Source organism: Neoarius graeffei, chromosome 12 (assembly GCF_027579695.1).
Source record: "Neoarius graeffei isolate fNeoGra1 chromosome 12, fNeoGra1.pri, whole genome shotgun sequence".
Classification (NCBI taxonomy): Eukaryota; Metazoa; Chordata; class Actinopteri; order Siluriformes; family Ariidae; genus Neoarius; species Neoarius graeffei.
Window position 1 is genome coordinate 16214319 of NC_083580.1, and position 136278 is coordinate 16350596.

General features: G+C 41.2%; 3 protein-coding genes across 3 annotated transcripts; 1 reads left to right on the forward strand and 2 right to left on the reverse strand.

Moving 5' to 3' along the window:
- Nucleotides 1–37283: 37283 nt before the first annotated feature.
- txnl1 (thioredoxin-like 1) lies at nucleotides 37284–49613 on the reverse strand. Its single transcript, XM_060935587.1, has 8 exons — nucleotides 49366–49613; nucleotides 48732–48828; nucleotides 44991–45164; nucleotides 44448–44570; nucleotides 42637–42706; nucleotides 38051–38223; nucleotides 37737–37841; nucleotides 37284–37606 (listed from the first exon to the last, which is right to left on the reverse strand). Exons 1-8 carry the CDS (start codon nucleotides 49461–49463, stop codon nucleotides 37577–37579), a joined length of 870 nt encoding a protein of 289 aa, XP_060791570.1. The 5' UTR covers nucleotides 49464–49613; the 3' UTR covers nucleotides 37284–37576.
- A 4329-nt stretch (nucleotides 49614–53942) lies between these two features.
- Nucleotides 53943–89475, forward strand: nars1 (asparaginyl-tRNA synthetase 1). The gene is made up of 15 exons (XM_060935588.1): nucleotides 53943–54111; nucleotides 59502–59584; nucleotides 59795–59860; nucleotides 59961–60053; nucleotides 60198–60287; nucleotides 62969–63047; nucleotides 69562–69632; nucleotides 70040–70126; nucleotides 72963–73184; nucleotides 79881–80080; nucleotides 83905–84040; nucleotides 84922–85035; nucleotides 85546–85677; nucleotides 87569–87700; nucleotides 88812–89475. Exons 1-15 carry the CDS (start codon nucleotides 54069–54071, stop codon nucleotides 88941–88943), a joined length of 1680 nt encoding a protein of 559 aa, XP_060791571.1. The 5' UTR covers nucleotides 53943–54068; the 3' UTR covers nucleotides 88944–89475.
- Nucleotides 89476–106615: 17140 nt separating this feature from the next.
- aqp3b (aquaporin 3b) lies at nucleotides 106616–121071 on the reverse strand. Its single transcript, XM_060935001.1, has 7 exons — nucleotides 120964–121071; nucleotides 115475–115601; nucleotides 112320–112457; nucleotides 111890–112008; nucleotides 110250–110467; nucleotides 108976–109149; nucleotides 106616–106803 (listed from the first exon to the last, which is right to left on the reverse strand). The coding sequence occupies exons 1-6, from the start codon at nucleotides 121069–121071 to the stop codon at nucleotides 109002–109004; spliced, it is 858 nt and encodes a 285-aa protein (XP_060790984.1). The 3' UTR covers nucleotides 106616–106803; nucleotides 108976–109001.
- Between the last annotated feature and the right edge of the window lie 15207 nt (nucleotides 121072–136278).

Below are 136278 nucleotides of genomic sequence, written 5' to 3' on the forward strand. Positions count from 1 at the left end.
GGTTAACTGGTGACTCTAAATTGACCGTAGGTGTGAATGTGAGTGTGAATGGTTGTCTGTGTCTATGTGTCAGCCCTGTGATGACCTGGCGACTTGTCCAGGGTGTACCCCACCTTTTGCCCGTAGTCAGCTGGGATAGGCTCCAGCTTGCCTGCGACCCTGTAGAACAGGATAAAGCGGTTAGAGATAATGAGATGAGACTAGCTGACCCTACATGTCAAAAGCTAATTCATCACATCATAATTCATGGTTTAAATTTCTGGCATAAAGTGATTTAAATGATTCAGAGCAGTTTTCGAGGGAATCACAGTAATTGTACCTCTGCCATATTTTATATTATGACTCAAATATTAATCTATGACTTTAGATTAGATTAGATTAGATTAGATTAGATTAGATTAGATTAGATAAAACTTTATTGATCCCTTTGGGTGGGTTCCCTCAGGGAAATTAAGATTCCAGCAGCATCATTACAGATAAACAGAGAAAAGAAATATACAACTTCTAGATAAATTAAAATAAATTAAGTATTTACATATACAAATATATAAAAAGAATAAGATATGGGGAAGAGAGGAAGGGGGGAGGGGGGAAGGAGGGGGAGAAAAAAAAGGTGGGGAGAAGGGGGGGTGGCGGTAGGAGAGATATTGCACTTTATATTGCACATTGTCCGGTATTGCTTATTGTTAGGCTAGGCTACTGCTCCTTCCCATCCTCTGTCCTCCTGTTACCCCTCCTCCCCCCTAGAGAGGAGTTGTACAGTCTGATGGCGTGAGGGACAAAGGAGTTTTTAAGTCGGTTCGTCCTGCACTTGGGAAGGAGCATTCTGTCACTGAACAGGCTCCTCTGGTTGCTGATGACGGTGTGCAGAGGGTGACTGGCATCGTCCATGATGTTCAATAGTTTGTCCATAGACCTCTTCTCTGACACCATCACCAGAGAGTCCAGCTTCATGCCGACCACAGAGCCGGCCCACCTGATCAGTTTGTCCAGCTTGGATGTGTCCTTCTTGGATGTGCTGCCCCCCCAGCACACCACGGTGTAAAACAGGACACTGGCGACCACAGACTGATAGAACATCCACAGGAGTTTCCTGCAGATGTTAAAAGACCACAGCCTCCTAAGGAAGTATAGCCTGCTCTGTCCCTTCCTGTATAAGTGTTTGGTGTTGCAAGTCCAGTCCAGCTTGCTGTCCAGCCACAGTCCGAGGTACTTGTAGGAATCCACAGCCTCCAGATCAACTCCCTCGATCAGAACTGGTCGTGACCTTGGTCTGGACCTCCCAAAGTCAATGACCAGCTCCTTGGTCTTCGAGGTGTTGAGCTGCAGATGGTTCCTGTTGCACCACACAGCAAAGTCCCTCACCAGGCTCCTATACTCCTCCTCTCTGTCGTCACTGATACACCCAACGATGGCTGTGTCATCGGCAAACTTCTGGATGTGACACAGCTCCGAGTTGTAGCAGAAGTCCACGGTGTACAGGGTGAAGAGAAGAGGGGCCAGCACCATGCCCTGGGGTGTTCCAGTGCTGCTAATCACAGTGTCAGACGTGATGTCCTTCAGCCTGACGTACTGTGGCCTGTCAGTGAGGTAGCTGGAGATCCAGGTGACCAGGCAGGGGTCCACTCGCATCCTGTTCAGTTTGTCCTGAAGCAATAGGGGCTGGATGGTGTTGAAGGCACTCAAGAAGTCCAAAAAGAGGATCCTCACTGTGCCATTTCCCTTATCCAGATGCGAGTGGGCTCGGTGTAGCAGGTAGAGGATGGCATCTTCCACACCGACACCTGCCCGGTACGTAAACTGCAGATAGTCCTGCGCATGTTGTACCTGGGGTCTGAGGAGGCTGAGGAAGAGCCGCCCCAACGTCTTCATCAGATGTGAAGTGAGTGCAACTGGTCGGAAGTCGTTCAGTTCGCTGGGCCGATTCTTTTTGGGAACTGGAATGATACATGATGTCTTCCAGAGGGTTGGCACTCTCCCCAGCTGCAGGCTGAGGTTGAAGATACATTGGAGTGGTTCACCCAGTTCAGCAGCACAGGTCTTCAGTAGTCGGGGACACACCTTGTCCGGGCCTACTGCTTTCCTGGGGTGAAGCTTCCTCAGTTGACCTCTGACCTGGTCTGCAGTAATGCATGGAGGAGTCTGTGTTGAGGTGGCGGAGGAGAGGGAGGAGGGGGCTGCTGTGATGACTGGGTGGAGGTGTGTTGAGGGAAGGAGAGATGGCTGCAGTGAGGGAGAGGGTGGGGGGGACGTGGGCTGGTTGAACCGACTGAAAAGTACCCTGTCCACACTAGGGATTTTGTACCGATACGATAATACTTTTGTACCGCAACACCTGTCCACACTAGCAACTATACCGGTACTGTAGCGGTATAACTGTATCGGTACGAAACCCACAAATGTATGGGTTTCGTACCGGTACAGTATCAGTACTGTAGTGCTTCGCTGTAGTGTGGACAGATGAAGCGGTTCTGTATTGATATAAATATAATGCGCATGCGCAATGAACCATTCCTACTTCTTCCGGGTTATTCATACAATACAATACGCACATGCTTTCCATCTGTAAATAAAACATCAAAATGGCTCAAAATGACCATGGAGCTACATGGAGCAAAGACGAAGTTATGTGTTTGTTGGAGCTTTGGGGAGACAAGCAATGCCAGGAACAGTTGAGTGAAGAACAGAGATTCGTTTTCTTTTTTTCTTTCTCAACTGCCTCGCATGTTTTATACGATTCGACTGAATAAATGACCACCAGAAATACAGACTGTACATTGACAACAAAAAGCACACACACGTTGTTTCATCTGCCATATTCTCGGAAGGAAGTTACTCGGTAACCACGGAAACATTTCGCGCACGCGCATTTCAACTACCGTGAAAGAAAACCGCAAACATTTCTTGCTAGTGTGGACAGATGCACTAAACTGTACCGGTATACTTTGTATCGATACAGTTATACCACTATCGTACCGGTATATATGTGAACACAGCTAGACTCATTCAACTCATTCGCCCTCTCCACTGTCCCCTCAACGACTTTGGTCTTTGTATTGTGGCCTGTGATGGTTTTCACACCTTCCCAGACCTCCCTCATGCTGTTCTCCTTCAGCTTCTGCTCCACCTTCCTCCTGTAACTGTCCTTAGCTTCCCTCACGCAGCGTTTTACCTCCTGCTGTGCTGCTTTCATCGCCTCCCTATTCCTGCTCCTGAAGGCGGCCTTCTTCCTGTTGAGGACAGCTTTGACTTCCTGTGTTACCCATGGCTTGTTATTAGGGTAACACCGTACAGTCGTAGCGGGGGAGACCACGTCTGCACAGAAGTTAAGGTAATCCGTCAGACTATCAGTACGTTTACATGCACATCCAAATCGAGCTGCTGTCGGTAATCGAGCTGAAGGTCCCAGCAGGGGTGCCAGAGAAATCCAATCCTACATGCACACAATGAAATCGGGCTATTGTGTGAGGTGCATTGTGCACCCGAGCCACAGGTGGCGCAACACGCCCCATCGTGTTGGTACACTTCCGGTTGTCGTCATGAAGAAGAGCTATTCAAGAGTGTAAACAAAGTTATCAGTTCCGTGTTCTCCATTGCGCGTTTTTCTCCCGTCCATGAATTTTAATATATTCAACTCCTTAAGCTGAATGAGCATGAACTCTCTCCTCATTGCTCCAGAAGTGCACGTTTCTGCTTGCCTGTGGCAGTGGGGGCGTGGTCAAGCGCCGGTCTGTGACAGGAGGGCGGAGCCAGGGAAGGTGAGTGGCAGAATCACTTCACCTGACGGTAATTAACCTGTGTTTGTGTGTCTTCCCAGTATCAGTAACCGCGCCCTATTTAAGGAGGCAGAGGGAGAGCAGAGGGGACAGCTCATCCCGGGACTAGAACACAGCGCGCGCGCGTGTGTGTTTTTCTCTCAAGAATAAAAGTAGGCTGTTAAACTGAAAAGTCTGACAATAAAAAGCCTATTAGTACCAGAAGCTTTGTCCTGCCATCCTCTGTGCTCCACCCACACTTCAGAGAGCTCTACATCGCCATTTTCTCTTCTTCATTTGTTCCTCCTGACCTCTTCTGCTGCTCGCTACTACTGTTGTCATGCCGACCGAGGCTGTTGTGTTTCCCGCTTGTGGTCCCGTCACTCGTCACTTCCGGAAGTAGCTCGACAACTAGCTCGATAGGGTATACATGCACAAAGTAGCTCGGCAGAAATCGCATAAACTAGGTCGTGTAGCTCGATTCCGAGAAATCAAGTTCAGTTCAATTTCAGCCGAATTAAGGTGTATACATGGCATTTTGAACTTCGATTTCAGTCGAGCAACGGCAGAAATTCGATTCTCTCTATGTGCATGTAAACGTAGTGAGTGTGTCAGCCCCTCTATGTCCTCACAGTGTGGGTTAAGCAGCACATCCCAGTCTGTGATGTCATAACAATCCCTGAGGGCATCTTCCATTTCAGGGAACCACCTCCTGATGGAGCTACTAGTTGTTGCAGGCTGCCTTTGAACCAGGGGGGTGTACTTCAGCTGTAGAAGAACCAGGTTGTGGTCAGACTTCCCACGTGGGGGGAGGGGTGTGGCTCTGTATACATCCCTCACATTAGCATACAGCAAGTCAATTGTCCTGTTGTTCCTTGTTGGACAATCCACAGCCTGGTAAAAAGCAGGCAGAGTCCAAAGTAGCGTGATTAAAGTCCCCAGAAATGATGATAAATGACTTAAGATCTAATAACAAGTATTGAATAATACTAGCTATTGGGGACTAGTGAGTAAAAAGTGGATTTTCACTCCTGTCTCATCCCACTCCCATAAAAATACTTCTATAAAAAAATTAATCCTGTCCTGATACCATTGTTTAAAACCGGAGATAGACACCATTTCACAAACTACAGGCCTGTTTCTTTACTCCCCCAATTCTCCAAAATACTCGAAAAACTTTTTTCAGATAGACTGGACAAAAAACACAACCTCCTTACAGACAGTCAATATGGATTCAGAACGGACAGATCAACATTGATGGCACTAATGGAACTAATAGAGGAAATCACAAAATGTATAGACAATAAAAAAATAGCAATTGGAGTATTTGTGGACCTAAAAAAAAGCATTCGATACCATTGATCATAGTATATTATTAAGTAAACTAGAAAAGTGTGGTGTTAGGGGAGTTGGGTGGAGCTGGCTGTCGAGCTATCTAAGAAACAGGCAACAGTTTGTGCAGATAGGTGACCATAAATCTCATTTCATGAACATTACATGCGGGGTACCACAGGGGTCAATATTAGGTCCGAAATTCTCATCTCATCTTAGCTCATTATCTGTAGCCGCTTTATCCTGTACAGGGTCGCAAGCAAGCTGGAGCCTATCCCAGCTGACTACGGGCGAAAGGCGGGGTACACCCTGGACAAGTCGCCAGGTCATCACAGGGCTGACACATAGACACAGACAACCATTCACACTCACATTCACACCTACGGTCAATTTAGAGTCTCCAGTTAACCTAACCTGCATGTCTTTGGACTGTGGGGGAAACCGGAGCACCCGGAGGAAACCCACGCAGACACGGGGAGAACATGCAAACTCCGCACAGAAAGGCCCTCGCCGGCCACAGGGCTCGAACCCAGAACCTTCTTGCTGTGAGGCGACAGCGCTAACCACTACGCCACCGTGCTGCCCAGGTCCGAAATTATTCATATTATATATTAATGACATATGTAGAATTTCGCGAGTACTGAAATTTGTTTTGTTTGCAGATGACACCAATATTTTTTGTTCCGGTGAGAATTTGCAGCGGACTTTAGAGACAATCACAACTGAAATAAATAAACTAAAACTATGGTTTGACAAAAATAAATTATCATTAAATCTAAGCAAAACAAAGATCATGTTGTTTGGTAGACACAAAATAGATTGTAATGTAGAATTGATTATAGACAATACTAAGATAGAAATGGTACAGGAAATTAAATTTCTTGGTGTGATTTTGGATCATAAAGTCTGCTGGAAACCTCATGTAGGATACGTACGAGCAAAACTGGCAAAGTGCTCGGCAATTCTGTAGAAAACAAAACATATTCTTGATTGCAAATCTTTGTATACTCTATATTACTCATTATTTTTGCCGTATCTGACTTACTGTGTCGAAGTCTGGGGAAACACCTACAAAACCACTCTGCAGCCGATATGTACAATACAGAAAAGAGCAATAAGGACAATAAACAAAACAGGATACAGAGATCACACAAACTCACTATTCATAAAATCACACATGTTGAAATTTATGGATCTGGTCAAATTCAGAACAGCACAAATAATGTCTAAAGCGAGAAATAATCTATTGCCAAAAAATATACAAGGAATGTTTAGTGAGAGAGAGGGGGGATATAATCTAAGGGAAAACCTAAATTTTAAAAAACCAAAGGTTCGAACAAATATGAAAAACATGCGTATCGAGCTGTGGGGTGACTTTATGGAACAGACTGGAGACAGAAATAAAACAAAGTGCAAATATAAATCTGTTTAAAAAAAGGTACAAAAAATATTTTTAACCAAGTATATAGAAGAGGAAGTATGTCAATGGAGGATGATGAGGGATAAATAGAATAGAGTTGATTGTTATATTAGAACTAACTTAGTATATGGTATATATTTATTTATGGGGATAGTTTATATATTCATATTTACAGGGATAGGTATGTAGTAGATATTTATTTTTGTAATTATATATTTATATAGATATGTATGAACCTGCATGTCTTTGGACTGTGGGGGAAACCGGAGCACCCGGAGGAAACCCATGCGGACACGGGGAGAACATGCAAACTCCACACAGAAAGGCCCTCGCCAGCCCCGGGGCTCGAACCCAGGACCTTCTTGCTGTGAGGCGACAGCGCTAACCACTACACCACCGTGCCGCCCTATATTTCTTCCTATGAAATTTAAATTGTTATTCTGTGAGATGAACTACAGGCATATTGATATTTATTAAGCACCTTGCCACCAAGTGTTGAAGCATTTCAGGTGTTATTTTGTACTGTTATTTCTGCAAACACGTCTGAAGGTGTACAACAGTACGGGATCGTTATTGTCATATTTTTCATTTCAAATTTCACCACGCATTCTCTATATTGGGGACAGAGGGCACAGGCACCCTCTTGTTCCACAGCCATGCCTTTGTAATGTGTGCAGAATGTGGTTTTGCATTGTCTTGTTTAAATATCCCTAGAAAAGATGTAAGAGAGCTAACAACATTATCAAGGACTCAACACAACCAGGTCATAAACTGTTTGTCCCCCTCTCATGAGGCAAAAGATACAGGACCATCAGAACATGCACAAGTAGACTGAGGAATAGCTTCTTCGCCAGAGCTGTAGCCTCCATTACCCCCCCCCAACCACACACACATATACATATATACACATACTGTATATATATATAGCGGTTCGTGTGGAAGGGTGGAGCACAGAAGACGGCAGGACAGAGATCAGGGTCAAAATAGGGCTTTATTGCCACACTTTTCAGTCTAACAACTTTTTACACACACACACGACTGGCATCTTGTTCGGGGATGAGCTCCTCTGCTCTCTGCTCTCCCTCCCTAAATAGGGCGCGGTCACTGGGAAGACACACACAAACAGGTTAATTGCAGTCAGGTGTAGTGATTCTGCCACTTACCTTCCCTGACTCCGCCCTCCTGTCACAGACCGGCGCTTGACCACACCCACACTGCCACATACCCCCACCGCCCGACTCAGGCCGGGCGGCCATCCGGCCTGCAGCCGACTCCCCCCCCCCCCCCCCCCCCGATGGGAGAGGAAGTCCGCCACGACCATCTGCGCCCCCGGCCTGTGGACCACCTTAAAATTGAAGGGTTGGAGTGCCAGATACCAACGGGTGATCCGCGCGTTGGCATCTTTCATGCGGTGGAGCCACTAGAGGGGCGCGTGGTCCGAACAGAGGGTGAAAGGGCGCCCCAGCTGGTAGTAACGGAGGGCGAGGACCACCCACTTGATCGCCAGACACTCTTTCTCTATCGTGCTGTAGCGCCCCTCACGCACTGACAGCTTCCTGCTGATGTACAGGACAGGGCGGTCCTCCCCCTCCACCTCCTGGGACAAAACCGCCCCCAGCCCTCTGTCCGATGCATCGGTCTGCAACACAAAGGGGAGAGAAAAGTCAGGGGAGTGTAAAAGTGGCCCCCCACACAGTGCGGCCTTTACCTCCGAAAAAGCCCGCTGGCATTGCTCTGTCCACTGGACCGGATCTGGTGCCCCCTTTTTAGTGAGATCAGTCAGCAGGCTGGTGACGTCCGAATAATTAGGTATAAACCTACGGTAATAGCCAGCCAGCCCCAGGAACTGTCTCACCCCCTTTTTGGTCTTGGGCCTCGGGCAGGCCGCAATCGCTGCCGTCTTATTAATTTGGGGACGCACCTGCCCGTTGCCCAAGTGCAAGCCCAGATACCGTACTTCCACCCGCCCAATCGCACACTTCTTTGGGTTGGCTGTGAGCCCCGCTCGCCTCAGCGACCTAAGGACAGCCCTCAGATGTTCGAGGTGCCGCTGCCAGTCATTACTATAGATGATGATATCATCTAGATAAGCGGCCGCATAAGTGGCGTGAGGGTGGAGGACTCTGTCCATCAGCCGCTGAAATGTAGCGGGCGCCCCAAACAGCCCAAACGGAAGGGTGATGAATTGGTGTAAACCAAACGGTGTGGAAAAGGGCGTTTTTTTCTCGGGATAGTGGAGTCAAGGGGATCTGCCAATATCCCTTTGTCAAATCCAGCGTCGAATAAAAGCGAGCAGTGCCGAGTCGATCGAGCAACTCATCAATACGAGGCATTGGGTACGCGTCGAATTTAGACACTGCGTTGACTTTTCTGTAGTCCACACAGAACCGGACCGACCCGTCGGCCTTGGGTACCAAGACCACCGGGCTGCTCCAGTCACTGTGGGACTCCTCGACGATGCCCATTTCGAGCATGGTCTCAAGTTCTTCCCGAACCACCTTTTTTTTGTGTTCGGGTAGTCTGTAAGGGTGGCTACACACTACTACCCCCGGGGGCGTCTCTATGTGGTGCTCTATGAGGTTAGTGCGACCGGGCAGGGGCGAGAACACATTCGAAAACTCGGTCTGCAACTGGGCGACCTCCGTGAGCTGGGTCGGGGAGAGGTGGTCTCCACAGGGGACTGGAGGGATACGTGATGTCAATGCCCCTTTTTGAACCTCCGGCCCCAGCTCCGCCTTCTCCGGAACCACCAACACCAACGCCACGGGGACCTCCTCCTTCCAGAGTTTAAGGAGATTGAGGTGGTAAATTTGTAGCGCCCCACCCCTGTCCGTTCGCCTCACCTCGTAGTCGACGTCCCCGACTCGCCGTGTGACCTCAAAGGGACCTTGCCACTTGGCGATCAATTTGGAGCTCAAAGTGGGCAACAGTACGAGTACTTTATCTCCCTGGGTGAACTCCCTAAGGCGCGTACCCTTGTTGTACAGGCAGGCTTGCCGTTCCTGGGCCCGCCACAAATTCTCCTGGGTTAGGTGGGTAAGCGTGTGGAGTTTTGCGTGCAGGTCCATAACGTATTGAATTTCATTCTTGCTTTGTGAAGGTCCCTCCTCCCAATTTTCCCACAGCACGTCTAGGATGCCATGTGGCTTACGCCCATATAATAATTCGAACGGGGAGAACCCTGTGGAGGCTTGGGGAACCTCTCACACTGAGAACAACAAGGGCTCGAGCCACTTATCCCAATTACGTGCGTCCTCACCAGAGGTGGAAAAACCCGGGTGCAGAAAGTAAAAACCCTGCCACATTTTTGCTCCAGCCAATTCAATGAACCAGCTGATCCTAATTACCACATCCCCTAAGCCAGGTTGATGAGCTAATTGGTGAAATCACCTGTGTTGAGAGCACAGGCAGAAGGAAAACCTAAGCAGGACTTTTACTTTGTCAATCCAGTTTTTCCACCTCTGGTCCTCACTTACGAACTTTTTAATTATATTTTTGAGGGTGCGATTGAACCGTTCCACTAAACTGTCTGTTTGTGGGTGATACACACTGGTGCAGATCGGCTTAATCCCCAATAACCCATACAGTTCGCGCAGTGTCCGTGACATAAATGTAGTGCCTTGATCAGTCAGAATCTCTTTCGGGATTCTGACTCGGAAGATAACGCGGAAGAGCGCCTCCGCAATACTGCGTGCTGAGATATTGCGCAGAGGCACTGCTTCCGGGTATCGCGTTGTATAGTCCACCAGAACTAATATAAAGCAGTACCCTCGTGCTGACCGATCTAATGGCCCGACGAGATCCATCCCAATTCTCTCAAACGGGGTCTCGATCAATGGAAGAGGGCGCAAAGGCGCTTTTTGAATGGCCACTGGATTTTCTAACTGGCATTCGCGGCATGCCGTACACCATCTACGAACATCGCTGCGAATCCCCGGCCAATAGAATTGGGCCATTATTCAGGCTAGTGTCTTGTCCTGCCCTAGGTGTCCAGCCATGGGATTAAAGTGAGCCGCCTGGAATACCAATTCCCGGCGGCTCTTTGGAATTAAAAGCTGCGTGATTTGCTCTTTCGTCTGAGTGTCCTGCGTCACTCGGTATAATCTATCCCTCATAATAGAGAAATAGGGGAAGGACGGGGTGGCGTTCGGCGGGAGCGTTTGACCATTGATTACGCTCACTTGGTCAAACGCATGTCGCAGAGTCTCATCTCGCGATTGTTCTAACGGGAAATCCGCGAGGGATTCCCCAAGAGAGAGAGGAGGAGCCTGGGGCTCCTCACTCTGACGTGGAGATGACGTAGACGGCTCTGTGACAGCTGCTCCCACCAAAGCGACACTGGGACCTCCCCCTGCTAAATGGCAGGACCCACTCTCTACTAAGTGCATCAACAAACCCCGAAATCCCGGCCAATCAGTCCCCAAAATCAAAGAGTGGGTAAGGCGAGGATTAACCGCCGCCTTCACTATAAATTTTTCCCCTCGGAAAAAAATGTGGACTGACACCAAAGGGTAGCTGTGAACATCCCCGTGCACACACAACACCTTCACCCCCTGTGCTCCCCCCAATGCCTCATTTTGCACCAGGCTTTGGTGAATTGAGGTCTGATTACAACCAGAATCCACCAAAGCCTGATATGTATCCCCTTGGATACTCACCGGTATGCGATACACTCCGGCCCGATCGAGGGCGGCTTCTGGCGCGTTGGGGATCCGAACCACCATGCCCACCTCCAATGCCGTGCACTGTTGTTGGAGGAGACCCCGCAGCGCCAGCAAACTGGCCCGGGCTTCCTCTCTGCACCGGTGTTCTGGGGCTCACTCACCTGACGGGGGGAGAGACAGACACAGAAGGGAGAAACAGGAGGGCACCGCGGGTGTGGCGGGCCGGCTGGGGTGGTGCTGGCCCCCGCCTCTGCGGTGGGGGAATGGGGCGAGGACGGGACACAGGAGGAGGGGGGAGAGAGAGAGAGAGAGAGAGAGAGAGAGAAGAGAAGAGAAGAGGCGGTCTGCTGTCCTGCAGCCGGAACAGCCGCCAAATGGTCCTCCGCCAGCCCGATGGCCTGATCCAGCGACGCCGGGCGGTGGCACTGGACCCACTCCGCGGTTCCTGTCGGCAAGCGCGCGATAAACTGCTCCAGCACCACCTGATCGATGATCCCCTCGGCGTCACGGTTGTTGGCCCTCAGCCACTGCCAGCAGGCGTCCCGGAGTTGCTGGCCAAACGCGAACGGCCGGCCGACTTCCTCCAAGCGCAGAGCGCGGAAGTGCTGGTGCTGCTGTTCGGGTGTGCGCCCCACATGCTGGAGAATGGCCCAGCGAAGGTCCGCGTAGGCCAGCCGGCGATCAGCGGGGAGCTGTAGCGCGGCCAGCTGTGCCTCTCCTGTTAGCAGGGGGAGGAGGCGCGCCGCGCGCTGGTCCATTGGCCACCCCAAGGTCTCCACGACTTGCTCAAAGAGCGTGATGAAAGCCTTGGGGTCATCCTGCTGGCCCATCTTTGTCAGGGTGAGGGAGGACGGGCCCGCGGTGGAAGCGTTGGTTGTCCCCGCCGACGCGAGGAGGTGCCGGAACGTCTGTCGGTCCTCTTACTGGGCCAACACCAGGGCCTCGAAGCGCTGCTCCTGCTCCTTACGGAGCGTGACTAGCGCCTGGTGCTGGCTTTGCTGGGCTGTGGTGAGGGCGTGGACCAGGTCGGCGAACGGGGAAGACTCCATGGGGCGGTTCGGCGTTGGTGCTCCACTCCCTGGTTTCAGCACCACTGTAGCGGTTCGTGTGGAAGGGTGGAGCACAGAAGACGGCAGGACAGAGATCAGGGTCAAAATAGGGCTTTATTGCCACACTTTTCAGTCTAACAACTTTTCACACACACACATGACTGGCGTCTTGTTCGGGGATGAGCTCCTCTGCTCTCTGCTCTCCCTCCCTAAATAGGGCGCGGTCACTGGGAAGACACACACAAACAGGTTAATTGCAGTCAGGTGTAGTGATTCCACTTACCTTCCCTGACTCCGCCCTCCTGTCACAGACCGGCGCTTGACCACGCCCCCGCTGCCACAATATATACACACACACACACACACACACACACCCAAGTTGCTGCTAACGCACTGATCACTTTACATTCAGGCCTGTAAATACAATTATTACTATCTGTGCAATATCTGCTTACACTGCACTTTATTTTACTGACTTGATCACTTTATACATAGGAACATAAATACACCAAGTACGGTACAATTGTGCAATAGCTGCCTACACTACAATTCCCCCACTTACTTTATCTTGTATTTTATTTATTTTATTTATATTCTTTTTTACTGCTGCTGTTTGCTTTGAGTGCTACCAAACTAAGTTTCATTGTATAATTACAATGATAATAAAGTCTTATCTTATCTTAAAAGATGTCGTGTTGAAGGCAGCATATGTTGCTCCAAAATCTCAGTGTACTTTTTTGCATTAATGCTGCCATCACAGAAGTGTAAGTTGCCTTTGCCAAGGGCACTGACACAACCCCATACCATGACAGACCCTGGCTTTTGGATTTGTTGCCAGTAACAGTCTGGATGGTCCTTTTTGTCTTTGGTCTGGAACCCACAGCGTTCGTTTCTTCCAAAAAGACATGGAATACTGATCTGTCTGACCGCAATACACATTCCCACTGTGTGATGGTTCATCTCAGATGCCTCCGAACCCAGAGAAGTCAATGGAGCTTCTGGACACAGTTAACATAAGGCTTCCTTTTTGCACAGTAATGTTTTAACTGGTATTTGTGGATGTAACTCCATACTGTAATGCTTGACAAAGGTTTGCCAAAGTAATCCTGAGCTCATGTGGTTATATTAGTGATAGATGAATGACGGTTCTTGATGCAGCACTATCTGAGGAATCGGAAATCACGGGTGTTCAGCTTAGGCTTGGGCCCTTGCCCTTTACACACCAAAATTCCTCCAGATTCTTTGAATCATTTAATGATATTATGCACCGTAGAGGGTGAACTATCCAAATCCATTCTTATCTTACTTTGAAGAACATTGCTTTTAAACATTTCAATAATTTTCTCACACATTTGTTGACAAACTGGAGATCCTCAGCCCATCCTCAGCTCCTCAAAGACTAGGCCTTTCCTGGATACTGATTTTATACCAAATCATGATTACAGTCAGCTGTTGACATCACCTGCTTCGAATCACATCATTATTTAAATGTTTTACCTCATTAATAGCTCTAAATTGCACCTAACATTTTTTGGAATGTGTTATTGGCCTGAAACGCAGGAATGGATGTATATTAACAAATGAAATGAAGTTGACCAGAAAAAACATGAAATATCTTGGGTTCGTATTGTCTGCAATGAAATACAAGTCAAAGTAAATTTAGAAATCACTTCTTTCTTTCTTTCTTTCTTTCTTTCTTTCTTTCTTTCTTTCTTTCTTTCTTTCTTTCTTTCTTTCTTTCCATTTTACATACTGTCCCAAATTGTTCTGATTTGGGGTTGTATTCAGTCTTTAATAAAATGCATATATTTAATGTGTATGTAGTTGACGATGGAATGTTGTTTATTTTCTGTCTTTATATTAAAGCTACAGTGCAGTAGTAAGCTAACAGTGTGTTATTTCTTCGAGCCAATGTATCACACAGCTGATTTTTTAAAAATATAGATTTATTTTTATTTAATACTATTTATTTAAAAGTGTTTACACTCCTTTAGTCCTCATTTTGATCACAATCCAGACGTAACACAATTCCAGATGTCAGTGAATGACTTGGTTAATAGAAATAAGAATAGGTATGTCTATAGAAAGAGCTATGACTGCGATATGATTCATGCACTGTAGATGCACATATCCTTAAATATATCATCAGTACTACTTAATTGCATTATAGCTTTACATAATTAAAAATAAAGGAATTACAATCATGGGGGTGCTTTAGAGAAATCTATTTGCTCCAGAGAAGGACAAAGGCAGTTGCATCGCAAATGATTATGAATTCATGCCACTGTACTATGACAACGACCGTTTTTAACTATCCGTAAATGCTAGTTGGATTACTGCCATTCAGAACACACGGTGCTGTTATGTTTTTCCATCATGAATGGAGGAAGTGAAAGCACAATTGATGTTATTATTGTAACATCAATGACTGTGATTAGGGGAGAAAATGGAATGTATGGTGCATTGGCTTAAATTGTTCCAAAATGCCAACATCATGTTAAAAAAGGCTTCTGATTGATATCGCAGAGGAGCTGCATAGCAGCAGATGGCTGGATTCAGGCTTGAATGCGGTGGTGTGGTGTGTGTGTGTGCGTGCGTGTGTGTGTGTGTGTGGGGGGGGGGGGGGGGGGGGGGTTCATTTGAGCCAGATATTGGGAATATTCTCAGTAATCTGAACATGACATTACCGTTCAGAGAACTGACCATTTTAAAATCCATTTTTCTCCATTTACATAAATATCTAAGTAACACACATTTTGACATTTACTTAGGGGATTCAATAAAGTCAGCCTTAAATGAGAGAGAATGAATAAGATAGACTGAAGAAGCATTGTATCTATTGCTTTTAAATGTAACTTTTTAACAATTTTAGTAGTTCCACATGACCAAGAGGAAGCTGTGACAGAGCCCCGTCCTTGGTACAGGCATAAGGTTTAGCGACAGTGTTCTGTGCTGGTAAGAGTTGAAGTGATGACATTGTTAGTGTAGGCAGGAGGTGTACCAATGGTGGATATCCTTGGGAGGCCTTTTCACAGGGCATGGGCGGAGTGGCAGAATGGACTGTGGAGGCTGTGGATGGGCAGTGGACTTCTGGAAGCCATGACAGTGGTGCCTTCTCAAGGCTTCCATGACATTCCTTTTTGAAGATTTGTAAGCTGCTTGGTCCATCATTACTAGGCAGGAACTCTCTATGGGGACCAACAGCCTGAGAAGAAGACCAAGCTTTTTTGAAGTTTCTAAACCTTGGTGCCTGTGAATCACCAGGTCATTCACACATTCAGAAGCTCTGCTGGTATACAGTGTACATAAACCTACACTTCTCATATAACTCACATTGCATAGTTAGATGCTTGGAGAGAACCAATGGCTATCATTGGGACCAGTAATTCTCAGGGTAAGTAGGCATATCAGATGAAAATTCAAATTCAGTCCAAATTGATTGAAGCTGTTCTCACTGAATTCAGAACTGAATGCAGAACAGCACACTTTTTACAGAATTAAAATATGTTTATCCGTTCTTGAAATATTACAAATCAAAGATTGAAAAAATGGCTTAATTTTTGGAAAACTACAGTAATATTCTGTGTGAGGATCACATGGTCCAAAATGGGCCTCATTAATGAATGAGATCAAATGTTTTTTCTTAATAACTTTTTTTATTTTTCAAGACGTTTACATGGAAATTGGCAGCTACATACAGTTGTGCTCATAAGTTTACATACCCTGTTACATACATATCTTTGATTCTTTGACCATTTTTCAGAGAATATGAATGATAACACAAAAACATCTTTTCCACTCATGCTTAGTGGTTGGGTGAAACCATTTATTGTCAAACGACTGTGTTTTCTCTTTTTAAGTCATAATGACAACAGAAACTACCCAAATGACCCTGATCAAAAGTTCACATACCCTGGTGATTTTGGCCTGATAACATGCATAGAAGTTGACACAAATCGGTTTGAATGGCTACTAAAGGTAACATCCTCACCTGTGATCTGTTTGCTTGTAATCAGTGTGTGTGCATAAAAGCTGAGTGAGTTTCTGGGATCCGGACAGACTCTTGCATCTTTCATCCAGCCACTGACGTTTCTGGATTCTGAGTCTTGGGGAAAGCAAAAGAATTGTCAACGGATCTACGGGAAAAGGTAGCTGAACTGTATAAAACAGGAAAGGGATACAAAAAGATATCCACGGAATTGATAATGCCAGTCAGCAGTGTTCAAACTGTGATTAACAAATGGAAAATCAGGGGCTCTGTTAAAACCAAACCACGGTCAGGTAGACCAACAAAAATTTACGCCAAACAGCACAGAAACAAGCCTCAAAACTTCTGGAACAAGGTAATTTGGAGTGATGAGACCAAAATTGAACTTTTTGGCCACAACCATAAACGTTACATTTGGAGAGGCGTCAACAAGGCCTATGATGAAAGGAACACCATTCCTACTGTAAAGCACGGAGGTGGATCGCTGATGTTTTGGGGATGTGTGAGCTACAAAGGCACAGGAAACTTGGTCATAGTTGAAGGAAAGATGAATGCAGCACGTTATCAGCAAATACTGGAGGCAAATTTGCACTCATCAGCCCGGAAGCTGCGCATGGGATGTACTTGGACATTCCAACATGACAGCGATCCAAAACACAAGGCCAAGTCGACCTGTCATTGGCTACAGCAGAACAAAGTGAAGGTTCTGGAGTGGCCATCTCAGTCTCCTGACCTCAATATCACTGAGCCACTCTGGGGAGATCTCAAGCGCGCAGTTCATGCAAGACAGCCCAGGAATTTACAGGAACTGGAGGCTTTTTGCCAAGAAGAATGGGCAGCTTTACCATCTGAGAAAATAAAGAGCCTCATCCACAACTACCACAAAAGACTTGAGGCTGTCATTGATGTTCGAGGGGAGTGTATTGCCCCCTCGAACATCAATGACACACGGTATTAAGAACTGGGGTATGAAAACTTTTGATCAGGGTCATTTGGATGTTTTTTGTTGTCATTATGATTTAAAAATAGAAAACACAGTTGTTTATCAATAAATGGCTTCACCCAACCACTAACCATGAGTGGGGAAAAAAGTTTTTGTGTTATCATTGATATTCTCTGAAAAAAGGCCAAGAAAGCAAAAATTCTGCCAGGGTATGTAAACTTATGAGCACAACTACAACTGTAGATGGTTGTATACTGAATACAAAGTTTGAAAAATTAGTAAAAACAAATTATACAAATTAGTATTTAGTTAGTATTAATTATGCTAATTATGTAAAACCATTAAATCGGTACACTCAATAAAAAAGTAGTAAAAGATTATCTCTAATCCCTTCTTTGTGCTCTGTAGGCCTTTGTATTTCTCAAACATAAGACCTACTATTGTTTATATTAAAGAATATAAATGATAATATTCACAGCTTTCAAGGCGAACCTTGAAAAAACTGTGAGCTACATCCAATAAACAATTCCATTTAATTGAATTGAAATTGACACTCGTGTTTCTGACTTCTGTTTTTTTTTATCTCAATCCAACCATTAAGAGCTCAATATTTTTCATCAAAACAACTCCAGTTATATTCTAAAATAGTTATTTATTTACACGAATCAGTTTGATTTGAAAAAAAAATAAGTAGGTAAAGCTATGAAAACTCACTTCAAAGTCTCCTATGAATCATAACATCAAAACTAGCTGACGGCAAATTTTGCCGAACACTTCATCAGAAACAGTGAGAGCTCGAGAACATCCCTATAAAAGTTATCTGACTGATATTCACGAGTAATCCAGTCAGAAACCGATCAGAAGAGAGAGAGAGAGAGAGAGAGAGAGAGAAAGAGCCTGACTGCTTTCCCGTGACTCAAAAAGCACCGGCAGTTTCCCGATGTCCCATGAGCAGAGAGTGCACTCTGTTGTACCAACTTCAACCTGCCGTTTCTCCCAAAGTACTGAACAGATCTTAACGAGATACATTTCTTTGGAAAGCAGAAATTATAAGCTTTTTAATGATAGTATTCACGATAGAAAATATTCAAGAGTTAACCAATGACAGACTTGTAAACCTAGATGAGCGTCTGCATGCACAATTTTCACAGCACAGCCAGTGAGCATCTGATATGCCTAGGGTAAATGAATAATCAATGAAAAGGATGCAATTTTAGGTAAGAAACTTAATAAATTTGAAATGCAAACAGATTTGTTGTCCTTAACCCACACGCAGAGGAGAGTAGCATGGAATACTGTGCTCTATAAATCAATAGATTGCATGTGTTGGTGCTTCACATCCATCCCAACACCACATGCTGAGACTAATTACTGAATATGCGTGGTCCCTCCCTCTCTCTTTCTTTCATTCATTGCATGGTGTGTTGACCTACATTCAGGTCTTGACCACTCACTAGTAGGTTTTTGTAAACGTTTGGTGGCCCATATCTACCCGCAACAAACCCTTCCCTACAGCCTTGATTAATTTTCTCCCTATGAACTTTCCCTATAAGTCTAACTCTTACAGTATACAGGACTGGGTTATTGACTTATTGTCCTCAAACGCCTCATCCATCTCTGCATTAGTTTTCAGGAAAATCCTTTTAGTGTGTATGATTACAAACAGCCTCATCATTGAGTCATAGAAGACTTGAACCTTCAGAAGGGAAAAACATTTAATTCAGCTCGAGCTGGCAGTTTTTGGAGAGTTTACACAGCATGCTTAAGACAAATATTCCACACAAGAAATTTTGTTCTGATGGAACTGGAAGAACTAAAGTGTTTGTTCTTTTTTTTCATTTTATTGTGCAGCAAGAGGTGTGCATGATACTGTTTTTTCTTTCTTTCTTTTTTCTTTTTTTAAACCCTACTTCATAGTAACTAATCTTTGACCTGTCTGTTATAATGCCTGACAAATCCAGGATAAAAGCACATACTGAAGATAACCAAATGAATGAGGGAAAATGCACTATGCTGTATTTAATGCAATATATATATATATATATATATATATATATATATATATATATATATATATATATATATATATATATCGACATGGAAGGATTTTACTTTAGGTGTTAAACAGAAGGAGAGAAATTATCTTGTGATATGGACGTCTATTTTAAGAGGAACCACTTTAAAAAGCACAATTAAAATAAAGCATGCTTTGTAGAAATTCTGTCTCTGTGTTTCCAGAGTTAAAATATGGTTAAGGATTTTTTTTCCTTATAACAGTACTACACTATTTAAACGTGCACTACAAGTCTTACAATTGTTCTAAAACCAACGCTATATACTGAAGATAACATACAGCAGTGTTAGAACATCTGTTCTTTAGGTCAAATACATCATCAAAGACATTATACAGTATATTATATTTAGAATATATTTATTAAGAGATATGTGAAAATAGTTATTTTTAAATGTAAAATAATAATAATAATAACTTATTATTATTGTTGTTGTTCTATCTATCTATCTATCTATCTATCTATCTATCTATCTATCTATCTATCTATCTATCTATCTATCTATCTATCTATCTATCTATCTATTTCTTGAGCACAAAGTCAATCATCAAACAAAGAACAAAAATTAATCCAAATAATTAAATCGGCCACTTTCTGGTTTCTGTCAATTCAGATTTGCCAACAGCTAAAAAGTATTTTGTACGTTGAACATATTCCTGTGCCAGTTTTGGCCATACCTGTTTGCTTTTATTATACAGGGTGTTTCAAAAAAAATTGATATTATTTGAGATGTATAGTGGAGGAAATAATTATTTGATCCCTTGTTGATTTTGTAAGTTTGTCCACTGACAAAGAAATGAACATTCTATAATTTTAATGGTAGGTTTATTTTAACTGTGAGAGACAAAACATCAAAAAGAAAATCCAGAAAATAACTTCATATAAAATATATAAACTGATTTGCATTTCTTTGAGTGAAATAAGTATTTGAACCCTCTAGCAAACAAGACTTAGTATTTGGTGGCAAAACCCTTGTTGGCAAGCACAGCGGTCAGACGTTTCTTGTAGTTGATGACCAGGTTTGCGCACATGTCAGGAGGAATTTTGGTCCACTCCTCTTTGCAGATCATCTCTAGATCATTAAGGTTTTGAGGCTGTCACTTCGCAACTCGGAGCTTCAGCTCCCTCCATAGGTTTTCTATGGGATTAAGGTCCGGAGACTGGCTAGGCCACTCCATAACCTTAATGTGCTTCTTCTTGAGCCACTCCTTTGTTGCCTTGGCTGCATGTTTTGAGTCATTGTCGTGCTGAAAGACCCGTCCACGACCCATTTTCAGTGTCCTGGCAGAGGGAAGGAGGTTGTCACTCAGGATTTTACAGTACATGGCCGCGTCCATTCTTCCGTTGATGCGGTGAAGTAGTCCTGTACCCTTAGCAGAGAAACACCCCTAAAGCGTAATGTTTCCACCTCCATGCTTGACAGTGGGGATGGTGTTCTTCGGGTCATAGTCAGCATTTTTCTTCCTCCAAACACGGCGAGTTGAATTAATGCCAAAGAGCTCGATTTTGGTCTCATCTGACCACAGCACCTTCTCCCAATCACTCTCAGAATCATTCAGGTGTTCATTGGCAAATTTCAGACGGGCCTGCGCACGTGCTTTCTTGAGCAGGGGGACCTTGCGGGCACTGCAGGATTTTAATCCATTACGGCGTAATGTGTTACCAATGGTTTTCTTGGTGACTGTGGTCCCAGCTGCCTTAAGATCATTAACAAGCTCCTTCCATATAGTTCTAGGCTGATCTCTCACCTTTCTCATGATCATTGATACCCCATGAGGTGAGATTTTGCGTGGGGCCCCAGACCGAGGTCGATTGATGGTCATTTTGTATTTCTTCCATTTTCAAACTATTGCACCAACAGTTGTCTTCTTCTCACCCAGCTTCTTGCTTATGGTTTTGTAGCCCAGTCCAGCCTTGTGTAGCTCTACAGTCTTGTCCCTGACATCCTTAGACAGCTCTTTGGTCTTGCCCATGTTGGAGAGGTTGGAGTCTGATTGACTGATTGATTCTGTGGACAGGTGTCTTTTATACAGGTGTCAATTTAAGACAGCTGTCTTTAATGCAGGTAACGAGTTGATTAGGAGTGTCTAACTGGTCTGTGGGAGCCAGAACTCTTAATGGCTAGTAGGGGATCAAATACTTATTTCACTCAACGAAATGCAAATCAATTTATATATTTTATAAAATGTGATTTTCTGGATTTTCTTTTTGATATTCTATCTCTCACTGTTAAAATAAACCTACCCTTAAAATTATAGACTATTCGTATCTTTGCCAGTGGGCAAACTTACAAAATCAGCAAGGGATCAAATAATTATTTCCTCCACTGTACAGTAAATATCCCAGAAATTACATAGTCTAGGCAAATGAAACTGAACAGGCTTAATGTTGAGCAATATAAGATTTATTCCTCAGAATCTGAATGAAAAATTCAAAGGTATGTGGATTCCATGAAGAATTTCACAAATTTTCAATATGCATTCCTAACCCTAACCCTAACCTAGCCTTCCTCTTTGAACTTTTTGTGCCATGTCCAAATCTACATTGCAGTTGGTGCATTTTTAGAGAATTCTCTCATAAACTCACACTGCAGTCTTGTTCAACTGTGTTCGAGCGTACTCAAACACACAAAATGCCTTTTCTTTTCCAGCATTTCTAAACCTAAAAAGATAAAAAAAACAAACAAACATAAAATTTTTAGTTTTTTTAGACTAAAAATAATTTGTCCAAAGTAAATGTTTTCATGACCTGAGGACACAGAGAGAGTACAAGACAAATGGGTTTATTAATTGCAATTCAGAATATGTGGTGTATTGCCTGAGATGCCCATGTGGATGTTTTATGTGGGTAGGACGAAAAGAAAATTAAAAGAGTGTTTTTATGAACATAAATATGCAATAAGAATTCAGAATGAGGATTATCCTATGGCCAAGCATTATAAAGATGCACATCACAGTGACCCTTCAAGCCTGAAAATTCAAGGCATTGAAATTGTAAAAACATCAATCCGTGGAGGTGACAAACTGAAGTTACTATTACAACGGGAAACTTTTTGGATTTGGAAGTTAAAAGCAATGGAGTTTCCAGGCTTGAATGAGGAAATAGACTACAGACCTTTTTTGTGATGGTTTTTGGCTTTGCATGGTTCTATCTGAAAGAAAAGATTTTTATATTTTTTTGTCTCTCTCTGTACCCTTTGTGCATGTATGTGGGTTGTGTATACTTGCAGTGACTGGAATATATGTGTATTTTTGATGTTTTTGCAATATTTTGAATGATGGCTGTTTTGGATTGGGAGCCGTGTGAGAGGCGGGCCCAAGCCATTGATTGACAGTTTTTGATGGAAAACTTTTTAGTGCTGGGAGCTGTGTGAGGGGCGGACTCAGCAATGTGTAGAGCTTCAGGACTAATTATTCAGTTGTCTTCACCTGTCCTTTTCTACATCTTGAACAAAGCTACCTTGTTCCTTTGTGATATTGCCCTGAAGAAGGCACCCATGCCGCTACGCGTGGGCTTTGTTTTTAATTTGTCCATGTAGGACTTGTCTAAAATATTAAAGACATTTTAATCTGGAGTGCCTTAGTCAGAGATTTTTTTCTCTTTTTTGGCTGTGAAACATAAAATTTTATCTGTTTCTACACATGCTGTTAAAATTCGAGGCCAATTGAATGAGAATTGGGAAAGGTATTAGATTGTGAAATGATATCAAATTTTTTGAAACACCCTGTACAAACATCATGATTGTATATTACTAGATTTTTGGTATGTACTGCACTATATCATGTTTAGTTGTGTGAGCTGTAACTCTTTAAGGACTAATAACTGTACAGTGGTGCTTGAAAGTTTGTGAACCCTTTAGAATTTTCTATATTTCTGCATAAATATTACCTCAAACATCATCAGATTTTCACACAAGCCCGAAAAGTAGATAAAGAGAACCCAGTTAATGTTGTGGAAGGACCTGAAGCGAGCAGTTCATGTGAGGAAACCCACCAACATCCCAGAGTTGAAGCTGTTCTGTATGGAGGAATGGGCTCAAATTCCTCCAAGCCAGTGTGCAGGACTGATCAACAGTTACCGGAAACATTTAGTCGCAGTTATTGCTGCACAAGGGGGCCAACACCAGATACTAAAAGCAAAGGTTCACATACTTTTGCCACTCACAAATGTGTAATATTGGATCATTTTCCTCAATAAATAAATGACCAAGTATAATATTTTTGTCTCATTTGTTTAACTGGGTTCTCTTTATCTACTTTTAGGACTTGTGTGAAAATCTGATGATGTTTTAGGTCATAGTGATGCAGAAATATAGAAAATTCTAAAGGGTTCACAAACTTTCAAGCACAACTGTATATGACAATTACGTTGAAAATAGTCTTAAAATAATTTAAAGTTCACTCTGTTGGCCAAACATTCTTTTTCACCTTTCTCATTTGTTTGTGTGTTTTTAATCATCATGTGATTATTTTGCATGGCGTTCTGTGATTTTAATTACATGCTGCTCCCTGAACACTGATCAAAGTATTTCTACTTGCATATCTAATCGAAGTGCATCTTTTTCATATCTCAAGCCAAGACCAACAAGTATACCAACTGCATTTCATTTTTTATTCTGCATTTTATATAAATTAACCCTGAACCACAAGAAGCAAAATTTGTATCAACAATGCGAAATGCTGTACACTCACCAGCCACTTTAATAGGAACTTGTTCTTGAGTCTAAGATCCCTGTTCTTGGCTGGCAGGAGTGGAACCCAATGTGGTCTTCTGCTGTTGCATGCTGAGATGCTTTTCTGCTCACCACGGTTGTAAACAGTTGCTATGAGTTACTATATCCTTCCTGGCAAAAAAGCTCGAACCAATCTGGCCATTTTCCTCTGATCTTTCTTATCAACAAGGCGTTTCCACTCACAGAACTGTCACTCACTCAATGTTTTTTGCGCCATACTGTGTAAACTCTAGAGACTGTTGTGTGTGAAAACCCCAGGAGATCAGCAGTTTCCGAAATACTCAAACCAGTCCATCTGGCTCAAACCAACACCCATGCCTAGTGTTGTGCATGAACGCGTTCAAAAGAATGCGTTCATTGAACACGCTCGTTTTTCCATGAACTTTGAACTGAACGCAACAACTTTGCAATGAAAGAACTTGAACGTGAATTTTTTCAAATTATGCGACATGAACGACAAACATGAAGATGAATGAAACATGAAACCTGATGAATCGAGTGGCACGTCTACTTGCAAGATATTTTACGTTCTACTACTTCACTGTCAGTCTGATGTTGTTGTCACTCACTGCCCTGAGGTGCCGCGTGTGTGCAATGCATCATGGATAACATAGTGTGAAGCCGGAGATAGTGGATGGCTCTATGATTTGGCTCCATACTACGTTACCCATGATGCAGCAGAGCAGAGTAGGCGTAACCCAGCATTCCCTAGCTACAGGCAGCAGACAGCGTGCACACCACAGCCGGCGCACACTCACAGCAACATGGCCAGTGAAAGTTCAAGTAGCGGCACGGAGAACACAGATGAGACGGATTCTCCTCATGGTTATTTACAGCAATTTTACACAATTTCACACAAAGACTCAGACGATAAAAACCTTACCTTTCTGTGTAAGCTCTGTCCACCTTTCCTGAAAAAAACAAGTAAGAACATCGACAACGTCGTTCTCAAATTTGAAACGACACATTGAGTTGAAGCATCTGTCCAGTTTCAAAGCATATATGCAAGTCCTCGAGGATCAGAAGGGAAAGGGCAAGAAGATCCCCTGCCAAAATCCCAAAATCCAAGTCACACTGCCTGCAGCCTTCACTGTCTCCCAGCAGCAGGTAGATAAACTGATTATTGACTACATTGTAGAAGATTTACAACCACTAAGCAAAGTTGAGAAATCCTCGTTCATCAGACTAGTTTATTAGAAGTTACTGTTAGTTGAAACTGAAAGCATTTGTTTGAAGTCACGTGTAACGTTCTGGTGCAGTGGTTGAGTCAGTGAAGACATCAAAATATTTTGTCCTTTTTCCATATATAGTATGTACAATAACTTCCATTTTGTGTGATAGAATATAATATCTATAATATGTGAGTAGTTTTGAGCTAGAATATAGCATATGATTTTAGTCTTTATTTTCATATCCCGCCTAAAAGTAAAATGAACTGAACTTTGAACTAGTTCAGAATTAAAACTGTGAACTATGAATGTGACCAGTTCACTTTTAACACGTTTGAACTGAACTTGAACTAGTTCAAAAAAAGTGTGAACTTGCACAACACTGCCCATGCCACAGTGAAAGTCACACCTTGAGATGACAATTTTCCCCGTTCTGATGTTTGAAGCGAATATTAACTGAAGCTCTTGATTTGTATCTGCATGATTTGATGCATTGTGCTGCTGTCAAGGGATATAATATATTCCAAAGTATAAAGCTGACTCTTTCCCTTATTGCTCAGTGATGAGAGGTGCGATCCTTATCAAAAGAGTTCCAAAGTAATGGGAAAAATTCACGATGATCAGCATTGTAATGTTCTTTCTTTTTAAATGTAAACATTTGGACTGTTTTTTAAAAATAATGTCATTGTAACAAGTACAATGTGGTAATAATCCAAGATTAGTTGATTAATATAATACAAAAAAAAAATTCTATTCTACACTCTCTGCTGATTTTCCCTCTACTGCTTGCACATCATAAGGATGTCTGGGTGTCACATGATCGTTGTTTAACCTTTTATCACAATTCACACTAATATCACAATATACATTTGAAAAAAAACCCATACATATTTATTTGTACTTGTTCTTTCTCTAGGATGTTTTAAAACACTTGCAAATTTCTCAACCATGGCTTTTAATTTGATTCGATTTTAATGAAGTTGCTAACACTCGTAAGTCACGAGGTGAATTGACTAACATAACTAATTAACATGAGTTACCAGGTAACATACCACCACATAATATTGTGAATTGTAAAACTATGTGAATGTTCAAAATATTGACTTCTTGCAGATACAGTGGTGCTTGAAAGTTTGCGAACCCTTTAGAATTTTCTATATTTCTGAATAAATATGACCTAAAACAACATCAGATTTTCACACAAGTCCTAAAAGTAGATAAAGAGAACCCAGTTAAACAAATGAGACAAACATATTATACTTGGTCATTTATTTATTGAGGAAAATGATCCAATATTACATACCTGTGAGTGGCAAAAGTATGTGAACCTTTACTTTCAGTATCTGGTGTGATCATTTTGTGCAGCAATAACTGCAACTAAATGTTTCCGGTAACTGTTGATCAGTCCTGCACACTGGCTTGGAGGAATTTTAGCCCATTCCTCCGTACAGAACAGCTTCAACTCTGGGATGTTGGTGGGTTTCCTCACATGAACTGCTCACTTCAGGTCCTTCCACAACATTTTGATTGGATTAAGGTCAGGACTTTGACTTGGCCATTCCAAAATATTAACTTTATTCTTCTTTAAACATTCTTTGGTAGAACGACTTGTGTGCTTAGGGTCGTTGTCTTGCTGCATGACCCACCTTCTCTTGAGATTCAGTTCATGGATAGATGTCCTGACATTTTCGTTTAGAATTCACTGGTATAATTCAGAATTCATTCTTCCATCAATGATGGCAAGCTGTCCTGGCCCAGATGCAGCAAAACAGGCCCAAACCATGATACTACCACCACCATGTTTCACAGATGGGATAAGGTTCTTATGCTGGAATGCAGTGTTTTCCTTTCTCCAAAAATAATGCTTCTCATTTAAACCTCATCTCATCTCATGATCTCTAGCTGCTTTATCCTGTTCTACAAGGTTGCAGGCAAGCTGAAGCCTATCCCAGCTGACTATGGGCGAAAGGCGGGGTACACTCTGGACAAGTCGCCAGGTCATCACAGGGCTGACACATAGACACAGACAACCATTCACACTCACATTCACACCTACGGTTAATTTAGAGTCACCAGTTAACCTAACCTGCATGTCTTTGGACTGTGGGGGAAACCGGAGCACCCGGAGGAAACCCACACGGATACGGGGAGAACATGCAAACTCTGCACAGAAAGGCCCTCGTCGGCCACGGGGCTTGAACCTGGACCTTCTTGCTGTGAGGCAACAGCACTAACCACTACACCACCGTGCCACCCCCTCATTTAAACCAAAATATTCTATTTTGGTCTCATCCATCCACAATACATTATTCCAATAGCCTTCTGGCTTGTCCACATGATCTTTAGCAAACTGCAGGTAAGCAACAATGTTCTTTTTGGAGAGCAATGTGAGAGAGGCCTTCAGTTGCTTAGAAGTTACCCCAGGGTCCTTTGTGACCTCGCCGACTATTACACGCCTTGCTCTTGGAGTAATCTTTGTTGGTCGACCACTCCTGGGGAGGGTAACAGTGGTCTTGAATTTCCTCCATTTGTACACAATCTGTCTGACTGTGGAACTCTTTAGAGATGGTCTCGTAACCTCATCTCATCTCCTCTAGCCGCTTTATCCTTCTACAGGGTTGCAGGCAAGCTGGAGCCTATCCCAGCTGACTATGGGTGAAAGGCGGGGTACACCCTGGACAAGTCGCCAGGTCATCACAGGGCTGACACATAGACACAGACAACCATTCACACTCACATTCACACCTACGGTCAATTTAGAGTCACCAGTTAACCTAACCTGCATGTCTTTGGACTGTGGGGGAAACCGGAGCACCCGGAGGAAACCCACGCGGACACGGGGAGAACATGCAAACTCCGCACAGAAAGGCCCTCGCCGGCCCCGGGGCTCGAACCCGGACCTTCTTGCTGTGAGGTGACAGCACTAACCACTACACCACCGTGCCGCCCCAGTCTCGTAACCTTTTCCAGCCTAATGAGCATCAACAACGCTTTTTCTGAGGTCCTCAGAAATCTCCTTTGTTCATGCCATGATACACTTACACAAACATGTGTTGTGAAGATCAGACTTTGATAGATCCCTGTTCTTTAAATAAAACAGGGTGCCCACTCACACCTGATTATCATCCCATTAATTGAAAACACCTGACTCTAATTTCACCTTCAAATGAACTGCTAATCCTAGAGGTTCACATACTTTTGCCACTCACAGATATGCAATTTTGGATCATTTTTCTCAATAAACGAATGTCAAAGTATAATATTTTTGTCTCATTTGTTTCACTGGTTTCTCTTTATCAATTTTTAGGACTTGTGTGAAAATCTGATGATGTTTTAGGTCATATTTATGCAGAAATATAGAAAATTCTAAAGGGTTCACAAGCTTTCAAGCACCACTGTAGATCCAGATAGATTGTTACTTCAGTCAGGGATATTACACCTCCTTATCAGTAGAGGTCTCTCTCACCTGAATAGACACTTCTTGGTTACTTCCTGTTCCCCGGAATACTTACGGCTTACACATGTATATTACATTACATTACATTACATTACAGGCATTTAGCGGATGCTCTTATCCAGAGTGATGTACAGCATACCCAGAGCAGCCTGGGGAGCAGTTGGGGGTTAGGTGCCTTGCTCAAGGGCGCTTCAGCCATTCCTGCTGGTCCAGGGAATCAAACCAGTGACCTTTTTGGTCCCAAAGCTGCTTCTCTAATCTTTTGACTATGGATTCCCCACCATATATAATGTTCTTGCAAAGTCTTGCCATACTTTAGAGCCTGAATAAATGCCAAGCATTGTAGTATATATTGCTCCAGTTACCCTTGCATTTCAAATATTGCTTCTTGACTACTCTTTGATTCTAGCTTTCGTTTTGAAATATCATACCTATTATGTTTTGATCTTTGCTCATACGTATGAATGACTCTGACTTGTGGATTGCGTTTTGTTTTTGTCAGTAAATCTCCTCGACATGCGTCCTCAGCAATTCCCATCCTATTTCTTTCAACGTCAATTTAGTATAGGTCTTAAAAGTCCACCCTGATTTTCAAGAAATATGAAAAACTATTTCCTTTTGGGCGGCACGGTGGTGTAGTGGTTAGCGCTGTCGCCTCACAGCAAGAAGGTCTGGGTTCGAGCCCCATGGCCGGCGAGGGCCTTTCTGTGCGGAGTTTGCATGTTCTCCCCGTGTTCATGTGGGTTTCCTCTGGGTGCTCCGGTTTCCCCCACAGTCCAAAGACATGCAGGTTAGGTTAACTGGTGACTCTAAATTGACCGTAGGTGTGAATGTGAGTGTGAATGGTTGTCTGTGTCTATGTGTCAGCCCTGTGATGACCTGGCGACTTGTCCAGGGTGTACCCCGCCTTTCGCCCGTAGTCAGCTGGGATAGGCTCCAGCTTGCCTGCGACCCTGTAGAACAGGATAAAGCGGCTAGAGATAATGAGATGAGATGAGATTTCCTTTTGACTTATTTACTGTCCCTAACACTCACATCTATCAAAACTCTACAAACCCTTTTCATACTGCTGTCATTTCCCCCCACATCAACATGTCACTTTTTTCACCTTGCACACGAGTAAGTGTAAACTCCATCGAGATTCCTTTAAATCAAACACCACCACTTTTTTTTACACACCGTGAACATTATTTAATCCTAATGTACAGCATTATAATCATGAAGCCTGTAGCTGCTAAATGTTTGTACAGTAATTACGCTGTAATGAGTTTTTGTACTGCAACAATACTTTTAACGTCAACATAGGAAACCTGAATAAACACAAATGTGTGTTTGTCTCACTGTCTAATATCAAGGTTTTTCATTGAACTGTATTGTAATTACAGCTTGCTCAACTTCAACCACCCTCATCTTCCAGGTTCGACTGACTTTGTTTTAGAATAGAATAGAATAGAATAGAATAGAATAGAATAGAATAGAATGCGGCGGCATGGTGGTGTAGTGGTTAGCGCTGTCGCCTCACAGCAAGAAGGTCCTGGGTTTGAGCCCCGGGGCCGGCGAGGGCCTTTCTGTGCGGAGTTTGCATGTTCTCCCCGTGTCCGCGTGGGTTTCCTCCGGGTGCTCCGGTTTCCCCCACAGTCCAAAGACATGCAGGTTAGGTTAACTGGTGACTCTAAATTGACCGTAGGTGTGAATGTGAGTGTGAATGGTTGTCTGTGTCTATGTGTCAGCCCTGTGATGACCTGGCGACTTGTCCAGGGTGTACCCCGCCTTTCGCCCATAGTCAGCTGGGATAGGCTCCAGCTTGCCTGCGACCCTGTAGAAGGATAAAGCGGCTACAGATAATGAGATGAGATGAGAATAGAATGCCTTTATTGTCACTATACCCATGTACAATGAGATTAAAACATTATTAAATCTGGACATTAGATTTCTTAATGAGCATATATCACATGCTGTGCGAATTCTGGGGAACAATAAGCTACACCAGGTTAATAAATATGTGCTAATATGTTAACACTGAATTATGAAAGAGTTACTGGCTAAAATGACTGTTAAATGGCATTTTAATGACTAGTGTTATTATTAATAATACAAAACCATACATTCGTGGTAACATAGGGAAAATTCGAGATTTCTATAGTGAATAATAAATTGCTCCTCATATAACTCCAGAAGAAATGGCATTATATACATCCATCCATTATCTGTAGCCACTTATCCTGCCCTACAAGGTCGCAGGCAAGCTGGAGCCTATCCCAGCTGACTATGGGTAGGAGGCGAGGTACACCCTGGACAAGTCGCCAGGTCATCACAGGGCTGACACATAGACACAGACAACCATTCACACTCACATTCACACCTACGGTCAATTTAGAGTCACCAGTTAACCTAACCTGCATGTCTTTGGACTGTGGGGGAAACCGGAGCACCCGGAGGAAACCCACATGGACATGGGGAGAACATGCAAACTCCACACAGAAAGGCCCTCGCCGGCCCCGGGGCTCAAACCCAGGACCTTCTTGCTGTGAGGCGACAGTGCTAACCATGACACCACCGTGCCACCCGCATTATATACATAACGGGGAAAAAAGCACAGAAGCACTTACACTTTTATCTTCATTCGGAAATCCAATAGATTCAATCAATATTTTAGTTGGAAACACCCCCAAATTTATAAAACCCACTCTCATTTCCATGTCGGTGTAATAACAGAAAAGATGTGCATTTTGAAACATAACAGGCTCGTATATTTTCTGATGCACCAACACTTTCCTGTCATGTATTGACTGATTTAGATTTCTAAAAAGGATACCATAGTGACAGTTTTCCACAATGGTATGTATGTATGTATGTATAGATAGATAGATAGATAGATAGATAGATAGATAGATAGATAGATAGATAGATAGATAGATAGATAGATAGATAGATAGATAGATAGATAGATATTGCATCGATCCCAAGAAAATAACACCTGATTCAGCTTGATAATTTAAATTCCTAGCCTGAAGTTAGTTTGTTAACAGAGAAAGCTCAATGCACTTTGACACTATGGGTGAGAACAGACATTTAGTGAAAGGTAAGAAAAACTAAATGAAAATTAGGATTGAACATGGAGTCAACTTCAGCGCTTTGCTCCCACCATGTGGTCGATGCAGGAACTGCAGTGTTTTTTACATTGAGAGGACAACAGAAAGGATTCCAGAAAACAATGAGCTGGTAAATGCACCAGAAAATATCTTACTCATCAGTCCTAACAGACAAGCTGAGCTTTTCTTCCCTAATACAGTCTGGATTAGGATAATAGACTCTTCTGATCATGATTCATTTTTCCTCCTTTCTGGGTTTCACTGAAATAAGCCTCAAATGAGCCCTGCTCAGTGAACATCACATCAACGCCAAATGATCTCACTGACTGTGAATTAAACTGTGTGATTTTCTTCATTTAAATCTACAAATGTAGACAAGCTTAATAATACATGAAACATTTCACTCAGTTCTCTTAGAAAGGCAAGGCATATAGGTCATACCATACACCATATATACTAGTGCATCTCAAAAAATTACATTACCATGAAAAAGTTCTTTTTTCCATACTTTAATTCATTCATTCATTATCTCTAGCCGCTTTATCCTTCTACAGGGTCGCAGGCAAGCTGGAGCCTATCCCAGCTGACTACGGGCAAAAGGCGGGGTACACCCTGGACAAGTCGCCAGGTCATCACAGGGCCGACACACAGACAACCATTCACACTCACACCTACGGTCAATTTAGAGTCACCAGTTAACCTAACCTGCATGTCTTTGGACTGTGGGGGAAACCGGAGCACCCTGAGGAAACCCACGCGGACACGGGGAGAACATGCAAACTCCACACAGAAAGGCCCTCGCCGGCCCCGGGGCTCGAACCCAGGACCTTCTTGCTGTGAGGCGACAGCGCTAACCACTACACCACCGTGCCGCCTACTTTAATTCAATAAGGTACATTTTCATACATTCAATATTCATTCCATGTAAAGTGAAATATTTAAAAATATTTTTTGGTTTTATTTTTGATGATTATGGCTCATGAGAATCAGAAATCCATCCATCCATTATCTGTAGCCACTTATCCCTGTTCTACAGGGTTGCAGGCAAGCTGGAGCCTTTCCCAGCTGACTATGGGCGAGAGGCGGGGTACACCCTGGACAAGTCGGCAGATCATCGCAGGGCTGACACATAGAGACAAACAACCATTCACACTCTCATTCACACCTACGGTCAATTTAGAGCCACCAATTAGCCTAACCTGCATGTCTTTGGGGGAAACCGGAGCACCCGGAGGAATCCCATGTGAACACAGGGAGCGCATGCAAACTCCACACAGAAAGGCCCTTGTCGGCCGCTGGGCTCGAACCCAGGACCTTCTTGCTGTGAGGCGACAGTGCTAACCACTACACCACCGTGCTGCCCAATCAGAAATCCAGTATCTTAAATTATTAGAATATTTTCTAAGATCAATCAAAAAAGGATTTACAATACAGAAATGTCCATGTTCTGAAAAATATGTTCATTTATACACTCAATACTTGGTTGGGACTCCTTTACCATGAATTACTGCATCAATTCGGCATGGCATGGAGGTGATCAGCCTGTGGCACTGCTGAGGTGTTATTGGAACCCAGGTTGCTTTGATAGCAGCCTTCAGCTTGTCTGTATTTTTGGGTCAGGTGTTTCTCATCTTCCTCTTTACAATACCCCATAGATTCTCAATTGAGTTCAGGTCAGATGAGTTGGCTGGCCAATCAAGTACAGTAATATCATGGTCAGCAAACCATTTGGTCATAGTTTTGGCACTGTGGGCAGGTGCTAAGTCCTGCTGGAAAAGGAAATTGGCATCTCCATAAAGCTTGTCAACAGATGGAAGCATGAAGTGCTCTAAAATCTCCTGGTAGACAGCTGTGTTGACTTTGGACTTGATAAAACACAGTGGACCAACACAAAGAGACGACATGGCACCCCAAATCATCACAGACTGTGGAAATTTCACACTGGACTTCAATCATCTTGGATTCTGTGCCTCTCCACTCTTCCTCCAGACTCCAGGACCTGGATTTCCAAATGAAATGCAAAATTTACTTCCATCTGAAAAGAGGTTTGTCAGCTGCATACTCATGCTGTGAATTTCCTGTTCTACCACATTGCAAAGTGCTCAACTTGACTTAGGTCTGGTGACTGGGAAAGCCACGGACGTATATTAACCTTATTGCAATGTTCATGGAACCAGTTTGAGATGACATTGTGACATGGCATATTTTCATGCAGCCACTACAAGATAGGTAAATTGTTGCCAAAAACCGATGCATGTGATCAACAACAATACTCAGATAGGCTGTAGTATTCATTCTCATCTCATCTCATTATCTCTAGCCGCTTTATCCTTCTACAGGGTCGCAGGCAAGCTGGAGCCTATCCCAGGTGACTACGGGCGAAAGGCGGGGTACACCCTGGACAAGTCGCCAGGTCATCATAGGGCTGACACATAGACACAGACAACCATTCACACTCACATTCACACCTACGGTCAATTTAGAGTCACCAGTTAACCTAACCTGCATGTCTTTGGACTGTGGGGGAAACCGGAGCACCCGGAGGAAACCCACGCGGACACGGGGAGAACATGCAAACTCCACACAGAAAGGCCCTCGCCGGCCCCGGGGCTCGAACCCAGGACCTTCTTGCTGTGAGGCGACAGCGCTAACCACTACACCACCGTGCCGCCCCTGTAGTATTCAAGTGATGATAAATTGGGATGTACTGTACTTTTGGAATTGTCTCAAGAATATGTTCCCCACACCATTACACCACCACCACCATCCTGAACTACTGACACATGATAGGTCAATGGATGCATGCTACTGGTAGCAATTTCTGACTATACGAACTGCAACTTGCAGCAGAAATCAAGATCTGAGATTGATCGACTGGTGATTCATCAGATCAGACAATGTTTCTCCAGTCTTCCACTGTCCAGTTTCAGTGAGCCTGTGCTAACTGCAGTCTCATATTCCCATTCTATGGAATCTTGTTCTTTCCCTCCAACATAATGTTCAATCAAACAGAAAATAATTTGAGAATTTGCAAATGGTTGCCACAAGTACATTCTTAACCAGAGGGGAACCGTCAGGGCCTTCTAGGCCTTCAAAGAAGGCCCAAACATATCAGCATTTCAAATCTCATCTCATCTCATTATCTCTAGCTGCTTTATCCTGTTCTACAGGGTCGCAGGCAAGCTGGAGCCTATCCCAGCTGACTATGGGTGAAAGGCGGGGTACACCCTGGACAAGTCGCCAGGTCATCACAGGGCTGACACATAGACACAGACAACCATTCACACTCACACCTACGGTCAATTTAGAGTCACCAGTTAACCTAACCTGCATGTCTTTGGACTGTGGGGGAAACCAGAGCACTCAGAGGAAACCCACGCGGACACGGGGAGAACATGCAAACACCGCACAGAAAGGCCCCCGCCGGCCACAGGGCTCGAACCTGGACCTTCTTTCTGTGAGGCGACAGCGCTAACCACTACACCACCGTGCCGCCCAGCATTTCAAATGTTATATTTAATTGCTTCCATTCTGTCATAATTTCACTATAATTATTCTCTTTTTGAATTCTATTTTGGCCTCATTTTCTATCAAATTTGCTTTGGAAATGAAAGGGTTACTGTGCTGAAAACATGAAAATAGAATTATCCAATGAGATTTTTTTGTTTGTTGTCTCTCGGCTGAGAAGAGTTTAGAGCTGGTTAGGACTTGATTGCTGAGACAAAAAGCCATGGCAGTGTATGTTTATGTAGGAAGTGACAGATGAATTAACCAATCAGATTTTGATTTATAGTGGGAGGGACCAAAAATTTATCGCCCTTGGCCTTCTCAAAGGCCAATGCAAGTTTAACCGCGAGTCAGCGCCGTCAGCTTCCAGCCAGTGTAGCGTTCATCAGTAGTGTTAGCGAATGCTAATAAAGCAGTCAAGCCAGTGTTATTGAGAGAAAGTAGCACAGGCTAACGACTGAGAAACTAAGATTTCTGTCTCCAGACTCTTCTTCCACACACGCTCGCTACAGTATTTTTCACTCACACTTATGTATTCATTTTCCTGTGTAACTGACTTTGTTACTTTTAAAATCAACATCGATACCTACACACAATGGAGCTACCTGCCAGCCTGCCGCTAATCCCTTGCAAAATCCTATGCCCTGTTGCTTTTTTGGTGTCTGGCTAAGTTTTTAGCTGAGCTGAAGTCCCAGCTCTAATAGTAACAGTTTGCTAGTGTTCTTAACATAAATTAAACCTAAAACTCTTAATGGATCTTCAACTCCCAGGGAATCCATAGTGGTTCCATGTAGAACCCTGCACCAAAATGTTTCCCTAACAGACAAAGTTCCCAGTTGATCCCCTTTAGGAAACTAAGAACCTCTGAATTATGGTACATCATGAAACAGTGGAACAAGGCATGTGGTCCTGGCTGGACATGAAAGATACGACACGCCCCTACACCTGAATATCAAAAACACATCATATATGCTTGACAAACGCATGCACTGAACAAAGAAAGCCAAATCACATTAAGTATTCACAATATTTGGAAATGTCTCATCTCATCTCATTATCTCTAGCCGCTTTATCCTTCTACAGGGTCGCAGGCAAGCTGGAGCCTATCCCAGCTGACTACGGGCGAAAGGCGGGGTACACCCTGGACAAGTCGCCAGGTCATCACAGGGCTGACACATAGACACAGACAACCATTCACACTCACATTCACACCTACGGTCAATTTAGAGTCACCAGTTAACCTAACCTGCATGTCTTTGGACTGTGGGGGAAACCGGAGCACCCGGAGGAAACCCACGCGGACACGGGGAGAACATGCAAACTCCACACAGAAAGGCCCTCGCCGGTCCCGGGGCTCGAACCCAGACCTTCTTGCTGTGAGGCGACAGCGACTAACCACTACACCACCGTGCCACCATTTGGAAATGTAAGAGTGGTAAAGATAATCTTTCTTGAATAATTATTTTAGTAAGCAAATGTCAGTGGAAACTGAATATGATTTTTCTTAATCATTCTCAAGTTACCATTTTGTTTGGAGTCAGCCAAGTATATGGCCAAAAGTTTGCGCACACCCAAATGTACTTTTTGAACAATATATTTCAGATTTTGTTTCCTTCACTGTTATAATAAAATCCACTCTTTTGGGAAGGCTTTCCAGTAGATTTTCAAGCATGGCTTTGGGGATTTTTTTCCTTTCAGAAACAAGAGCATTAGTGAGGACAGGCACCGATGTCAGGTGAGGACGTCTGGGACACTGCAGACATTCAAATGAATCCCAAAAGTTTTCAGTGGGGTTAAGGTCAGAGCTCTGTCCAGGCCACTTGAGTTCTTCCAGTTCAACTTTAGCAAACCATGTACAATACTCATTAAGGAGCAACATACACCCTTAAAACAGTTGAATCTTTGGGATATATTTAATACAAGTAACTCATAAATCCCTTCCAGTCAATACTGTTTTCAGTACTTGTGCTTAGACCTCTAATAAATCACAATTAGTTTTACCAAAGCAGGAATGTGTGTATGGTTTGACAATATGGCAAGAGAGGGGAGAAAATGTGACCCTTATACCCCAGTCAAATAGGTTGGATTAAAAACCAGTGCAGATGTTGTAATTGCATTTATTCAGTCATTTTTCCACAGTGGAATTTTGAACATAATTTGTTAGTGAATAGAATTCATTAATAGAATCAAATGGTCAGATGCCTTTGCACATGTACAACAGAGAATCATCGCCGTGATGCCTTTGAAAAAGGATTCACTTTATTTACAGGTTTTGGGTGTATGGTTGATAAAAATGTGCAGGTTGAGACCTTCTCCCCCCCCCCCCTTTTTTTTAAACTCTCTGATGAGAGCTGTGAAACAGTTCCAGCGCACTTGTATTTGTCCAGTCTCCCACCTCAATGGCTCTCTCCTTTCTTCCCGACAACCTGCATTTCACAAAACAAAACAAAGCCACTGTAAATGCTGATGTTGTCACCAAACCACTCAACACAGAGACATGTACAGTCACAGCATCACACTGATATTTTAGGTCACTGGTGAACATCAGGCTGTTACCCGTTTGAAGTCGTTCATGTTGGTGGCCTGCACTGGGGTTCCTATAAACGTCAGGTAGTTCACTTTTGTCGTTTCCTCATCCCCTTGGTTTGACTTAATGAACAGCTAGACATATACAAACGAAAAGAAAAAAAAAAAACATTAAATTATGGGTTAAACTAGAGATGTTATTCATTATCTCACCACTAGTGGACAAAACTCCTCGTGTTGAGAGGAGACTCGGTAAAAACTTTGTAAAATATAACCAGACAGAAACAGGAAAAGAAAAAAAAAAAATCAGTTTAGTGTGACAACCATGAGAAGGAGAAACATACGGTGACGCTGTTGACATTCTGAAATTTGACGTATCTGAGAGAGATGAGGCCTTCGTCTTTGTAGTCTTCGTCTGAAAGCTCCAGAGTCTGCGTCGGCTCACTCCTCTCGGCGTCGTCAAAGTCCATGGAGCGAGGGAGATTAATGAAGATCTTCACACACTTTGGCGCCTGAGCTGAGGAAGTTATGGAGAAAATGAAGGGGGGGAGAGAGAGAGAGAGAGAGAGATGAACATTTACTAAAAATCAATCATTTACTATATTCTGGAGAACACATATATCAGAATGCAAATGTGTGCAACTTCACGGAAGCAAACGTTAATTAATAAACGATGCTCAGAAGTGGGTGAAAATTAAGAAATAAAAACACGCAATTTTTGTGAACAAGTTGATTTGCAACCTATTCTATCCTTGATAATTCACTACACTGGTGTTCTAATACTGTTTAATTGGCGCTTGTTGAGCAGCTTTCTCCATTTCCCCTTACTTGATCCTGTCACCATCATAACGATGGTTCACAACATAGCAGTTCAAATAAAGCTCCTTTGATCTCGAATAGAAAGACCGAGTCAACATTACTTTTGGATTACAGAAGCACCTCTGTAATTAAATGCAAGAGAAATTAATAATAGACACTAATATAATTTCAAATGATACTAAAGCCTGGGGTTACACTAGACAACTTTGCCATAATTACAGAACGTGATTAAACAATTAGACTGATTACCTATTACTGCCAGGAGGAGTGGACCAGACAATCAACTAAAGTGAGGCATCGTCTCTACTTATTCAGCTTTCAATAAAATTTCAGGCCAGATGGAGCAAATCGGTATGCATCAAACATCCAAAACCCTGGTGTAAGCTAGTCAGTGACTCAGATCTGAACAGATCAGTGTGTGGAAATGTAAATACAGTAAATAAAATATAGTGTACAGACAGGTGTTAAGGCGTAAAACAGAGTAGGGATCAGAGCACAGCTGAATTCTGTGTTTTATGCAGAGTTCATACGTGATTTTTGCCCTGATGTTCCACTCACAGACAGTTTTTGGAGAGCACAGATGAAAGACCCAGACCACGGATAAATCGATGTTCACTCAGTGATGGCAAATCAGTGCTCGATCGCCATAAATGAACCGTTCGGTGAGCGACTCACCGATGCACTGCAGACACCTGAAAAATATCTAGCTCAATATAATGCCTGGGCAGAAAAAAAAAAAAAAAAAAGGTTGCGCACACTAATCTCTCATTGGACAGCTTTTAGCTTTGATTTAGCTTGTCATCTCCCTGGGGGACATCTCTAGGTCACTTTCACCCAGTGCAAAGAACTGGTGTTTGATGACAGACTCTCTTCTTTGGCAAACATCACTGCAGTGACCTGGATGTGCAGGTTTCTCCTTTACAACATTCGAAGGATCAGCTCCTTCCTCACCACCTACTCTGCTCAGCTCCTGGTCCAAGCACTGATCCTCTCCTGCTTGGACTACTGCAACTCTCTACTCCAGACCCCTGTGGCTCATCCAGAACCCTGCAGCCCACAAGACCTACAACCTCCTTCGTCCCTCCCACGTTATCCCTCTGCTTGCTGCCCTTCACTGGTTGCCTGTCGCAGCTCACATCAAACTTAAGACATTGGTGGTAGCTTTCCAGGCAGTCAAGAGGTTGAGTCCAGCATACCTCCTGAGACTAAGCTGACCCTATACACCAGCCAGAGCCCTACGCTCTGCTGCTACTGGTCGACTGGTCCCTCCTCCTCTCCGCTCCTGCCCAACCTGGTGTCTGTCCTGGTTCCACACTGATGGAATGACAGGGATGTGATTTGGGGCTGGTGAAATTATCTGAAAATTTTAGCTGGGGGTCTGGGGGCTGCAGGCCCCCAGCTGGTCCAGGGCAGCGCCCTGGTGGGGGGACAAAGTAGTCAATGAACCAAAGTAGTCAAATTTTGAAATGCAAGGTAGAACTGTCCATACAAGTCGCCAGGTCAACACAGGGCTGACACATAGACACAGACAACCATTCACACTCACATTCACACCTACGGTCAATTTAGAGTCACCAGTTAACCTAACCTGCATGTCTTTGGACTGTGGGGGAAACCGGAGCACCCGGAGGAAACCCACGCGGACACGGGGAGAACATGCAAACTCCACACAGAAAGGCCCTCGCCGGCCACGGGGCTCGAACCCGGACCTTCTTGCTGTGAGGCAACAGCGCTGACTGCTACACCACCGTGCCGCCCTTAAATTTTTTTTTTATTGCTGTAAATTTTGTTAATTATGCCTTAGATATCACGGTAATGTGTAAATAATGTAATGTATCTACATTGGTTGTAAATTTAATTAAGTTCATTCATTCATTCATAATTATCATACTTTTTTTTAAAAATAATAAATAAATTTAACAACCTGGCTGATAACACTGGTAAAGATGATGCTGACACTTCTCTAAAACGAAACTAACTTTATATAATAGCCTCCATATACACACACTGAAGGCTCAATCCCAAATCACTTCCTCCTTCCTATACAAGTGCCCTACACAGGGGGCACACACAGCGAGCCCCTGTAGTCTCTCTAGTGCACTCTATATGCCTTATGGAGCGGTTTGGTCTACAGCGCAACAGATTTCCTCTTCATCAGAGCAGTGGAGCAACAGGACAGGGGGCGTTTCCAGCTGCGCAGCGCTCACTTTCACTTGGCCTGTTAGCCAGAGCAGGCAGCTGCAACACATATTTTGACTTCCTATGTAGCCAGAAGAAGCTATACATGCTCCAAAATAGGATTAAATTATAAATAAATGCCCTTGGCAGACTTGTGTTTAAGCGGTGCGTTAAAGCTCTTGCTAGCTACATGGCTAAGTAGCAACAAGCCTGAGTGTAAAGTAACAGAACGTCACTGTTACTAGCAAGCCGTGCTAACTCAGGATCTAACTCTGGTGTCGGGTCTGTTCCCTGAGCAAATGTTCCAGTCATTTTACACCCAAAGTGGAAATATTTCCGCGGACTAAATGACGAACGGCATCTCCTCCTCTCTTTCCTTTCCTCTCCTCTCCGCCCAGCGCGCCGGTACGTGAACTCATTCCGGGTGACCGTCAGCCAACCTCTCGCCTCCCTAAACACACACACACAAAGCCCACTAGCTCGACCCAGACAACCATGTCCTGTCAAACACACTCGGCTCTGCCACGTCGGACAAAACGCACACATAAAAAGCTGAGTTTGTTCGTGACCAAACGACACACACTCACAGATAACACGCTGATGCGTAGAGGGGCCTCCAGCAAGCACGCCATCTCTCTCTCCCCCTGAGCGAGAGACGATCCGCCCCGACCTGAACAAATGTCTCACAGTCTTATGTCCAATGTCTGTAGCAACCTCTTTCTCCAACCATTCCCAGCGGAACTTGTTTTTCACTATTCTGTCGATTTCTTTAACTCGATTTGCATCTTTACGCTCGATCACGGAGGCTGCCATCTTGCAACTCTTTGTTTGAAGCGAGCTTACGTACAGCTATCTAACAAGCGCGTTCATTGGTTGTTACAGAGCGATGGGCCAATCACGTACCTCGTTTCATCTCGATGACGGAATTACTGAAAGTCGGAACGAATAGGATACGAATACGGATTTTTGAGCGAAAAATCGGAAAAATTTTTGAGGTGAAAAAAGCAGAATTCCGCGAATTCGCGGAAAAATCACATCCCTGGAATGATCTTCCCACCGGGGTCAGAACTGCCGACTCCCCAACCGCCTTCAAGTGCAGACTGAAGATCTGCCTCTTCAGGCTGCACCTCTCCCCTGCCCACAGTGTAATCATGTAACCGTCGAGCCTGGTCATGATGACTCAATGTTAACCAGTGGGTTTTTTTCCTCTCTCCATTTAGCTGTACTTTGTCAGCTTATTTGTATGGTTGGCTTGTTTTTCTTGGCTGTTTGCCATTTGTTATTTCAGCAGAATATTATGCCAAGTGTTATTCTGTCACTTGTTCAGTTGGCACTAGAACTTTCTCATCTAGAAGTTCAGCACTTCTTGTACCTCAGTTTTGCACTTCTTGTACCTCGCTCTGGATAAAAACGTCTGCCAAATGCCTGTAATGTAATGATTACGGCGCACCTTCACCATGGCACCGTTTCAATAACCTTATGCAATGTCAACACTTATTTCCATCCAGAGCTGCATTCATTTTTCGCCGAGATCTTGTATCGATGGGAGAGTCGAACCACTCTGTAAAGTCTTCTGCAGCACATCCCAAAGACTTTCAAACGGGCTAAGATTAGGTTGGCTGGTGGCCAAATCAGGTGTAAAAATGATTCCTCATGCCCCCTAAAACACTCTTTCACAATTTAAGCCTGATGAATCCTGCTACTGTTGTCCTGGAAAATGCCACCGATAGGATAACCTGGTCACTCAGTACATTCGGGTATCAGCTGACATTTTATTGCCACGTAACGCTGCCGAGCCTCGACCTGACCAACTCAAGCAATGCCAGATCATAACACTGGACTGACGTGTGCTGGTGAGTATGAGGCTGAACACCATGCCAAAAACTGGCAAACTCAGAATGTACAAAAAGTTGAAATGAACAGAGTGCCTTACCCAAATCTGACACCTGCAACTTCATAGAGAAAAGCTTTACAGGTTGACTGAAGGCAATTGTGATAAGGAGCTGCAATCAGAAAGCACAAGAGAAAATATTATGACAATGGGTATGTTTCTGTGATTAACATTGTAATGACAATCCCCTGAGCGCAAGCCAAAAAACACACAAGGCTCAGCCTCGGATGCTCGACCAACAAGCAAGGATGCATCTGATATCTTTTGGTACACTTTTCTGACCACAACCTTCAGGATCTTGAAGGCTGCAATCTGACTGGCTTTCCACATTTCTGTATGCACTTACACTATAAGCATGCAATAACATTTCAGAGCAATATATATTCACCTGGCTGAAAAAAAAAAAAAAGCTATAAAAAACAACAAATCTCATGTCTATAACCGGAAAAGGTCAGAAACACACACTCTGCGTCAGCATTTGTATCACACAGTATTGAATTGCACATCAAGTTATGCCAAGTTGTACATCTCAGCTCAGCTTGAATTTACAGAGAGCATATGAGACTTTAAGTGTCAGCTACTGTCATCAAATTTGAACCCATTCAAAGTGGAGAGAAACTTTATGCTTCAAATTGCATTTTTACTTTCGCCTCTATTTGAGTCACACACTAATTCCCAGTACAGACATCCTGACACACTCATGGCTGAGTAACATCCATGGGATTAAGAAATGTGAGAACTGTAATAGCAAGTTAATAAGTCTATACTACAACAGTCTATAATTTTGAGTTATTATACAGTACATAGGGCATCTTGGATGTTCGAGTACAAATTTCAAACCAATCCAGTGAAAAATAAGCAATTGGTGAGACTTAGCATTATGCACACAAAATCTCAAAAATGATGAAAATGGGCAAACTTCAAAAAAACAAACAAATTATATATAAATAAATAAATAAATAAATAAATAAATAAATAAAGTATTTGGAGTAGAGCTATAGGATTTTGCAAAGTCCCATTAATTTAATACATATTTTCCAAGAAAATCCATGCCATGAACCCTTGGTGGGTTGGCATGGAATGACTTATTTTACAATGGTTTTCAGGTTTAAATAATATTGGCTGGCTTTTTTCTTGGTATGTCAGATATATTCCATTCACCTAGCAGGACACTGAACTTGTCTTTGACTCCTTCAGTATCATGCTAGCTGAATGGAATATATCTGACATACCAAGAAAAAAGCCAGCCAATATTATTATTATACACACACACACTTCCAGTTTTTTGATGTCCGTTGGTATGTTTTTCTCTTGTAAATATGCGTGAAGAACAGCCAATGAAGTTTGGGGAGCCTTTCAGGTGTTCAACGCGTCTTCCTCTTTCCTGGCGAACAAAGAAATGCTTCTGTGCATGCGCAGCAAAAAACTCTCTCACTGGATATTCACATCAGCGCCGATGTGTGACTTCATATTGTCTTGACAACCATATTCAATGCTCATTCTCCATTGGGTAGAGTGATGCAATACACGTAGATAGCAGGATGCCATTTGGGATTCAACAACCTCTCTGGTCTGAGGATTACTGTAAAATAAATCCCTGAATTTCTAGTGGTTTTAGGGGCAAAGACTACAAACTATTGAGACTGTTTTTGGTCAGAGTTTTATAGTGATTTAAAATCCATGACATTGCCCATCTATCTGTTTTGGCGTTATTAGTCTCTCTTCATTCAAGTAGACAGGATCTGGATCTTTGTGTTACTGGAAATAATAATATGGCCAGAAGCATTTTCAATATGGCCATCAAGTGAACTTTACTTTAAGGACTTAGGAGCAAGTACTTTGGTGCATCTTACCTGTTCATCGCAGTCTGACTCGAGGTAGGAGGAGTCCTTGATTAAGCAGTTATCAAAGCCACAGTCATCGCTCTCATTAAGACACTCGCATCCGGCTTTATTCACAAATGGCATAAGATCCATCTAGAAACACACACAGACTTACAACAAATCTGCTACCTAATTACAATGAACGTCAACTGATATTTTTCTGGAACAAGTCAAATTAGCGAAAAAGTAGTTAATAATAAATTTAAATCAACCAGCTCCTGAATAGCGTAACAGAAAAGACAGAAAAGCGTTCGCGCTATAATCCAGAGATTGCTAGTTCGAATCCCGATTATGCCAGTCAGGAGTGCAAAAATTTGCAATTACAATTACATGCATGAGCTCACCACCTACTCATTAGGGGGACGTGGAATAGGGGGAAAAATTTAATAAAAATAACTCAATCGATCATAACAAATTCCAAAAACATACAAGCTGATGCTGCTTCATTATCAATGCTGCTCATGCATGATATAAGTTTTTTTTTTTTAATTACAGTATCTCTACTGCACTCACGTATCCTTTGGGAATGTCCGAGTCCTCGTTACTCCCCGGGTCGTTCTCCACGTGCTGTTTGATTTTGTCCTCGAGGCCTGAGGGGTCCGTTCCCTGATACTGATCCACACGCACTTTGTTTCGGAAAAACAGGAATGTCGGCGTGGCAGAGATGTTGTTGGCTGCCGCTGTTGCCTTTAAAACACAACATACTAAAATTTTTAAGCACAAACAGGAGTGAAAGCTGAAACTGAAGAGTGGGAAAATATTTTCAAACACTTTTTACAGTGCTTTCATAGATACAGTGCTTATTCTGTTCTTTGAATCCAATCCCCTTGGTGTGGTTCATTGGGCGTGTGAGATCAGAGCAACCACACTCGGATATGGACCAAAACAACCGGTCCAAAGATGTCTGGATCCAAGCTCAATCTAGCATGGTCTGAATGCAGTGACAAAGCGATTCAACTCTAAATGGGCCAAACAGCAGGAAATGAGTTTCTCCTTGATGTTCATATGGCAGGCCCACACCACACACCCGCCATTTCCTTTGAATGTTCATTAGTAACCATACTCTACAGTTTATAATGGATCTTAATTTTTGAGCTTTGTTTTAAAATACACTTGACTCTTATCAAAACTTTGATGAACTATTTACAAGAGCAAAAAATTATTTTTAAACTGCATGTAGTCATGTTATCTTGTAGAGGACTCAAATAATGACAACAAATGTTAGGAAAAATCTCTGTGTTTCTGGAAAAAAAAAAGAGAATAATCAGACGAAACATTACTGGATTTTTAAATCCTCAAATATGGAAATCAGTATTGATGGCTCTGCTACATAATTTCCTTTCCTCATTGTTTTCAGACTCTTCTACTTTTCTAACCATCTGAATTAAATCATCCATAATTCACTGATACACAGTTGGGCTCTGAGGTCTAAAGAAGTTGTGGTGTGTGGGAGGGAAGAAAAAAAAAAAAATAAAATACACACACAGATATACAATACTGTGCAAACATCTTAGGCACATGTAAAGAAATGCTGTCGACGAAAATGGCTTAAAAATGTTTCAATGTTAAAAAATAAATAAATAAATACAGCAGTAAGCAGGCGGCACGGTGGTGTAGTGGTTAGCGCTGTCGCCTCACAGCAAGAAGGTCCTGGGTTCGAGCCCCGTGGCCGGCGAGGACCTTTCTGTATGGAGTTTGCATGTTCTCCCCGTGTCCGCGTGGGTTTCCTCCGGGTGCTCCGGTTTCCCCCACAGTCCAAAGACATGCAGGTTAGGTTAACTGGTGACTCTAAATTGACCATAGGTGTGAATGTGAGTGTGAATGGTTGTCTGTGTCTATGTGTCAGCCCTGTGATGACCTGGCGACTTGTCCAGGGTGTACCCCGCCTTTCGCCCGTAGTCAGCTGGGATAGGCTCCAGCTTGCCTGCGACCCTGTAGAAGGATAAAGCGGCTAGAGATAATGAGATGAGACAGCAGTAAGCCAAAATAAATAAAACAAAGTCAATATTTGGTACGAGATGACCCTTTGCTTAAAAAAAAAAAATAGTAGTCTCAGGTACAGTGAGTGCAGTTTTATAATGAAATGAGCTGTCGGTTTTACTGAGCATCTTACAGAACTGTCATCACAGTTCTTCTGGACACTTTGACTATCTCACTCGCGTCTTCATTTTGCACCAAAACCCAGTAGCCTTAATTATGTTTTCTTTTTTAATCTGAAAAGTGCTCTCTTATGTAATATACTGCTCAGAGACAAGCTTTTTTTCTGTCACATTTAATTCTGTGCTGGAAAATGAACGTTTGGACTCTAAAATGTGTTTGTACTGACTCGATAAAGTAGAAGTCATAAAATAGAAATCTGTAACAAAGTTTGTATGAAAAAAAATAAGATGAAGACTTTCACAGTACTGTATTTATCAGTGAATATGTCTAAAGCTAACTAGAGAATATAGTAACTTTGTTACTAGACTGAAGTACAGTTTCAAAACACTTTACTGCATCATAATAATGCAAACATTCAGTTCAGTTCCAAATTCCTAAAAAAAAAAAAGTCTACAAATGTTTCAACAAGAACAGAGAAGTGATCGATCCTTTGCTATATTTATTTTCACATTTCTGTGATTATACTTATTCAGGACGGCACGATGGTGCAGCGGTTAGCACTGTCGCCTTACAGCAAGAAGGTTCCGGGTTTGAACCTCATGGCTAACGGGGTCCTTTCTGTGTGGAGTTTGCGTGTTCTCTTCCAAATAGAAATCGATCAAGTTTGTATGGAAAAAAACAAACAACCACCACCCTAGGGTGCCTAATGCCGCTTTTCCACTACCAACGCGGCTGAGTCGGGCTGAGCCGTGCCGTGCTGAGTTGGGCTGAGTCGAGCTGAGCGGGGCTGTTGGAGTTGCATTTCGACTACAACCGCACTGAACCGTGCTGGCTGGAAGTGGGTGGACACATTGGGTGGAGTTAGAGAAAGTGGGTGGACGTCACGTGATGTCGTTAGGCGGCGCAAACAGTGACATCAGTGACCTTTTAAGCGGTAGTCTCACGACCCGGAGAGTAAACAAACATGGAGGACATGGAGTCGTTAGTGTTGCTGGTCTTGGTGCTGTGGCTTGTTGTCACCGACAACGCCAACAGATACTGGCAAGAGCGTATAGATGAGGCGAGGCGCATAAGGCTTCATAATTCTCGTAATTCGTAATTCTCCTTCTTCCGGGATTACGGTGTTTACAGATCCCAGCGTGCTCGCGGGGCGTGTGTGGGCATGTGAGGACACTCCTCCTCACCAATCAGTGCACAGGGGAGTGTCTGCTCACACCCCTAGCCTCACTCAGCTCGGTTTGGCTCGCTTCAGCCCTACTCCAAAACCATGCGAGTTTTGGGGGCTGAGCAGGGCTGAAGCGAGCTGAGTCATGCTGTTCTTAGATAGCCGAAACGCAAGCCGTGTCGGGCTGAAGTGAGCTGAAAAAGGGTAGTGGAAAAGGGCCATAAGACTTTTGCACAGCATATATGTATGAGAAAACTGCCACGTTTTTCCTGATCCATAAAGTGAAAGATGAAAATTATTTTGGGAAAGGAAATCCCAACAAAGAGATGCCCTGCCGGCACGGTGGTGTAGTGGTTAGCGCTGTCGCCTCACAGCAAGAAGGTCCTGGGTTCGAGCCCCGGGGCCGGCAAGGGCCTTTCTGTGCGGAGTTTGCATGTTCTCCCCGTGTCCGCGTGGGTTTCCTCCGGGTGCTCCGGTTTCCCCCACAGTCCAAAGACATGCAGGTTAGGTTAACTGGTGACTCTAAATTGACCGTAGGTGTGAATGTGAGTGTGAATGGTTGTCTGTGTCTATGTGTCAGCCCTGTGATGACCTGGCGACTTGTCCAGGGTGTACCCCGCCTTTCGCCCGTAGTCAGCTGGGATAGGCTCCAGCTTGCCTGCGACCCTGTAGAAGGATAAAGCGGCTAGAGATAATGAGATGAATGAGATGAGATGCCCTGCTTTGTGTCTCCATGTATAGACGCTTAATCTGGGCCAAATAATCGAGTTAAACCCCTCCATGCTTTATAATGTACATCACATGAGTCAGGAATATTCCATAATTAAAATACACTTGACAGCTAATCACCTGTAAGTGGAGGTGAGGATTTATAAAAGGTCAGTAGTCCTGATAAATAACGTCAGAGCAACAAAAGGAATAGAAAACATAAGCATTTTGAACTTTTAAACCATAAACATTATAAACCTACAGCCTCAAAACACTCTCACCTGACAAACATGGACATCGACTTCAAGAAAAACAACATGTGGGTACTTGTTGCTCAGCATGGTGAAAGCTGGAGCGATTCTGACACATGGGCGACACCTGGGGATTTATAATAAACACAACCAAAAACATTTTTCAAGACAAGAAAAGAAGAAGTATAAATGCTGGCTTGATATTAAGAGCTACACTGGGTCTTTCACTCACATGAGCTTAAATGATATTATAACGTGAGGTAAAAGTCATGCTAGTAGACTGTAACTAGCCTAATAAAGTTCCTTTGTTTGTTTGTTTTTCACTCATTGTATTATTAAGTAAAATACTGTACTTACAAACCGCTTTCATTAAACTAGTCAACATGGCTAACTCGCTACAGAGCTAATTTAGCTGACTGTGCTAATCACTGCTGTTTTGCTAAGTCATACTAAAACCGGCACTGTGCGGCTAGGCTGGCTAGGACAGTTAGCCGAAGATATTTCCAATAAGAAAAGCACACAAGTGCTAATGCTAAAATGCTAACATAACGTCAACGCCGGTGCTAATGCTAATCACACACAGGATTTGTTCTGAAGCAAGCAGCACTAACGCAGTTCTGTTGCTAAGCTAAGGCCCACATCGGGACTCCACACAGCTCCTCACCCAGCCATGGTGAACTTCACGACGGCCAGTCTGGAGCCGGCACCGGTCAGCTCCGGCTGGAATTCCGAATCGCTTCCGATTACTTTCACCCCAACCATGTTAAAATAAAATATCACTTTTTTTAATGAACGCGCCCAGATATACTACAGTTAATGGTACAACAACAAAATAAAAAAAGGCTGATCAACCGCTTTCTCGAATCGTACGCTTTACTGCGTGCTCGTTACGACATGCGATACGTGAGCCAATCAAAATCAGAGAAACTCCGAGGAGCCCTGCATTGCCATGGCAAAAAACGACCGGAAGTCTGACGAGAGGTCGTGAATGATACAGAAAGTGAAACAACATTGTCGTAAATATAAATACGTGTGCTACACATTGACATTTTTACTACATTATTGCCAACTTTAATTTCATGTTTGTTATTGAAAGCGACAAGAAAAGTGAAATAAAAGTGAATAAAATAAAAGTTACCACGCCATATTCTCCATATAAATAAATAAATCCGATGATGTGTGTATTTTAACAGAGATTTGTGCGCCCCCTAGTGTTTATTTTGTTTCTGCCCTCGTTTATATCGTTAGCCTAATAGCATAATTGCCTAAGGGTTGTTTTACAATCAGGGTACAAAATTTGTGTCACAAATTCAAATTGATTCAAACTGGTTCTTGTACCAGTTTTTAAGTGAAGGACAAGTTAAAGAACAGATTTCAGGTAATTTTTTGACATATGTATATGGTAGTTTTGTGTTATCTGCTATAAGATAAAGAAAAGTAGCAAAAATGTTATCAAAGACTCCTTGTCAAAAAATGGCTGATAGAAATAAAATTCCAACAGTTAAGAAATTGTTAGTAGTCCATAACATTCACCTAATGTTATAGGATGTTCATGAACTATTTCATGTTCTACATGAACAGACATGTAGAACAACTTGGTTAAGGTTAGACAGGTAACACAACTTGGTTATGTTTAGGAAAGTAAAACTACTTTTCGATGTTATGTTTGTATTTATATGTAAGAGAAAAATTGCCTAAGTCATGGCACATTCTGCCTAAGTCACTTTTATTTGTTATGCAATCGATGATGTCTTTTTTTTTGCAAACTTGTTCACACATCTTGTTGAACTTACTGTTACAAAATCAATAAAAAAAACCAATGTGCTTGCTAAAAATAGTGTCTTTTCTTGTTTTCCGAAAACATTCAAATATGACTTAGGCTATTAGGCTAACAATATGGAGAACGCTGAAACCTGAATTTCGATGTTACAACAACATCACAATAATTTTATGATCTTAATATTACAATAATTTTATTTAGGGGCTGCACTGTGGTGGAGTGGTTAGTACTGTAGCCTCACAGCAAGCAGGTTCTGGGTTCGAGCTTGCTGGTCGACTGGGGCCTTTCTGTGTGGAGTTTGCATGTTCTCCCAGTGACTGTGTGGGTTTCTTTGAGGTGCTCTGGTTTCCTCCCACAGTCCAAGATATAAAGATTAGGTCAACTGGTTACTCTAAATTGTTCATCGGTGTAAATGTGATTGTGGATGGCTGTCTCTCTCTCCCTCTCTCTCTCTCTGTATTAGCCCCATGATAGATTGGCGACCTGTCTGGAGTGTAAAGCCCATCTGTGACCTGCAAAGGATAAGCACTATCGAAAATGAACTCATCATCTCATCTCATTATCTCTAGCCGCTTTATCCTTCTACAGGGTCGCAGGCAAGCTGGAGCCTATCCCAGCTGACTACGGGCGAAAGGCGGGGTACACCCTGGACAAGTCGCCAGGTCATCACAGGGCTGACACATAGACACAGACAACCATTCACACTCACACCTACGGTCAATTTAGAGTCACCAGTCAACCTAACCTGCATGTCTTTGGACTGTGGGGGAAACCGGAGCACCCGGAGGAAACCCACGCGGACACGGGGAGAACATGCAAACTCCACACAGAAAGGCCCTCACCGGCCCCGGGGCTCGAACCCAGGACCTTCTTGCTGTGAGGCGACAGCGCTAACCACTACACCACCATGCCGCCCCGAAAATGAACTAATAACTTTATTTGGGACTTTGGTGCATTGCTATACAATCGATAATATACTGTCACTGAACTGATCTTTAATCATTGCGATATTTCTAAATTCACTCATCCTGGTCCAGTTGCAAGCAAATGAAGATAGCAAATGCGATGAGAGTGTTTAATTAGATAGCTAACAAAGCCAGCTTGGTTATGTTCGTCAAGCTGTGAGTTAGATAGCAATTTGCAACTTGCAAAAACGCATTAGCACCTACATCAACTATAGAGAACTTTTGATCACTTGGATCACTAATTTATGAAACTAGATACTAGGTCTATGCCCAGTTGGCCCGTCCTGTAATCCATCCTTGCCTCCATGTTGTCAGTCCTGCTGCTGTTTTGTTTTTATTTGTCTGTCAGAGAAAATGCAACTAGTGAATAAAGAAAGTCCGTTCAAAAAGAAACTTGGGGTCTCATATCTAAGCATTTTCATCACAGCTGGAAAAAAAAAAACATGTTTAGTATTAGCAATGTGTGTCACATGCCAGTCCCTTGCTTATATTATGTTGCTGGATCAATTTATGATGAATATGTTGTTGTAAAGCCCTGTGATGACCTGGCGACTTGTCCAGGGTGTACCCCGCCTTTCGCCCGTAGTCAGCTGGGATAGGCTCCAGCTTGCCTGTGACCCTGTAGAACAGGATAAAGCGGCTAGAGATAATGAGATGAGTTGAGATGTTGTTGTAAAAGTATCTTTACATGGAGCTTATACTTTGTGATTTTATGAAACCTTATTATTACTAATTACTGTGATAATAATAAAGAAATAACTTTTGGAACTTCTAGTCTATTATTATTATTATTATCTCATCTCATTATCTGTAGCCGCTTTATCCTGTTCTACAGGGTCGCAGGCAAGCTGGAGCCTATCCCAGCTGACTACGGGTGAAAGGCGGGGTACACCCTGGACAAGTCGCTAGGTCATCACAGGGCTGACACATAGACACAGACAACCATTCACACTCACATTCACACCTACGGTCAATTTAGAGTCACCAGTTAACCTAACCTGCATGTCTTTGGACTGTGGGAGAAACCGGAGCACCCGGAGGGAACCCACGTGGACACGGGGAGAACATGCAAACTCCGCACAGAAAGGCCCTCGCCGGCCACGGGGCTCGAACCCGGACCTTCTTGCTGTGAGGTGACAGCGCTAACCACTACACCACCGTGCCGCCCATTATTATGATTATTATTATAATTATTTTAATAAACATTAGTTGGTTAAAAATAATCAAGAGCATGAAAGTAGTGAGTAGAACTGGATTGCTTGGATTAGGCTTACTGGGACCAGTTCTTGGAACCAAGCCTGTGTGTGGTGTTCACAGGTGAGGGTATGTTGATTGGGCCACTTATGGAACCACCTTTAAGATGAAGAGTTGGTCAGGTGCAACGCCTGTCAGTTGGCAAGCATTTGATGGACAGTCTTAGATAGACCCATGCAATAGACACTCACTTTGTGAATGTGCAATATCACTTCGGTGGCAGGGAAAGAGTTAGCATGTTAGATGGAACCGTATGGGCTTTACATCCACGCACCAGAGTACGGGCTCTGGTACCTAGCTTCTGGATCAGGAGTGGACCTTCTGTTACTCCAGAGTACCCACAGGAGATAGGCTTCAGGCAGGTATGGGGATACTCACCAGACCCAGGTTGAGGGCATCACAGTTGGAGTCTTCCCAGTGGACAAAAAGGTTGCATGAATGATTTTACCTAATCTACATGCCTTTGAACTGTAGGGGAAACTGGAGCACCTGGAGGAAACCCATGCAGAAGAACATCCATCCATCCATCCATCCATTATCTATAACCGCTTATCCTGTTCACGGTTGCGGGCAAGCTGGAGCCTATCCCTGCTGACTATGGGTGAGAGGCAGGGTAGACCCTGGACAAGTCGCCAGGTCATCACAGGGCTGACACACAGAGACAAACAACCATTCACACCTACGGTCAATTTAGAGCCACCAGTTAACCTAACCTGCATGTCTTTGGACTGTGGGGGAAACTGGAGCACCCAGAGGAAACCCACACAGACACGGGGAGAACATGCAAACTCCACACAGAAAGGCCCCCGTTGGTCGTGAGGTTCAAACCCAGAACCTTCTTGCTGTGAGGTGACAGTGCTAACCACTACACCACCAATGGAATAAATTCTTCTATGAAATAAAATCTCTTGAAAGCCCTACAGAGTTTATTGTCACAAAGTTGCCATTGTGGTCTCTTTTATGGTGAGGAAAAACAATAAGTTCTGAATATTAATATATTTCATAAACATGAATAAATGCTAATGTATTAAAGAAAATAAGAATAATAAAATATTCCTTTCTTGTCAGGTTTCGATATCAATTATTTTGAGCACTGGTCAGTCAGTGATTCAGAGTAAAAACAGCCAATCAACAATGACATTCCTATAAATCCCGCCTCCAGATTTGAGACTACCCAATCAGTGAGCCCCAAATTCCGACCACTCAGAGCGGCTTGTCAGTGAGCATCACTCCGCGCATGCGCGTCCTCATTCATTGCACGAGTGTGTGGAAGCCCGAGCCAGGATCGACCGAAGCTGAGAGTTTATTGTGCTTTGTTGTTAATTGACAGCTTGCGTGTGAGATTCATCCACAAGATCGGACACATACATGGCGGACAAAGAGACCCAGGGCGCAGGAGAAATGTCGCTGGGTGAGTGTGGCATCGTAAATTAAAAACAAAATCTGTGCTGTTGCAGCAAATTGCGCAGCGTGTTGCATCAGATCGCCTTTCTTGCTGTAGCCGAGCTTTAGCTTAGCATCGGTGCACTTCCGTGAATATAGTTTCATATTAGATAACATAATATAACTCCATGCTTTTAGCTAGAAGTTCATGTGTCCCGTGATGTGTCCAGATCATCATGCATCTGCATCATGACTGATTAAAACTATAGGATATCTCACTAGACTTTTCATACCATATGTAATAAATAAACAGGCGTTGAAGCCCAAATAGAGTCCAAGAAAGGGTACATAAGCCTCACATGTGACGTCATTATTTCAGATCAGAAGTGTGTGTATATATATATATCTCATCTCATTATCTCTAGCCGCTTTATCCTTCTACAGGGTCACAGGCAAGCTGGAGCCTATCCCAGCTGACTACGGGCGAAAGGCGGGGTACACCCTGGACAAGTCGCCAGGTCATCACAGGGCTGACACATAGACACAGACAACCATTCACACTCACAGTCAATTTAGAGTCACCAGTTAACCTAACCTGCATGTCTTTGGACTGTGGGGGAAACCGGAGCACCCGGAGGAAACCCACGCGGACACGGGGAGAACATGCAAACTCCACACAGAAAGACCCTCGCCGGCCCCGGGGCTCGAACCCAGGACCTTCTTGCTGTGAGGCGACAGCGCTAACCACTACACCACCGTGCCGCCCTATATATATATATATACAAAAGAAAAAATGTGTGTTATATATATATATATATATATATATACACTACTGTTCAAAAGTTTGGGGTCACCCAGACAATTTTGTGTTTTCCATGAAAAGTCACACTTTTATTTACCACCATAAGTTGTAAAATGAATAGAAAATATAGTCAAGGCATTTTTCTGGCCATTTTGAGCATTTAATTGACCCCACAAATGTGATGCTCCAGAAACTCAATCTGCTCAAAGGAAGGTCAGTTTTATAGCTTCTCTAAAGAGCTCAACTGTTTTCAGCTGTGCTAACATGATTGTACAAGGGTTTTCTAATCATCCATTAGCCTTCTGAGGCAATGAGCAAACACATTGTACCATTAGAACACTGGAGTGAGAGTTGCTGGAAATGGGCCTCTATACACCTATGGAGATATTGCACCAAAAACCAGACATTTGCAGCTAGAATAGTCATTTACCACATTAGCAATGTATAGAGTGGATTTCTGATTAGTTTAAAGTGATCTTCATTGAAAAGAACAGTGCTTTTCTTTCAAAAATAAGGACATTTCAAAGTGACCACAAACTTTTGAACGGTAGTGTGTGTATATATACAACCCCGATTCCCAAAAAGTTGGGACAAAGTACAAATTGTAAATAAAAACGGAATGCAATAATTTACAAATCTCAAAAACTGATATTGTATTCACAATAAAACATAGACAACATATCAAATGTCAAAAGTGAGACATTTTGAAATTTCATGCCAAATATTGGCTCATTTGCAATTTCATGACAGCAACACATCTCAAAAAAGTTGGGACAGGGGCAATAAGAGGCTGGAAAAGTTAAAGGTACAAAAAAGAAACAGCTGGAGGACCAAATTGCAACTCATTAGGTCAATTGGCAATAGGTCATTAACATGACTGGGTATAAAAAGAGCATCTTGGAGTGGCAGCGGCTCTCAGAAGTAAAGATGGGAAGAGGATCACCAATCCCCCTAATTCTGCGCCGCCAAATAGTGGAGCAATATCAGAAAGGAGTTCGACAGTGTAAAATTGCAAAGAGTTTGAACATATCATCATCTACAGTGCATAATATCATCAAAAGATTCAGAGAATCTGGAAGAATCTCTGTGCGTAAGGGTCAAGGCCGGAAAACCATACTGGGTGCCCGTGATCTTCGGGCCGCTGCATCACATATAGACATGCTTCTGTATTGGAAATCACAAAATGGGCTCAGGAATATTTCCAGAGAACATTATCTGTGAACACAATTCACCGTGCCATCCGCCGTTGCCAGCTAAAACTCTATAGTTCAAAGAAGAAGCCATATCTAAACATGATCCAGAAGCGCAGACGTCTTCTCTGGGCCAAGGCTCATTTAAAATGGACTGTGGCAAAGTGGAAAACTGTTCTGTGGTCAGATGAATCAAAATTTGAAGTTCTTTATGGAAATCAGGGACGCCATGTCATTCGGACTAAAGAGGAGAAGGACGACCCAAGTTGTTATCAGCGCTCAGTTCAGAAGCCTGCATCTCTGATGGTATGGGGTTGCATTAGTGCGTGTGGCATGGGCAGCTTACACATCTGGAAAGACACCATCAATGCTGAAAGGTATATCCAGGTTCTAGAGCAACATATGCTCCCATCCAGACGACGTCTCTTTCAGGGAAGACCTTGCATTTTCCAACATGACAATGCCAAACCACATACTACATCAATTACAGCATCATGGCTGCGTAGAAGAAGGGTCCGGGTACTGAACTGGCCAGCCTGCAGTCCAGATCTTTCACCCATAGAAAACATTTGGCGCATCATAAAACGGAAGATATGACAAAAAAGACCTAAGACAGTTGAGCAACTAGAATCCTACATTAGACAAGAATGGGTTAACGTTCCTATCCCTAAACTTGAGCAACTTGTCTCCTCAGTCCCCAGACGTTTACAGACTGTTGTAAAGAGAAAAGGGGATGTCTCACAGTGGTAAACATGGCCTTGTCCCAACTTTTTTGAGATGTGTTGTTGTCATGAAATTTAAAATCACCTAATTTTTCTCTTTAAATGATACATTTTCTCAGTTTAAACATTTGATATGTCATCTATGTTCTATTCTGAATAAAATATGGAATTTTGAAACTTCCACATCACTGCATTCCGTTTTTATTTACAATTTGTACTTTGTCCCAACTTTTTTTGGAATCGGGGTTGTATGTGTGTGTGTGTATATATATATATGTGTGTGTGTGTGTGTGTGTATGTATATATATGTATATGTATATATATATATATATATATATATATATATATATATATATATATATATATATATATATATATGTGTATATGTGTGTGTGTATGTATATATATGTGTGTGTGTGTGTATGTATGTATATGTGTGTGTGTGTATATACACACACACTGGCTAGTGGCCTAGTGGCAGTGTGTCCGCCTCTCGATCGGGAGATCGTGAGTTCTATTCACGGTCGGGTCATACCAGAGACCATCATAAAAATGGTACCATCTGGCAAGGCACGCTGCAATACAGATGCGAGTGGGGAGTTAAACTCTCGTGGTTACTCGAAGACCCGCCCCCCCACTGTAACCCTAGCTATGTAATAGGCGAGAGGCCGAGGGCTGTGGAAACGGAGATCGGCGCCGCCCGATGCACCACATGGCGAGGGAAGGACTTTAACTTTTTTTAACACACACACACCAATCAACCATAACATTAAACCACTCACAGGTGAAGTGAATAACATTGTTATATCTCCTTACAGTGGTACCTGTCAGTGGGTGGGATATATTAGACAGCAAGAGAACAGTCAGTTCTCGAAGCTGATGTGTTGGAAGCAGGAAAAAATGGGCAAGTGTAAGGACTTTGACATGAACCGAATTGTGCCAGCAAGACGACTGGGTTAAGCATCTCCAAAACAGCAGGTCTTGAGTGGTGTTCCTGAAAGTACACTGGAAAATAATTCTTTGCTTACGAGTTGACGTCAATGTTGTAGTCGAGTCACTCAACCTTGAGTCCGAGTCCAGTCTCGAGTCCCCAGTGTTCAAGTCTAAGTCATTAAAGAAAATTTCGAGTCTAGTCCGAGAACAAGACTCCAACCGCGCTGTTTGACAGTGCCTGTTGCTGCCTTTATGTGAAACCGTCTTTGCTACTGTGTTGGACTAATGTTACTGCCCCACTGACTGCTCCAGTTTAGTTAATAGGCTACAGATAAAAAGCTTGTTCATCGGTCAGTATCAACAAGGCAAATAACATGAGAGAGGGTTAACACTAGCTAGTTCATCACTCATTAAGCAAGCCCTGCTATCAACAGAGCAATGAACATAGCGTGTCACTTCTCCGGGTGGAGTCTTACCAAATGACAATTGAAGTTCGAGGTTGTCCCTGTCATCTCCTTGATAGTTCTTCTACATATGGAACACATAGCAGTGCATTTTTTCCCACTGTGCAAGAAGTCTGTATAAGCAAAGCGGACAATCCTAGGGGCGTTCTCTCCAGGCATTTTAGCGCCGTTAACGTTAGTTTGTTCCTGAACATGATGTATGAACAGGTGAACGTGCATTCTCTTGCAAGAAATTAGTATTAAAGTTAATGTAAATATAAATATCTTATGCCAAATTATTGAAAATATAAAGAAAAAAATCAGAGTCCTCAATTCCAGTTTACGAGCCAGAATGCATTTAATGCACGAATCTGAGTCCGAGTCATCAGTGCTCAAGTCCAAGTCAAGTCACGAGTCCTTAAAATTAGGGCATTAGTCGGACTTTACTATAAGCCTGATTGACGTTGACAGTCTTGGAATGCATAATGTGATGTGACCAAAGATAACTGGCGCCAAAGTTCTGGCATTGTCTGAAATTCTTGACTAAAATCTCAGAAATGTGACCAGTGCTGTGGTGCTTGAAATTCAACAAGGATTGCAACACTCGCTTCTTCAGAATCAAGTTTATTGCCAAGTCTGTTCTCACCACAGTGGATCATCCGAATCCGCATATTTGATTTGGCATAGGATTCTTTTCTACACCGGATGTCTTTCCTGACGCAACCCTCCCTAGTCTATCTGGGCTTGGAACCGGTACTGAGTATGCACTGGCTTGTCCAGCCCCAGTGGCTGGGTAGTTTTTACCTAACCTGCATGTCTTTGGATTGTGGGGGAAACCGGAGCACCCGGAAAAAACCCACGCAGACTCGGGGAGAACATGCAAACTCCACACAGAAAGGCCCTTGTCGGATGTGAGATTCGAACCCAGAGCCTTCTTGCTGTGAGGTGACAGTGCTAACCACTGCACCACCATTTGCAAAACTCTCTTGACAGCTACAAATACAGTAATACGGTAGTGACAATGGTGAAACTTAACTGAAACACACTATTGGACATAAAAATATTGTTTTTCCTCAAGCTCACGTTGAAAAATGTTTGTTTATGAGAGCTTGTTTCTGCATGATTTCAGATACAGTAGCACTGATTGATGATGTCAGCAGGATATAGTTATTTTTGTTAATCCTAGGTGTATCGTTAGAGAATCTGCAGCATATAAGCTGAAATGGAGAAATGTAGGAGTTGGCCAAGATTTTATTGGGATCAATTCATACACAGTGGGGCAAGTACAAGTGATCTTAAACCTGTTGTGATGTGTGTTGTTTTGCCAGAGGAGCTGTATGTCTCTGATAAACAGGGCAGTGATCAGGATGGAGATGGGACTGAACAGAAGCCTTTCAAAACTCCACTGAAGGTAGATGAGATATCTTCCGTTTTCTTTGCAATTCACTCTAATTGGACATCGAAGTCATATTTTGCATGAAGAGTTGAATATGTTTATTACTGTATTAGTGATGTGTAGTAAATGCATTCTGCAGTTCTATTATTATTATTATTATTATTATTATTATTATTATTAAGCAATCATAGTAATGAGGATGCAAATACTTATTTGTTTTTGTAGGCTCTGCAATTTGCCGGAAAAGAACCTTTCCCAACAATCTATGTGGATTCTCAGAAAGAAGGAGAGGTATGAAAGAAAAAAGTGGGAAAAGGAATATCCGCCCTCTTTTTTATTTTTATTTATTTTTTTAATGCAATCTGATCTCTTTATTTCTTTCTCTATCTAGCGGTGGACTGTGATCTCCAAAACCCAACTGAAGAATGTGAAAAAACTCTTCCACAGGGAACAAATGAAGACAGATGCGAAAGATAAGAAAGAGGTATTCACTCACAAAGTGCTGATGTTTTCTTATTTACCAGTACATGTTTTAAATACAATAATGTTTTATATGCAAAGGTTTTTTGTTTTTTATATACACCCAAGGCATCTGTTGCAAAAATTAAAACACTGTGTTCATGGGCAGGCGGAAGATGCTGAGAGGAGAGAGAAAAATCTAGAGGAAGCCAAGAAGATTGTTATTGAGAATGACTCCAGCCTCCCAGAACCCACGACGGTAAAGTCAAAGCTCAGTTTAATCACAATCTCCAGATTATTTGTCGAGACTTAATTTTTTTTTCAGGACATAAGCAGAGGTACTATGCAGTATAATGAAAACGGTCATCCAAATGCCATCCAGTGGTCTTTAGTAAGGATTTGTAATTTACAAATTATAGAACTTAAAGTGCATATGCTGGACCAATTTCGTGTTTTTTTTATATGAAAGTATGTCCCTTTACACACTCATCCAGAAGGGTAATTTTGCACAAGGCCATCTGTCTACAGCAGAAAAAAATAAAATAACAAAACGCGTCTGGAAAAATCCCAAGGGAGTCTGGAGCCAGAATCGTGACGTTACCTGCGGAAGCGCCAGCAGGCTGTGCGAGGTTTGCACGGTTTCAGTGCACAGCCTGTGTAGACCAAGCGTTCCCATTTCTCTCTCATTGTCTGGTCTTTTGGAAAACGATGAGTACTAATCCCATCAAGATTGGTGTTGCTACACCCTGCTACCATACATCTGTTAACCGTTTTAATAATTACGCGATAACGTTGAAGAAATTTGCAGAAAATCACCAGGTTGTTTTCTCATAAACAAACCAGCGTTGACATAGGATTCAGAGGGAGGCGTCCCACAGATGTCACGAAAATCAATATTTGCCGGGAAATCCAAATGCCAAGTTTTTTCAGAGGCGGACCAATTCGCCTCAAATGGCTTGATTTCAACTGAATTTTTCTGGTATTGCGCAAGGTAAAAAAACTGCACAAAATGTTACAGATATTTGACCGAAGTTTAATATAAAATAGGAGAATTACATTGATCTTGCTCCTGAATTTACCCGTGATATGCACTTTAAAGGTAGACTGCCTTTCAGATATTTTACGTTTAGGTCATAAAAAGAATTTTCCCTGACACTCAGTTAGTTTTGTTTCGTGGACCGAAAGCTACTGAATTCGAATCACAGACTTAAATTTTATTAATTTTTAAAAAATAGAACAATTAATGAATTTAACACCACGTGGCCCTAAATTCTTTGCTATTTTTTCCTGTTTCACCATGATGCAATTCAAGATACTATGTCATGCATGACGTGGTGGGCTTTCCCTGTTCGCGCAAGGCATTGTAGGATACAAATTTGAAACAGGAGAGAAAAATGGAGGATGAGAATGAAACGTGAAAAACTGACTACAGTAACGGAAAGTGAGAAGAAAAGACGTTATGTTATATACGAAGGAAAGGAAACGCAGGACCAAACTAATAAATATCGGCGGTCAGCGAGCACCTCGGTGTGATCAGCTGTTCGTTTAGCGACAGAATGATGGAACTGTCAGTGCACAGTCAAGGTAAATCTGTAGATGGCAGTAATGTAACACTGGATGCCAGCTGCTGTAAAACCCAAAAGAAGAAGCAGGTAAACCTGTGCATGTGCACACGGACTTCCTCTGTCTGCTTGACTGCACAAAGCGAGCGATTTCATGCACCTTATTTGCTCAGGAATCCCTTCAAATTAAATAACTTCCCAGCCACAGAATGTTTTTTTTTTTTAAGATATTACAGAAATAAATGTATATCACAATGACCAAATTTCAGAGCGAACTAAATTTCACCAGTTTTATGAAATCGAAAGGCCGTCTACTTTTAAGCAAACTCCTCCATACTCGCTTCTGACTTTCTATTTTTTTAAAATACGTTTTAAATACAATCGCAAATTTTTCTGGAGCTTTCAGGCTTGGCTCCTCTCGTCGTATTCTCTTTAACTACTCTGTAGTATTGGACCAGGTGGATGGAGCACAGAAGCACGGCAGGCCAGAACTGAGTTCTCAGTGAACTATTTATTGTTAGCTTTTCATCCTTTTATCACTTCCCAGCTATGTGCGCGCGCACACACACACACACACACACACACACACACACACACACACACACAAGTGTTCTGGTTGGGAGAGCTCCCTTTCTCTGCTCTCCTCTCCTTTTAAAGGGCGCAGTCACTGGGGAAGACACACGAACACAGGTTAATCCCCATCAGGTGCAATGATTCCACCACTTACCTTCCCTGACTCCGCCCTCCATTCACAGACCGACGCTTGGCCACGCCCCCGCTGTCACATACTAATTTCTCCATTGTTCTTGAAGCGTTTGCTTCTCTTTGTTAACGTTTTTCTAGATCGCGGGGAGACGGTAATACCTTTAATCTATTTCCCTATTTGAACAACCGATATGTTTCATTTTTGCGCAGTTTTTGAAGACGGATTCAGCCTTGCTTATACAAAAGACGGTGTCTGTTTGACCCCCAGGTCTAATTATCACATGATGTGTGATGTCTTGCGCAAGGGGTCTAGAAATAACACCATCTGCTAGAAGAACTGGCAATTCTTGTTTGAATCTGTAGCTGACACGCTCAATATGCAACGCTCACATATAAAGCAGTATGAAAATTAAGATGCATTTTTGCCTACCTTGTGTTTGGTTGGACATTTTGCGGATGAAAAAGAAAAAAAAATATTGTGTTCTCACAGCCTTTTGTGTTTAAGATGGAACTGTGGATGAATCAGCAGAAACTCGGATGAGCATGTGTTGATGATATAAAGTTTTCAGTACAATGATTGGCTAATTCAAATCTGAAATTGTGCATGTTGGCGTATTATGTAACAGGTTAACTGTGTGTGTTAACTATGGTTTGGTGTGTATGTGTGTATCAGGTTAAGATCCATGAGCTGGAGCCTCTGAGGGAACAGAGAGTAAAAGTGTTCGGCTGGGTGCACAGGCTACGTCGTCAAGGTAACCCGCTGTCCATAATGTAGCGTATTATTCTATCCACATTCACCGGATATGAGCAATCACGTGCTCTGATTGGCTACTCTACTACTAGGCTATCAGCTCATGTACCGTGAGTAGAGAAAAACAAAATGGTGACGCGTGTTGCTGAACCAACCGAGGATGAAATAAAAACTCTACTCAAAAACAGAACCCCAAAAAATGAAAATAAAAAAAATACCATGATAAGATCTTTTTTAGCTTTGGATTTTATTTGCAGACCATGAAACATTCCATGTCTATTGTTACATTACATGTTATTGTACATTCCTAATGTAACAAATGGAAATATGTGAGTCCTTTCTTAACAAATAGACCATGACATTCCTCCCCCCCCTTTAATGCATCAACAAATACTTGCAAAAGTATTTACCCCCTCCCATTGAACTTTTCCATATTTTGCCGTGTTACACCCTGGAACTGACATGGCCGGTATACAGTGGTGCTTGAAAGTTTGTGAACCCTTTAGAATTTTCTATATTTCTGCATAAATATGACCTAAAACATCATCAGATTTTCACACAAGTCCTAAAAGTAGATAAAGAGAACCCAGTTAAACAAACAAGACAAAAATAGAATACTTGGTCATTTATTGATTGAGGAAAATCATCCAGTGTTACATATCTGTGAGTGGCAAAAGTATGTGAACCTCTAGGATTAGCAGTTAATATGAAGGTGAAATTAGAGTCAGGTGTTTTCAATCAATGGGATGACAATGAGGAGTGAGTGGGCATCCTGTTTTATTTAAAGAACAGGGATCTATCAAAGTCTGATCTTCACAACACATGTTTGTGGAAGTGTATTATGGCACGAACAAAGGAGATTTCTGAGGACCTCAGAAAAAAGTGTTGTTGATGCTCATCAGGCTGAAAAAGGTTATAAGAGCATCTCTAAAGAGTTTGGACTCCACCAATCCACAGTCAGAGAGACTGTGTACAAATGGAGGAAATTCAAGACCATTGTTACCCTCCCCAGGAGTGGTCGACCAATAAAGATCACTCCAAGAACAAGGCGTGTAATAGTCGGTGAGGTCACAAAGGACCCCAGGGTAACTTTTAAGCAACTGAAGGCCTCTCTCACATTGGCTAATGTTCATGAGTCCACCATCAGGAGAACACTGAACAACAATGGTGTGCATGGCAGGGTTGCAAGGAGAAAGCCACTGCTCCCCAAAAAGAACATTGCTGCTCGTCTGCTGTTTGCTAAAGATTACGTGGACAAGCCAGAAGGCTATTGGAAAAATGTTTTGTGGATGGACGAGACCAAAACAGAACTTTTTGGTTTAAATGAGAAGTGTTATGTTTGGAGAAAGGAAAACACTGCATTCCAGCAGAAGAACCTTATCCCATCTGTGAAACATGGTGGTGGTACTATCATGGTTTGGGCCTGTTTTGTTGCATCTGGGCCAGGACGGCTTGCCATCATTGATGGAACAATGAATTCTGAATTATACCAGTGAATTCTAAAGGAAAATGTCAGGACATCTGTCCATGAACTGAATCTCAAGAGAAGGTGGGTCATGCAGCAAGACAACGACCCTAAGCACACAAGTCGTTCTACCAAAGAATGGTTAAAGAAGAATAAAGTTAATGTTTTGGAATGGCCAAGTCAAAGTCCTGACCTTAATCCAATCGAAATGTTGTGGAAGGACCTGAAGCGAGCAGTTCATGTGAGGAAACCCACCAACATCCCAGAGTTGAAGCTGTTCTGTACGGAGGAATGGGCTAAAATTCCTCCAAGCTGGTGTGCAGGACTGATCAACAGTTACCGGAAACGTTTAGTTGCAGTTATTGTTGCACAAGGGGGTCACACCAGATACTGAAAGCAAAGGTTCACATACTTTTGCCCCTCACAGATATGTAATATTGGCTCATTTTCCTCAATAAATAAATGACCAAGTATAATATTTTTGTCTCATTTATTTAATTGGGTTCTCTTTATTTATTTTTAGGACTTGTGTGAAAATCTGATGATGTTTTAGGTCAGATTTATACAGAAATATAGAAAATTCTAAAGGGTTCACAAACTTTCAAGCACCACTGTACATTATGAGTGTGAGTCAGACTCTTACTACGGAGCCATGCAGTTGTAATTCATGCAGAGTGCAGTTTGGTACCGTCTTGCTAATAGAATCAAGGCCTTCCCTGAAAGTGATGTCATCTGGATGGCAGCACGTTGCTCGAAATTTTTGGAGGAATTTCATGAAACTTGGCAGGATTCTTTGTTAAATGTCGGTAGTACACATATTGTAATTTTGTTAAATTGGGTCACATTTTACCAGCGTTGCAGCCCTTCATTAACAAAATTATACTTTCACAATTTCATGAGAGCATGTTTTCCTTCTGAAATCAACTCCTCTCTCAATTTTTGGAGGAATTTCACCAAACTTGGCAAAAGGCATTGTTATATTTGGTAATATCCATATTGTTATTTTGTTCAATTCGGTCGCATTTTACCAGAGTTGTGGCCCTTGATTAACAATCTTGTACTTTCACAATTTCATGAAGGTGTGCTCGCCTTCTGACATCAACTCCTCTCACAATTTTTGGACGAATTTCTCGAAGCTTGGCAAAAGGCCTTGTTATATGACGGTAATACGCATATTGTGATTTGATTTTGTTTGTGAAAATTTTACCAGAGTTTTGACCCTTGATTAAATAATACGCATATTGTACACTTTCATGAGGGTGTACATTCTGAAATCACCTCCTCTCACAATTTGTGGAGGAATTTCACCAAACTCGGCAAAAGGTTGTATTATATGACGGTTATACGCAGATTGAAATTTCGTCTAATTTGGGCACATTTTACCAGAGTTATGCCCTTGATTACAACCCCGATTCCAAAAACGTTGGGACAAAGTACAAATTGTAAATAAAAACGGAATGCAATGATGTGGAAGTTTCAAAAGTCCATATTTTATTCAGAATAGAACATAGATGACATATCAAATGTTTAAACTGAGAAAATGTATCATTTAAAGAGAAAAATTAGGTGATTTTAAATTTCATGACAACAACACATCTCAAAAAAGTTGGGACAAGGCCATGTTTACCACTGTGAGACATCCCCTTTTCTCTTTACAACAGTCTGTAAACGTCTGGGGACTGAGGAGACAAGTTGCTCAAGTTTAGGGATAGGAATGTTAACCCATTCTTGTCTAATGTAGGATTCTAGTTGCTCAACTGTCTTAGGTCTTTTTTGTCATATCTTCCGTTTTATGATGCGCCAAATGTTTTCTATGGGTGAAAGATCTGGACTGCAGGCTGGCCAGTTCAGTACCCGGACCCTTCTTCTACGCAGCCATGATGCTGTAATTGATGCAGTATGTGGTTTGGCATTGTCATGTTGGAAAATGCAAGGTCTTCCCTGAAAGAGACGTCATCTGGATGGGAGCATATGTTGCTCTAGAACAGGGGTGGGCAAACTTTTTGGCTCAGGGGCCACATTGACTTTTGAAATTTGCCAGGCGGGCCGGGCCAGCACCAAATTCATACATATCGAACATAAACCGGATAAGCTTTAGTGTTATTGTAAGGCCTTCACTGACAGAGACCCAAATGCAGATCAGATTGACATTTATTTTAGTTCTCAGTCAACAAAGGCAGAGCAGAAAAATGTTTGCAGTTCAATAGATTGGCACTGGATCCATCCAGAAAAGTAATACACACACACACACACACACACAACGTGACAGTAAGAAAAGTAGCACACTTAATTCTTAAATTACATCTTTGAGCTGCCAGGATGAGTAGGATGCCAGTGTATTTGTATATTTGTATCATTTTATACATACAACTAAATTGCATATCATTAAATTGAACTAAATTACATATCAGTACATATCATTTTTGTACATTTCACTGAACTCGTAGATTTACACCTGAGTGGTTTTTTTTAACCATCCACTTCCAGCCTGCCAGTACAACCAACCACCATTAGTAGGAGAGGTACCACACCATTCCAAAATGTTTGCAGTTCAACAGTTTGGGTACCACACCATGCCAACATGTTTGCAGTTCAGTGGTTTGGCACTGGATCCATCCAGCCCACAACATCAAACAAAACAGCTCAAGAAAGCAAAAAACTCCAAACTGGTTTTCAGGTTCAAAGTCACTCACTGAAATATTTCCAGTCCTCAAAAAATCAAAACACAGGTTCCAAACAGGTTTTCATATTCCAAAAGGCCACTCATAGATCAGAGTAACCTCCACAGGCAAAAGTCCAGGAACAGATATAAGCAGAAGCAAGGTCAGCTGCTCATATCCTAGCTGCACCTATAATAGCAGACAGGGACATAAATGAAGGGTGGAGCAGACACCCAAAAGCACATGGTACTTAAAAACAAACACCAGCACTACAGCAGCCACCCACGACAACCAAAATTACTAAGAGTTATACTTTTTATATTATTATGTCTGTAAACATGTGACTACCATCTTATTACAGCTCCAACATAGTTTTAAAAAGAGAAAGTGTTAATACTCACATTCACTCAGCAACCGCTGAGCTGTATTCATCCGTTCTTGCGCTGACTGGTTGTTAGCATAATTAGCATGCTTGGAGGAAAAGTGCCGTTTGATGTTCTATTCCTTTAAAACTGCAACGGTTTTCTTTGCAAATAAGGCATACAGCCTTTGATCGGACTTCAGCAAAAAAATATTTAGTTGTCCATTCTTTATTGAACACCCTGCACTCACTGTCCACTTTTCTTTTTTTAGGACCACTCATTGTAAAGTTTTATCCTGTGTTCTCGAGATCATCAGTGGCACGGGCGCCAGAATGACTTCCATGGCACGCGCTGCACCACTCTGCAAATGTAATCTCGCGTGAATACGACTGACTGGAAAGACGGATCTCTAGAACACCTGTCTACGTGATAACACTGAAGCTTATAGTTTATAGATCTGCTCAATCGCGTTTATATGATTGTCTTCCGCGGGCCGGATTAAAAACGCCAATGGGCCGGATGTGGCCCGCGGGCCGTAGTTTGCCCACCTCGGCTCTAGAACCTGGATATACCTTTCAGCATTGATGGTGTCTTTCCAGATGTGTAAGCTGCCCATGCCACACGCACTAATGCAGCCCCATACCATCAGAGATGCAGGCTTCTGAACTGAGCGCTGATAACAACTTGGGTCGTCCTCTTCTTTAGTCCGAATGACACGGCGTCCCTGATTTCCATAAAGAACTTCAAATTTTGATTCGTCTGACCACAGAACAGTTTTCCACTTTGCCACAGTCCATTTTAAATGAGCCTTGGCCCAGAGAAGACGTCTGCACTTCTGAATCATGTTTAGATACGGCTTCTTCTTTGAACTATAGAGTTTTGTGTTCACAGATAATGTTCTCTGGAAATATTCCTGAGCCCATTTTGTGATTTCCAATACAGAAGCATGCCTGTATGTGATGCAGTGCCGTCTAAGGGCCCGAAGATCACGGGCACCCAGTATGGTTTTCCGGCCTTGACCCTTACGCACAGAGATTCTTCCAGATTCTCTGAAACTTTTGATGATATTATGCACTGTAGATGATGATATGTTCAAACTCTTTGTAATTTTACACTGTCGAACTCCTTTCTGATATTGCTCCACTATTTGTCGGCGCAGAATTAGGGGGATTGGTGATCCTCTTCCCATCTTTACTTCTGAGAGCTGCTGCCACTCCAAGATGCTCTTTTTATACCCAGTCATGTTAATGACCTATTGCCAGTTGACCTAATGAGTTGCAATTTGGTCCTCCAGCTGTTCCTTTTTTGTACCTTTAACTTTTCCAGCCTCTTATTGCCCCTGTCCCAACTTTTTTGAGATGTGTTGCTGTCATGAAATTTCAAATGAGCCAATATTTGGCATGAAATTTCAAAATGTCTCACTTTCGACATTTGATATGTTGTCTATGTTCTATTGTGAATACAATATCAGTTTTTGAGATTTGTAAATTATTGCATTCTGTTTTTATTTACAATGTGTACTTTGTCCCAACTTTTTTGGAATTGGGGTTGTATTAACAAACTTGTACTTTGGCAATTTCATCAAGGTGTGCTTGCTTTCTGAAATCAACTTCCCTCACAATTTTTATTATCCCCCGCTGGCCAAAAGGCCCGAAGGGGGATTATGTCGTGGCGATGTCCATCCGTCTGTCCGACCCAGGAAAGGTACTCGCCTTCTGAAATAAACTCTTCTCACAGTTTTTGGAGGAATTTCATGAAACTTGACAAGATTCTTTGTTATATCTCGGTAATATGCATATTGTAATTTCGTTCAATTTAGTCGCATTTTACCAGAGTTATGGCATAGTTGCCAGCGGGGGATATTGCGCTCTCAGAGCACTCTTATTTGTTTTACACAGCGTCCCAACTTTTTTGGAATTGGGATTGTAAATCATCTGTTAACAATTTAATACTTCATTTTAATACTATAGAGGTTTATTTTTGTAATGGCTAATAAAATTGACTATTTTTGTGTGTTTTTTATGTTAGGAAAGAACCTCCTGTTCATTGTGCTGAGAGATGGAACAGGATATCTGCAGTGTGTCCTCACTGATAAACTGGTAATCAACTGATATGTGATGTTGTTGTTGTTGTTATTATATAACTGTAGTGTTTAGTATTATTGCAAAAGTCCTTGATATCTTTCCATAATGTTACATACCCTCCCCTTGGCTCTTATTACAGAGCATTTGGACCTGAACAAACAGTTAAAGGAGTCATATTTAAGTCTTCACGTTTACTTTACAACAATTTTGACAATTTTTTTTCCCCAATTTTTACAATCCTGTTTTTTTTTCGAATACAATACTGCCCCCCCCCCCCCCCCCCAACTGAAAGTGTGTGTGTGTGTGTGTGATGGTGGGGGTGTTTGTACTCGTGTTTGTTGGTTGTACTTGCGTGTAAGTATATGGATGAAACGCTCATGTGAATTAATGATTGTGTGTTTTTTTTTTTTTTCCTCTTTTAGTGTCAGTGCTATAACGGGCTCGTATTGTCTACTGAAAGCACAGTGGCTCTGTATGGAATAGTGAAACCGGTTCCTGAGGGAAAACAGGTACCAAGCTTGGAGAAAAACAACTCACTATTGCACTGTTCTATTTGTTCTTTTGTGTTTCAGATGTGAATTAGTAAATTAAAATTACTAGTGTTAATTAAAGGTCATAGGCAATGGTTTTCAATTTATGCACATTTGAAACTTTATATGTTAAAAAACCCTCTGTAATCTTCTTCTGGTCCCAAGAAGTATTGTTAATAAGTAATAATTAAAATAAGTTAGCACAGATCGTGGCAAATTTCTGTTCGGCGATTTTCGTGACCACTTGGCGCGTGACGTCATTCAAGATAAACAAACCGCTTGAGTTGAGTCCACTTCAGTTTACTTGCATTGCCGTTCGGCTTGAGTGCAGACGTGCATTTGGGAATTTCCAAAGAGAAACCATGCCTTATTGTTGTGCAGTGAACTGTAACAACGGGACCGGTTCAGGAAGAAGTTTTTACCTTTTTCCGAAAGAGGAAAAGAAGCGGAGCAAGAGGGTTGTTTTTTTTTTTCCAAAAAAGGAGAAGAGGCAGAGCAATTGGGCTGGCTTTTTCTGAAAAGGGAGAAGAGGCAGAGCGAGAGGGTTGGTTTTTTTCTGAAAAAGGAGAAGAGGTGGAGCGAGAGGGTTGGCTTTTTCTGAAAAAGGAGAAGAGGCGGAGCGAGTGGGTTGGCTTTTTCCGAAAGAGGAGACGAGGCGGAGAGAGTGGATTGTGCGCATGAAGCCAGAGGGTTGTTTTTTTCCGGAAGAGGAGACGAGGCGGAGAGAGTGGATTGTGCGTGTGAAGCCAGAGGGTTGGCTTTTTCCGAAAGAGGAAAAGAGGTGGAGAGAGTGGATTGTGGGCGTGAAACCAAATCAAGCAGTCAAAGAGGAAACGGAGCAGCAACGCTCAAGCAAAAAGAAGATTGGAGGTAAACATTTTTACTTTTGCTCGCAATTGACAAGTCAAGAATCCTGAGGGATCCTGTACAATCATTGTGGAAATGAGACAAAGGGATATTTCCTCGCTTAGAGTAGGCTATAAATAGTATAATGCTGTGGGTGGCAGGCTAATGTGGCCTACCGGCGCACTGTCAAGTAATCATTACCTATATCCACTAGGGAGGGCGGCTTAATTATTCTTCAAAAGGGCTCTTATTTAGTATTACGATGAAAGTAGGAATTTATCATAATTACCAGGATAAATCGTTTGGGCGCGAGTCTTGTTGAGGTCTGGTGTCACCGCGATCAGAGTCGGCCGAGTCGCTGTCCGATTCCGAGGCTGCACGGTCAAACCAGTGAGCCACATTCACCGATTGCTTGGCAACGGCCCTAGGTTCATACATATATGGTTTCACCTTTCAATATTCAATTTGGAGAGTTCCTACTTCAAAATCGCTATCGCTTTCAGACATTTTACACAACCTCTCACGACCAAAGTCTGTACACGTGTGCTCGGTTTGCAAGTAAACACAGAACTGCTCCCAGTCTGTTTGGCTTAAATGACGTCACGACGACGGTCCCCTGGCGGCGAAAGTGCGCATAAGTGAGATGTAAATAAACCTTCGGAAATTGGGCAAAACAGTATATTTTAACCGTTTTCAATTTTAGGGTGCAAATCAGACACTAGGAAGATTGAATTCGCTTTTTGGGTCGTTCTTCTAGACAATAAAGTTGATATTCTACGTTTCACCTCCGACCATTGCCTATGACCTTTAAGGTCAGAATATTTTCCTGTAAGAGGTGTTTGTTTGCTCTTATAACATTAAACATTCTTCTTACAGAATGCTTAACTATAGTTAACAGTTATTCCAGGAAATCGAGCCGTATATGAGCTGATGAGGCACGTAGCACCGAGTTGTCTATAAGCCATGTATGACGAGATTGAGTGGAATAATTGTTTTATTCTATCCACAGTCACTGGATTTCGAGAAACGGAGCATTTTTCTTTATTTTTTGCAAATTCGACAAATCAACACTTTATACAAAACATCAGACAAAATAACTTCTGCTTCGAATGTAAACAAACCGGCAAAATGACAGTAGCAATTTGTGAAAAATGCAAGAATAATAATAATAGTTCTTGAAAAATAAAAACCCTACATTCTTACCATTCCATATTTTTTGCTTTTTTATTTTTATTTTTTAATATTTTTTGGGTTTTTGTTTTCGAGTAGAGTTTTTATTTCATCCTCAGTTGGTTCAGCAACATGCACCGCCATTTTGTTTTTCTCTACTCACAGTATATGAGCTGATAGCCTAGTAGTAGAGTAGTCAATCAGAGTGCACGATTGCTCATATCCAGTGAATGTGGATAGAAAAACAGTTATACATATGATAATTTTTGATTATGTGGAGCCATACAGGTCCCTATGAATGAGTTGTTACTTTAGAAAAAATAATGCTTTAGGGCGTCATAGTAATCCGTGATCTGCTTTGCTGTTAAACTAAAGTGATCCAATACCTTCAGTCAGCAATGGTGTGGTATAATAATATATACCAAGTTTTTCATTTTAGACGGAAATAATGTTCATTTACGTCCTCCATTTAAATAACTAAACAACAAATCACCATATATAATATATATCATTAAGTAGTTGATTTTCCTGCATTTAAACTCATTACTTACCTGGCTGAGAGTACATTTGTTTGAAACCCGATTATCCAGCAGTTGAGCACTTTTCCTTTAAATATAACAATTGTAATATTTTGGACAAACACAAATGATAGCATTATTCTGTATCTAGCCGTAACATGTAAGAGAACCTAAACCTTTGCTGCTATTGCTCTTCATGAAGGATTTTTGGCGATCGCAATCCACATATTGAAAATGTTCTAGTCACTGCTGTTACAAATGAATTTGGTGTTCCATCTTAGGCTCCAGGAGGCCACGAGCTGCACTGTGATTTCTGGGAGCTGATCGGTCTCTCTCCGGCTGGCGGCATTGACAATCTGTTGAACGAGGAGTCCGATGTGGACGTTCAGCTCAACAATAGGCACATGATGATCCGTGGAGAAAACGTGTCCAAAATCCTGCGAGTGCGCTCCACAGTGACACACTGCTTCAGAGAGCACTTCTTCAGCCGTGGCTACTATGAGGTGCGGCCATAAAAAAAACCCAAAACTTTATCCTGTATGAGAATCATTACATTCAATATTATGCTACCATAAAGGTACATAACATAGCAAAACATAAACGGAATAGACAATTTAAAACGGAAATGAATGAGAAGATGGCAAGCACTGAAATAAACATGTCATAGGAACTGAGGATTATATTGCCAGTGTATCACGTTAATTACGGCAAATTTGGTTTAATTAAACAATTTGGCTTCCACTCTTATTAGTCAGCAGCCTTGAAAATAGCATTTGTTATTTTAATAGCACATCCTATTGTTTTGCATTGTATCATTTTATCCATGTGTTGACAGTGTACACAGCTTAATGAAGCAACAAGATGCGAAATCAAGATCATGAAATTGGAATAGTGCAAGAATAATGCACTTAAACTGAAGTTCAGAATCTTGTGTAACTCAGTCTTGTCTGTGTGTGACTAAGACAAACTCTCCCTCTCACACACAATTCTCTGAGTAGCGTTTAAGTCTGTATACTGATACATGCAATTTTGGTATTAAATCCTTAATATGTGCACGAACCTCAACATGATATGGGCCGATACAAACTGAAGATGCAGGATTTACAGAAATAGTAGTTGGATTAAAGGAGAACTGAAATCATTTTTAAACTTGCTTTATTTCTTAATTAACATGTTATTCAATTACGTTTTTGGTTTTAGTAACCTTATATTGTGATTTGTATTGGCAACTAATTCCAATTAAATATTATACTTATCGGCCGATTCGGTTTTTAGCCATGTTGAATTTAGTTCGTTTGGTCCACGGCAGGCGTTGCTTATCCACGTGATCTTCACAAGACTTGTGTGAGACTTCGAAACGTGACGTGTCAGCCAGGTGTCAGTGCCGCCATTTTGAAAACTGTTTTCCAAACGAAATATTGCACAAAAATGAGTTTAAATGACGATTACTGCCTACTTTTTTCAAACTTTCCTGATTGCTATCAAAACAAACAAAACTTCCGGCTTGATTACGTCAGCATTCGAAAGAGGGCGTGCGCGTCTTTTGACAACGTTGGCAGATGTTGGTCGCTTTGATTTCCACTGTACGTTTTACTTTGTCCTATGATGTCTCGCACAGGTCTCAACGAATCTTGTTTACGGCCATTGCTTTGACATATGGACTGATATATTCCGTAGCATATTTCAAACACTCATAACTTGCTACAGCAGTGACAAAATAGCGATCAAAAATGCATTCCGATATTTAATAAAATGAGAAATAGAATTTTGATAATAAAAAATTTGCCTTCAGTTCTCCTTTAAAGATGAGACAATCAGGTGCAAATGTGTAGTGATCGAAAAACTCATCGTGGATTTGTCACAACCTTTGTCAGTTTTGTAGGCATGTAACGAGTCACCTAATTCTTTGTTTGCAATCATGTGACTTTTTTTTTTTTTACCTTCGGTTTCGCATTCATTGTCATCTTGTGGAAAACATTCTACATCTGACCATGTTAACAGACTAGAACCAAAACCAAAATGATGATCTTATCTCATCTCATTATCTCTAGCTGCTTTATCCTGTTCTACAGGGTTGCAGGCAAGCTGGAGCCTATCCCAGCTGACTACGGGCGAAAGGCAGGGCACACCCCGGACAAGTCGCCAGGTCATCACAGGGCTGACACATAGACACAGACAACCATTCACACTCACATTCACACCTACGGTCAATTTAGAGTCACCAGTTAACCTAACCTGCATGTCTTTGGACTGTGGGGGAAACCGGAGCACCCGGAGGAAACCCACGCGGACACGGGGAGAACATGCAAACTCCACACAGAAAGGCCCTCGCCGGCCACGGGGCTCAAACCCAGACCTTCTTGCTGTGAGGCGACAGCGCTAACCACTACACCACCGTGCTGCAAACCCCCCCCCCAAAATGATGATATCAAGAAAAAATATATTTATGTGATGGACTGGACCCCTACAGCTTAAAAAAACAGACTTTTCAAGCAATTTCAACAACTTTCCAAACATACAGTTTCTGGACAATTCCAATGATCTGGTCGTCCAAACATTGTTTTACACAAAGAATCAAATGAAAGCTTTCACAAGTCTCAAAGCCTATGACGTTTTCGTTTGTGGCTAGGTTCATGACGTTGGAATAAGACTTCTAAAGCAGGGTTTCTCAACCTTTTCTGCTTTAAGGGGCACCTATTCATACTTGTAACAAGTCGGGGCCCATTAAAAAAGATGCCCAATTATTTTGTCTCATCTATTCTATTATAATCTAATAATGTGTTGTAAAGTGTATTAAAAGGATGTAATATCACTCCCTGTTACAGACGGGAGCCCAGGAATTAAATAAATGCAATAAAAACAAACTGTTTTTAATTGTAGGTATTGTATTTAAAACTGTATAGATGTGCCAGAAGCAAACATAAAACCATGCGTGCAGGACATTCTCACTCAACAGGGATTAATGATCTAAAAGTGGAGTCTGGGCGATTAACACAAGAACTGATTGCCATGTTTGTGTCCAGCAAACAAAAACCAAGAAGTGGATATAGAAAGCACTCAATGGGATTAGGTCCTTACACCTTAACAAAGAAGGATTTTTCCAATGAGTTGGAAAACTATCCATCCGTTGATTTTCCCGACATCTCAAACTACCTGGTGCTGCAGACATTGTTCTGCACGGGGACACAGATGAAAATGTGGAACTTTTTTATGTGTGGCTGGGTTAAAGATCTGGGGATCAGGACACTACAAGATAGATGGTGGGAGACAGAGCTACGTGCAGGAAGAGTGTTTATTAGCAGGCGTAATATTTACAAAAATGAAACAGAGAGCAGAGTATTTAAACAGCGTTATAAACATGGCTAGAAACAAACGTGACAGTGATAATGATAATACTTCACAAAGTCTCTGTGAAAACAGCTTCGTATCTGTGCGTGCTGATTGCGCTCAAATCAGTATCAGGTGTTTCCTGTAATGACTGGGTCCCAAGCATGCACAACGTGCTCTGTGAGCGAGTGCGGCCACTCGAGCTGCGCCAGGCTCAAGCGTGCAAAGGTGTGACAGTCAAGTGTTCACCTGCTGTGTGACCACAACTTTTAGCTCACATGTATATCGCCATCAAAATGCCTCATTTTCATTGATAACCCATTGTAAAGCATCATGAACTGTAGTGTGACCGTAGCTTAATGAGGCAGACGTGACATCAGATGCAATCCGGCAATTGTACCCTACGACGAGTAAAAAATCAACTTGAAAAAAATGTCACAGCCCACTAAATGGCGCTTCACAGCTCATTAGGCCCAGTGGTTGAGAAACACTGTTCTAAAGGACAATAATTGTCTTATTTTTGCGAGGGTGAGTAGTGTAAACCGAAGTGTAGTATGCGATTCGAGTCGGACCTGCTGTAGGCATTTTTGCAACGATAACTTAGATTTTATTTCATGACATTTTAAACATAGCTCAGACTTATGAATCGACATCATTGGACAACCTGAAAAAATACATAAACTATCGAGTTTCAGTCAAGGTCGACCTACAAACTACAGTGGTGCTTGAAAGTTTGTGAACCCTTTAGAATTTTCTATATTTCTGCATAAATATGACCTAAAACATCATCAGATTTTCACACAAGTCCTAGAAGTAGATAAAGAGAACCCAGTTAAACAAATGAGACAAAAATATTATACTTGGTCATTTATTTATTGAGGAAAATGATCCAATATTACATATCTGTGAGTGGCAAAAGTATGTGAACCTCTAGGATTAGCAGTTAATTTGAAGGTGAAATTAGTGTCAGGTGTTTTCAATCAGTGGGATGACAATCAGGTGTGAGTGGGCACCGTGTTTTATTTAAAGAACAGGGATCTATCGAAGTCTGATCTTCACAACACGTTTGTGGAAGTGTATCATGGCACGAACAAAGGAGATTTCTGAGGACCTTAGAAAAAGCGTTGTTGATGCTCATCAGGCTGGAAAAGGTTACAAAACCATCTCGAAAGAGTTTGGACTCCACCGATCCACAGTCAGACAGATTGTGTACAAATGGAGGAAATTCAAGACCATTGTTACCCTCCCCAGGAGTTATCGACCAACAAAGATCACTCCAAGAGCAAGGCGTGTAATAGTCGGTGAGGTCACAAAGGACTCCAGGGTAACTTCTAAGCAACTGAAGGCCTCTCTCACATTGGCTAACGTTAATGTTCATGAGTCCACCATCAGGAGAGCACTGTACAACAATGGTGTGCATGGCAGGGTTACAAAGAGAAAGCCACTGCTCTCCAAAAAAACATTGCTGCTCATCTGCAGTTTGCTAAAGATCACGTGGACAAGCCAGAAGGCTATTGGAAAAATGTTTTGTGGACAGATGAGACCAAAATAGAACTTTTTGGTTTAAATGAGAAGCGTTATGTTTGGAGAAAGGAAAACACTGCATTCCAGCATAAGAACCTTATCCCATCTGTGAAACATGGTGGTGGTAGTATCATGCTTTGGGCCTGTTTTGCTGCATCTGGGCCAAGATGGCTTGCCATCATTGATGGAAGAATAAATTCTGAATTACACCAGTGAATTCTAAAGGAAAATGTCAGGACATCTGTCCATGAACTGAATCTCAAGAGAAGGTGGGTCATACAGCAAGACAACGACCCTAAGCGCACAAGTCGTTCTACCAAAGAATGGTTAAAGAAGAATAAAGTTAATGTTTTGGAATGGCCAAGTCAAAGTCCTGACCTTAATCCAGTCGAAATGTTGTGGAAGGACCTGAAGTGAGCAGTTCATGTGAGGAAACCTACCAACATCCCAGAGTTGAAGCTGTTCTGTACGGAGGAATGGGCTAAAATTCCTCCAAGCCGGTGTGCAGGACTGATCAACAGTTACCGGAAACGTTTAGTTGCAGTTATTGCTGCACAAGGGGGTCACACCAGATACTGAAAGCAAAGGTTCACATACTTTTGCCATTCACAGATATGTAATCTTGGATCATTTTCCTCAATAAATAAATGACCAAGTATAATATTTTTTCTCATTTGTTTAACTGGGTTCTCTTTATCTACTTTTAGGACTTGTATGAAAATCTGATGATGTCTTAGGTCATATTTATTCAGAAATATAGAAAATTCTAAAGGGTTCACAAACTTTCAAGCACCACTGTAGTTTCATCATTTCATCAACATTTTTTTTTTTTTACGACATCCAAAACAAGAAAACTCATTTAATATTAGAAGATTTGATTTTAGGTACATAAAGTTGATATATATACCTTTAACAAAATGATCACTGTGAACACATGGACTCTTGGTTCCTTTTGAACGCAGTGAAAGGTTTGCGAGCCATTTGTCACAGCATCTTTTTGAGAGATTTTTCATTCTTTCACCCTTGTGCACAACTTCTTTTGGTATCCTATAATACCTTTTGTCTTTTTCTCGATTTGATCGGTTTGAACATCCAAATACAGAGCAGCAATCTGGCATCTTTGGAGGCAAAACATAAGAAACTACTGCAAACCGACTGTAAACAAATACGATGCCTGCCCATCAGCTGGAAATCTGAATATGTAATGAAGCGGATCACTATTGGAAGTGACATCTATTGCAAACAAAGTCGTCACGTTTCGATTCGATTCACGATATTGGGTTCATGATTTGATTTTTCTCCGATACTTTTGAAGAATATATTAAATCAAGAAATTTTATTACAACAAAAAAGCAACATTTATTTTTCCTATTCTTTATTAACTTAAATATTCCTTTTGTTAAATAAAAAACAACCTTTTTTCATTTTCTTCATAACCAGCAATAATTATTTCCCCACATTTGTAAAGATTGGCGTAAAATATAATAGCCTATTAACTGAAATATTCCTTTTATTAAAAATGAAAACCGTTAATAACAAATAGGCCTTTTCTTATTAAACTTTTATTAACATTTCTACTACCTCCAGTTTGTCTTCTTTTTTGTTTAGCTTTCGGCAGTCTGTAAAAAGAGAGCTCCGATTTCTTGTTAAATCTGTGCACAGCAGCGTTTTCCCATATTAGATCTGTTTTTTTGTGTCGTTAGAGCTGTGTTACTTCCACCCCATGTGAAGTCATGGTCATTCCTGCTATTGTACGCCCTCTGCTATCTAAACAGCACAATTATGGCCAAGATAAACTAAGATTGCACAGCCTGATAATAATTGTAATTAATTTTTTTATTTAGTCAATTTGAATTCTAATAACTATGTATCGCAATTTATCGTCACATGATATAATCGTTGCGTGCCTACAGTTTTGACATTTAGCAGTTTTGGAGAGATTTTAAAAGAACAGTTTCTGTTTGGGTAAGGTCTCGATGATCTTGAGATGATTTGAAATTATGTTTTCAAATTTTAATGCTAGTACGGTATGATTTAATGTAAACTGGTGTCTGAACAGTGATTGTTTTAGCAATATTTGGAAGAGGTTAACGTACTCTACTGACTATTAAATCAGTTTATTTATACTTTATTTATGCTCAACAGGTTATTTGGATGAATTGAGATATGAAGTAATGGTGCTTTGGTTCGGGTATTATCTTTCCTTGTTTAAAGCTTGAGACATTTAACAAAAAAAGAGAAGCGTGAAATAAAAACAAGCATGGGACGATGCAGACATTTTGGACACTATTGATTGAGACGTGTGTGTGTGTGTGTGTGTGTGTGTGTGTGTGTGTGCATTTCTGTAGATCACTCCGCCCACTCTGGTGCAGACTCAGGTGGAAGGCGGCTCCACCCTCTTCAATCTGAATTATTTTGGAGAGCAGGCGTACCTGACCCAGTCGTCGCAGCTTTACTTGGAGACGTGTATCCCAGCGCTGGGAGACACATTCTGCATTGCTCAATCATATCGCGCTGAGCAGTCTCGTACACGCAGACACCTGGCTGAGTGAGTCAAGCACAAAAACACACACACACACACACACACACACACACAGGCAATTCTTTTAAGTTCGTTTCTTAAGACACGTATTTTTAAGTATGTTACCTCGCTTGTTGACAGTTTCGGCGAACACTTCCGCCTTCTTCAAAACAGTCACCAGATGTCGAGTGGTGACGTGCCTTATCAGCTGATGTTACTCTATGGAGGCGTGAACGTCCCGCCCAATTTGACAGGTAGTCCACGCCTCCTGCTGTCAGGTCGCTGCCCCAGGACTGCGCTCCAGGTATGTGACAGCGCGTACGCTCCCTCATCCCGGTTCATGGTCCTCTGCGCCCGCTTACGTATCTCCACTGCCTCCAAAATCCAACGCTGATATCTATTCTCTTCAGCGCGAATGACTCTGGCCTCTTCCCAATTCATTATATGATTTTGTCGTTTGCAGTGGTCTGAAATGGCTGATTTTAAGTTTCCTTGGTGTGCTTTTTCTTTTTCGGATCTTGTGAGTCTTTTTGTTGTTTCTTTTTCACATTCTAATTGGTGTTCTTTCCTGCGAGTGTGGAAGCATCTACCCGTTTCACCAATATAGACTTTATTGCATGAACGGCAAGGGATTTCATATATGACATTGCATTTATTGTCCAGTTGTATTTTATCTTTGGGGTGAACTAGCAGCTGTCGGAGGTTCTTGTATGGTTTGACCGGGGTGTTGATGTGGTATTTCCTCATGGATCGTTGGATGCGTTCTGTAACTCCTTTTATGTATGGTAATGGTAACATACATAAAAGGAGTTACAGAACGCATCCAACGATCCATGAGGAAATACCACATCAACACCCCGGTCAAACCATACAAGAACCTCCGACAGCTGCTAGTTCACCCCAAAGATAAAATACAACTGGACAATAAATGCAATGTCATATATGAAATCCCTTGCCGTTCATGCAATAAAGTCTATATTGGTGAAACGGGCAGATGCTTCCACACTCGCAGGAAAGAACACCAATTAGAATGTGAAAAAGAAACAACAAAAAGACTCACAAGATCCGAAAAAGAAAAAGCACACCAAGGAAACTTAAAATCAGCCATTTCAGACCACTGCAAACGACAAAATCATATAATGAATTGGGAAGAGGCCAGAGTCATTCGCGCTGAAGAGAATAGATATCAGCGTTGGATTTTGGAGGCAGTGGAGATACGTAAGCGGGCGCAGAGGACCATGAACCGGGATGAGGGAGCGTACGCGCTGTCACATACCTGGAGCGCAGTCCTGGGGCAGCGACCTGACAGCAGGAGGCGTGGACTACCTGTCAAATTGGGCGGGACGTTCACGCCTCCATAGAGTAACATCAGCTGATAAGGCACGTCACCACTCGACATCTGGTGACTGTTTTGAAGAAGGCGGAAGTGTTCGCCGAAACTGTCAACAAGCGAGGTAACCTACTTAAAAATACGTGTCTTAAGAAACGAACTTAAAAGAATAGTTATAATTATCAGACATAATGAATTTTCACTACATACACACACTGGCAGCTGTTCTTTTTTTAAATTATTATATAAAAGTGTCATGAAAGATGTCTGAATATCCAGTTCACACACTTTGCTTTGGAATGTTTCCTTCAATCTGAAACACATGTACAGTAGTGATCAGAAGTTTACATACAGTGACATGAATGTCATCTTGGATGTGAATGTCATGGCAATACTTGGGCTTTCAGTAATTTCTTTGAACTGTTCTTTTTCTGTGTCAGAATGATTGTACAGCATCCATCTTTAATAAAAAAAAAACACTAGCATTTGGTGCACAAGTTTTAATTTTCTTTGGGTTTTCTGAAATCAACACAGGGTCAACATTATATACACAGGGTCAAAATTATACATACAGCACACCTAATATTTGGATAAAATGTCTCTTCACAAGATTCACCTTGACCAAACATTTTTGTTTCCCATGAACAAGCGTCTGGCAGAATTCTGGTTGGATATTTCACGACTCTTCATGGTAGAATTGGTAGAGTTCAATTAATTAATTATTATTATTATTTATTTATTTATTTTTCCTTGGCATGGACTCGACTTATAAGCACGGTCCATATATTTTTAATAGGGTTGAAGTCAGGACTTGTTTTAAGCTTAATGTTAGCCTGCTTTATCCTCCACAACCAGCTCTGATGTGTGTTTGGGTTCATTGTTCTGCTGTAACTCCCAAGTCGTGTTCAAGATTCTGATGGTTTATGCTGAAGAATTCTGAGGTAGTCCTCCTTCTTCATTATTCCATCCACTTTGTGCAATGAACCAGTTCCACTGGCAGCAAAACAGCCCCAGAGCATGATGATCCTACTGCCACCAGCAGCTGGTACAGTGTCCCTCTGTACATGGTGGTCATTGTGGCCAAACAATCAATTTTTGTCTCATCTGACCATACAGCTATCCTCCAGAAGGCTTTTTCTTTGTCCATGTGGTCAGCTTCAAAATTTAGTTAAGCTTGAAGGTGTCTATTTTGGAGCAGGGGGTTATTTCTTGGATAGCAGCCTCTTAGTCCATGGTGATCTAAACTGTAGACAGTGATCCATCAGCTTCCAGTTCATGGCAGGGCTGTGCCATGGTGGTTCCCAGGTTGTTCCTGACCATCCAAACCAATTTCCTTTCAGCTTAGGGTAACAGTTTGGGTTTTCTTGAAGCAAAATGGCTTGGCAAAGTGACTATACCTCACAATAACTTGGATACAATTGTTTGAACTGATCCTGGAATTTGCAGTAGTTTAGAAATGGCTCCAAGAGACATTCCGGAGTTGTGTATATCTGCAGTCCTCTTTCTCAGATCTGCACTGAGTTCCTTGGACTTTTCCATTTTACTGTGTGTTGGTTAATCCAGTGAGTGCTGTAAACAAACCCTTTTTATGAAGGCACAGAGAAGCTACCAGCTGTAGTCAATTATGATCACTAACAGGAAGTTAAGAGACCTCGGCCTTGGCAAGATAAGAGACATTTTGGAAGTTTCAGCACCTCTGAATTAATAATCTAAGTGAGTGTATGTAAATCTTTGACCCTGTATGTATCAGTTTGACCCTGTGTTGATTTCAGAAAACCCACAGAAAATTAAAACTTGTGCACCAAATTCTGGTGTTTTTTTTTTTAATTAAAGATGTATGCTGTACAGGGCGGCACGGTGGTGTAGTGGTTAGCGCTGTCGCCTCACAGCAAGAAGGTCCGGGTTCGAGCCCCATGGCCGGCGAGGGCCTTTCTGTGCGGAGTTTGCATGTTCTCCCCGTGTCCATGTGGGTTTCCTCTGGGTGCTCCGGTTTCCCCCACAGTCCAAAGACATGCAGGTTAGGTTAACTGGTGACTCTAAATTGACCGTAGGTGTGAATGTGAGTGTGAATGGTTGTCTGTGTCTATGTGTCAGCCCTGTGATGACCTGGCGACTTGTCCAGGGTGTACCCCGCCTTTCGCCCGTAGTCAGCTGGGATAGGCTCCAGCTTGCCTGCGACCCTGTAGAAGGATAAAGCGGCTAGAGATAATGAGATGAGATGAGATGTATGCTGTGCAGTCATTCTGACACAGAAAAAGAACAGTTCAAAGAAATTATTGAAAGCCCAAATATTGCCATGACATTCATATCCAAGATGATATTCATGTCACTGTATGTAAACTTCTGACCAAACCGGTACACTCCTAACAACATTAACTATTAGTGACTGATTCCCATTATTATTATTATTATTATTATTATTATTATTATTATCCGTACTGCTCTCAGTCAGTAAGAGCAGACTACAATGGACCGATATTAGTGACACATAATAGAATCTCCTTTCTGTTAAAAAACACAGGTACACTCACATTGAAGCTGAGTGCCCCTTCATGACCTTTGAAGATCTGCTGAACAGATTAGAGGATCTCGTGTGTGATGTGGTGGATCGAGTCCTGAAGTCTCCTGTTGCTCCGCTGCTCTACGACCTAAACCCTGTATGACCTCTAACCTCTCAAGCTCTCCTTACCTCTATAGCACCGGTTGTGATACGATAAAGCCTGTAAAAATGTTTATACTCGATTGAACTTCCTTTATCTTTTCCTTTATCTATGACACATAATTTTGGAAGTGAAAATCTGTGCCTGTGTCCCATTGCAGTTTGATGTCAAAATAATTGGGACAAGATGCACCATGCCATATGCAGATTTAAATAATAAATGGATAAATACTGTAAATAGGGTTCACTCAATGAGGATTAATCATTTCACGAGTAACTATACACTATTATTCCGTCCACATTAACTGGATATGAGCAGTCACGCACTCTGATTGGCTACTCTACTACTAGCCTATCAGCTCATATACCATGAGTAGAGAAAAACAAAATGGTGGAGCATGTTGCTGAACCAACCGAGGATGAAATAAAAACTCTACTCGAAAACAAAACCCAAAAAAATAAAAAGCAACAAAATATGGAATAAAAGTATTTGATGGTAAGAACATATATCTTTTTTTTTTTCAATAATTATTATTATAGCATTTTTCACAAATTGCTTTTGTCATTTCGCCGGTTTGTTTACATTCTAAGCGGAAACGATTTTGTTGGATGTTTTGTACAAAGTTTTTATTTATCGAATTTGCAAAAAATAAAAATGCTTTGTTTCTCAAAATCCAGTGAATGTGGATAGAATAAAACAGTTATTCCACTCAATCTCATCGTACATGACTTATAGCCAACTCAGCGCTACGCGCCTCATCGGCTATCAGCTCATGTACGACTCAAATTCGTGGAATAACTGTTAATCGTACCTTATGTACAGTATATGTATGTACATAAGTAACAAGCTATTTTTGGTGTGTGTGCATGTGTGTGTAGAACTTCAAGCCCCCCAAGAGGCCGTTTAAGAGGATGAACTATTCTGATGCCATTACGTGGCTTAAGGAGCACGAAATTAAAAAAGAGGATGGGACCTACTACGAATTTGGAGAGGTTTGTCTTTAAGTTCAGAGAAATTTAATTTCACAACAGCTTGTATAACAAACTTGAACTGCTCAAGATGCATACATTTAAAGGAAAGCAAAGGACAGTAAAAGATCAGATATGAAAAATAGCAAAGACGTAATGCATGGAGTCAAAGCAACAGGTGTTATTAAAAGTAGAATGACTCCTAAAACGTCAGTGAATGAATGAATGTGATCAGCAAGCAAAGAATGAATAGAAACTGAAGAACAAAACACTTTTTTTTCCCACTGACTAAAACACAAGACAACAAGGAGATTAAAAATATAAATTCGACAATTGTGAGTTTATTTAAACATCTTGAAAGAAAGAAGTCTGGATAATCTTGTTTGATTGTTTGACACGCCTGCTTTCATATGATTTTCGTGTGATGTCAAAACCATGACTGTTAATACCTACTGTTACCTGTAATTCCTAATGTAAATATAATTTAGCATACTTGGTCTTTTTGTTTTTCCGCCCTCTCTGATTCTGTTGTAGGATATCCCCGAAGCCCCTGAGAGGCTGATGACAGACACCATTAACGAGACCATCCTGTTGTGTCGTTTCCCAGCTGAGATTAAATCATTTTACATGCAGCGCTGTGCTGAGGATCGACGCCTCACTGAATCGGTCAGCAAAAAGAGAATAAACCAAATTATTTAATCAGTTATCAAGTGCTAATAAGTTTATCTTAAGTTATATTTCTCATACAAGTCACACTTCAGTATAGGGAGTCACATATTTAAATAATATTGGCTGGCTGTGAGTTTGTACCTTATGTACAGTATATGTATGTACATAAGTAACAAGCTATTTTACAATTTTCACAATCAGATATATTCCATTCAGCCAGCATGATATTGAACGAGTTGAAGATGAGTTCAGTATCATGCTAGCTGAATGGAATATATCTGATATACCACGAAAAAAGCCAGCCAATATTATTATTATTATTATTATTATACATACACATTCGATGGAACGATTATAGATTTTACAAAAAGTTAAGAACGGGGTGGGTAACTTACCAATATTGAATGCTGAATCTGATTGAATGAAATCTGTCAATCCAGTGGTCCAAGTACAAAAAGCCTGAACAACAGGCCTATTGTTTTGGGATAAAGGGTTGGCAGTGAGAGGGGTATTCATTTGAGAAAAGTAAAAAATTCCATTCAATGAGAAGAGTGAAAACCCCTGCCACTGCTAACTCTTAATCTCATCAGGTCAAGTCACAATGGGTAAGGTCATGTTTTTTTTCACACATTCAAACATCGTTCTAAAACTGCATTTTACAACATCTTCATTTATCTGGTATTTGGCTTTATTTTGGTATTTGACACTATTCAGTCTCATCTCATCTCATTATCTCTAGCCGCTTTATCCTGTTCTACAGGGTTGCAGGCAAGCTGGAGCCTATCCCAGCTGACTACGGGTGAAAAGTGTGTCGTGAAATTAACTCTTGTACTATTTTACCCAGTTCAGAGCCACAACCAACTCTGTTACACAGTTAGTCTGTAATTTTGCTCCTACTCCAACTCTACATTTTACTCTTGAAACTCAACATAGAGCAAAATTAACTATTTTGAGGAAAATCCTTTTAACTCTAGAAAAATTGCCCAGTCATTTTTCCTGTGTATGCACTACAACGCACACACATCAGCCGATCTTCTCATAAGAAATAGAAGAAATGTTTACATTTACTCTAGCTGATCTTTGGCTGGATCGAGTCGAAGTTTAATTAATTAATTAATTAATTAATTAATTAATTCTCATCTCATTATCTCTCGCCGCTTTATCCTGTTCTACAGGGTCGCAGGCAAGCTGGAGCCTGTCCCAGCTGACTACGGGCGAAAGGCGGGGTACACCCTGGACAAGTCGCCAGGTCATCACAGGGCTAATTAATTAATTAATTAATTAATTAATTAATTAATTAATAAAAAGGCAACGCTCATCATCAGTGTCGCAGTTCTCAACATTGAATTGAATTGCTGTGCTGAATCATCCGAAGTGCATAAAATCCGCATGCCATCTCGTAACAAGTTTTACCTCCAAATAGCCTACACTCTGTCTGACAGATTTTATCCTGTTTACGGTGGGCGTTCCCACTGTGAAAGAGAAACCAATTGAAACCCAAAGAGTGAAAATGATTATCCTGCCGTTACCATGCGAATAGTCTTTTATGAATGCATAAGTGGGCGCTCCGACTCCGGTGTGACTGAGTAAGGTGACAAGTTTTATCTAATTTAGGTAATTTAAAAAACTATATTATTATTTGGCAGTGGGCACATAGGAAAGTATAAAGTTTCTGTCAATATCTTTATCATGCTTGTATGATGAAAAACTCATGAATATATTTATTTAAACACATGACCTACTCATTCTAAACCTGCTGAGCTTCACCAGCAAAGCTCTCGACTCCAGAGGGTTAAGGAGAAGCAGGCAACACCTGCAGTATAATATACAAATACATTTGGAATATTTTGCTAACGGAAAAGTTGCTGCTTTGTGTGTGTGTACGCAGGTTGATGTGTTGATGCCCAACGTTGGGGAGATCGTCGGAGGGTCGATGCGTATCTGGGATGCTGATGAGCTGCTGGAGGGCTACAAGAGAGAAGGCATCGACCCCACTCCCTACTATTGGTACACTGACCAGGTGTGTGTCCAGCATATGCACAAAAGTATTCTGAACCAGTGTGTTTGTTACATACTTTAATCTGATATCCCTCTAACTTGAGTATAGTGTGGTTCAAAATGTTGATTAATTAAGCACCAGCTGTAATTCAGATCGCATGCTAATATCAATGCACTCATTCTTATGTTACCGTTTCTATAGTAACAGCTTACACAGGAACTTGCCTAGCGATCACGGATGTGCTGATGCGGTCTGTAAAGAGACGTCATTTAAAATATGTGGGCAGAGTAATTACTCCAGTGTCAGTCCCAGCAAGTAAAGCTGTTCAGAACAGATGACTGCGATTTCTTGGTAACATGGCATGCTGTGTTTATTTTTGTCTCGTTAACGGGGGGGCTAGTGAAGGAATGACAGTTTTATAGCTGCTATAATGGAAGTGATATCAAGAACTGACTTTTTGCAGACGTTGCATAATATTAACAGTAACTATAAATGGATAAAAAGTAAAATATGTTGTGCGTTAATTAATAAAGTAATTGCTGGCAAACTGCAATGTTATTTGAGGAATAAAACACCTCACAATAACTTGGATACAATTGTTTGAACTGATCTTGGAATTTGCAGTTGTTTAGAAATGGCTCCAAGAGACATTCTCGAGTTGTGTATATCTATGATCCTCATTCTCAGATCTGCACTGAGCTCCTTGGTCTTTCCCATTTTACTGTGTGTTGGTCAATCCAATGAGTGCTGTAAACAAACCCTTTTTTATGAAGGCACAGAGAAGCTACCAGCTGTAGACAATCATGATCACTAACAGGAAGAGACCTCGGTCTTGGCAAGATAAGAGACATTTTGGAAGTTTCAGCACCTCTGAATTAATAATCTAAGTGAGCGTATGTAAACTTCTGACCACAGCTGTATCTTTAAAACAGTAATAAGCATAACATGCATTAAAATGACCAACTTACTACAATCATGCTGTAACATACTTTAGCTGCTTTATTGTAACATTTCGTAAAACTTGCTTTATTGTGTGTTTTTGGTATGCTTTACCATGACACTAATATATTTTAACATGACTACTGTAAGATGTATCTAAACATGCTTTTTTTTGTGTGTGTGTGTGTTTCAGAGGAAGTATGGCACATGTCCTCATGGTGGATACGGGCTTGGCCTTGAGCGTTTCCTTACCTGGCTGCTCAATCGTCACCACATTCGAGACGTGTGCCTCTACCCACGCTTCATCCAGCGCTGCAAGCCATGAACGTCCTCTGAAAACATGCTCACAAACCTCTGTCTGTTTCCTCTGTCTGTTCAGCAGATCGCAAGAAAACTAGCCTAAATGCCTTCTCACATACGTTTTGAAGGCACACAACATTTACACATCCATATTTAAAGATTTAATCACGTTGTAATATGTGGTAGTCTCATTATTGCCTAATCATTCTGTTCAGGGTATTTTCTGTGGGGTAATAAATGTCCGAGATGCTTCATGTATCTGAATGTTATTTGTATTTTCTTTTTCCTGGTGCTGACCTTGGATCAGATTGATTCTGTCTTCTGGGTCAGAAAAATAAAGCAAGCATAAAAATAATAGATAAAAGTAATCATGCTGTTTAACTGAATAGATTAATTTGTCGGAAATTTAAATAAGGCCGAGATGATGTCATATTTATGTTTGGGACAAAATGCTTCCCAGAACACAGACATCAGATTTTACGCAAAAATGGGATCTACTGATATGTATTATGTTTCATGTCAAGAAAATAAACTACTGTATACCAATTATAAAAGCATCCATGGTTTGCAGGGTTAATCTAATTATTTACATGCAACTCTTTTTCCTGCCTAAATTTATTTTATCTGAACAAATGAAATACTTGTAGAAGGAGGGTAACGGAGTACATGTACAACAGTATACTACAGAATAGATCCATGTCTATTACAGTATTTATTCCACTACAAAAAAGTTATAGCACCGTCCCCTCCCAAACCCATTAGTGTACAAAATAATGTCTTTGTTCTGTCCACATTCACCAGATATAAGCAATCACGTGCTCTGATTGGCTACTCTACTACTAGGATATCAGCTCATATCTTTGACTTGCAAGTGATGTCAAAGCAAAATAGAAACCCTGATGTCAGCCATGTTGGTGGATATACAAATGCGGGGTCAAGCGACATTCCATACAAAATATAGTCACGCTTACGCAACTCTCTTTGCTTTTCTGCTGCTGTAAGCATTCTTTTAGCTATGCCATATCTTCGTGCTGTATATGGTTGTGGTCACAACAGTAGTCGTGACCGTGGCACGTTCCGATTTTTTAGAATTCCGTCCGTGATTCGGAAAGAGGGCGAGGAAACTCGGACGCTTAGTATGGAGAGGAGACGAGTACGTCTGAACAACATCGGCAGGGCTGATCTAACAGGCTAAAACCAAAACAGCTTGTGTTTGCAGTAATCATTTTATCTCAGGTGAGATTCAAAAGCTCTCTCAAAAATATCTCATCTCATTATCTCTAGCTACTTTATCCTGTTCTACAGGGTCGCAGGCAAGCTGGAGCCTATAATTTTGATATAAAACGAGCACTCTCTTCTTGTGGTTCACTCGGTTGTTGTTATCATTTTAACATGTCGGAGCGCCAGTAAAATTATACGATAGAAACAATCCAGACTGGGCACCCACTCAGAAAATGGGCTATGTTTCATCCAAGGTCGGACATGATTCTTCGGCAGCCAAACCAGATAGAACGTGATATCTGGGTACTCGATGTCGGTAGAAGTGTTTTATCTTCAGAAAAGTCTGACTTTTTTAAATAATATGGGTCAAACCCACACATATCTATCTTCTCTTTGTATCAAATCTTAGCTCAACCGTTCAAAGCATGGTAATACTGAGAAAATTCAGTGTTGTTTACAGACACGCTTTCAGTGGCTGCCATCCGAGTTGCTTTGTATATCCACCATCATGGCGGACGCTCATGATGTAGCACATATTGATCATGTGGTTGCAAGTCATCTATACCGCGCGTAGAGAAAAACAAAATAGCAGAGTGTATTGCTGGACCAACAGATGAAATAAAATAAAAACTACTTGAAAACAACCCCCCCCCCCCAAAAAAAAAGCAAGAAAAAATGGAATAAAAGTATTTGATGGTAAGACGGTATCTTTTATTTTTCAAGAATTATAAATTATAGCATTTTTCTCAAATTGTTTCTATCATTTCGCTGGTTTGTTTGCATTTGAAGCAGAAATGATTTTGTCCGACGTTTCGTATAAAGTCTTTATATATTGAATTTGCAAAAAATAAAAATGTTCTGTTTCTCAAAATCCAGTGACTGTGGATATAATAAAAAGGTTATTCCACTCAATCTCGTTGCTACGCGCCTCATCAGCTATCAGCTCATGTACGACTTGATTTCATGGAATAATTGTTAAATATACCACACCCTTACATTTTCCTTATAGACATTATTTCATGCCTTAGATTCAGTTTGTGTTGAGATACTGTACCTGTTACTCAATTAAGCGCTAAATGCCACCCTTGTCAGCAAACAAACCTTTTACAAAATGAGTTTGTAATTGCCTGAGATGTGTTAATGGAACCACCCAAGGCTTAGTGATCTGCTACAAATCTCTTCAAAATAAGTAGGAAAAAAAAAACCCCTCTATTTCTAAATGTAAACAGCGTTACAATATAAAACAAATCAGACCTAACCAATCAGGGGTGGGTTTCCCAAAAGCCTCTTAATACTAAGAGCATCTTAACTCGGAGAGAGAGTGTTTATTGTGATGCTTGCTCTACCATTTAATGATGATTTTTGAGAAATCATCAAAATCTATGATGTTTCTGGGAAACCCACCCTAGAGCACTCTGTGAATCAAGGCTGCTGTGAAATAAGGTTCGGGCAAAATATTCATTTAAAGAGAGAAGACAAAGTGATATCAGTTCACTTCTAATAGAAATGGAATGGTGATGTTTGTTAGGAATGGGTTATGAACATTCTTTCATTAAAAAACAACAAAACTTAATTATATATAAATATGTATAGAATACTGTGTACTATTAAATATTAAAGCACTCTTTAGAATGCTTAAGCTTTGTTTAACCTCATGCTTTACTTATTCCACTCCTGTAGTGCAGTCTTATGTTCATTTGGTGTCACTGTTGGCTTTGTTTAAAACCCTCTTCATGGAAATCTTATGGAAGACAACATAGAAATGTGCAAGAGGGAAAAGACTATTTTAACTCAAAAGTATTGTGTAAACAAGCATATTACTCTTCATGGTTAATCAAACCTTTGCTTCATTAAGGCACTTGTAAATTGCGGAGGCAATTATATAGACAACTAAAAATAGTTGCAACATTCATGACACATTATTTATAACAGAATTCTTTGTCGCAAATTCTAGTTAATGATCAAAACAATTTTATGTATCATTAGCCTTATTTGTTCCTTTTTATTTTGTTAATCACTTCCTATGCCTATTTGCTGGTGGTTGTTACTTTTTTTTTCTTTATCCTGAGGACCACAATGGAAACAAGTTTTATGCTTTATTGTGCTATCCTCGACAATGTCTGTTTTATGTATTTTATGTACATGTACTTTTACTGCCAAATCAAATCAATCAATAATATACAATTATATGTGGAAGCGATTATATAGACACTAGTGTTGTTGGCGAGTCCACCTAAACCAAGACCAAGTCATGATCAAGACCAGAGTGTATCGAGACAGAGACAAGACCAAGACTGTAAGGGGTTGAGACCAAGTCAAGACCAAGGCAGAGCAAGACAGAGTCAAGATCAGGACCAGACCAGTGGGTGTAAAGGGGGGCAGGGGAGGGGTGACGGCCATTAACAGGAAGAAAAATTTCAAATTAACAGTGAATCATGCTACTGTTTGCATTTGAACCAGGACCTTTTATATCCAATCACAGTAATGATGTCAACAAATAAATCCGACAAAATCAGGCAATTTAGTGAAATCCCCACAGTTGTGGTCTTGACCGGTGTTGAAATAAAATCCCGAGTCTCTATGTCTGAGACTGCGACAAGACCAAGTAAAAATGTGGTTGATTCCAAGATGACACCGAGACCTTCAAAAAAAGTGGTCTTGAGACCAGTCTTGGTCTACAAGTACTACAACACTAATAGACACACCTGAATTCATACAGTATCTGGTTTTGCTTTAGAGATGGAAAGCTTAGTTAATACTCGTAGGTAGCTGTAAAATCAAACGCTGGAACAGTGCATTACATTACATTACAGGCATTTAGCAGACGCTCTTATCCAGAGTAATGTACAACAGGTGCCTTGCTCAAGGGTACAGTACTTCAACCATTCCTGCTGGTCCAGGGAATCAAACTAGCAACCTTCTGGGCCCAAAGCTGCTTCTCTAACCATTAGGCCATAGCTTCCCCTGTTGTCCCAGGAACCCTGGAAGTCAGTATTGGCTCAACAGGAAAAGCTGTAACGAAGAATAGGAAGAGTCTGGTTCCAAAACGCTATATCTCCAATTCCATTGTTTCAAGAAAAATCACTTTTGATTACGGGAAGCGATAAAAGGAAAACCACTGTATCCTGTTTTAAAATGTATTGACTAACTCCTTAATGATAATAAACTTCAAAAATAAAATCCAGAACCAATTAACAGCTTTTAACTGAACCAAGTAATTATTTTTTTGTCAAGCTGCTACATATCCATGCCACGGCATTTTCCCCCAAAATGCGATATATCCCTTTCTATTTAAAAAGTGTGTTTAACCGTGTTCTTTCATGACAGATTGTTTTATTTTATAGATTTTTTTTTAGATTTTATTGAAATTCATAATTCAGCGTGAAATTGTCCAATAAATGCGAGAAGGGACCAAACGATTTCCTACTTCATGGGTGCAGCCATCTTAGAAGATTTCATGCCAGTGGCGGCCTCTAATTGGCCAAATGGATATGTCTGGTTTTGAGAAAAATCGATGATGGTGCTTGTTGCGTTTTGGAATGAAAGGCCATAATGCAGTGGCAGATATCAGGTTTTGGTGAAAACTGAATATGGTACGAGTAAGATATGATAACTGCTGATGGTTTGGTGGCAGGAGTTTCAATTTTTCAAATTTGGCATTTATCACGTTTTGGAACCAAACTCTTCATCGGGAGATGAAGCATAGCTATTTAATGTTTTTAAGACATGCACTGAAGTTATGGTTTGGCATAGGTGTGGAACAGCATTATGTAGCTACAGTAAAAGAGTGAGCCACACAAAGATTTCCATCAGATCTAATCAATTTTCAGCTCAGTTACTTTTCACGTAGGTGTGGAAGTGGGGGCATGGTCAAGCGTTGGTCTGTGACCGGAGGGCGGAGTCAGGGAAGGTAAGTGGCAGAATCACTACACCTGATGTCAATTAACCTCCGTTTGTGTGTCTTCCCAGCGACCACACCCTATATAAGGAGAGAGAGAGCAGAGAGAAGGGAGCTCTCTCCCCAACCAGACGGCTGATGAGTGTGTGCGTGTGTCTGAGTGTCTGGGAGAGTAAAACGCTGAAAAGTGTTGTAATAAAGAGTCTTTGGAAACTCAGTTCTGGCCTGCCGTGCTTCTGTGCTCCACCCACCTGCGCAAAGTTCTACAGTAGGATTGTTTTTTAATGGAGCTCATACTTCCTTGGTGAAGGAAGTAATGATATTATTAATTTGCCAGTACTGTCATCATGTTAAGTTATGACTTCTGGACCATTGATGATTCTTGGTATTTTCTTGTGTTTCAATATTATGTTTTATTATATTATCCTCACTATATTCCTGTCATTTTAGTGCATCTTAGAGTTACAAATATCTATACTACTAAAGTAAGTGTCTGTCTCTCTGTCTGTTCGCCTATGCGAATCGACACGGCTGGATGCACATACTTTGCACATGGATTGGTGACACCCCAGAGGGGCCCAAGACAACATTCTCAATTTTCCAAAACATGGGATTAGTGTTAATCCAACACACTATTCATTTCCCGTAGGCTACATGCTTATGCGAACACACTGCGTGCAGCCTGAGAGTTTCGATTGTACGGGACCTCGCAATCAGCGCTCCTTGATAGAGATTTCCTCTAGGGCAGAGTCTACGTCACTGAGGAGATGCTGGGAGCAACGTACGTCATTTTGACAGAACACAATAAAAACATATATATCACATGTGTCCACTCAACTCTCCACTGGGCCTTCTAGACCTGTGTTATACAAAGGTACCATTCAGAGGAAATCAGGTTCACGGGCAATAACTCCTCGTACTGAATAAGCTTAAACACACACACACACACACACACACACAGGAAGTCTGGAGTCTGGAACCTCAAGAGAAACCTATTTTAGGATCTCAAATTACTGGGATTTTGTTCTGTAGAAGTGGGAGGGAGCTGTGACTGACATTAGGTGTGTTTGGTGATGCACATTGCTAAAAGGCCATGTCATCGAGGATTTCTAAAATGTCAGGTTTCTCTTTTCCCCTTTCTTGTTCTGTCACATTTCACTTGGCTTTTGAATAAAAGATGCTTTTTGGCAATTTTGGGAGCAATACTATTGGGGGATGAGGGGGTTGAATTAATGTTTAAAATAGGTGAAATTACTAGTTTCTCTGATAAGGACAAAAATAAAATGTGCTATTTGTCCTTTAGGTTTGAGAGAGTTAGATAAAATATATATGAAAAACAATCATGCTAGAAAAGGCCATCAAGATAGAAATATTTCACCACAGGACAAAGGAGCTCAGTAAGAATAACATTGTACTGATTTGTAGTTCATCTCTATTTTCACTATTTCGTGTTCCTATTTTGGAGGCTTTACTATACTGTAGTTACATACAGTATAGGCTATGGTAACAAGCAGCATTTTCTGGGGGGGGGGTGTCAGTGTTTCTGACCCTCCCCACCCCAACGCCGATATGGAGCTCTGCTACGTGGATTTGTTTTAAACATATTTCTTAATAGAAATAACATAATTGAGACAATGAGAGTGATATACTACACATTTACATCGATTCATCTTTTCAAAAGCACATCATCATCTCCTGGAGATTTAAATTGGGAGAAGTGAGAGACAAACGAGGTGGGAAAATTAGTTTGAAATAATAAAAATTACAACTGAGAATTTGCAAAAAGAACTCTGAATTGGGTTGTTTGTACTCAATTTGATTAAAGGTGCCAACTGCAAAGTCATTTGAAATGTCTCATCTCATCTCATTATCTCTAGCCGCTTTATCCTTCTACAGGGTCGCAGGCAAGCTGGAGCCTATCCCAGCTGACTACGGGCGAAAGGCGGGGTACACCCTGGACAAGTCGCCAGGTCATCACAGGGCTGACACATAGACACAGACAACCATTCACACTCACATTCACACCTATGGTCAATTTAGAGTCACCAGTTAACCTAACCTGCATGTCTTTGGACTGTGGGGGAAACCGGAGCACCCGGAGGAAACCCACACGGACACGGGGAGAACATGCAAACTCCACACAGAAAGGCCCTTGCCGGCCACGGGGCTCGAACCCGGACCTTCTTGCTGTGAGGCAACAGCGCTAACCACTACACCACCGTGCCGCCCATCTGAAATGTAAATTTTTTTAAATTAATTTTCCTATGTCTCGCAAGAACAATATCGTGCGGATGAGATGTGATCATTTTGATGTGCCTGAGGTTGATTTCCTCCATTTTGGGACCGAATATCCTACCTCTTGAGGTAAACAGTATGGCCTTATGGAAACAGCCGAACACAAGGAGCTTTAACTAATTAGCATGGCTGTGGAACTGCGTCACACCAAGATGGTGATGTGCGGAAAACATCATGACTCTGCATCGACCTCAGAGAGTTTTGAGTCGCAGGTATGTAATTTGTGGTTGACATTCATGAATAGATCCATGAAACAAAAGACGAATACATCTTTTCTCAGTGACTGCTTTTGTGTTATCGTTTCTTTCTCTGTAAGGGGGTCATTTCACCGAGAAATCTTCCCGGAAGACCGAGCTGCGATCTCAGAGCGTGGCTTGGTCACCGCAGGTCGTATGCAGTCGACGGTTGACTGAGGGTTGGTCACGCCTTGGTCTTCCGTGGTTGCACATGGTCGAGGAATGGTCTCCCCGACAAAGAGATCGTAGCTCGGTTTTTTGACATGTCAAAAAACCGAGCCTCGACCTAAGAGTCGCACAGAGAGCATCGAAAGAGTGGACAAGGTCGAGGAAAGGATGCATTGGTCGAGAGACAATCAAGGCTAGAACGGGGATGAGCGATGATCAGTCTTCTCAAGCGAGAACTGATTGCGCGCATGGTTGTGCTGCTCGGCCAGTCCTCGACACTCACTCGATCCGTGCGATCTAGCTTCACTCTTTTGCGATCAAGCCTCGCTCCGCGCAACCTGTCCCAGACCTTCCCTAGACCCGTACGCTCCCTATTCTTCCCATGGGCACGATTGGATTCTAAAGAGGATTAAGGTGCGACCTACTTCAACCAATAAAGATCAACCATAGCTTAAGTTGCGACCTACCTTCGCCTAATCCTATTAAAGCTACGCGTAGTGAATGTCATATAAATAGGGCACATAAATAGGGCGCATAAAGAGGATTAAGGTGCGACCTACTTCAACCAATAAAGATCGACCATCGCTTAAGTTGCGACCTATCTTTGCCTAATTCGATTAAGCTATGCCTACTGAACGTCATATAAATAGGGCGCAATAGCATGATGCAGAGCGATTGGGTCCATGTTGTCCCTTCGGAGGCTGGTCAAAAACTGATGGTCGGCCACTGATCGCCAGGCCTTTTTATATGGTCACAGTGGGTCGCACGCAAATCCGGACGACCATGACAAATTTGTGCGTAGCTCAGGCGAGAATCTGTCTAGAGAAGATCGAGAATTGAGCGTACAGAGCGAGGCTAGAATGTTTATATCGCAGGCTAAATCGTATTGATCGAGGGTACGTTGCAACTTGTACGTAGCTAGATCGGCCAAGATTGAACCTTGATCGGCTGAGATCGCGCACTTGCGAGGATAGATCGCCGAGAGATCGACGCTATGTCGCAGATTGGTCAAACAGAACGAGCCTTGGTCGTGTTAAGATCGCATCAGATCGAGTGGATAGACGCAAGTAGAGCGTATGTAAAGCGTCTACAGAGCGTATAGGATGCAGATAGAGCGTACACATCGAAGGTCGAATGAGATAACATCGAACATAGAGTGTACACAAAAAATAATGGGTTTAGGTTGCACGGATTTTGCCCGCGACTACGGGAAAACATAGCTGCGATCATAGTCGCGCGTGGTCGCATGCGATTTTTCCAGATCGTACTTGGTGAAATGAGGGGCTTAGATCAAAACATTAGGTTTCATTCTCATGACCATGGAGTCGAGCCCATGCGTTCTAAGGCTAAGATAGCTAAGTGCTAGCTAGAATGATTTCGTTATCTGTCCAGAAAAATAACGTCACCTAATCTTGCTCTACTGTATGTTGCAGTTGCACTCACTAGGCAGGCTTTCCTTTTCTTTACCGCTGGCTTTTAGCTGGCAGGAGAGTGGAGTCCGCCATGTTTGCCCATACCGACTTGTTTTGGTTAAAAGTAGATCAAACGCCCCATGGTGGTCATGTGATATTGTTGCTCACTTGCTTGGGCAATCTCCGGAATTATAAAATGTGAGACGCATTTTATCTCAGCAAAACATTTACATGTAGGATACATGGTGTGTACAGCAGCGAAACACCTTGAAACTCCAACAGCAACAGAATATTTTGCCCAGAATTCAACTTTGCAGTCAGAACCTTTAGTTAAAAATAGTTGCAAATTCTGTATTCAGGCCTTTAATCACACCTCAGATGTTGTTCACACCCCATGCTTTAACACTCAAAACATCTGCTGATAACTATTTAATCGACCATATATGCAATTTCTGATTGTGGCTATTTGAAATGCTTTTGATTCCAACCTATAACCCCGAATCAGAAAACAATTCAGATGGTATGGAAAATACAAATAATAAAAGCAAGCAGTGATTTCTAAATTTACTTTGACTTGTGTTTCACTGCAGACAGTATGCACCCAAGATATTTCATATTTTCTCTGGTCACCTTCATACACACACATATACATATATATATATATATATATATACACACAAAAAAAAATTTTTATATATATATATATATATATATATATATATATATATATATATATATATATATATATATTTTATATATATAAATATATTTTTATATATAATATTTTTATATAAAATAATATTTTTTATACATATAATAATATTTTTTTTATATATATAATATTTTTTATATATATACACATACAAAAAAAAAATATTTTATATATATATATATATATATATATATATATATATATATATATATATATATATATATATATATATATATATATATATATATATATATATCTCTGCCTGCTTCGTCGAGGGGCGCTATGTCACACACAGATGGCTCCAACTTCTGGCAGCTATCACTCCATCTGGTGGTGGAGTTGGGAACTTCACCCTCAGTACCCAACACGGCAACACACCTGTGGCCGATAAGGGCTTAATGAGTAAGAGGGCTTTGTGAGAGCTCAAAACTCCCAGTGTGAATGTGGAGGAGAGAAGTTCATGGACTCCCATTACTGAGTGGAACCTGCTGGGTGGCGTATTTGTTGAAAAGCTTATCTGGAATTCTTACCTGAAGGACTTACCTGTGTTATGAATGCCTGCTACTGGGCTGCCACCGGGCTAAAAACTACAGGGATTGTTGACTGGACTCAAAGTAAGGCAGAAGATTTTGTTTGTTCTGAGAACGGGATATTGGACTGAAGGAAACCTGCTGTGATGTCACAAGAGGCTGGCTGGCTGGCTCTCGGCAGGATCCTTCAATCAGTGCAAGGACACAAAGGTTAAAATAAATCAAGATTTTTAATGTTATGCCAGGAAATTAAACAGAAAAGGTAACTCAAAGTCCAATGTTCAAACGAAGATAGATTCCCAAAAGTCAAACTCAAGCAATGTCTCTGGCTTTAGAACAACAAAATTATAGGCAGGTTTTCTTCAGTCCAATAGCCCGTTCTCAGAACAAACAAAAACTTCTGCCTTACTTTGAGTCCAGTCAACAATCCCTGTAGTCTTTAGCCTCGTGGCAGCCCAGTAGCAGGCATTCACAACACAGGTACTGTAAGTCCTTCAGTGCAAAATCCTTCAGGTAAGAATTACAGATAAGCTTTTCAACAAATACTCCACTCAGCAACGGGAGTCCATGAACTTCTCTCCTCCACATTCACACTGGGAGTTTTGAGCTCTCACAAAGCCCTCTTACTCATTAGGCCCTTATTGGCCACAGGTGTGTCGCCGTGTTGGGTGCTGAGGGTGAAGTTCCCAACTCCACCACCAAATGGAGTTATAGCTGCCAGAAGTTGGCGCCATCTGCGTGTGACATAGCGCAGCCTCTCGGGATATAAAAAAAAAAATATATATATATATATCTCCATTCCTGCATTTCAAGCCTGCTACACGTTCCAAAGAAGTAAAACAATTCAATAATGATGTGATTTGAAACAGGTGATGTCAACAGGTGATTGCAGCCATGATTTGGTACAAAATCAGTATCCTGGAAAGGCCTAGACTTTGAGGAGCAAAGATGGGCCAAGGATTTCCAGTTTGTCAACAAATGCATAAGAAAATGATTGAAATGTTTAAACACAATGGCCCTCAAAGAAAGATAGTAAGAGATTTGGATATTTCACCCTCTATGGTGCATAATATCATTAAACAATTTAAGGAATCTTGAGGAATTTCGCTGCATAAAGGGCAAGGGCGCAAGCCAAAGCTGAACACCTGTGATCTCCGATCCCTCAGATGGCACTGCATCAAGAACTGTCATTCAGCTATAGCTGATATAACCAGATGGACTCAGGATTGCTTTGGCAAACCTTTGTCAAGGACTACAATACAGAGTTACATGTACAAATGCCAGGTAAAACTTTACTGTGCAAAAAGGAAGCCTTACATTAACTGTGTCCAGAAGCTCCATCGACTTCTCTGGACTCAGAGTCATCTGGGATGGACCATCACACAGTGGAAACGTATTATTGTCAGACAAATCAGTATTCCAGGTCTTTTTTGTAAGAAATGGACACTCTGTGCTCCAGACCAAGGACAAAAATGACCAGACTGTTACCAGCAACAAGTCCAAAAGCCAGGGTCTGCCATGGTATGGGGTTGTGCCAGTGCCCTTGGCAAAGATAACTTACACTTCTGTGATGGCAGCATTAATGCAGAAAAGTATATTGAGATATGCTGCCTTCAAGATGACATCCTTTCCAGGGATATTTCAACAAGACAACGCAAAACCACATTCTGCACACATTACAAAGGCAGGGCTGTGGAAGAAGAGGGTGTCTGTCCCCTCTGTCCCCAATAGAGAATGCATGGCAAATTTTCTCATTCATCTCTAGCCGCTTTATCCTGTTCCACAGGGACGCAGGCAAGCTGGAGCCTATCCCAGCTGACTACGGGCGAGAGGCGGGGTACACCCTGGAGAAGTCACCAGGTCATCACAGGGCTGACACATAGACACAGACAACCATTCACACTCACGGTCAATTTAGAGTCACCAGTTAACCTAACCTGCATGTCTTTGGATTGTGGGGGAAACCGGAGCACCTGGAGGAACCCCACATGGACAACATGCAAACTCCGCACAGAAAGGCCCTCATCGGCCACGGGGCTCGAACCCGGACCTTCTTGCTGTGAGGCGACAGCGCTAACCACTACACCACCATGCCGCCCATGGTAAATTTTGAAATGAAAAATATGATAATGACGACCCTGTACTGTGGCATACCTTAAGACCTGAAACACTTCATCATTTGGTGTCTTCAGTCCCGAGACATCTTTTAAGTGTTGAGTGAAGGAATGGCATGTTTTCAATTTTAATTTCAATTAAACATTGGGGATGTAGAAACACAACAATGTTTGGTTTGAATATCCAAAAATTCAAGAGATTATCCAGAAAGATAATATCAAATGTTCAAAAACTTTTTGTACACTAACATGGAAAACCAGCCAATTTATGCCCTGAAAGCTGTTTTCCAATATGTTCATATTCAAGAACATTTCTGCAACTTTAATAAGCCCTTGTTGACTTCCCCTTGCCATTACCAGTCTCCCTTGAAAAATGCACTATATGGGGTGGACTATAACTGTGTTTATGTAGACAGATCAGAGAGCGTAAAAAGTGTAAAGGAGTGGCGAGATGGTGGGGCCAGCACACAAATAAACTCTGAACTGGCTGCAAACACTGATCTAATACACTTTCAAAACAAAGTGATTGTTTGAACTGGAAGATTTCTGTCTAACATAATCACCCCCCACTGATAATATTGACAATGTAGTAGATCCAGGACCTTGTTTGTTAGATGAAACTATATGTCAACACATGCAGCTCCTGAAACTCACACTGCTGAGCGTGTATGGACACCCAAAGCTTATAATCAGGGAAGGGCACAGCCCATGTGTATCCATTTAAGCAACATACTGCTCAGAGACTTTTTAAGTAAAACCCCGATTCCAAAAAAGTTGGGACAAAGTACAAATTGTAAATAAAAACGGAATGCAATGATGTGGAAGTTTCAAAATTCCATATTTTATTCAGAATAGAACATAGATGACATATCAAATGTTTAAACTGAGAAAATGTATCATTTAAAGAGAAAAATTAGGTGATTTTAAATTTCATGACAACAACACATCTCAAAAAAGTTGGGACAAGGCCATGTTTACCACTGTGAGACATCCCCTTTTCTCTTTACAACAGTCTATAAACGTCTGGGGACTGAGGAGACAAGTTGCTCAAGTTTAGGGACAGGAATGTTAACCCATTCTTGTCTAATGTACGATTCTAGTTGCTCAACTGTCTTAGGTCTTTTTTGTCGTATCTTCCGTTTTATGATGCGCCAAATGTTTTCTATGGGTGAAAGATCTGGACTGCAGGATGGCCAGTTCAGTACCCAGACCCTTCTTCTACGCAGCCATGATGCTGTAATTGATGCAGTATGTGGTTTGGCATTGTCATGTTGGAAAATGCAAGGTCTTCCCTGAAAGAGACGTTGTCTGGATGGGAGCATATGTTGCTCTAGAACCTGGATATACCTTTCAGCATTGATGGTGTCTTTCCAGATGTGTAAGCTGCCCATGCCACATGCACTAATGCAACCCCATACCATCAGAGATGCAGGCTTCTGAACTGAGCGCCGATGACAACTTGGGTCGTCCTTCTCCTCTTTAGTCCGAATGACACGGCGTCCCTGATTTCCATAAAGAACTTCAAATTTTGATTCGTCTGACCACAGAACAGTTTTCCACTTTGCCACAGTCCATTTTAAATGAGCCTTGGCCCAGAGAAGACGTCTGCGCTTCTGGATCATGTTTAGATACAGCTTCTTCTTTGAACTATAGAGTTTTAGCTGGCAACGGCGGATGGCATGTTGAATTGTGTTCACAGATAATATTCTCTGGAAATATTCCTGAGCCCATTTTGTGATTTCCAATACAGAAGCATGCCTGTATGTGATACAGTGCCGTCTAAGGGCCCGAAGATCACAGGCACCCAGTATGGTTTTCCGGCCTTAACGCTTATGCACAGAGATTCTTCCAGATTCTTTGAATCTTTTGACGATATTATGCACTGTACAGTGGGGCAAAAAAGTATTTAGTCTGCCACCAATTGTGCAAGTTCTCCCACTTAAAAAGATGAGAGAGGCCTGTAATTTTCATCATAGGTACACTTCAACTATGAGAGACAGAATGGGGGGAAAGAATCCAGGAAATCACATTGTAGGATTTTTAATGAATTAATTGGTAAATTCCTCGGTAAAATAAGTATTTGGTCACCTACAAACAAGCAAGATTTCTGGCTCTCACAGACCTGCAACTTCTTCTTTAAGAGGCTCCTCTGTCCTCCACTCGTTACCTGTATTAATGGCACCTGTTTGAACTTGTTATCAGTATAAAAGACACCTGTCCACAACCTCAAACAGTCACACTCCAAACTCCACTATGGCCAAGACCAAAGAGCTGTCAAAGGACACCAGAAACAAAATTGTAGACCTGCACCAGGCTGGGAAGACTGAATCTGCAACAGGTAAGCAGCTTGGTGTGAAGAAATCAACTATGGGAGCAATTATTAGAAAATGGAAGCCATACAAGACCACTGATAATCTCCCTTGATCTGGGGCTCCACGCAAGCTCTCACCCCGTGGGGTCAAAATGATCACAAGAACGGTGAGCAAAAATCCCAGAACCACATGGGGGGACCTAGTGAATGACCTGCAGAGAGCTGGGACCAAAGTTACAAAGGCTACCATCAGTAACACACTACGCCACCAGGAACTCAAATCCTGCAGTGCCAGATGTGTCCCCCTGCTTAAGCCAGTACATGTCCAGGCCCATCTGAAGTTTGCTAGAGAGCATTTGGATGATCCAGAAGAGGATTGGGAGAATGTCATATGGTCAGATGAAACCAAAATAGAACTTTTTGGTAAAAACTCAACTTGTCATGTTTGGAGGAGAAAGAATGCTGAGTTGCATCCAAAGAAGACCATACCTACTGTGAAGCATGGGAGTGGAAACATCATGCTTTGGGGCTGTTTTTCTGCAAAGGGACCAGGACGACTGATCCGTGTAAAGGAAAGAATGAATGGGGCCATGTATCGTGAGATTTTGTGTGAAAACCTTCCATCAGCAAGGGCATTGAAGATGAAACGTGGCTGGGTCTTTCAGCATGATAATGATCCCAAACACACCACCCGGGCAATGAAGGAGTGGCTTTGTAAGAAGCATTTCAAGGTCCTGGAGTGGCCTTGCCAGTCTCCAGATCTCAACCCCATAGAAAATCTTTGGAGGGAGTTGAAAGTCCATGTTGCCCAGCGACAGCCCCAAAACATCACTGCTCTAGAGGAGATCTGCATGGAGGAATGGGCCAAAATACCAGCAACAGTGTGTGAAAACCTTGTGAAGACTTACAGAAAACGTCTGACCTCTGTCACTGCCAAAAAAGGGTATATAACAAAAAGTATTGAGATGAACTTTTGTTATTGACCAAATACTTATTTTCCACCATAATTTGCAAATAAATTCTTTAAAAATCAGACAATGTGATTTTCTGGATTTTTTTTTTCTCATTTTGTCTCTCATAGTTGAGGTATACCTATGATGAAAATTACAGGCCTCTCTCATCTTTTTAAGTGGGAGAACTTGCACAATTGGTGACTGAGTAAATACTTTTTTGCCCCACTGTTGATGATGATATGTTCAAACTCTTTGCAATTTTACACTGTCGAACTCCTTTCTGATATTGCTCCACTATTTGTCTGTGCAGAATTAGGGGGATTGGTGATCCTCTTCCCATCTTTACTTCTGAGAGCCGCTGCCACTCCAAGATGCTCTTTTTATACCCAGTCATGTTAATGACCTATTGCCAATTGACCTAATGAGTTGCAATTTGGTCCTCCAGCTGTTCCTTTTTTGTACCTTTAACTTTTCCAGCCTCTTATTGCCCTGTCCCAACTTTTTTGAGAGGTGTTGCTGTCATGAAATTTCAAATGAGCCAATATTTGGGATGAAATTTCAAAATGTCTCACTTTCGACATTTGATATGTTGTCTATGTTCTATTGTGAATACAATATCAGCTTTTGAGATTTGTACATTATTGCATTCCATTTTTATTTACAATTTGTACTTTGTCCCAACTTTTTTGGAATCGGGGTTGTATGCAGAAATATAGAAAATTCTCAAGGGTTCACAAACTTTCAAGCACCACTGTAGGTGTTCAACTAGGTTGAGTTCTTGCGACTGTGAAGGCCATAGCATATGATGTTCATGCTCATTAAACAATTCATTGTGTCCTTGTGCTCTATGGACTATGTTAAAGACCACTGCCAATGTTTCCTAATAGGATAAAGGTGAACAGCCAGAATAACATCATACTGATTTCCAGTGTCTTGTTGTTTTAAGGGCAGTGCTGCATACACAAATGCACAAAAAACATTCTCATAGTACATGAACAAATTTTTCCTATGGTGCAATGTCAATATCACGCCAATGTCAGAGATCTCTTCAAAGCTATGATGCAAAAGCCATTATAGAGCAACACTGATTTTACTGCCCATGTAGTAGTGTTATCTCATAATAAATCTTCACCTAAGCAGGTTTTATTTATGGTGTCGTTGTTGGAAATGGCCTTCGACTTGTCCACTTTCTGCTTGATGAAGCTGAAAAAGACTCAAACAGTGCGTTTTGTGAGTGACTCAAGGCTCAAAGGGAATTTTTTCGGCAGAGATGAGAAGAAAGTTAATGCCGGCCTTGGTGTATTGAGCCACACTTGGACATTTTTAATGTTTTATTTACTGTGAAATTTTCTAAAGGCAAGAACATGCACTCAGGTTGTAAGGAATGCGTCAAAGACTCTTTTAGACAATGAAATTGGTCATTTTGTTCATTTTGCAACTTTGAAAGTAAGCAAATTTCAAAATGCAAATATTAGCAACAAATTGTATTTATAACATTTCAATATTTCCATTGTAGATACATCTATGAAAGAAAGAAAAGCATCTCAATTAAGAACAGACTAAAAAAATCATGATACTGAAATACACAAATTGATAATATTAATACAATAAATGGAAATAGCTTCTAATTCCTTATGCTAGGGTGCCAACTAAAAATAATTTTAAAAAGATGAATAAAAGACACATACGCAGATCATAAAATATTCTTCAACATTACATTAAAGTAATGACAGTAATTGTTAACTGAGAATTTAAGCCTTCTGTTAGGAATTCCTTCTTATAATAAATTTAACATTTAATGCAATGTTCAAAATAAACAAGTTAAAGGTAGAAATGGAGGTTGTCTTTGACATATGCTCTCGTCAAGATAAAATTTGACACATAAATATATGTTGCTTGGCTTCTCTAATTCGGTCTTCTAATGAAAACCATGTTTATATCATAATTCTACTGTAGTACAAAGTTATTATCCTGATCTGGCCCAAGTTTGAAGTCTTCCTTCTTGTTGCTCTTCACTTGAAGACAGTCAACACACCTGAAGGAGAAATAAGTTTCTGATTGATTCTTTGCAAAACTGTATATGCCAATGTATAGTTAGGAATATGTAGTTAAAATCTGGTGACAAAAAATATTCATTTAAAAAATATGTAATGTAAAGAGAAACAATGCATACAGTGTCTTGTAAAAGTATTCACCCCCCCTTGGTGTTTATCCTGTTTTGTCGCATTACAAGCTGGAATTAAAATGGATTTTTGGAGGGTTAACACCATTTGATTTACACAACGTGCCTACCACTTTAAAGGTGAAAATTGTTGTTCTATTGTGACACAAACAATAATTAAGATGAAAAAAACAGAAATCTGGAGTGTGCATAGGTATTCACTCTCCCCCCAAGTCAATACTTTGTAGAGCCACCTTTTGCTGCAATTACAACTGCAAGTCTCTTGGGGTATGTCTCTATTAGCTTAGCACATCTAGCCACTGGGATTTTTGCCCATTCCTCAAGGCAAAACTGCTCCAACTCCTTCAAGTTAGATGGGTTGCGTTGGTGTACAGCAATCTTCAAGTTATGCCACAGATTCTCAATTGGATTGAGGTCTGGGCTTTGATTAGGCCATTCCAAGACATTTAAATGTTTCCCTTTAAACCACTCCAGTGTAGCTTTAGCAGTATGTTTAGGGTCATGTCCTGCTGGAATGCAAACCTTCATCCCAGTCTCAAACCTCTGGCTGACTCAAATAGGTTTTCCTCCAGAGTTGCCCTGGATTTAGTGCCATCCATCTTTATTTCAGTCCTGACCAGCTTTCCTGTCCCTGCAGATGAAAAATATCCCCACAGCATGATGCTGCCACCACCATGCTTCATGTAGAAATGGTGTTCTCAGGATGTTGGGTTTGCATCACGTGTGGTATTTTCCATGATGGCCAACAAGATCAATTTTAGTCTCATTTGACCAGAGAATCTTATTCCATGTGTTTGGGGAGTCTGCTACATGCTGTTGGGCAAATTCCAAACGTGTTTTCTTAAACAATCACTTTTTTTTCTGGCCACTCTTCCATAAAACTCCACTCTGTGGAATGTACAGCTTAAAGTGGTCCTATGGACAGATACTCCCATTTCTGCTGTGGATCTTTGCAGCTCCTTCAGTGTTATCTTTGGTGTCTTTGTTGGATCTCTGATTAATGCCTTTCTTACCTGGTCTGTGAGCTTTGGTGGGCGGCCTTCTCTTGTCAGGTTTGTGGTGATGCCATATTATTTCCATTTTGCTGTAATGGATTTAATAGTGCTCCATGGGATATTCGAAGTTTGGGATATTTTTTAGAACTCAACCCTAATCTATACTTCTCCACAACTTTGTCTCTGACCTGTTTGGAGTGCTCCTTGGTTTTCATGTTGCTTGCTTAGTCGTGTTGCAGAGTCAGGGTCCTTCCAGAACAGGTTGAGTTATACAGACATCATGTGACAGATCATGTGACACTTTGATTGCACACAGGTGGATCTTAATCAACTAATTATGTGACTTATGAAGTGAATTGCTTGGACCAGCTCTTATTTAGGGGTTTCATATGAAAGGGGGTGAATACCTATCCACACTCCAGATTTCTGTTTTTTTTTCATCTTAATTATTGTTTGTGTCACAATAAAACAACTATTTTCACCTTTAAAGTGGTAGGCATGTTGTGTAAATCAAATGGTGCTAACCCTCCAAAAATCCATTTTAATTCCAGCTTGTAATACAACAAAACAGGACAAACACCAAGGGGGATGAATACTTTTGCAAGACACTGTATGCTTCAAATCTTTTTGGTATGCTTTTAGTGGTTTTTAAGCCACAGCTGGTCATGAACAAGACTAATATATGAGAAGTTAGGATTTTATGGTTTGTGGATTTAGTGCAGGATTTAGCCATGTCTAGACTTGCCCAGTTATACATTAAAAGCAGTGAATAAGAGAGGACAAACATTTTGGGATTTAGGTAGGACATGACAAGCAGACGACTGTGCAAAGGCAATCAAATGTTATGTGCCAAAGAAAACATGGGAGTTATACTGTCTGGAATTTAACATGGAGAGTAGAGGGAATATGAGATCTTTTTTTAATGTCAAAAGGGAACATGAAAGCCATAATGTCTGGGATTTAGGCTGTAACGAACGTCTTTAACAAGAAAAAAAAATTATAAGTGAGATTTTACATCATGGCATTTTACCCAGACACTTTGCATGACTTCAATATTTATTGCTCTTCATGGGTCTCTGCTTCTTCCTTGTCTTGGGATTCTGCCTCCAAATGGTATCCTACCATCAGCTGATACACAAAAATGCCCACCATGGCCCCAACAAATGGTGCAAAGCTTGGAACAAAGAACCAGTAATCATTCACCCTGCAGCAGGAGAGAAATGAGAAAGTAGATGCAATTAGTATATATCTAGTTGGTTAAACATAGAGCAACAGTTTACAGGGGGAGAAATTTATGGTTTGTTTCAGCATCACTGTTTTCATCAATATCCTCTGTATGAAGAGAATGAGTCAGAAGTAAAATTTGAAGAGAAATTATCAAATGGCTTAAGCAATGATTAAAAGCTAGAAGCTTAAGACATCTATATATTTTTTAAATACAGTGTGAAATATTTCGTACTATGTACTGCTTCATTTAATACCCAAGAAACTGCACCTTTACCCTAATGAAGAATGCAAGGAACCATGAATATGTATTGCTGTAAATGTAAATTTCAAAATGGTCCCATGCCTTCCTGTCTTCCTATCTCTTGCATTCTCCCACTACCTGGTTATGCTATGCTGGTACAAAAGGCGAGACGCCGCACTGAGAAAATCCGACCCTGTAAAGTATGTCTGAAATTCAAAGAGACTCAAAATCCAATGAGGAAAAACCTGTTGACCAAAATCAGGAACTTGTTGACAGAATAGATCAGGGGTGGGTTTCCCAAAAGCCTCTTAATGCTAAGATCATCTTAGAGAGAGTGTTCATGGTGATGCTCACTCTACTATTTAACGATGATTTTTGCGCAACGATGCTTTTGGGAAACCAACCCCAGAATGGTAAATTCAGTCATTTATCTTCACATGCTTGTCACCCTATACTCTATTTTTCTATCAGTAACATCAGCTGGTTAACTTATAGTTAACTAGCGCATGTCTGTTACAGGCAAACATGAGTGAGATTTCATATCATATTCTCTGTTTGAAACATCATAGTCTTAGCGATTCATTTAACAGTCGGCACAACTGTCAAAATGTATGTTAAAATTTTGGTCATCACCAGCATTAGATAAGCTGTCTGGTTAATTCTATAGCTAAACATTTCTGGTTATGAAGCACTCCTGAAATGAGATTTAATGGAAGTCTTGGGATTTTTGAGTGCAGTGGTACTATAATTTCATACTGTGTATGAAGGACTGCATACAAAGCATTTAAATATCTACTTCATATAGGAGAATGTACTCAATATAGTTAAGTACTGACGTGAAGACTTCACTGCCCCAGCCTGCAAGTGAGGTAAAGATTCGCGGTCCAAGGTCTCTGGCGGGGTTCACGGCATAGCCTGAGTTAAATCCCATAGAAAGGCCAATAACCAAAACCACGAAGCCCACAGTGAAGGCTTCTAGCCCACGTGGGATTGGATTGTTATACGGGTCCACGATGGCGAGTATACAAACGATCAGAGCTGCTGTGCCAATCACCTGCACAAAAAGAACAGAACTCTTCAACAAAAGGTAATTCCATCCATCCATCCATCCATCCATCCATCCATCCATCCATCCATCCATAATCTGATAAAGAAGGCTGGCTCCATAATTGGCTGCAAACAGGACACTTTTGAGACTGTGGTGGAGAGGAGGTCTGGATAATCCTGACCACCCTCTCCAACAGACTGTTACAGCTTCGCTGTCATAGGGACCGATACAGGAAATCTTTCCTGCTCCAAGCCATCATCCTGTAGAATAACTCACCACTGTCTGACTGAGAGAACTATGAACTCTCTACTGTATAGTCCTGTTTATAACCCTGGCCCTCCTGTAACTTTTGCACTGCCAGAGCTTATTTGTTTACTGTCATTAGTCCCTTTTGCACCATTAGAGTTTATTTGTTTTTATTTATCTTCCATTAATTATTGCCACTTTTGCACAGTTTTATCTTCCATCCATTATCTGTAGCCGCTTATCCAGTGTAGGGTCGCAGGCAAGCTGGAGCCTATCCCAGCTGACTATGGGCAAGAGGCAGGGTACACCCTGGATAAGTTGCCAAATCATCACAGGGCTGACACATAACCATTCACACTTATGTTCACACCTACGGTCAATTTAGAGCCACTAATTAGCCTAACCTGCATGTCTTTGGACTGTGGGGGAAATCGGAACACCCAGGCTGTGAGGCGACAGTGCTAATCACTACACCACCGTGCCGCCCCCAGTTTTATCTTCATTTATCACAATTCTTGTCAGCTTGTTCTTGGGATCTTTTTTTTTTTGTAAATTCTATTTTATATTGTACAGTGTGCCTTTTTCTTTTTGCATGTCTGATAACTTGCTGCTGCAGCAAAGCAATTTCCCAGCTTGGGATCAATAAAATAAGTAAATCAGTCAGTCAGTCTGTCTGTCTGTCTGTCTGTCTGTCTATCTAGACTGCTTGTCCATTAGGGTTGCGGGGGAAGCTGGATCCAATCCCGGCTGACTTCAGCCGAGAAGCGGGGTACACCCTGGACAGGTCTCTAAACTAACAAAGGCTAACATAGAAATGAACAACTCACACTCATATTCACACCCATGGGCAATCATTTGACCTAATCTGTATGTCTTGGACTGTGGAAGGAAACCAGAGCACCCAGAGGAAACCCATAGGAATGGAGAGAACATGCAAACTCCACACAGAAAAACCTCATTCAGCTGAAAGGCAATTCATGGGAATTTAAATCTTTTGAAGATTAAGACTTCTTAAAACCACTATTATTGTTATTCATTTATATTTTCTATTTTCTTGGCTCATGGCTTATATTCTCATCTCAATATACTGTACAAAGTTTCTTCAACTGGTGTTGATCATTATTTCTGTGAAATTTAGGTTGAGATTTCTGGAAAATCTAATGTGGGGTTCTTGTGTCTTACTTGGTCAAAGAAGCCGTTGACCAGGCTGAGATGTTTGGATGGATATGTGGCAAATATTCCAGCTGTAGCATTTTTTCCCAACACCGTCAGACTGCCCTTATGATACTCCCACAGTGCATCTGCAATTTAACAAAATAAACTGAGTTAGAAATTATGGAAGGATTATGGTAAGAGTCACTAGTTTATAGAAGAGCTACTAAAATCTATAAACTGGAACATTAAACTATAGTGAGAGAAATGAAGAACAACTCGATAGTTGATAGAGAGAGTAGAGTTTACCTATTAAACATTTATATACATTTCATGCAATCAAGTTGATGCCCTAGAAATCTGAACTAGGTACATTTCATCTGTCAACTCTGTTTCTACAGTACAGATATTAAACAAATTTTTATTTTTAATTTTGTCATTAACCAAAACTCTTACTCACCAAAATACATGCCAAATATTATTCCAGATCCAAGGAAGGCACCAAAAGTCTGAAATATAAAGTACACAGGGAACTTCCTCCAAGGTTCCCTACCCAGGATGCAAAGGGCAAACGTCACAGCTGGGTTCAGGTGGCCACCTGTAAAACATGAAAAAGATATTTTTGGAATGAGGCAGAATGCAGGGACAATTACAATTAATCTTACTAGCAAACTAGCAAAAATTATTGGCACCCTTGACAAAAATGAGCAATAGGTAACACTCAGGTTGGTCTAACAATTTGTGCAAAATGTACAAAAATTGGGCAGCACGGTGGCGTAGTGGTTAGCGCTGTTGCCTCACAGCAAGAAGGTCCTGGGTTCGAGCCCCGGGGCCGGCGAGGGCCTTTCTGTGTGGAGTTTGCATGTTCTCCCCGTGTCCGCGTGGGTTTCCTCCGGGTGCTCCGGTTTCCCCCACAGTCCAAAGACATGCAGGTTAGGTTAACTGGTGACTCTAAATTGACCGTAGGTGTGAATGTGAGTGTGAATGGTTGTCTGTGTCTATGTGTCAGCCCTGTGATGACCTGGCGACTTGTCCAGGGTGTACCCCGCCTTTCGCCCGTAGTCAGCTGGGATAGGCTCCAGCTTGCCTGCGACCCTGTAGAAGGATAAAGCGGCTAGAGATAATGAGATGAGATGTACAAAAATTACCAAAATCTTACAAATAGGCCATAAAATAAGCTATTTTATTCATTCACTAACTAATTATATTTTGTACAAACAAACAAAAACAAAAAAGAAACACTGACAATCCAGCAGGTGCTCTATTTGATATGTACATTATGTTATGCAGTAAATATACATATTTTCTATTTATTTATTTACTTATTTATTATATAGTAACGAGTGTTTTACTGGGAATTATGCCAGTTGTAATTTTCATACAAACTACATCCGGGACATTGAGTAACATATTTAACAGTTATTCCATGAAATTGAGTTGTACTATAAGCCATGTATGATGAGAATGAGTGGAATAACTGTTTTATTCTATCCATATTCACTGGATTTTGAGAAACAGAGCATTTTTATTTTTATTTTTTGCAAATTTGATGAATAAAAACTTTATACAAAATCCCCAACAAAATAATTTCTGCTTAGAACGTAAACAAACCGGAAAAATGACAGTAGCAATTTGTGAAAAGTGCTATAATAATAATGCTTGAAAAATAAAAAAAGAAATGTTCTTACCATCAAATACTTTTATTCCATATTTTCTTGCACTTTTTTTTGTATTTTTTGGGATTTTCTTCTTCTTTAGGGTTTTTTGTGGTTGGCAAACCAACTTAAAGGTTCATTACCGCCACCGACTAGGCTGGTGTGTGGAACAAGAGGTATTGGGGGAAAAACAAACAAAAAACTCTGTTCTTTTAGCTATTTCTGTTTCTTTTAAATACTTGATAATTTTGGGGGTTTTGGTTTCGAGTAAAGTTTTTATTTCGTCCTCGGTTGGTTCAGTAACACGCTCCGCCATTTTGCTTTTCTCTACTCACGATATACCGGTATGAGTTGATAGCTTAGTAGTAGAGTAGCCAATCAGAGTGCTTGACTGCTCATATCCAGTGAATGTGGAGAGAATAATTTTCAATATCCTCACTTGTGAGGAAATCGATTAATTGTTTTGATAAATTTGGATACTTTTTGTTTGTGAAAGTATTGATATAATAAAAAGAAAATCACATGTTGGCTTGAAGATATGAAGTTTATCTTCTCCTGTTGAAAAACTTGCATTTTCATATGAAGTACATCACGGTTCTGAGTGACATATGTTCTAATATCTTCACTCTGATGACGTCACTCTCAGTGTTTTCCTGCTGACTTGACGCATGTTGTCAAAATGGTGAACTGGTTTAAAACTAAAATTATTTTGATTAACTTGCGTATTTTTTATGGATGTGTTTATATAATAAAAATAATATTACACAGTGGCATGAAGATATGAAGTTTGTCCTCTCGTGTTGAAAAATATTTCACTTGTTCGGCTCTTTCACTCGTGAAATATGTTCATGGCCCAAACATCAACTTCATATCTTTGCACCACCATGTAATATCTTCTATATATTGGCACCCTTGGTAAGGATGGGTATAAAGGTAAATGCAAAAATGTTTTTTTTTATTTAGCTTCGCCTCAGAAATAATAATACAAACAAAAAGTGAATTAAGGTTTAAAAACTAAAGTATAAAAACTATTACAAAAAAGTGAGGCAGGGTAACCACAACAGTCCTAGACCAATTACTGTGGGCCCGACTATGAAAATAAAAAAATGAAATTAAAATAATTTACTAGCCAAGAACAAGCTGATATAAATATACAAACCAAACATAATTTAAAATTAAGCTATATACTAAACAATTAGGCAGGATAGCCACAATAGTCAGTAGGCCAATTACTGTGGGCCCGACCATGAAAATAAAGTAACTGAAAACTAGGCTATTTGAATATTAATATGGACAATAAATATATACTAACTTAAAAGCAGCATGATAGTTCTCCTAGTAGGAGACGAGGCTTGTTACATTTTATGCAGATGGATTTGTACGATCTAGGATCATCTGCATCATAGCACTGTAACAGTGCATTTCTATAACAGCTTAATAGCAACGATTTAAAGCTTCTTAGCGTAACATCAGAATATCTCAAGTGTTCAGGTAGAACGTTCCACAACCAAGAAGTTTGTAGAAAGAAGGATCGCTGATGGGTGACTGTTTTGCATCTGTCGGGGCGGTAGCTGATGGCCTTAGTGTTAGCTGATGATCTTGTAGTTCTGGTAGAGATTGAACGAGTAGGAAGAACATCAGGAGAGACTGTAACCAGGCCAGTAGTGGCTTTGAAGAAAAAGATCAGATCCAAATATTCATGCCAGTAGCAGAGAGGTAATAAATCGGTAGAGATGAGCCGTTCTTTTGTAGTTAATTCATTCATATTTGAAAATATGATAAAATATGTGAGAAAGCTAATCTCTAATCAAAGTAAATTTATTAAGAATAAAAACAATACACTCTAGATGGGATGGTAGTTGATCACAGGTTACCATTCCCACACAGAATCCCACATTAATTCACACCTGTGGACAATTTAGAGTCACTAATCCACCAACCAGTGTTTATAATATCTCACCTGAAACCTGGCCACACACTAAAATCCCAAGCGTTGCAGCGAAACCAAATGCGAAATTCACCGTTAGGAATATTCCATGTGATCCTTCACTCAGGACTAACTGAGCAACAGCACCACAGCCGAACATCTGCAGTGAGGGGGAAAGAAACCCAGTGTGTTCTCAAAATATCTCTTATTGATCAGTTCACTAGTTCACAGTCAGTTGATTAGCATTGTTCTACTTTTTGAATCTTTCTGTTCATAGGGCAGTCAGTACAAGTATTACCTCATATGGTTATGGAAGTTATTTTGTCAAATGGACTGAATAATCAAAACAACGCAGAAAACCTTAACCTTGTTTTTCTTATTTGCTTTTATTTTTTTTTACAACTAGTCACATGCATTTATCAGTACTGTGCTCATGTTTTGACATAAAAGGCGTTGAATAAAAGCATGGCTGCTTCACAGCTCGAGGGTTCGATCCTGAGCTTGGGTTACTGTTTATACAGAGTTTGGCATGTTCTCTCCATGTTCCCTTGGGCTTCCATTTCGTTTCCTCCCACCTCCCAATGACTGTGTGAATGTGTGCACGGTGCCATGTAGTCACCGAGAGTCCTGTCCAATGTGTAATCTCCCCTCACTCTCGTACCCAGAGTGACCCTGGCCAGGATAAAGAACTTATTAAAGATGAATAAGACACATTGCACTGAAAAGCTATGCATTAACACAATTCTGCAAAACAAAATTCATATAACGATAATATATTGTGTTCATGTATGAATGAGTCATTTGAATCAAATTACTTTTTTTCTAGTGGTGCATCTAAAGCATATCATTAGAGCTTGGGAGATATATTTATTCTATCTACATTCACTGGATATGAGCAATAGTGTGCTCTGATTGGCTACTCTACGACTCAGATATCAGCTCATATACCGTGAATAGAGAAAAACAAAATGGCAGAGCGTATCAAGTCAGATATATCACTTTGTTATCGAGTATTTAAAAGAAACAGAAATAACTAAAAGAATATAGTTTTTAAAAATAGTTTATAGTATTTTCCCCCAATAGCACCTGTTCCACACTCCAGCTTAGTTGTTGGTGGTAGAAGAAGAAAATGGTGGAGTGTGTTGCTGAACCAACCAAGGATGAAATAAAAACTCTACTCGAAAACAAAACCCCCCAAAATACAAAAAAGCAACAAAATATGGAATAAAAGTATTCGATGGTACTATATCTTTTGTTTTTAGTTTTCAAGAATTATTATAGCATTTTTCAAGAATTGCTACTATCATATCGCCGGTTTGTTTACATTCTAAGTGAAAATGATTTTGTCAGATGTTTGATATAAAGTTTTTATTTATCGAATTTGCAAAAAAATAATAAAAAATGCTCTCTTTCTCAAAATCCAGTGAATGTGGATAGAATAATTACCAGTTATTCCACTCAATCTCATCGTACATGGCTTATAGCCAACTCCGTGCTTCACACCTCATCAGCTATCAGCTCATATATGACTCGATTTTGTGCAATAACTATAAATTATTCTATCCACGTTCACTGGATATGAGCAATCATGCACTCTGATTGGCTACTCTACTACTAGAAAAAAAAACAAAATGGCGGCGCGTGTTGCTGAGCCAAGCAAGGATGAAATAAAAGCTCTACTCAAAAACAAAACCCCCAAAATTGTGATCAAGTATTTAAAAGAAGCAGAAATAGCTAAAAGAATATAGGTTTTTGTTGTTGTTTGCCCCAATATCTCCTGTTCCACACTCCAACCTAGTCAGTGGCAGTAATGCACCTTTAAGTTGGTTTGTCAGCCGCCAAAAAACCCTGAAGAAGAAGAACACCCCCCCCAAAAAAACAAAACAAAAAACAAACAAAAAAAGCATCAAAATATGGAATAAAATTATTTGATGGTAAGAACGTGTCTTTTTTTATTTTTCAAGAATTATTATTAGAGCATTTTTCACAAATTGCTACTGCCATTTTGCCGGTTTGTTTACATTCTAAGCGGAAACGATTTTGTCAGATGTTTTGTATAAAGTTTTTACTTATCGATTTTGCAAAAAATAAAAAGAAAAATGCCCTTTTTCTCAAAATCCAGTGAATGTGGAAAAAATAAAACAGTTATTCCATTCAATCTCATTATACATGGGTTATAGGCAACTCAGCACTCTGTGCCTCGTTGGCTATCAGCTCATGTATGACTCGATTTTGTGGAATAACCGTTAAATGTATATTAGTGTTTTTCATGTCATTGTGTTATGAATGATAAAATGTACACGTTGTGAGAGCATCTTTGCTTGCACTTGACATAATATTTTCTATCTGTACAGAAATAATATCATGTTGTCAATATAATTATTTCAGATTTGCTCATCAGGATATAAAGTTGATATTGTTAAGGCTTCAGGAAGCTGCAATCTATTTGTAATGTACCACATTGTTTAGTCACATTCATTATTTTGAATTGCATACATTCTTCAGATAGAAACACACCATGAAAATATTGAGAAAAAAATTCCCAGGATTATAATATAGCAAAAATTCCAGGATTATAATACAGGAAATTGTTGTGATTTGCAAGGCTACCGTACATTTGGCTTAGTGGACCTGTTTTTGTCAGGACAGTCAAAGAATGTGAATTGAAGGTATAGAAATCATGTGTAGGTAAGGGGTTTTGTGTGTGTGTGTACACCTGTTCTATCCCCTAAAAGGCTCCAGAGTTGAGTAATAGCAAATCAAAATGATCTAGCCTTAACAATCTGAAAACAACACTGGCTCAGAAAAGATTTACATACACATCACTGTCTCAGTCACCACCTGAACCAGATTAAGAGAGATCTACCATCCACCGTGTTTACTCACATTTTTTAAGCACATGGTCTACAGTATTAAATTATATATGAATTTTGTATAAATATGCAGGTGATTATAGGAAATCGTGCATGCTGATTGTCAAGAAATAATCAGAATCTCTCGACCAATCACCTTGAGTGACATGGCAACATGGCGGCTAATCGCTTCATCACCATAAGTGAGGAAGAATTACAAATTTTGAAAGAAAATGCTGTTCCTAAAAGCACTAAAGATGCGACGAAGTTTGGTCTAAAACTATTCAAAGGTAAGGTGGAATTGTGATTTATTTTATCAATTTCAAAACAAAGTATTTTATGTGAGTCGGTATGGATAAGTGACACAAGTCTGCAACACGCCATTATTACATTTGCATGCCGCTTCTGAAGTTTGAAATAAATGATTTAAAAAAAAAATGTGATTTAAAAAAATCTATGTACTTATACTAAAACAATTATCCACCTCAGGCTCAGTGAATAATAACCTCGACTTTGTCTTGATTATTATTCACCAATATTCACTTTGTTTTTGGTGAATAATTGTTAAAGGTTGCCTGTCTTTCAGATTTTTCAAGTTTAGGTCATAAAAATTATTTTCCCCGACACCCAATTATTTTTGTTTAGTGGACCAAAAGTTACTGAATTTGAATCACAGACTTCCAATTTAATTCGTTTAAAAAAAAATAGAACAATTAATGAATTTAGGGCCACGTGGCCCAAAATTCTCAGCTATTTTTTTTCCTGCTTCACCATGACACAATTCAAGATACTACGTCATGCATCATGTGGTGGGCTTTTCCTGTTCGTGCAAGGCATTGTGGGATACACATTTGAAACAGAAGAGAAAAATGGAGGATGCGAATAAAACATAAAAGACTGACTACAGTAATGAAACATGAGAAGAAAAGATGCTATGTTGCGAAGGAAAGGAAACGCAGGACCAAACTAATAAATATTGGCGGTCAGCAAGCACCTCGGTGTGATCAGCTGTTTGTTTAGCGACAGAATGATGTAACTGTCAGTGCACGGTCAAAATAAACCTGTAGCTGGCAGTAATGCAACACTGGATGGCAGCTGCTGTAAAACCCAAAAGAAGAAGAAAAAGACAGTAAACCTGCACATGCGCACATGGACTTCCTCTGTCTGCTTGACTGCGCGAAGCGAGCGATTTCATGTACATTATCTGCGAGGGAATCCCCTCAAATTAAATAACTTCCCAGCCACAGAATGGCCTGGTTTTTTTAGATATTGCAGAAATAAACAGTTATCACATTTACCAAATTTCAGAGTGAACAAAATTTCACCGATTTTATGAAATCGAAAGACCGTCTAGTTTTAAATATTGCCAGAAACAGACAAAAATATATTGAGGAGTGTAATGGAAGGAAGAAAGAGAAGGAAGGGATACAATTAATTGAAATACCCCCCAACCAACTGGTATAGCATGTCGTCGAACCTTTAATTTTTTTTATTATGCATTATTGCATTATTAACATCTGAGATTCTGCCAAGAGCCTGTTAGTGAGTACATGAGCAAGAACTGTCTTTAGATCACATTTAATAGAAACTAATATACATTTGTCCTATTTCTCAAACAGAATTCAATCCTCCTTCACTCAGATAAGCCGACATAATAAGTGTGCTTATTTTGACCGAAATCACTAAGGATAATAAACATAAAACAGGAGATTGTATTAAATAAGTTCAAGTTCAGATTTAAGTTGTTATAACATTACAACATTTAACCATGTGTGTTAGAATAGAAAGGCATCTATCAACTTTTAAATATAACAATTTCGATAACTAAGTCTATATCCCTGTGGGAATCATTCATTCATTCATTCATTATCTCTAGCCGCTTTATCCTTCTACAGGGTCGCAGGCAAGCTGGAGCCTATCCCAGCTGACTACGGGCGAAAGGCGGGGTACACCCTGGACAAGTCGCCAGGTCATCACAGGGCTGACACATAGACACAGACAACCATTCACACTCACATTCACACCTACGGTCAATTTAGAGTCACCAGTTAACCTAACCTGCATGTCTTTGGACTGTGGGGGAAACCGGAGCACCCGGAGGAAACCCACGCGGACACGGGGAGAACATGCAAACTCCACACAGAAAGGCCCTCGCCGGACCCAGGGTTCGAACCCAGGACCTTCTTGCTGTGAGGCGACAGCGCTAACCACTACACCACCGTGCCGCCCTGTGGGAATCATCTTATTATATTTCAATCCTTATCTAGTTGAAGTTAATTGCAACTGTTTTCTATTTCCTACGGGCATTTTGTAATCTTTTATACTTTCCACTCTCAAAGGAAGTTTTTTTTTCTTTAACGGGAGTCACATGCAAGTTTTTATCTTGGCCGAATCCTTCCACATTTATCATTAGCATTATTATCCAGACTTCTTTAGCTGGATGGCTTTAGCAGATGAAAAACAAACCAAAAAAAAAAAAAGAGCAAATTGGTTCACTTCAGAAATAAAGCAAACCTCATATCGTCTCAGTCCTTTCTTTGGAGGACAAAATCCAGTCTGTGCCATTTTAGAAATGATTCACTGCTAAACAGAAGCTGTTAAATGATCATGAATTATAAAAAACAAAAGCAGTTTGTGGACGTGTGAAAGAAAAACAGGTTTAATTCTCACCACGAGGATGAGGGTGCCCAGGCATTCCGCAAGAGCCTGGCGCATCAGTAGGTTTCGGATGTGGCACCTTTGCATGATTTTGTCCAGGAAAACCTTCTGCCTTCCCATGATGCCACAGACACAGTGGGATTGAGAACCTCAGATAAAAATGAAGATGATGAACAGCCCACAGTACCTTTGTCAATTTGTAAGGGAGGCACATGTTCCCACTTTTTAAACAGAGAACACACACGTGTGCGCACGCATGCACACACTCACCACTGAGCACTCCCTTTCTAACTTCTCTGCCTCCACCCATATCTTTTACACACTATTTGTTTTCTTCCCATCATTTAGATGTGTGTGTGTGTGTGTGTGTGTGTGTGTGTGTGTGTGTGTGAGAGAGTGTGAACATGTTCTCTGTAAGTTCTACCATGCTGATTTTATTTGCTGCATTAATTTTGTTCTTTGTTTTTAATTATATAGCATGTATTGTATTTGTTTTTCATTCTTTTCTTTTTACATTAGGCTTGTTATCCTATTTTCTTCTTCCTGTAATGAACAGTTAAAAAGTCTTTCTTTTTTTTGAGAAAGGTAGAGAGAATATAGCATATGTAGGCCTTGAGGTTGATCAGTAGACATTGGTTCTGGAATGATATGCAATGCAGGTACGGTGTACATGGATAAAAAAATATTTTTAGTGCATTTGGGCCATGTGGGCAATGTGTAAATACATTCCTCCCCCATGGGGACCTTTAATTACATATATTTAAAACTTGTTTCTGATTTAAGTGGCCAACTGTGAATATAGCCCCCAAAATATATCTTGCATCAAATTTTTTTTAACTCCACTAGCAAGCCATGGCCTGATGGTGAGAGAAGCAGACTTGGGTCCAAAGTGTCGCAGGTTTGATTCTTGGGACTGGCAGGAAAAATGTGAGGGGAGTTGAATGAATGATGAACAGCACTTTCCCCTTCCTTTGTATCATGGCTGAAATGCCATTGAGCAAGGCATTGAACCGCCAACTGCTCCTTGGATGCTGTAGCATAGCTGCCCACTGCTCTGGGTATGTGTGTGTGCGCTCATTGCTCACTTGTGTGTGTTCACTGCTTCAGATGGGTTAAATGCAGTGCAGGAATTTCACTGTGCTTGTGTACATGTGAGAAATAAAGGCTTCTTCTTTTTCTTCAAGTGTCCCCTCAAGTAACTCTATTTGCCCCTCATCATACAATGTGCCTAAAATAGTATCATGTGGTATCATTAGCAGACAAGACATGCCTTTTAAAGTATTTAAAGTAATATAACGACTTTAAACACCAAATATCGATGACACCCTCCCACCTTACTGTATAGAATACATGAATAACAGGACTTACGATAGGTACGTGACTACACTACATTATACTCACACAATTTATTAGGAACACATGTACCTCTGCTCACTCACCACATGCAACTATCCAATCAGTCCAATCATATGGCTGCAACACGATTCTTCAGTTAATGTGTAACTCAAATAATCACTCATTACAACTGTGATGAGCACAAAAGCATCTCAGAGTTACAGCAGCAGACAATGACATCTGGTTTCACTTCCGTCAGCCAAGAATAAGAAGGCTCACTGAAACTGGACATATTGGAAACAGACCAAATGTTTTATATGCAGTGTCTTGCAAAAGTATTCATCCCTCTTTGTGTTTGTCCTGTTTTGTTGCAATACAAGCTGGAATTAAAATGGATTTTTGGAGGGTTAGCACCATTTGATTTACACAACATTACCACTTTAAAGGTGAAAATTGTTGTTTTATTTTGACACAAACAGTATGTCTGTGAAGATTCTCAATCATCCAGGTCATAGTAAACTGTGGGTGGTAGAAATGGGCAACTGGACTTGCTTGAAAATTCTTGAAAACGTTTCACCTCTCGTCCAAAAGGCTTCCTCAGTTCTGTCTGACTAATAGGGAGTATCAGATATTTATCTTCTCCTGGATCAGAATCAGAATCAGAATTCTGATGACCAGCTCATCTAAGGTGTTATTGAGGCATCATGTTGGTGTGGGTCACTGGAGGCTGGGTGTGAACGGCGAGTCATTAGGGTGATCCTTTGATTACCCCCCTAATGACTCGCCGTTCACACCCAGCCTCCAGTGACCCACACCAACATGATGCCTCAATGACACCTTATGGCCCTTTTCCACTACTCTTTTTCAGCTCACTTCAGCTCGCTTCAGCCCGACATGGCTCGCGTTTCGACTACCAAAAAACAAAACGACTCAGCTAGCTTCAGCCCTGCTTAGCCCCTAAAACTCGCACCGTTTTGGAGTGGGGCTGAAGCGAGCCAAACCGTGCCGAGTGAGGCTGGGGGCGTGAGCAGACACTCCCCTGTGCACTGATTGGTGAGGAGGAGTGTCCTCACATGCCCACACACGCCCCGCGAGCACGCTGGGATCTGTAAACACCGCAAACCCGGAAGAAGAAGAATTACGAATTACGAGAATTTCTGAAGCCTTATGCGCCTCGTCTCATCTATACGCTCTTGCCAGTATCTGTTGGCGTTGTCGGTGACAACAAGCCACAGCACCAAGACCAGCAACACTAACAACTCCATGTCCTCCATGTTTATTGTTTACTATTCGGGTCGTGAGACTACCGCTTAAAAGCTCACTGATGTCACTGTTTGCGCTGCTTAATGACATCATGTGACGTCCACCCACTTTCGCTAACTCCACCCAATGTGTCCACCCACTTCCAGCCAGCACGGTTCAGCGCGGTTGTAGTCGAAATGCAACTCCAACAGCCCCGCTCAGCTCAACTCAGCTCGACTCAGCACGGCACGGCTCAGCCGCGTTTGTAGTGGAAAAGCGGCATTAGATGAGCTGGTCATCAGAATTCTGATTCTGATCCAGGAGAAGATAAATATCTGATACTCCCTATTAGTCAGACAGAACTGAGGAAGCCTTTTGGATGAGAGGTGAAACATTTTCAAGAATTTTCAAGCAAGTCCAGTTGCCCATTTCTACCACCCACAGTTGACACAAACAGTAATTAAGATGAAAAAACAGAAATCTGGAGTGTGCATAGGTATTCACCCTCCCCCCCAAGTCAATACTTTGTAGAGCCACCTTTTGCTGCAATTACAGCTGCAAGTCTCTTGGGGTATGTCTCTATTAGCTTAGCACATCTAGCCACTGGGATTTTTGCCCATTCCTCAAGGCAAAACTGCTCCAACTTCTTCAAGTTAGATGGGTTGTGTTGGTGTACAGCAATCTTCAAGTTATGCCACAGATTCTCAATTGGATTGAGGTCTGGGCTTTGACTAAGTCATTCCAAGGCATTTATGTACATGTTTCCCTGTAAACCACTCCAGTGTAGATTTCACAGTATGTTTAGGGTCATTGTCCTGCTGGAACATGAACCTTCATCCCAGTCTCAAACCTCTGGCCGACTCAAACAGGTTTTCCTCCAGAATTGCCCTGGATTTAGCGCCATCCATCTTTCCTTCAGTCCTGACCAGCTTTCCTGTCTCTGCAAATGAAAAATATCCCCACAACATGATGCTGCCACCACCATGCTTTACTGTAGGAATGGTGTTCTCAGGGTGTTGGGTTTGCATCACGCGTGGTATTTCCCATGATGGCCAACAAGATCAATTTTAGTCTCATTTGACCAGAGAATCTTATTCCATGTGTTTGGAGAGTCTGCCACATGCTGTTGGGCAAACTCCAATCGTGTATTCTTAAGCAATGATTTTTTTCTGGCCACTCTTCCATAAAGCCCCGCTCTGTGGAGTGTACAGCTTAAAGTGGTCCTATGGACAGATACTCCCATCTCCACTGTGGATCTTTGCAGCTCCTTCAGTACTATCATTGGCGTCTTTGTTGCATCTCTGATTAATGCCCTTCTTGCCCGATCTGTGAGTTCTGGTGAGCAGTCTTCTCTTGTCAGGTTTGTTGTGGTGCCATATTCTTTCCATTTTGCTATAATGGATTTAATGGTGCTCCCTGGGATATTCAAAGTTTGGGATATTTTTTAGAACCCAACCCTGATCTATACTTCTCCACAACTTTGTCTCTGACCTGTTTGGAGTGCTCCTTGGTTTTCATGTTGCTTGCTTAGTAGTGTTACAGAGTCAGGATCTTTCCAGAACAGGTTAATTTACACAGACATCATGTGACAGATCATGTGACACTGATTGCACACAGGTGGATCTTAATCAACTAATTATGTGACTTATGAAGTGAATTGGTTAGATCAGCTCTTATTTAGGGGTTTCATATGAAAGGGGGTGAATACCTATGCACACTTCAGATTTCTGTTTTTTTTTTCATCTTAATTATTGTTTGTGTCACAATAAAACAACAATTTGAACCTTTAAAGTGGTAGGCATATTGTGTGAATCAAATGGTGCTAACCCTCCAAAAATCCATTTTAATTCTAGCTTGTAATGCAACAAAAGAGTACAAACACCAAAGGGGATGAATACTTTTGCAAGACACTGTATATACTCACCAGCCACTTCATTAGGAACACCCATACACCTGCTGTTTCATGCAGTTATCTAATCAGCTGATCCCTTGACAGCAGCACAATGCATAAAGTCATGCAGATTCAAATCAAGAGCTTCAATTAATGTTCACTTCAAACATCAGAATGGGAAAAATTGTGATCTTTGTGACTTTTACTGTGGCATGGGTGTTGGTGCCAGATGGACTGGTTTGAGTATTTCAGAAACTGCTGATCTCCTGGGGTTTTCACACACACAACAGTCTCTGGAGTTTACATAGAATGGTGCAAAAAAAAAAAAAACACTGAATGAGCGACAGTTCTGTGGGTGGAAACACCTTGTTGATAAGAGAGGTCAGAGGAAAATGTCCAGATTGGTTTGAGCTACCAGGAAGGATCTAACAACTCATAGCAACTCTTTACAACTGTGGTGAGCAGAAAAGCATCTCACCATGCAACAGCAGAAGACCACATTGGGTTCCACTCCTGCAGCCAAGAACAGGAATCTCAGAATCAAGATCAAGTTCTTATTAATGTGACCAGTGAGTGTACATCCTATATATATACAACCCCGATTCCAAAAAAGTTGGGACAAAGTACAAATTGTAAATAAAAATGGAATGCAATGATGTGGAAGTTTCAAAATTCCGTATTTTATTCAGAATAGAACATAGATGACATATCAAATGTTTAAACTGAGAAAATGTATCATTTAAAGAGAAAAATTAAGGTGATTTTAAATTTCATGACAACAACACATCTCAAAAAAGTTGAGACAAGGCCATGTTTACCACTGTGAGACATCCCCTTTTCTCTTTACAACAATCTGTAAACGTCTGGGGACAGAGGAGACAAGTTGCTCAAGTTTAGGGATAGGAATGTTAACCCATTCTTGTCTAATGTAGGATTCTAGTTGCTCAACTGTCTTAGGTCTTTTTTGTCGTATCTTCCATTTTATGATGCGCCAAATGTTTTCTATGGGTGAAAGATCTGGACTGCAGGCTGGCCAGTTCAGTACCCGGACCCTTCTTCTATGCAGCCATGATGCTGTAATTGATGCAGTATGTGGTTTGGCACTGTCATGTTGGAAAATGCAAGGTCTTCCCTGAAAGAGACGTCGTCTGGATGGGAGCATATGTTGCTCTAGAACCTGGATATACCTTTCAGCATTGATGGTGTCTTTCCAGATGTGTAAGCTACCCATGCCACACGCACTAATGCAACCCCATACCATCAGAGATGCAGGCTTTTGAACTGAGCGCTGATAACAACTTGGGTCGTCCTTCTTCTCTTTAGTCCGAATGACACGGTGTCCCTGATTTCCATAAAGAACTTCAAATTTTGATTCGTCTGACCACAGAACAGTTTTCCACTTTGCCACAGTCCATTTTAAATGAGCCTTGGCCCAGAGAAGACGTCTGCGCTTCTGGATCATGTTTAGATACGGCTTCTTCTTTGAACTATAGAGTTTTAGCTGGCAACGGCGGATGGCACAGTGAATTGTGTTCACAGATAATGTTCTCTGGAAATATTCCTGAGCCCATTTTGTGATTTCCAATACAGAAGCATGCCTGTATGTGATGCAGTGCCGTCTAAGGGCCCGAAGATCACGGGCACCCAGTATGGTTTTCCGGCCTTGACCCTTACGCACAGACATTCTTCCAGATTCTCTGAATCTTTTGATGATGTTATGCACTGTAGATGATGATATGTTCAAACTCTTTGCAATTTTACACTGTCGAACTCCTTTCTGATATTGCTCCACTATTTGTCGGCGCAGAATTAGGGGGATTGGTGATCCTCTTCCCATCTTTACTTCTGAGAGCCACTGCCACTCCAAGATGCTCTTTTTATACCCAGTCATGTTAATGACCTATTGCCAATTGACCTAATGAGTTGCAATTTGGTCCTCCAGCTGTTCCTTTTTTGTACCTTTAACTTTTCCAGCCTCTTATTGCCCCTGTCCCAACTTTTCTGAGATGTGTTGCTGTCATGAAATTTCAAATGAGCCAATATTTGGCATGAAATTTCAAAATGTCTCACTTTCGACATTTGATATGTTGTCTATGTTCTATTGTGAATACAATATCAGTTTTTGAGATTTGTAAATTATTGCATTCCGTTTTTATTTACAATTTGTACTTTGTCCCAACTTTTTTGGAATTGGGATTATAGTAGCAGTTAAAAGTCTGGACATACCTACTCTTTTTATAGGTTTTTCTGTATTTTGACTATTTTCCACATTGTAGAATGATACTGAAGACATCAAAACTATGAAATAACATATGGAACATATGTAATTATGTGGTAAACAAAAAAGTGTTAAAAAAAACAAAACATGTTTAATATTTTAGATTCTTCAATGTAGCCACCGTTTACCTTGATGAAAGATAATAACAATACACTAAATAGCCCTATTCCACAACTGTAGTAATCCATATTATGTCAAGAACCGCTCAATTAAGTAAAGAGAAATGACATCCATCATTACTTTAAGACATGAAGTGTCTTTTAATTAAAAAATAAAGAAAAAAAACCCATTGAATTAGAAGGTGTGTCCAAATTTTGACTGGTACTGTACCTATGGCCATAAGCTTTCATCAACATTGCATATTGCATCTTATGTTATCTCTAGCTAAATACCAGGAAATTAAATTCTTTGCATGTCTTGTCAATCTTTCAGTAATATATCCAGGCAGCAAGCGTTCACTGCATCTAAGAGTGACATTTTATCATTTTGCCGGTGCTCATAAATCTTCCACCTCCATAAAGAAAATAATTTCTCTATGAGGAAAAAAGAAACAAGGTGGTCGGAAGAGAGACAATATGTGGGTGGGAACCAAACCACTCTGTCTCAGAAGAGGATTGGAGAAATAATAAATTGTCCCATACGGTTGCAAAGGTTATGAGATTTTGCCTCTTGTCCTGTCCTGCTGCTCACCTGTGCAAGTATTTTCAACAAATCATGAAGGAACATGATCAGGCACTCTGTATGCAGCAAGGGATTTATGCAGCAATAACCCTTCAGCAGATGGCAGCTTAAGGGTTATTATTGGAACCCCCACTATTGCTTGCGTTCCAATTAGGTTTCTTCAATATTTGTATGTTTTTGCCAGGTTGAATTATGCCTCTTCCACATATGGGGTCATGCAGAGGCTTATAGCTCCATGACTCTCGAAAATAAGCCCAAAACTTAATTAAGCTATTTCATTCCAACCTGAACCAGAGAGTAAAAAAAAACTTCTTAAGTGAATATATGGGTGCTTGAGCAACTGATGTGTTCTTAGATTACAGTGTACAACTGCTTCATCCTAAACTGATGTTTTCTGAGTATTCTGCCCATAGGAATGTTTACATGTTCAATATTTTCAAATGTCTTACTGTTCACAGAAACATGGTGACTGAGTTCTCTCAATTGTATGCCTTTCTTTGCTAACAGGCAATCCATCCATCCATTTTCGCATATCGCTACAGTGATGTAGCCGCTCGGACAGCTTTAGCCATCAAAGTCTCAAGGGAATATTACAGTAGTGGTTTCCCATTGCCTTCTACTGGATTATTATAGAGGTTTTCTCCTCTCAACCATTCACACTCACACCTATGGACAATTTAGAGCCACCAATTAGCCTAACCTGCATATCTTTGGACTGTGGAAGAAACCGGAGCACCTGGTGGAAACCCACGCAGACATGGGGAGAACATGCAAACTCCACACAGAAAGGCCGCCGTCGGCTGCTGGGCTCGAACCCAGAACCTTCTTGCTGTGAGTAGACAGTGCTAACCACTACACCACCGTGTTGCCAACAGGCAATAGTTATTACAAATTATTAAACTTTATTTTTACTCATTATGAATTACATTCGCAGCATTATGTCCAGAACCGCTTTGTCTATGACACACAAGCAAAGGGTGAGACAGAAAGAGGTAGAGTCAAATGCAAGTGCATTGTTACAAATAATGGTCCAGGCAAATAACTCCCCCCAAAGGAAAAAAAAAATGTGAGCAAGGGTCAAGGTCAGAGATGGGCATGGGTTAAGCAAACTGCACACAATGATAACTGGCATGATCTGAACTCAGTGTCAGGGCAGGGGAAGGTCAGGTGATCTGTAAACGACATCAAAAGAGGGAATCCAAACTCCTGAAACTGAGAAGCAGGAAATAGGTCAGAACCAGAATAACAGTAACAGTTCAACAGATGGGCAGTGACACAGACTAACAATTCTGAGCAATTGCCTTGCAAAGTCTGAGTGTTTGGAGAGTTCCTATATAGACTCAGGCATGACGTGAGATGTGACAGGTGTGGCTAATTAGTAGGAGGGAAAGCTGGAGCGAGTGGGGCCTTGAATGTTTTTTTAAAGCAGGTAAAATAATCATTTCATAACTAAAATGTCAATCAGACATACACAATAACTGAAAGGGAAAAAAGCTTGTGTCATTATTCAATTCATCCATCCATCCTCTGTAGCTGCTTATCCTATACCGGGTCGCAGGCAAGCTGGAGCCTCTCCCAGCTGACTATGGGCGAGAGGCGGGGTACACCCTGGACAAGTCGCCAGGTCATCGCAGGGGGCTGACACATAGAGACAAACAACCATTCACACTCACGGTTAATTTACAGCCACCAATTAGCCTAACCTGCATGTCTTTGGACTGTGGGGGAAACCAGAGCACACCCACGCAGATACAGGGAGAACATGCAAACTCAACACAGAAAGGCCCTCGTTGGCCTCTGGGCTCGAACCCAAGACCTTCTTGCTGTGAGGTCACAGTGCTAACCACCGTGCCACCCCATTATTCAATTCAGTTCATCCATCCATTATCTGTAGCCGTTTATCCTGTTCTACAGGGTCGGGGGCAGGCTGGAGCGTATCCCAGCTGACTATGGGTGAGAAGTGGGGTACACCCTGGACAAGTTGCCAGGTCATCACAGGGCTGACACATAGACACAGACAACCATTCATACTTACATTCACACCCACGGTCAATTTAGAGCCACCAGTTAGCCTAACCTGCATGCCTTTGGACTGTGGGGAAAACCGGATCACCCAGAGGAAACACATGCAGACATGGGGAGAACATGCAAACTCCATACAGAGTTTTTTTTTTTTAAAGTCACATTTTAATATCGTCTGCCTCCATGGGAATAGATTGCTATAAAATCCATTCATCCATTATCTGTAGCCGCTTATCCTGTCCTACAGGGTCACAGGCAAGCTGGAGCCTATCCCAGCTGACTACGGGCAAAAGGCGGGGTACACCCTGGACAAGTCGCCAGGTCATTGCAGGGCTGACACATATGCCGCTTTTCCACTACAAACGCGGCTGAGCCGTGCCGTGCTGAGTCGAGCTGAGCGGGGCTGTTGGAGTTGCATTTCGACTACAACCGCGCTGAACCGTGCTGGCTGGAAGTGGGTGGACACATTGGGTGGAGTTAGCGAAAGTGGGTGGACGTCACGTGATGTCGTTAAGCAGCGCAAACAGTGACATCAGTGACAGTGGCGGAACAAGTCAGAGCCGGGCCGGGGGCGGGGCAAATGACCGGGCCCTTTATTAAAGCTTATCATAACATCATTTTAGGCTACAAAATGTCCGCAACTGCGGTGTTTACCAATTTCAACACTACCGGGTGCAACTATGTTATTTAGTACATCAAGTCCTTCAAACGAACATGTAACTCAGAAACAAAAAACATTAGGATACTGTACATGGCTCATAATAAAACATCAATAGCCTATACTGCGCACATTATTTGAAGGGCATACGAATGAGCGCTCAGAGGTTGCAACGGTGACAGGAAGAGTCAGAAATAAAAGGAGGGCGGTGCAAACCTCACTGAATGCACTGTGTTTACCAATTTCAACACTACGGGGTGCAACTATGTTATTTTGTACATTAAGTCCTTCAAACGAACATGTAACTCAGAAACAAAAAAACATTAGGTGACATAGACACAGACAACCGTTCACGCTCACATTCACACCTTTGGTCAATTTAGAGCCACCAATTAGCCTAACCTGCATGTCTTTGAACTGTGGGGGAAACCGGAGCACCTGGAGGAAACCCACATGGACACGGGGAGAACATGCAAACTCCACACAGAAAGGCCCTCGCCGGCTGCTGGGCTCGAACCCAGGACCTTCTTGCTGTGAGGCAACAGTGCTAACCACTACACCACCATGCCGCCCCGCTATAAAAATCCTTTTCTCGCAATTTGTTAACTTTGGAGCAGAAAAAGGCATAAAGAAATCTTTTTTTTTAAATTCACATTTCAATTAGATCAATAATGAGAACTCAAAAGTGAGAATAACACATAAACTGAACTGTACCCACACAGTTGGCACACATGAAAGAAGCAATGCTTGTCCATTTTGCAAATCCCAGTTTAACCGCTAATGATGACAGATAAAGTTCTTTTTATTCACATTTCAATTAGGTGAACATTGAGAACGCTGAGAACATATAATAACACAAAGTGAACTGTTCTCACACATGAAAGTTGCAATGCTCACCCACCTCGTGAATCCCAATTTAATGTCCAATGATGACAGATTCATTCTAATGAGGACTCTTCTGTGAAACACTATGGTTTGGAAAACAGGCACTATGTTAAAAGAAGAACTCAAATAATGGAGCATTAGAATTGCACTGATTCAAACACATTTATAAAACTTGAGTGTTTTGCCTACTGACCACAACTATCAGGCTTATGTATTATATAATAGTATTACTGTAGTAATAGTATTATTTACCTGATATCCAGAAGTGTTGTGTTATTTGAGATTGTATTAGACATGAAATGTGGGTTGTCAGAGAAAATGAAAGCTTGTGTGACACTTTAATAACGTGGGATAATCACAATTCATATAAAAGCTTGCTCACACCTCCATAATTGACTCAGTGTTGTTCAAAGGACTTCAAAAGAGTCTCTCTCTCTCTCTCTCTCTCTCTCTCTCTCTCTCTCTCTCTCTCTCACACACACACACACACACACACTGGAAGAATATAATTGATTCATGTATTGATTTAAATCTTGGAAAACATATTGAGGCCAGGAGCTTGTACAGAAGTTCAAAAAAGAAGCAGTTCCTTGAGATATCAGGTACAATGTATTTTTTATTACAGTCCGCCATGCTGATCATTCTTCAAACATTCTTAAAACAGCACTGAGCGTTCTCCTATAACATTTTATAAGGTTGGAGATACAGAGCAGGGCATCTGAGACCATTCCTCTTTACACAATCTCTCCAGATCATCCAGGGTCCTCGGCCCTCTCTTGTGGACTCTCCTCTTCAGCTCACCCCACAGGTTTTTAATGGGGTTCAGGTCAGGGTACTGAGATGGCCATGGTAGAAGCTTGATTCTGTGGTCAGCGAGCCATTTTTGTGTTGATTTGGACATATGCTTCAGATCATTGACCTGCTGGAAGATCCAGTGATGACCCAGTTTGAGTTTCCTGGCAGAGGCAGCCAGATTTTGATTTAAAATGTCCTGGTATTTCATGGAGTCCATGATGCCATGTAGCCTAACAAGGTTTCCAGGCCTTTGGAGGAAAAACAGCCTCAAAACATCACAGAACCTCCACCATATTTTGCACTTGGGATTGGGTTCTTTTCATTATAGCCATCCTTCTTTTTACACCAAACCCACCTTGAGTGTTTATTGCCAAAAAGCTCAACTTTTGTTCCATCAGACCATAGAACACAGTTCCAGTCAAAGTTGGAATAGTGTTTCGCATACTTCAGGTGCTTATGTTTGTGGTTAACTGACAGAAAAGGCTTTTTTGGCATACTTTCCAAATAATCTGTTGGCATGGTGGTGGCATCTGATGGTGGTTTTGGAGACTTGGAAACCCCAAGATTTTACCTTTTTCTTGTAATTCACCAACAGTGATCCTTGGAGATTTTTTTTCCTCTCTTACCATCCTTTTCACTGTATGTGGGGGAAAATAAACTTAGGTCCTCTTCTAGGCAAGTTTGTAACAGTTCCAGTTGGTGTCCACTTTTTTTTTATTATTGCCTTAACAGGAGAAATGGACATTTTCAGGCAAGTAGCTTTTTAAAAAAATGTATTTCATTTTTTTTATTACCATTCCCTGACTTATGAAGGCCAACACACTTCTCCCTCATTTGGTTTGTTTGTTCTCTTATTTTTCACATGTTGATGGATGTCTAAGGGAATTTGGCCTCTGTGTCATCTCATATTTGTTCCCCAGTTAATCAGGAAGTCATGGATTAGAGCTTGAAAGTTCCTACACACTCTAATCAATTAAAAAATGTACAATTTAAATGGGAAGCATGCTTCAGTTGTGTTCACTACATTTTCAAGGGGTGCCAGTATTAATGGAACCTGTGTTTTTGTTGAAAATAATTATTGCTTGATGACGGATTTGTTTTTCTCTGAATACATTTATTTCAATTAAAGGTTGGAGTTTTCTAATTTTTTCAGTGTGAGATGAAGATACTTCATCACAAGGTGAATTTTTTCTAACCCTTTTTACTAATCTTTACAAGGAGTGGGCACTGTACGACTTCAGTTGCTCAGTAGTCCAGGGTCTCTGTTGATGTATTTTGCACTTCATAATGCACCACACATTTCAGTGGGAAGAAGGCAGGCCAGTTTAGCACCTGCACTTTTTTACTATGAAGCCACACTTTTGTAACACATGCAGGATGCGGTTTGGTATTGTCTTGCTGGAGTAAGCAGGGATGTCCATAAAAAAACCAAAACCAAACATTGTCTGAATAGCAGCATTAGTTGGTCCAAAACCTGTATGCACCTTTCAACATTAATGGTGCCTTCACAGATATGCAAGCTACCCATACAATGGACACTAATACATCCCAATACCATCACAGATGTTGACTTTTGAACTTTGTGCTGGTCACAATCTGGGTGGTCCCTTTTCTCTTTTGCCTGGCAGACACAACATCCATGAGTTCCAACAACAATTTGAAATGTGGACTTATCAGACCACAGCATGCTTTTCCACTTTATGTCTGTCCATCTCAGATGAGCTCAGGCCCAGAGAATTCAGTGGCAGTTCTGGGTGTTGTTGATCTATGGTTTTTGCTTTGCATTTGTAGATGCAGCAATGAACTGTGTTTACCATCAATGGTTTACTGAAGTGTTCCTGAGCCCATGTAGTAACATTCTTTATACAATCCTCTTGGTTTTTCATGCAGTACTGCCTGAAGGATCAAAGGTCACGGGCATTCAATGTTGGTTTTTCAGCCTTGTCCTTTACATACAGAGATTTTTCTAGATTCTCTGAATATTTTGATGATATGGATTGTTTCTGGTGAAATCCTTAAATTCTTTGCAATTGTATGTTAAGAAACATTGTTCTTGAACTGTTGGATTATTTGCCCATGCAGTTTTTCATAAGTGGTGAACCTCGCCCCATCCTTGCTTGGGAATGACTGAGCCTTTCCAATTACCAATTAAACTGTTTATCTGTAGAACTTTCCAAACAGGTATTTTCTGAGCATTCCACATTTTCCCAGTCTTTTGTTGCCCCTGTCCCAACGTGCTGCAGGCATCAATTTCACAATGAATGCAATGTATATTTACAAAAAACAATAACATTAAATATGTGTGAACATTGGTGGCACGGGGGTGTAGTGGTTAGCAGTGTCACCTTACAGCAAGAAGGTTCTGGGTTTGAGCCCAGCGGCCGACGAGGGCCTTTCTGTGTGGAGTTTGCATGTTGTCTGCGTGGGTTTCCTCCAGGTGCTCCAGTTTCCCCACAGTTCAAAAACATGCAGGTTAGGCTAACCGGTGGCTCTAAATTGACCATAGTTGTGAATGTGAGTGCAAATGGTTGTTTGTTTCTATGTGTTAGCCCTGCGATGACCTGGTGACTTGTCCAGGGTGTACTCCATCTCTCGCCCGTAGTCAGCTGGGATAGGCTCCAGCTTGCCTGCGACCCTGTAGAACAGGATAAGCAGCTATAGATAATAGATGGATGTGTGAACATTAAATATCTTGCCTTTGTATTGTATTCAATTGAATATAAGATGAAAAGGATTTGCAAGTCATTGTATTCTGTTTTTGTTTATGTTTTACACAGCAAATTTTTTGGAATCAGGATTGTATAATCACCTATATAATCACTTATCATTTAACTTTTTCATAACCTTTTTTTGCCTGCCATTGTATAATCATTTAGACTCAAGATTCAAGAGAGCTGTATTGTCAATATGTCCATATACAAGTATACAGTGCACTGAAATACTGTTTCCCTCAGGCTCCCCATGGTGCATTTATAGAGAAATAGAACATATTAGAAACAACATATATAAATAACTCTGTACATACAGTAGCTATCGAAGTAACATTTAACTATTTAAACATCTAGCTATCTAAATATACAGTTATCTAATTACAATAAACAACATAAATGACAAGACAAAGACAGGTGCAAAGTGGCATTGTGCATTTGATTGGATTGCAAACAGCCATTTTAGTGCAAAAATACAAGAGACGAGTTCAAGTTTTTCAGGATATTACAAACAAGACAAGACAGGTGCAAAGTGAGCACTGTGCATGTGTGTGCAAATGAGCAGTGTAGTACATATGGATAAGAAACTGTAGTTTTAGTTTGAACTGTTTGATTACTGTCAGTTCTCTGGGGGTAACAGTGAGTTGAGGACTCTGACTGCCTGGGGGAAGAAGCTGTTGCAGTGTCTGGCAGTGATGGTTCAGATGCTTCAGTACCTTGTGCCAGACGGCAGGCGGGAGAATAGTGCATGTGATGGGTGAGGCTTGTCCTGCTGTTGCTATTGACATGTGCTTCTTATAGAGTTTGGAGTTTAGAGATGGGTGGGAGAGGG

Excerpts from the sequence above, each read along its gene's own strand:
- nars1 (XM_060935588.1), top strand. The coding sequence starts at position 54,069 with ATGGCGGACAAAGAGACCCAGGGCGCAGGAGAAATGTCGCTGG. Across the intron at positions 73,185-79,880 it reads TCAGCCGTGGCTACTATGAG|ATCACTCCGCCCACTCTGGT; the intron begins GTGCGGCCATAA and ends GCATTTCTGTAG. Across the intron at positions 80,081-83,904 it reads ACACGCAGACACCTGGCTGA|GTACACTCACATTGAAGCTG; the intron begins GTGAGTCAAGCA and ends TAAAAAACACAG.
- aqp3b (XM_060935001.1), bottom strand. The coding sequence starts at position 121,071 with ATGGGAAGGCAGAAGGTTTTCCTGGACAAAATCATGCAAAGGTGCCAC. Across the intron at positions 112,458-115,474 it reads AGTGTGTGGCCAGGTTTCAG|GTGGCCACCTGAACCCAGCT; the intron begins GTGAGATATTAT and ends CATGTTTTACAG. Across the intron at positions 109,150-110,249 it reads TGGGGCAGTGAAGTCTTCAC|GGTGAATGATTACTGGTTCT; the intron begins GTCAGTACTTAA and ends CTCCTGCTGCAG.
- txnl1 (XM_060935587.1), bottom strand. The coding sequence starts at position 49,463 with ATGGTTGGGGTGAAAGTAATCGGAAGCGATTCGGAATTCCAGCCGGAG. Across the intron at positions 44,571-44,990 it reads CGGACATTCCCAAAGGATAC|ATGGATCTTATGCCATTTGT; the intron begins GTGAGTGCAGTA and ends GTGTGTTTCTAG. Across the intron at positions 37,842-38,050 it reads AGAATGTCAACAGCGTCACC|CTGTTCATTAAGTCAAACCA; the intron begins GTATGTTTCTCC and ends GTATATGTCTAG.